Source organism: Micrasema longulum, unplaced genomic scaffold (assembly GCF_059751315.1).
Source record: "Micrasema longulum isolate JH-2025_06_02 unplaced genomic scaffold, ASM5975131v1 h1tg001037l, whole genome shotgun sequence".
Taxonomy (NCBI): domain Eukaryota; kingdom Metazoa; phylum Arthropoda; class Insecta; order Trichoptera; family Brachycentridae; genus Micrasema; species Micrasema longulum.
Genome location: NW_028278225.1, coordinates 23,767 through 167,945, shown reverse-complemented (window position 1 = coordinate 167,945; position 144,179 = coordinate 23,767). Strand labels below are relative to the sequence as shown.

The window sequence follows — 144,179 nt, the reverse complement described above, 5'->3', positions numbered from 1 at the left end:
GTCAATTGTGTTGATTTTTTGCACTAATTATATGACAGTATCTCAAATAGTTCTTCCTACTAAACTGAAGGCAGTTGGAAGATTTTGAAAGTAAAGAAAAGAGAGTGTGATGATGTTAATGTTGGTTGACTTTTTACATCTTCGAGACGCACGCAACGTTTATTATACAGCTACTTATAATACGTACCCGTGTATACAAGTACACATGTATTCTGTAAAAACGATTTGGAATTTTCCCAAGATTTCTTCAAAACACCATACCTGTACGTATATATGTCGCCGTAAAATAGTTCAACCATACACTTAATTTAGCGGCTAGACTGTTTATTGAATTCCGGAATTAATATTACGATTTATTAATTATTTTGCCATTAATTTTCATTCCTATGTCAACATCTTTCAAGACCTCTCTAAATACAAATTTGTAGTATAAGTTAAAAAGTATCGGCGAAAGTATGCAACCTCGCCTTACACAGTGTGTAAAGTGGCCACTTAAACAAGCCAATGACAGGTCGTAATCCCTATAAATGCCTAGACTACCATATTCCGTGATCAAAAATGTTTTCCTGTCTGTTGCTACAAATTTAGTAATTTGCTATTTATTTACCTTGCGTGATTTATTCAAAGTTTTTTCTCCAAAGTAAAACCTCTGACTTCTTAAGGCACACAATGATAGCAAAGGGAGCGGGAAACTAATTACTTTAGAAGTATTGTTTCATTGTTCACATGTTGTCGGCCTGCAAAAAATATTATTTCCTTCGACTCGTCGACAAAATCTAAATTAATGGTTTTACCCAAAGCTGTTTCTTATCACCCCTTAGTTGCGATTCACCCCGTATTACGGTACTTTCATCCCCGTATTACTTTGAAACAAGCGCTGTGTTAAGGATGCAACATAGGGTTATGAATCTCGTATAATGCACTGAAATACTCCTTATTCGATTCAATTGAAATAATCCCTATAAGCGTATGCTAGGAATATTAAACTTGTGTTTCATTTCATATGATAAATAATCTATCTAAAACTGCGAACTTATTTTCATTATTTATTTTATTTATTTATTCATATTTTTCGCTTACAAACTATAAATTAATAATAAAAATAATGTGACCTCACTGGGGTTTCCCGTGCCGAGGACACTTAACAATTTAGTTTTTTTTTATTACATTTGAGAATAAACAAAGAAGACTCACTTAAAAAACAAACATAATTAACAAATATTCAGACAGTTTTAAAAAAAGGTATTTATATACATCTATATTATTTATATTACAAAACACACAATGAAAACAACAAAAACCTAACATAAGCCGTACAGTTGTGGAGCAGTTGATTATTATTACTATCAATCAAAAGATTTGACATAATATGTGTATTTTGTTGGTTGAATCATCATCACAAAACTCTAATCCGTGTATACATATGGCGTTGCATTTGTAAAGTGGATGTAGTGTAACTCTATCATGTGTTACAGGAAGGTAACGTGATTAGTCTTACGCTTGAGAATCAGGAGCCATGGGTAGTGAAATATTGCATTGAGGGGAACCAAAAGCCCACCCGCAAATGTTATAGAGTCCCGGGGACTCTGTCAGCTGTGTACGAGTATATAAAAAAGTAAACAAAAATATTCTCACGTCTCTCCCACCCCTTTAGAATCCGCTCAATGCGTATGTTATATTTTATTCAATAATAAAAAATGCACAAAATTTAACTACTGATAAAACATAAATAGAAACAAAAAACTATCAATCATTTTTATTTTCGTCTCATGTGTATATTTATATATTTTTTAATGTGTCGGTTTATAAAACATTTCCAATCAATATTTTTTTAAAAGAACTATTAAATAAAAGATACATTCATGAATAATGATTGAGGACTGGTGTAATATTGGAGTGATAAAATCACCTTATAAACAAAAATAATAATAAAAATATTAATGAAACTTTATTAACCATAATATACAATGTTAGAAAAACAAAACAAACAAAGGCGGCTCAGGGTGCGTCTATGTGTATTGATAGGTCGATGGTCTTCTTCAAAAACGCCTTAAGTATAGTGTAAGTAAAGTATACTTAATAATGTTTTATCTTGAGAGGAAACGGTTGCTGACTTTGTATTCCGTATTTTCACCCTGAATTATGTCACTATAAATGTTTACCATCGGCGTGTCTCAATAGTTTTGCTTTATTGATGAATTGTTTATTATGGGAACTAGAACCAGCCAAAAACCCATGAAAACGTCCAGTTTTATCTGCGGTCTTCGGGCGCACGGTATAAAATATGATAAATATTTTTTGAAAAACACAAACGTACCAATAGTGAAAATTTCATTTTGATTCTGAGTTTAAAAAAAAATAATAAAATCTGTTCAGTTTTGAGGTGCGGAAAATGGCAGTGAAACGTCGATTTTGTCTATTTTCGTTAAATATAAAAAGTCCGAAATGGTCTTTTTAGCATAACATCGGGGAGGCATCTTCAAGACAGTGACAAGAAAACAATGTTCAAATACCAATTGATCAAAATTCCCCGTCATCGCATATCCTCGCAATTTATGTAATCCGAAACACAAAAATAATAATGTGTGTGTCTTTATCTAATTTTTACTAAATGCCATAATTGATATCTAACATTCGATTCTTCTTCTTCTAGTGCCTTGCCGGGTTCCCCCAACGTGACGTTGGCGATCACTACAGCAAAAGCATATGTATCTGTCCTGCTCTACTTTTATATTTTGCAGCCAGGACGACCGCTTATTGATGTACTCGCCGCGCTGTCGTGATTCCTGGGGAAAGATGACCAGAGTGGTGTCCCGTTGCCTTCTTCGGTGGATTTCTCTGTCGGGGTTACCTTCCCTTAGTTGGGTGGCTTTGGTTTAGAGGCACCAAAAACTCGCCTTTTATCCTCTCGTTATTTGCTGTGATCACACCGTTATGAGTGTGATCCCATTGCCCAGGGTTCGCGACGTGGACGCTAACGAGTTGGATTGATTGCGATTGACTTTGACTTGACTTTCAAATGTGTTCATTTAATATATATATATACATGTACAAGCTCGTACTTAAATCTAGCAATAGGAAAAGTATGGCCAGGTTCAGCTCGTATACATATGTATTGCGGAATAGTTATATCGAGTAATTGTTTTTTATTGATCCGTGGTTTAAACTTGCATATGTCAAAATCTTTACAGTCATTTTTCTTAGTTTGACGCATTTAAACCTGTGGTGCAATATGCGTAATGTATGTAAGTAAACCAAAATATTAATAACTTTGAAAAAGAAATATAGATTTACGTAGTGTTAAAACTAGAAATAAAGAATGACTAGTCGTGCCCCTCAGGCTCTACGAAATTATCTATTCTTTAAAAGGAAACTTCATACACTTTTACGACAAAATATACATTGATATTAAAACATTGTAAACAAGCAAATTTAAAAGTTTTCAAAAACACAAGCTATTTCGAAAAGGTTATTATAAAATTGCAAAATATGAAGAAGACAAAACATTTTGGTAATCATTCACTTTTTTCCTTAATTAAATTGTAAACCTGATTTTTATAGTATACTTGTTGGCTTACCAAAGGCTTTATTTTAAGAATTTCCAAACCCTTTAAAAAACCAAATACATTGAAAACTTTATACAACACTTTTGTACGCAGTAACTCGGAGTTTGCATCCGTTGTGTGTAGCCCACAATACATAACAAACATTGAAAGGATTGAAATTGTTCAACGAAAATTTTCAAAATACCTAGATTATAAAAACAATAAAACGCTTTGCACTTACAGCCAATCTGCTAAACAAAATGGATTTTTTACCCTTGAAAATAGACGCGCTATATTTGAATTATGTTATTTATATAATTGATTAAATAATAAAATAGACTCTTTTATCCTACTCTCCAAAGTTAACCTTAATATCCCCTTTCGCGGGACAAGAAATAAGTATTTATTCCATCTGCCAGTCTGTAGCACTAACTATGCACAACTCTCTCTATCTTTCTTGCTCAAACAATAATTCTTTTTTTCATCTATTGATATATTTAACATGCCCCTTAATTGATTAAAAAATAAAAACTCATTCTTTCTGGCTGCGATACGCTCCCACTTGCTATTAATTGATACTCACCTGGGCACTTACTCCCACACAAATTCACACCTCTATACTTACTCTCATACAAACACACCCTTTTGTTGTACCACAATTAAATATGTATGATTTTTATTTAAAAACTTCGCTGGTCGTATCTTTTTTATGTTATTGTATCATTGTCGACTATTTGTTTCTGGAAAATAAATAAATAAAAAAATAATACTTAATTTGACGTTTACAAGGATTCTATGAATTCTATGTGAAAATAACAATTGAAATTATAGTAGTTGAAAATTTGAAAAATATATATTTTATAACTTCGAGGTTGATTCATACATTTTTCAATAATAAATTATCTAATATTCTGATAATAATATAATAAACCTGTATACCTTTTCATTCGTGCATTGTAAAAGCCTTTGAATTTGGCGTTTTAGATTACCAACCTTTATTTCATAAACCTTGTGGAGTATGTTTTATTCTGATGTCACGATTTCGATAGTCATAATTTCGTGGGATAATTTAACTTTTGAAACGCTTTGGAGACAAACAAATGCACTACTTTTTGTCTCAATTGTGGGGAAATTTCAGTCACACAACATTTATATTCTTAGCAAACGGCAAAGTGTTATTTAAAAAATGCATGTGTGTTTTAGCTTTCCCTCCAGGTTTACAGTGCTGCGTGTAAAATAGAACCAGAACCCTGGACGAAGGGTTTCCACTCCAAAAATCGCAAAAAGAGAAATCGAGTGGAGATAAATCTGTCTCCTAGTGTGGTGGTTGTTGAGTTTTCTTCGATTTCCAGCAAGGTCGACATGAAATATTGATTTAAAATGTGGTTTAACACAGCAATATATTCAAATTTAAATTATTTATTTACAAAGTAACATAACAAATAACAAAGGATTTAAGACGTTAAATTGGAACTTCATATCAAACCAAGAACCCTTGAGCAATGGTTTGATATTATTAAGGTATAATACTCTCTAATAGCAAGAGTAAAGAGGCCTCTTAAACATAGTTTCGCTAATGTGAAAGATGTCGATCTCAAACGTGATAATGTTCAGCTGCTTGACTGCTCTTCAGAGGCAGGTTGGTTCTGGAAACCGGGAGGTAAAACAGTATGTGCTGAGGCTGTCGGAGATAGCCATAAAGAACATAAAAATTGATACACCTAAAATGGCCGAGTTATCGATGAAACCCCTTAACAGTCTGAAAAAATGGGTGAGTGTAGACCCATCCCTTCTAAGTTGCAAAATATTGGTCCCAAGCGTACCCAAGAGGAACCCAGTGGGATAGAGCCACGGATAACTACCATACTCCCTTATGTAGAGATACCTCAGAATTTTTTTCTGAACCCTCTCCAACATGAGGGAGTATCTCGTTTCGTGCGGACTCCATATCACCGATGCACTCTCAAGCCTCGAGCGAACCAACGAGTTGTACAAAATGTACGGGGATTCTCAAAAACCCTTCCAGTTCGGAGAATAAAACCCAACATCTTTAGTGCAAGATCACATGTTCTCTCGATGTGAGCATGAAAATTCAATCTGCTTTCATAGATTACCCCAAGATCCTTAATTGTTGAAACACGGATGGACTCTCCCACCTAAAGTGTAAGATTTATCACATTACACGATAACATATTATTAAGGGAATGAGAACGATATTGATATGCGGCAGATATTACAAAGATTCAACATATGTTGACGGTACTGAATATGCTTTCGGTAAAGCAAAGAGGAGTTTTAAATTAAAAAATAAATAAAAATAATACTGCCCGAGTACATGTTTTGTAATGTTCAGCAATTCAGTAATTCATCGCTATCCTACAAGGGAAGGTGAAGGTTTCAGAAGCCCCAAAATAAGAAGAAAGGCAACTCAAAGCAATCTGCATCATAAAGGACTTAAGATGTTTAATGAGTTACCAAAAGAGATTAGGGATGCTGGGTCTATCGCATCATTTCATGGAATGGCGATGATTTAAAAAAAAAAACATTCAAATAGGTGGATAGAGTGTCATCGGAAAGCGTCTTGATTTTATAGCAATGTTTTGTTTTCAAAATTATTTTTATTATTTATTTATTCGTGCTTTATTAAGTTAGTTTATAACATCTTAACTTCTAATATAAACTTTAATAACATTACAATATTTTTATCGAAATTTCTCAATAACCTATTTTTTCAAATTAATTTTAAATATTTCGATCTTTTCTATTTCCTATATTTCTTCAGGTAACTCATTGTACAGCTTCAATACTTTGTACAGTGAGTTTTGAGACTCTGTTTTTCTCCTCATTAGTAACTTTATGTTTTTTTAAACCCTTGTTTCATATGTATGACATTGTTGGTTATCCCGTTAATTATTTTATGTATAAAAATTGCTACATTATATTTAATTTGCTGCTTTACTGTGAGCAAGCCAATTTCTTTGTGCATTATTTCTACATTAGAATAGATATTTCTTTTGAGTATAATCCTCATTGCCTTATTTTGAAAAAATTGTATTATTTAAATTTCACCTTCGTAACATAAAAAAAGAATAGAAGAACAGTAATTTATGTGTGGACATATGATTGTCTTATATATAAGAACACTGCTCTTTACACCTATTACATTTTGCAATCTCCCCATAAATGAAAAAAAAGTATTGTTACATATTAAGATTGTGTTTTGAAATTCAAATATCTATCCAAGTAAACCCCGAGATATTTTATTTCGTCCACAGAATTTTTATTTAAATTATCAATATTTATATTGTATCCTTGGAGTATATTTTGGATATATATTGTTTATTATTTAGGGTATAACTAGGTTTTAAGGTTGGCCACTTAAACCAGCCAATGACTAGTTTTTATTTTTACAACTATCTAAAGTAAATATATTACATTACAAGCTGCGCGGCATTTGGTGTATTAATTCAGTTTGTCATGCGCAATCCGGTGGGGATAAGGGTATGACGATGATAATGAAAAAATGCGATAAAGAGGTTTTAAATTTGCGGATTGACTAAATAAGAACGTTGTAGAGAAAATCTCAATAGTATAGTGCAGCTATGGCCAAACACGGCTCTTTGTTAAGTTAAGTGCGGCTTCCAATGTCTCTTGTAAAAAATATACTTTCTTTCTCTATTAAACTTGCATAAGTTTTCCTTTCTAAATGTTGTAAGCATATTTTCAGATTGAGCTACGGGTGATAAATAAACTTTTTATCATATTTTATTTTGTACGTTTTGAACTGATATTTTGTGGTTCTTTTCTCATTTTTATAACTCCTCAAATGCGTATTTTTTATAATTTATAATTTATTAACCAACGAGGAAGTTCAGTTTATGGAAAATTTGATAAAAACAATGTTTTCTTACACGCGGTAAAAATGAGAACATTTAATTGTACGACGAATTTCGTCGAAAATATAGAAAAAAATGATGGAACAATAAATGCATCTTTAATTTAAAAAATAATATTACAGTTTTCAACCTCATATTTGTGTGAGCTAGGTTTCTCGTCATTAACCAATATTAAAACGAAGAAACGGAAATACTTGTTGGATGACAAAATGAGAAAAGCTTTATCAAATATTTATTTTTACATTATTTATTTATTTATTTAATTTTACAATACGCCCAAGGGGCATTTACAAAAAATATACGGGTAAGTACAAACATAGGAAGTAATAATTTAAAAGATAAACAACGCTTTTTTGTATACATGTAGAAACAATAAAAAGCATACTGCCATGCAAAATAAAAAGTGAAACTTTACATAGTAAAAAAGAAAAAAATATATATGGATATAAGAAAAGTAATTGAATCAAAAAGCAAATTGTAAATAACTTTTAAAGAATTATATTAAACCTAATATCGCTGAAATTCGTAAAAGCCGACAAGCTCAGGTGTCACATTAAATAATTTTTTCCGCAAAAAGTTTCAGTGGAGTATTTATGTTTTTATGTATTTTTTGAATTAATGTAATTTTTATCTTGTCCGTTATAAAATAATCCGTTTTTTTTTAAAAATAAAAGTTATCTCTGTATTTTGTTTAAATTATTTGTTTACAATTCTTGATGGAATTCCATTGTAATAATGTAGTAACTTATATTTACATATGTTATTATTTTAAAAATACTTGGTACACTTCCACTTATTTATTTTACTAATTAGCGCTTTTCTTCACTTATTATCCTTCACTGTATAATATTCACCAGTCTGAAGATGCCCATTAGAGGGTAAAAGCGCTAATTGGTCAAATAAATAAGTGGAAGTGTACCAAGTATTTTTAAATTCATAACTTATACGTAAATATCAGTTATTAGATAATTTTTTTTGTATGTTTTTTTTAATCTTTAGTTTTGGTGTACCGCGAATTTGCCTTATGATCAAAAGTGCTTCCTGACTTCAAGAAAGTTCAGAACCACTGCTCTAAATCTAATGAGAGAAATTAAGGAAAGGTAAGAATTTATCTCTACCACAAAATAAACCCTTTTTTAGCGTGTTTTCTTTTTAAAATAAACGTATTACATTTATTTATTTTTGACCAATAGATTTAGAATGCCTATTTACTGTAGCATGCCCAATTACTATGGCACCCACCCTATGTCTGCATATTTAAATCCAGAATGTGGCTCCCGTTGACCCCGCGTATGCTCACCCCTGCATCACAGTGATTCTTCCCAAATGTGTTATATTCTAGTGAAACTTGAATTACATACGTGTTCTTGCTGTACTGATTTTGAATATTTAATTTAAATTTAAAACAGTCGGAAATATTCGCGTAATAATTACGAGCATCCGAAGCTGTGTTAATAGATGCTTACACCACATCCAACAAGTTAAAGGCATGCATTCGATTTCGAATTTACGAGTAGCTTACATAAAGGAATTAACATACACAATTCTAATACTTTAATCCAGCTCCGGAAAAAAATGCATATTTACGAAAAGTATTACGTGAGTACTGCGTGCTGACCTTAATCAAAGATAATTATATTAAGTACGTTGTCGACATCCAATTGCGTTTCTACGGTAGATTTTTAATTTAAAAATAATCCTAATTGGCTTACTAAAAATAAAATCATTTAAAAATACAAGCTTTTCCACAAAATGTGGCACAATTTCTCACTCTTTTTAATCATTAAAAAATATTTTATTAATTCACATTACTATACATTCAGAAAGTTTGGAAAGTTTTATTCATAAAGAGAAGTGATAGGATTTAACTCTAGAGAGATTTTATAAAGATGAATTATCATCATCATCATTATTTCCTCCTCCACACCGAGTAGAGCATAGGTCACTGGGACAGGATAATAATTGCAGATTAACGGGATTATTTTTTGCTACACGAAGGTTAGATGATCAGAGTTACGAATCAGGTGCCAGTCCAGAGACTATGAAATATTACAGCGCATAAACATTATGGTCCAAATAAGTACATTTTGACCATATCGATAAGCAATCCCCACCATGCGGATACGGGTAGCGAATTATGAGGGTATGCATTGTTAACAATGTTTATTGTAACTTTAGCTTCCTTTTTTACCCACAACCACTGTTCACTTCCCACCCTTAGGTGGAATAATATCCTTTGATCATCCGCCACAATAAGACCTCGTGTAGTGAATCACGCGATTATTTTGTTGAACGTGTGTCGCATCATAAACTTTGTTTCCACCAACCACCAGTGTTCAGCTCCAGATTGGGGGTCTATCCTAGTATTTGTGCCGCTCGCAATTGACGACTGGTGACCACCGCAATTTTATCAAGAACAAACCAAGTTAGCGGCATCCATTCTTAATCCTTCTCATTCGTTAGGGCTGTGACCGATTGACACTGCATACCGCATATCGAGATATTAACTTATTTCATTTAAATTAAAATACAGTTCACCCCGCCAAATAATATTGTAGAAGACCTAGGGCTTCGCCCCCCGCAATTTCTCGCCCCGCACGCGCGTGGGAATTCGTTTTCCCACCAGATACATTGTATAATTGTATAATTCATTTATTTTGAGTTGAATTTGTACATTGTATAATTCGTGTATTTTTTGTACAGCGCCCTTGAGGTGATTTTCACAAAAATGGCGCCATGTAAATTATCCAACTATAATAATAATATAAGAGAAGTAAACATGAAAGTCTGGGTATTTTTATGTCTTATGACCTGTCATCGGCCGGTTTAAGTGGCCATTTTACGCGCTGTGTAACATTCACCATTTTGCCTATCTTTGAACATCGATGTTTCTTCAATTGTTTCATTTTTATTTGCAATCATTTGGACAAACTCAAAATATTGTTGATAAATACATTTTAATTGAGATTTTTACAAACCAATTTTTGTATTATTTATAAAGTTTGATATTTTTTTTTTTTTTATCATCGATTCTAATTTGTTAAACTTTATTGTGTACTTATCAAATATTTTATTTTTGTATTTTATTATTTATTAATATTATAATAAAGTAATATTCTTCTTATTATAGTATGTTTAAATATATTTATAGCTTAAAACTCGTATCTATAATAGTATCTATTGAAGCTGCTAGGAATATTTACTTACACTTTTACATGTCCTTATTATTTTATAATATTTTTGTGTAATTGGTCACTCAAACCAGCGAATGACAATAAACCTTGTAATTTCTTAGACTTCCATTTCTATTTTCAAAAAGTATTAGCCTTTACGGGGCTTATGACCTGTTATTGGCAGTGGCCACACTCACCAGTATTTGTCTACAAACATTTTGACATAGGTTTTATAAATATTGACATAGGTTTTATAAATACCAGCCGTCGAGTTGAATTGAATTAGAAACGCAGTTTAAAAAAACGAAATTGAAAAAACAAAATTACTAGAACATTATCAAATTTGTTTAGAATGCCTTTTTTACAGCAAAACCGATGGAAAGACCCTTGGTTTTTAAAAACGGTTTACTAGTATGTGAAGGGAGTGCTTCAGGAGTAACTAAGTTGCTAAAATAGTTTGGATGACTCACCCACATGAATAAAGGTTTCAGATCTTTTACTTAACAAGAGATCAGCATATAGAAGAATTAATGAATATACAAATATGTATACATGCGGAAAAAATGGTTTGCATGTTGTTTTAAAACAGTGTTTATTTTTTGGCACTTTGAAAATTTTCTGTCTGTATATGTATGAAATATTTTCCATATGTATTTATATATTTTGACATATATTTTATATATATATATATATAAATATAACCCGTGCCGATGACACATTACCTAACTAGGACGTTCCGTTGTATATTTTATTTTATTATTTATTAATCGACTATTAAACTAAGCCAAAAGTTTTAAAAAAGACAATAATTACGTACCGCTTTGTTTTTTTTTTTAATTTTATAATTTTGAAAGTACTCCGCTCGTGAGGTCATTCGTTGTAGTCGGTGAGTTGTGCTGCCATTCAAATAAGCTCTAGCTGTCAAAATACACTAAACGTTGAAAAAATGGCTACCCGGAAACCGGAAATCTATCACAACGCGTAACGACGCTATTGTTGATTGGTTATTAACGTTTAAAATTAGGTCTTTCTTATTAATTTTTTCATACATTTTCGAGAATCTTCGTTGCACAAATAAATGCTTTTATTTTTACCGGGTGTAAGAAATCATGTTTTATATCCAATTTCCGATACCACAAAACTTTTTTATTTATCTCGCCTCAATGTGACCTATTTTTTAGAACACAACTGTTCATTTATTTGCTAAAGCGTTCAATGGCATACGACTCGTAAATGCAGCCTTCTTTGAAGAATATAATTGCATTTTTTAAATTCCTTTTTTGTTTATTTTGAAGTGCGACAGATATTTCAAAAGAGGCTGTGAACCCCCTTGAGAAGGGAATATGGAAGTCTAGACATTTACAATGCTCAGAGCTATTTTACTTAAAATAATTATACAAATATGGATGCTCGAACACAGGCGGAATGGCGAATGTTACACAGTGTGCAAAATAATGACTCAAACCAGCTAATGACTGATTTTAGTACAAGTGAATTAACACAGTATTTTCCATACATTCAATCTACATTAACTTTCCATACAATTTGCCGAACTTAGTAAAAGGGGCAATAAAAGCATTAAAAATAGTTAACTTACATGCAATTTGCCAAACTTACAATGAAAGCATTGGTGTAGTAGTCAAGACGCTTGACTCACACAAGGAAGGTTCCGGGTTCAATACTCGGTGAGAACACAAAAATTAAATGTATTTTTTCTCAAGCCTGGGTGTTCTCTGATGTGATTCACCACAGTAATTAGGCCTCCTGGCTTGTTGTGGTAAAAAAAAGCAGTACGGTAAAATCCAATTAAAATCGCAAATAATTCAATTAAAGTGTTAAAAAGCTCGTTCATCAATACAAGAAATGTTTTTTTTAGTATGAACAAACCGATAAGAAGACTCCTGGTCTTCAATACGGTTTTAAGCATGCGTGGTCCGTCCATGAATTGAATAGGAACAAATTCAAAAAAAAAAAATTTGTTTACCATCAGGACATTATTTATAAGACCAGCTATAAGTTTATTTATCTTTTTAGTAACTACGGCAAAAATATTTCATAATCAGTTTTTTGTTAATCGTAGCGATCTGAGGAGGTTCGACGTTCATTTATTAATAATTTCTAGAAAATTGTGACATCTCACACACAACCTTTCGCCTGCGCAGCTATGCGCCATCTGAAACAAAATGGATTGCGGTCTGTCTAATTATGGAATAAGTCCATTGGTTCCTGTGAGGCGATCTTTTTGTACTGAATTCACAAGTCCGCGCACGCGCAAATTGAGGTCTTACAAGGTATGTGGAAGCAGTTCTCACAAACAAATCCATGTTTATTTTAAATATACATTGACTGTTTTGTAACTATGCAGTGTAACTTAGTGTCTGTCTTAACGATGGTATTAAAATATTAAACTATGTACATAATGTAGTTTTTTTATGCTTAAATTATGGTACAAAATTACTTTTTAGTTTATTTGAAAGTACTTCATTCGACAATGTTTTAAGTAAATCCAAACATTTGCAGACAGCAGGATTTCCTCCTAGGGAGTTATTCAGATCTAAATTTGTTGCAACAGAAAAGGAAAACATTTTTGACAAGGGTATATGGAAGTAGGCTACTTCAAAAGAGTCAGCAGATGGAAGTTTAGAGGAAATGTGGATGTTTAAACATAAGCAGTATGGTGAATGTTACACAGTGTGTAAAGTAGCCACTTAAACCAGTCAATGGCAGATCATAATCCCTGTAAATGCCCAGACTTTTATATTCCCTTCTCAAAAATATTTTCTCTCACTGTTGCAACAAATTTAGTACTTGATTCTAACTTAAATCGGTTTTCACGACGGTATTATAATATTAAACTATGTAATGTAACTATTTTTTGCTGAAGTTGTGGAATAAAATAGCTTTTTAGTTTATGTCAAATGACTTAATTCGAATTACTGTGTTGGTTATAGGCACACATTTTATCTATGTACCTAGTACCGAGTGACTGCTTCCCTTCCGAAACCTCACCGCACACCCCTGGTTTTTAGGTGCGTGAAGGGACCTAAGGAAGTGCTTTCACTGTTTTTACCTACATGTAGATAGAAGATAGCGCCATTTTTGTGGGCGCGTATGCCTTCTAAATGCGTTACAAACATCCATATTCCTTTCGAAGCGGTTTTTAATCTCTGTTGGGATATCGATCGATCTATTTCCATATTATCGCGGCTCGCATTTCGTATTTCAATCTGTCTAGCCGTATTTCTTAAACGGCTTTGTGTTGTGATAGACTCGCAATGATAATTTTGTCACCGCCATGAGCGAATACAATTTATTGCTTTTGAAACACCGCATCAGTACGAAGTTTCACTTTTACTTTTCCAAATAAAGCGGCGAACGTGAGAACTATTTACATTTCCTATGGCCAGCATTTGTCTACCCGTGCGGGTATGTGAGTCAAAATAAGTCTATGACTTTACGATATTTACATTTACGAGGAGTAAGCGTGTCCAAACTTTTTGATACATATAAACAAAACACAAACAACAAACAGACCATCACACCGCTACCCCGTAAGGGTAGGCAGAGAGGATATAACGTCATATCACTCTGTCTTTGCATACAGACCTCGCTTTCTCTTCATTATTACGTCTTCTCATGCACGCACACCGATATTCCTACTCTTGACATGTCCATCTTCGAGTATTTGTTGAATTTGATCGTGCTTACATGGACAATGTCCGTTAATAAATAAATAAATATAATAACTTTTATATATTTGTTTATATAAATATGTGTATAGGTATATGCTTTTAATTTCTTTTTTTTTATTCTTTCAGATATATTAAAGTACACATTATAACAAGTAAATTACGAACTTTTGAATTACTTCTACTATACGAGTTCTTAAACATGGTTTTATCAACTTAATTTTTTAACCTCTGTACTCGTATAACTGCTACCTATTTTTGTTTATAAACTTTACTATGTATTACGTTTTATAAAAGAAAATTTGTATGGTAAAAGCCATATGGGCGTTTAATGTATAAAAAATAAAATAATAAAAATAACATAATATAAACAGAGATGGGATTCTCAAAATAATCGTAATTTTTATTCAAGATAGAAAAATTGTAAACCAAATGCACCCTTAAATCGTAAACATTTTACCTCGATAAAATTAATTTATTTGCGTAGCTAACATCATCGGAAGTATTTTATTGTCTAAATTTAAAAACAAAATATTTCGATAGCATTACTTCCAGTCGCGATATGCTAACAGGTAACAACTCTACGAACATTATTATCCGTAGTATAAAATTGCTCCAAGGCCTGAAAAGTGATCAACTTTTGATAAACGATTGATTGCAGTCCTTTTAGCTTAACAAGCAACGAAATCTAAAAGCGGTCAATCCAAGGAAAGATCTTTTAAAAATATTCAGCATTCATACAGAGCGACAAATCTCCGTAATGAGCGCTGTAACACAAAAAAGTAATTTTATTCAAATTAACGCATAAACTAGGTTAAGATCAATACGTAGATTATGCACATCCACAAGCCACGATCAGTTAAATATTATGTAATATTCTGTACAAATACATAAGGGATTTTGAGTATTATCCGATTGAAATCTATAACTTACTTCCACTGGCACTTTTCAAAAAAATTATTATTGAAAATTTGTAATATTTAAAAAAAAAAAAATTTTTTTTAGTCGTTCAATTTAAGAAATATAGTTAATTGCACAAAACAATAAGTAAAAAACAAATGTTTAAAAAGGCTTTAAAAAATGGAGAGTGAAGGTAAGTAGGAGTAAAATGGATTGTGTCATTTGGCCAAACAAATTTTGAAATATCTGCTCTATTACAATATCTACTTAAGTGTATGTTATAATATATATTTTATGTTTTGTAATATAAATGATATATGGGTGTACAAATAATTAAGTGTTTTAAAACAGTGGGTAGTATTGTTTTAATATTTTGTAAATTTTCTGTATGTATACTCGTACATACGTTATATGTGTATTATTATTTGTTAAACAAAGTAGATTGTTAAGTTCAATTTTTAAAAAAATCAGGATCGCATGAATAAAAATTGTTTACATCAAGACAAATATATCATCGTTTCCTTTCAGTACCCAATGGTGCATAGGGCACTAAATTGGTTAATCAATCGCAGTGTAACGTGATAATTTTTGTTTCATGAAGGCCAGTCTTTCGCTTCAGGTGACAGTTCAGGGACTATGAAATATTCTAGTGTAAAAACACCTATTAAAATAGATATTTTATGTCAACCATATTTGAAATCGAACCCGCGACCTCTCGCGTGGTAGACAAACGCGCTGACCAGTACACCACGAAGCCTACGTATATATAATTAATATATAGATACATTTTGTATAGACAGATTTTCAAAAATTACAATGTTTGTCATCACGACTATGCGTGGACAATGATGATTCACACCTAGTAGAGAAATAATGATATCAAAAGTACGCAAAAAGATTGGAAAGCGGTAAATCTTTAATACAAAATAATAATTGTGATTTGTACAACAAGTAGCATTGCAGTTTACGCGAAATTATCATGAAACATATTGCTAGAATTATTTGTCAGTTTTGGTAATGCCAGAAAAATAATCAGCCTATTTCAGAACCGGCATGTGGCAATGATGTAGTAATTTTAGTGAAATAACAGGCAGAACTAATTTTCTGTTACTAGGTAAGTTTTATCTTGTCAATGGGTATAGTGAGATGATACCGACAAATAAATAACGTGAACATAAAAGCAAACCAAACATGTATAACAAATATAATACAATAATTGATCCAAAGTACAAAAATAAAAAATAAAGATTTAACATATTACGTCTGAGATGTAGAACATTTTAAATAAGGAAATACGAAAATCTAGGCATTGATAGGGCTTATTACCTGCCATTAGCAGGAAAAGGGCCACTTTACATACTGTGTAAATAAATGTTGCGTTTCGTGGCCTAGTATGTAGGAAAAATACTTCAGTCAGATGAATCTCGCCACCATGAAATAAGGTTACCACTCTTTAACTTCACAAAAATGTGGATATTCAAACAAAGGCAGAATAGTGAATATTATACTGTGAGTAAATTAATTGGCCAATGAAACCAGCCAATGACAGGTCAAATGCGTTGTAAATAATATCTAGACTTCGGCATTCTCGTCTTTAAAATATTCTCCATGTCTGTTAAATTTTAATCTGAATTTATCGTTAGTCTGAATTAGTGGCTTAAATCCAGTGCTTGTCTACATAAATTTAGACAAACGCAACGTATTATTGTTTTTGTTTTTTTTTTATTAACAATATTTAAACATACATGCAATTCATATAAAGTTTAGTCAGCTTTTTTAAGGGATTATGCATAATACTGTATAATATAAAAATAAAATACAAATTTATCTTACACATAAAAAATAATATTCGCAAAATACATACGCAAAAAAATGTTTTCTGAAAAAAAGTACCCACTAATAAATATGTTAAACTTATTTTAGTCACATTATATTGTTGAGCAATTAATTTACCATGAGAATAAGACTAAGTTCACAATTTCAAATTATTTAGCTGACAGTAATAAAAACATCATAAGGTGAAAATTATTCAAAAGAGGCAAAAGAAAGTTACAAACGAATTGCTTTTTTTTCTAGCTAAAGTATGTTGATATATTAAAACAGATATTTTACAGCAGAAATTCGTATTTTTAATATGTTGAAAAAAAAGATTAATCAAAAAACATCTCCCACACCAAGCACAAGAAAATTCCTCTTTTTTGATGTGATATTTGTTTTCTTCATTCGTATTTTCACCTTATGATGTAAAAACTTTTTAAATAAAAAAATACAATTTTAAAAATCAATTTTCCTATCTTGCTCAATTTACGCTTTTTCGCCAGCAGCTTTTCTAATTTCTGCCGTCAATATGCATTTTGTGTAAATTTGCAGATAAATGTATTTTCAAATAATGTTTTTTTATATGATTAAAATGATAAATATGTTCACTGACCGCAGCGGGTAAGTGCGACACTTATTATAAAAAGTATTGTGTTAATTAAAGTTCTACTAATTTGCGAAAGTTTTGTTAATAAAAAATAAATTCACGCGTTATAAAAAAAACTTTCATATTAATCACGCATTCAATTCATATTTAATTTTATAACTATAGCATGTTTTTTAAGACGCTGTTTATGAATGTTTGTTCATTTGTAATTATATGTAAATACTAAATACCACATATTAAATACACCGGCATGTAATTATCACGAATAGGTTATTTACAAATGTATTTATTTAATAAAAATAAACAGTTAACAATGATTAAATTACATAATAAGTTTCAAAAGACGGACCAGCGATATTTCAAAGTAATAATCATACACATTAGAATATGGTACATTCTTAAATGTGTGCGAGGGTATATATTTATGTGAGAGGGTGTGTTTATTTCTATGAAAGTAAGTGTTCAGGTGTGTGTAAACGTGTACATCATTGAAAAAGCAAGTGGGAGTTTATCGCAGTCAGATATAATAAGTTTTAATGAAATTTTAAATAAATTAAGGGACATGTTATATACATAGATGAAAAATAATAAATTCTAAGAACGATAGAGGAAAGAGTATTGTGTATAGTTAGTTCTGAAGACTGGCAAATGGAATAAATATTTATTTCGTGTCACACGAAAGGAGACATTAAAATTCATCTTAGAGAGTAGGTCGGCTTAGTAGAGTAGGTTTACGTAGGAGTCTAATTTATTATTAAATAATTTATAATTTAATTCAAATATACATGTAGTGCGTCTATTTTCAAGGGTAAAAAAATCATTTTGGTTAGTAGATTGGCTGTAGATGCAAAGCGTTTTATTTTTTTTATAATGTACTCATATAATGTAACATTTTCAATCCTGTGTATTGTGGGCTAAAATCACTCGATTATTCAATGTATTAAGTTATTTATAGGGTTTTGAAATTCTTAAAGTGAATTTATCGATAGTCACTTGAATGTTATTAAAAATTGTTATATTTTATATTAAAAACTTATTTATATAACAAATACCGACGTCTGTATTTGTCATGATGCCTATTCATAATATCTCGACTGAGAAGAAAAATCGTTTTGAGAAAGTAAATTGAGAGTCTAGATAATACAGGGCTTATGCTTTACACTTGTTTTATGCCCTGTTTATTGGTATGGAGTATGAAAACGTCACATGTTTCGATTAATTGTGATGTAGTTGAGATTCTCATTAATTATTTAGTTTAATTGGAAAAATTATATATTTTTACTTGAAATAAATAAGTGCAGGCACCTGCATTTTTTATCGGGTTTATTTAATAATCTTGTATAAAAATTGTGTGAAAAAATATCTGAAGAAACAGTTAGGTTGGCGAAATAATGAAATGTGAATTTGGCAGATCTGAGCCAAACATGGCAAAATAGCTAGTAAAAACAACAAAGTAAACCGGTTATCCGACAACGTCGGGTAATCAACTAATAAATGCGTATAAAGGAATATCTACTTATAATATTAACGGATCAATGCCAGGTTGAAACATTACATTGTGGTAAATATTCTAAACGTAAATACAACTCTACTATTTATGTTCGAAGCATTAACTTTGTGGTCAAACATTTCAATTAATGTTAGTAAATACTTGTATTTAACCACTTACCGACTTTAAATATCTACCGGTTTCGAGACGTGCCCGTCTTCTCGTCAAGACACTCACTACACCAACGCAAGTACATAGTGAGTGTCCCGACGAAAAGAAGGGAACGTCTCGAAACTGGTAGACATTAAAAGTCGGTAAATAATATATTTACCAACATTACAACTCTATTGTTTATGTTTTTAAACTAAAATGTAACTAATTAAATAACTTAGGATTTTAAAATCAAAGAATAAATTATTTCCATTATTCCATTCGTCCGTGCACTTTGTAGCTGCAAGATGTTTGATAATGTTAGGTTTCATGTTATGTAAAGTAAATTTATTTTAAAATTATTTGCAACTTAATCTTTAACAGTAAATAGGGTATAGATTCTAAGTGTCCATACAATCTTTAGCTGCAGGAAATGTAATCTTGATTATATTTGTACACGTTTTTTTGCATGTATATTTTTTTTTATAAGCACTTACTTTATCACAAATTTATTTTGTAAAACATAAATGGGGACTGCGTGCGATCTGTAGCTGCAAGACATGTTTTAATCTAGCTCCTATGTATTTTTCAATTTTAAAATAATCTATTGGAAAAGGGAAACTAAAACCCAAACCGCCTTTGTAGCTGTGTAGCCACAGGACGTGTTGGGATGTTTATTGTACAGTGCCCTTGAGGTGATTTTCTACAAAAACGGCGCTTTAAAAAATATCCGTAATTTATATATATAAAAGGCAATGTTTGTATGATTTACGTGCGGTTTTCAGAGAAACGTAGATCTTTGCCATTAGTATATTTATAATTCTTAAAATCTTTATTTAATTCAGTAGAAAAAAACAGGGGCGTAAATGTTTTTTCATCGTTCATCAAGGCTGCAACCGCTGAGGATGCATATTTAAAAATGTTTTTAAATGTTTATAACGTTTTTTATGGATCCCAGTCAGATCCATTCCTTAAATTATTTATAATTTCTACCCATTTATTTATTTTTAATGGATTTTCAGTATAGATAAAATTATATTATGTGACATTTAATACATTTTTAAAAATCTTATTTCCACATACAATGCTCCCTTGTTGGTTGGAAGATCAAAGTTTGATATTTGCTAAAAGAATTCTATATTTGAAAATTCATTATTTTTTGTTTTGGAATTCAAACATAAAAAGTATCTTGGTACCTACTTAAATTCAATATTTGAAAATGAATTATTTAAGGTTCTGGAATTCAATCATAAACAAGTACCTACGTACACAAACGCTAAATACAATAATTGATATTAAACTTTCGATTGTGTTTATTTAATCTATGTATATATGAGTGTGCACTCAAATCTAGCTGTAGCAAAGCATTGCCGGGTTCAGCTCGTAAATCATAAAACTCAGTTTCGTCGTTTCGGCAAATAAAATAACCTGAATAGAGACTCGAAGAATTCAGTAGTCAATAGTCAAAAGAACGTGTCCACTGCTTTTGTTACGAATTTAATTGCGTTAATTTGAATGGGTGATTATTTACTTATAATATTAATATACACGGCTATAGTATAAATCCATAAAGGTCATATATTAGGAGCGATATAATTATGCGTACATATTATGTACACCTATGTAAATTTATAAAAAATAGGCGTTTAAGGGTTCGAATTTTACTATCCGCTGTTTAGCATGTAGTTTGTTATAATATTACTAAAATAATATTCTGGCGTTGGCCAAAACAAGCGCTTCTCATTTTAAACCTTTTTTATTTGTTTAATTAATCATATAGCTGCTACATAATTTTAAAAACCGTATTCGTTCGAATTATACCAAAACAATAATATTACTGTAGGTAATGTAATAATAAAATTAATGTTGGCGTTTTTATGGTTTATAATAAATAGGAATTGGAATCTTGTACTGAGGAATGTTCTACATTTTTAGGTAATTAATAAAAAAATCGGTAATAATATTACGTCGATAAATAATCGTTCATTTTTTGTTTTGCGTTATTATGTGTGCCATAATTAATACCGTATATATATTTTTTTAATATCAAAGACTAAGGAAGCACCCTGATTTCTAGAGACTATATTGTCGAGCTCGTGGTGTAGTGGTCAGCGCGATTGCCTACCATATAATAGGTCTCAGGTTCGATTTCCGGCATGGTTGACATAAAATGTTGATTTAAAAATGTGTTTTTACACCATTATAATTCAATGACCCTGGACTGGCACCTGGAGCGTAAGACTGATCATTTTACCTTCATGTAACAAAAAAGCAAGATAAACTGCGATTGGTGTACCGATGCAGTGCCCTATGCACCAATAGGTGTGGAAAGGGGAATGATCATGGTATTTTACTAACGCGTTGACCTTTAAAACTATTTATCATTTTATCTTGTTTCATCGCTCTCGTGACATCATCAAATTGGCAAAAAAAATATATTGTCAATTGGTTTTGAAATTAATTTGTCATAAATTGTACGAATATTCACTTACCTTCTAATTTGAACGTTTAAGAATGATGTTATTAGTAATTAAAAAATCCTTGCGCTAATTACAATTAAGTCAAACAATAAAAAACATTTCAAGGAAATATAACAAAAACGTAAACATTTCGAGAGCTTACCTTGTGTCCTCACTTTTCCAAGTAATCCAAGAAAACATAGAGCGGCCAATAACTGACAAAGTTTAAAATCGTAACACATTTTGGCACTTTTAGACATTTGTTCAAAAATCTGTAAACAGCACAAACTTTCACATAGATGAATGTTACGTATCACATTATTTGAAGGGTTCCGCAGAATGGAAAAGCGATCCGCGGCGCGAAATGAAGGCTTTCGGCGGGAGTATGCGCGGTTAATGATGGCGGGCAACGCGTCGCGGCTTGCGGCTAGAAGTCGACTCGGACTGGGACATGGCTGGAACCGAGAGCCGCATGACTTCGAGTGTCTCCCCTCCACGAGGCGACGCAGGCTGCCTTTCACCGTTGTTCCTTGCCTAAACGCTGCGAGCTGGTCACGATTGACATTTAACACGCCGCACTTCTCAAACTGTGGGCAATCCTCGGTGTCTCGGTGGACTACTTTTCAATTAGACTGCCGAGGACCGGTTACTTAATACGTCACATATGCCCGAATTTGGCAAGTTGTTTCAAATAACCATTTTCGAGGAGTAGATATGCACATAGCGAGATTCTCCCACGCCAATTTCGATGAATAAGTTCAAAGATAAACCTTCGTTAGAACACCTTGTATTTTTTTAACAGTTCACTGTACATTGTTCCAGTATATATAAAATCTCAGGAAACAGAACATTTGATAAACCTATTTTTTTCTACTCTGTCATTTTTGACAATAGGAAAAGTAACAATTATGATGCAGCTTTGTTAATTTATTGATATGCTTTTAAGTTAATTGAATTTTTACTATTTTTATATATCTTTAGCGTTTTAATCTTTTTTTTTATTGAATATGTTCTGAAACTTGAAATATAAAAATTAAACTTTTATTTTATCGGTTGGTTGGAAGAAATTGGCATTTGACAATAAGCCCGCCAATGTACAAATAACATTATGTACAAAAAGTTAAATAATAAAAAAAAAACATAGAATTGAACGCGCTTTGTAACTGCAAGACGATTGGTAATCTAGCTTCAATATGTAAACGCTATAAACTATAATTTGTGACGCGAATGTACCAAGATTTAACTATCTGGAATATTATCTCACACGATAAATTACAACAGTTCTACTAAAAGTGAACTAATTGATAAATAATAGTAATAATAATAATTTTAATCATAGTTTATTAACAAAATAACAATTACTATATCTACTACATACACACTTAGGTAATAGATTTCTCTGGATAATGTCTAGTCTGCCTAACTAGGTACAACCTGTTTTAAGGCAGACATTTTTATGCTAAAATAAACAATAACATTACTACCTACTAGTTCATTTACTATACAGTTATACAATATTAATTTATACCATTTATTATTTAAGAATGTATTTTGAGTAAATTTTCCGATTTTTCTAGACCTTATTTACATTTTTTAAAATTGAATCCGGGTCATGATTTAACAATGTTCAGGTAACGTATTAAATATTTTGGGGCCCAGAAACCTGAAATTTCTTTGCCCGAATTCCGAGTTTGTGATAGACCCCATGACCCATCCTCTAGTTTGACTTCTGGTAGTGTGGGAGTATTCCTTTTCAACTCTCATACACACGTTTGTCTAATAATAATTTTTTTTAAATAAAAAAAATAAGCGGGAATTTTGCGATCCCATTATAAAACGAAATAATACATACTAAAATAGATACAAAGTCATTGGAACAATAGGTATTTTCTCTCCTTTGGCAACTACGTACACATGGGCCATCTTACAGGAATTTAGCAAACAGCCTGTGTTTGCCTCATGTCCGAATGTGACTACCCAAAATCTACGAAAGCTACCCTTCGGATATTTTTATCTCTTTTATTATCCATAGTGTAGAAACGGTGCTTTATCTGTCGAGTTTTTTTATTGTTTACTTTTTAACATGAACGCTTTACAAATTTACTATCATGCTCAATGTTTATTTCTGTAAATGTATTGATAATTTTAAGTTGCTAGAATTTCACTCGTCTATGCAATTTGTAGCTGCAAGACGATAAGTTCAATGGGTAAATGTTAACAATGATAAAATATCTAAATTTAGTAAAAAGGGTCTAGAATTCCAATCGTCCATGCGCTCAGTAGCTGCAAGACTTGTTGTAATCTAACTTCTATTTATTTTAATTTGTTTTTATTTCGTTTTTTAAAATACCTTTTAAACCCTAAACTTCATTGTCAAATAAAATAAAAATGTAAATAGTAGCTAGATTTCTTATTGTTCATACGCTCTGTAGCTGCAAGACGTGCTGGGATATTTATTTATTGTACAGCGTCCTTGAGATGATATCCACAAAAATAGCGCTTTTTAAATTATCCAAATATATGTATTTACATATACATATATTAAATACCTAAATTTTGTAAATGGGGTCTAGACCGCAATATGCTCAGTAGCTGCAAGACCTATTATAATCTAACTCCTATTATTTAAAATATTTTTTTTTAAACTTATTTTAATATCATGGTGTAGTGGTCAAGACGCTTGGCTCACGCACGGAAGGTTTCGGGTTCGATTCCCAGTGAGAACACAAAAATTTAAATGTGATCACCACTGTAATTAGGCCTCCTGGCCTGTTGTGGTGCAAAAAAAAATGTAAATGTAAAATCATTTAAACACTCAACTTTATCATCAAATTAAAACATAATTAAAATAACATAACATAACATAATATAATTAAAATTCATAATTGAAAACGAGGAACTAGAATCCCAATCGTCCATGCACATCATATACTTTAAGGCTGGAAAAGTCACTGAGTGAAAAGTATTCCGAAAATGGCGTTAAGCCACTGCAAAGATTATTATGATGGTAGGATAATTTATAAAGCGCCGTTTATTTGTGAAAATCACCTCAAGGGCGCAGTACAATATATAAATATCTCAGCACGTCTTGCAGCTACCGAGCCCAATGACGGTAAGAAATCTAGCTCCCATTTTTTACATTTTACAAATAACGTGACTGACGGGTTTTCAACAAAATTACAGATAAATTCTAGATTACGACAGCTACAGAGGGCATGGACAGTTAGACATTTAGACACTAGTTGAAGTTTATGTTAGAAGTGTTAGTGTGAAGTTTGTGTTATTTAATCGCTGCATTCGGAATACTTTCATCCTTGTTTTACCAATTTCATACTTCGCTGTCAGATTTAAGGGTCGGCACCATGACTCCACTGTGAACTGCTGATTTCAGTGCCGTTTACCTTGTTCCCGCCTCTCACACTTCTTTCAATACCTTTCAGCATTTATGTTTCTTCATTTTTTACAAATTACGAAAAAGGTGGAGAACATTTTCAGGGCTTATGATCTGTCGTTGGATGGTTTAAGTGGCTACATTACACACTAGATGCACAAATTTAGACAGAATGGGGAATGTAACACAGTGAGCCAATGCACCATCCAATGATTGAAAGATTCAATATGTCCATGTATTTATAATTTTCTTAAACTGAACGGTTTGGGTAGGTAGGAAGAAATTGCCTTAAGGCAATATGCCCGCCCTTATATGTTTATAAATATTGTATATGTATATAAAGTGTCAAATAAAAAAATAAATGACAAGTCATAATCTCTGTAAATACCTGAACTTCCACATTTACTTATCTTAAATGTTCTCCAACTTTGTTGTAATTTAAAAATCTCAATAACTCCCCCGGGGGTGGAATCCAAAATTTTTGTCTGCAAATATTTGGACACACTCTAAATATTGTATTTCTTCCATTCGACATTTTTTGTAAAGAAAATAACAATTGTTTATGAATATAATCCCATAAATAATTCTGCGTCCAGGTGGATGAGAAATACAGTTGTGTGTGAAATAAAACCAGAATCCATGACCAAATGTTACCAAATATTTGTATGTAACCACTTACCGATTCTTCTATGTCTACCGGTTTCGAGACGTACCCGTCTCTTCGTCAGAACACCAACTAAACCTACATGCAAAATCCACAATAAACCTTCACCATAGTTGCTGAAGTAGCATGCTTTAAATATAATAGAATCCTAGACGATTATCTTCGACTCCACGACTACTCTCAGATAAAAATCCTGAAAACGGAAATCAAGTGGGAATAATTCGGCCTCGTAATGTTGTGGTTGCCGCATTTGCCACCATTCTTGAGTTCACGGCTTCGATTCCTGTCAGGGTCAATGTGAAATATTTATTTAAATGGTGGTTTAACACTACAATATTTCACTCTCACTGGACTGGTACCTGAAGCGTAAGACTGATTACCTTAAATTCCATACAACAAGTGATCTAGCTGCGATTTGATTGACAATACAATGGCACTGCCCTATGCACCGCTGAGTACGGATAGGGGAATGATGATGATGCATAATGTGCATGTCCCGGCGGATGAAAAATACACAGGTCAGTGTGTGAAATAGAACCACAATCCTGGCCTGCGATTCTGAATGCTTTAATAGCGCGTATTTACGTACTAAAAAGCGCTATAAAAGCGTTCTCTACGCTAGAGACAAGGTTCAGAAAACCACCCTTGGACGAGTGATTTCGATTCAATAGCTACTTTGAAAATACTAAAAAATAAATCGAGTGGGTGTAAGTCCGCCTTGTTGCGTAGTGGTTGACGCGTTCGCTTACCATTAGAATTCTAACGACGCGACGCCGACGGTACGAAATATTTTATTACAACAATGTTTTATACTGAATTGTTTCATTGTCACTTGACTGGCACCTGAAGCGTAATCACTGATCGCCTTACCTTCGTGTATCAAATTTATATTTAGCATAAATTGCCTTCAATAAACATTTATTTATTACTACATATATACGAGGTGTGTTCAGAAAATAACGGGAATTTTTTAATTTCGCCGGTTTGGAGAGTCCAACTGTCAGTTTTTTTGGGACAAAGTAAACAATGAATACAGTTGAAAATTTGAGCATACTTCAGGGGCATGCATCTACATATTTAAAAAGAATATTACAATCGGACTCTCTAAACCCGCGAAATTAAAAAATTCCCCTTATTTTCTGAACACGCCTCGCGCACGGCACGCAGTGCCTTTTATCTTACAAAAATACATAATATTTAATATAATATAAACACTTCAATATAATGTGAAAAGAAATAAGATTATGTTGCATAAACAGCAGTTTCATTGAAAGAACATGCTTAGATATCATCATCATTCCCTTTCCGCACTTAATGGTGCAAAGGGTACTTCATTGGTACACCAATCGCAGAGTATCTTGATGATTTTTTTTATTCATAAAGGTGAGATGGTCAGTCTTACGCTTCAGGTGTCAGTCCAGGGACTATGAAATATTATAGGGTGCAAAAAACACCGTTTTAAATACATACTTTCATGCCAACCAGACATGAAAATATGTATTTAAAACGGTGTGTGTAAAAATTTGAATAAGAAAACTATTTTTTTTTATAAGAGGCCAAAATATAAGTTTATTAAATACAAAGAGCAATAACTTTGAAGAATTAAAATAGTTGAAAAATGAAGTATACAAGTAAACATAGTACCCATACAAAAGTAAACATAGAAAGCACTTTAATCTAGCAAATGAAAATTACCGTTCACCATCATTGACATTGGAAATTCAAAAAAATTTTTTATTATAATAATGGGATAGCGTAACCATATCAATAAAAAAAATAATCGCCAAATTAATTGCTCTCTGGGGCCTTGGAGGTAGAAAAGATTCAGAATAGCACCCCTTATACTCGGATATAGAAAAATGATTGAGATATGTTTAGACTGAAGTACTCTTTCAAATCAGAAGCCACCATGATTAAAAAATAACAGATGAAAAAATTGACGACTATGCGTGTTCACACGTAAGCAGAATAATACACGACGCATAAAGTGATCACTTTAACCAAACAGGTCATAAAGCCGAGACTTTCACAATATTTCTTTCTCAAAAAGGTCCCTCTTAATATAAATACTTATCTACAAAATTCATTATGTAAAAAATAAACATTATTTGCCAGGCTTTAGTATGCTAAGGAAATATGTCTAAATATCAGTAATTTCCACGAATGCTTAGTAAGTTTGGCTATACAAAATAATAATTCGCTCCCGCTTAAAGAGAAGCCCTTTAATTCTATAGCAAATAACAAAAGCGTTCCAAAGTTTTGATTTGGTTTTGAGTTCAAAAACAAACGTGCAACGGACGGTTTCGGTTTGCGCTTGCGATTTTCGCTTGAGTACCTACGGTCCGCTGAATTGCAGTAAACTGCAGCTAACTTCATGATTTATAGTCATAAAATGGTTTTCGTCTGTTTTTGTGACTCTATTAGCCGGTAGTAATTTATTACTCTAAGTTTGACTACAATGCATGTGGACTCCGGTTAATTATAAAGTATTTATCTTACGTTTTCCAAAGATTGAAAAACGTTTTATTAAAAAAAAGCTATATTACGTTTCAATTCAATCTTCAATCACATATGGTATAATATGACGGGGAGGAGTCTTGGGCGTGCATAGTCGCTCAATAGAAATTGCACAAAAAAGTATAATTAAAATCATGTACAAAAAACATACACAATTTCCTAGTAATGAACTACGTATTTATTTATATTTAATGCACACAATAATTCATTATGTCCCGATTTGTTAGAAAATTCCGTGTATAGTCGGGACTCTTCTATATATAAATCTAAAACATTTTTAAACATATTAAACAATAATCAAAACAATGTACAAAATAATAATAAAAAAATGTAAAGAACAAAAATTTATACATGTCAAAAAATGGAATGCAGAAAAGTTTTTAATTAATACATGGCAATATGTAATTAATAATTTATAGTTATTTTATAATTCATTTCGTTAATTAATTGATAGTAAAAATAAATATAAAATTATTCAATAAAGTAATAATAGTAACACATCTATATGGTAGAATATGTAATTGAATAAACTTATTAATAATAAATTTATGCTTCGATTAGCGATATTTAAAATAAATATTAAAATCCAGTTATGGATCTTCATCTTAAGTATAGACGTTGTTTTGTAGAACTGAATATGTTCATCCAAGACGTTGAACACTCTTGGAGCTATATCTAAAATGCGTAGAGAGTGTACTCCTTAGCTTTAGAAAATTATGCCTGAAATATGTTCACATAAATAGGGAAATATTTAGCAATAATTTAAATCGTATTAGCAATAGATCCGACACTGAACTGTCAGTTCTAGGATGCAGAACTACGTTCGCACAGAGGCACTTACATGTTTGTCAAAGATCCTTCAATCTCCTACCTAAGGAATTACAAAACATTAAATCTCCGATACAGTTTAAAGTAGGTTTGAAATCTTGGATTAGCATGGAAGGAACAGATGACACATTTTAAAAATATATACTGGAAATAAATTCTGTTTTTTGTAATAGCAGCATATGTTAATTTTGTTTTTCTTTTCATACCATATTTAAATACTGTAAACTTTTAAATTATTTTTAAAAGAATGGCCTACGCTCAGACGCTGAAGTCTTTGTGGGCATTTTTTAATTTACGGTATAGCTTAATTTTAATATGTATTTTTGTAATGAATATTCTATGTAAATATATGTATGGAAAATAAACAATTTTTTTTTTTAAATGTCAATTTTTGCTCCCCTTAAGTTGATCCTTTTAGCCGTTCGTTCCCTGTCTATTCGCTCTACATGTGCGAACAAACTAAGCACTCGTTTCTTGATTTTGTCTATAATGCTTACCTCAACATGATGTCATACACGGATCTCGACATTTATGCACATTTCGTAAATAATAAAGAAATATCACATACTACGAATACCTACTAAAATATATGAAATGGATTTAGAATATTTAATTTAATTTTCAAAATCAATATGGATATTGTGGAGAAATGTTTTCATACATGAACATTTTTTTAAAATTCAATAAAAATACGTTCGTAGAAAAACGCGACGTGTTTGGCCTTGGTTGTTGTGACGTCAAGATTCGTAATAATGTTCTAAACAAAATTCAATTGCCTGGAACAAATAAACATCAATAGTGACGTATAAGGGGCGTGGTCAACGGAATGACCGCTTATACGGGAATTCAAAATTACAAATTTTATTAATTAGCAAAAATATTTCTTTTTTTACTGGACAGGATTTCATAGACATTTGTTACTTTAAAAATGTAAATAAAAGTGAAATATCTCTATTGTATCACACAATCGCCTGACAGATCGCATTTCGACAGTATTCAGCATGTTTTCATTCTTGTTTTTCTAATTTCACAATTCGCTCTCATACATAAGGGTCGGCATTAGGACTCCACTGTGAATGGTTTATTTTGCATCCTGCAACAAACATTTACATGCCAAGGTTGATCTAATTGCAAATTATATACATATTTGATGGTGTTTTGTCTTTAGAAAAGAAATGTTTACTTTACCTACCGGTTGAAGCTGCAATCTATTTTAGAATAAAATAATTCATTAGTCTCTAAATTGTTTTCCCGTTCCCCGAAACTACTTTTTAAAATTATGATTATTAATATAAATCACCTTCAACTGATTTCACCACTTTATTGAATAGATAAAACAGAAATTGTTGTTGGTAAAATATTAACATATTAAAAGAGACGGAGAACATTTTAGAGAAGGGAAAATATATGTCTAGGCATTACAGGACTTATGATCTATCATTGGCTAGTTTATGTGGCCACTTTACATACTGTGTGACATTTTCCATTCTGCCTGTATTTTTTTTTAAAAATAAATTTTTAATAAATTTCAAAGGGTATATGTTTTTTTTAAATTCTATACACATTTACTTTATACATCTAGTAAATGTTATCACTGTAACTCTCCAAAAAAGGGACTAACTCTTATGCTTGGAAAGGGACTTACACTGTTGTAGTTGTTGATTTATAAGAGTGTATATAATTTCAAATATACGAGTACATGAGAAACAAAATAAAAACATAGGATATATAAAGAAAAATATAAAACAATAATACATTCATACTAATTAAAAATTAATGTAGTTTTTACACGTGTTCAAAAAATTTCTTCAGATTTACTTAAAATTTATTTATTGATATATTATTTTTTATGGTTTTTACTTTTTTGAAAGATTATTATAATTTTTTACTCTTTTGAAAACAAAGCTATTTTGACCATGACTTGTTTGGAATTTAGGAATTTTAATATAATGTTGGTATCTGAGTGACTTATTCATCTCCAATTCTTTTGTTTTTTCTTCTTTATAAATTTGTATAATAGAATTTATTTTATAAAGAGTGTCTACTGTATGAACCTTAAATATTTCATAAAATGACTAGACAATATTAAATTTCTAATGTAACCCTAACGGGTTTTTTAAAATTGTAAATAAATAAAAAAATAAAAAAATATAGACTTTTTGCATTGAACGTTGGGGGTTTTTTTAAAAATTACGTTTAAAATTAATCTTTGTACTATTTTAAGAGGGTTTAATATAATGGCATATGCACCACCCCATCATACAATACCATGTTGTAACAAAGATTGTACAATTGAGTACTAAGCTATTTTAAAATTATTGTTTAAAAAAATATTCCTTAATCTAATAAATATGTATATACATTTTCTAATTCGTTTAACTAGTTCACTAATGTGGTCTTTCCATTTTAAGTTTAGGTCCATGTATGCACCAAGATATTTAATTTTATCTGTTGTATCAAGTACTGAACATGTTAGATCGCAGTTAGTTTTGTTGTAATTGCTTTGGTGAATAATTATTTTTACTACTTAATCTAAATTTGTTTTGTTAATAAAAAATGGAATGATTTTTGTCTTTTCCGCATTTAAATATAATTTACTCGGATTTTTGTCAAACCATAATTTAAATTTTTTTATAACGCCATTAGTTACTAAATTTACCGAGTTCCAATTGACTCCTTCAACTAAAACAACCATGTAATCGGCATATGATATTTTTTTTTTATTAAAAATTTCACAAAATATGTTATTGACATGGAGAATAAATAAAAGCGGACCTATCACCGTACCCTGAGGTATCCCAAAATCGCAAGTCTCCATTTGACTATACGTATATTTTATTTTTACCATGTGTGGTCGTTGGAATAGATAACTTTTTAACCATTCAATGGTTTTGCCACCCATTCCCACGTCTTTTAATTTTGATATAGGTTTATTGTGTGATACACTATCGAATGCTTTTTTTAAGTCAATAAATATACCAATACACTTTAATGATTTCTCCAATGAATTATAAATATATGTGGATAATTTTGCAATACTATCCTGAGTGCTTCTATTTTCCATAAAACCAAAATCGGTTAATGTGAATTAATTTATTATCTTTTATAAATTCAGTCAACCTTTTTTTAACAATTTTTTTAAAATATTTTAGCTATGTTTGAAATTATTGAAATAGGACGGTAGTTAGTTATTTCTTCGGGATTCCCTTATATATTTATTTGAACATCTATATTCTTAAATATCTTTCATCTGTTAATGTTTGTGAAGTTAAAGAGCTGAAACAATTATTGGTGGAATAGTAACGGTATTCGAGAATTTAAGTGGGTAGAAAAAGCGCGGTAGAAGATAAAAATGTCAGTTGACGTTAACCATAGATGTAGCTCCAATAGTAATTCTTATCGTTAATTTTGTCATCGCTTTTCATATAATAAGTAAAAGTTTTTTAAGTAAACCACCTAATAAAATTTATGTGTTTCCGTTTCTGTAAAACTGTAATATTTTGATTATAATACTTACAATAATACACTTTTTTTTATTCATGGCAGCACTTTTATAAAATGGCAATAGTAAAACTCGTTGACTTTTGTGTAGCTTGTTGCTTTGATTTATCTGTGGTGTTGAAACTTTTTCGAGCGTTTCTCTGTTTCTGATTTCTGTGCATTTTGTCCAATCCACAATCCATCTTGTCGCCTGGTAATTGTGCTTGTGGCGCCTGTGGTGCACTTGTGGTGGCTCGTTGCAGGCCTGTGGCTTCTGCATGCGCCGATTGTGCTTCGATTCCTCGGGCGTCGTTCGTTCCGCTTGCTTCTGTTTCCTGTTTTTAGAGATCGCAGGAGAACGTTCAGGAAACTGAACGATGGGATTCGAAGTTAATCGTTTTCACGGCGATGTAGATGAAGAACTAATATGTCCTATATGCTCTAGCGTTTTGGAGGAACCCGTACAGGTATTTATCATATTACATATAGCTCTCGGTTTTCAGACCAGTGTCAGTGTACTAAATTTCTCTCGTGACAGACATCGCAGCTGTTCCTAATATGAAAACACTCCACAGGTCTTGCGTTATCCTTATAACTAACAGCGTTACTCATCGATTTCTCCACTTAAAATATATTCGTACATAATTAGTCAATATGCGTGCATTATTGCGCTATATACACTTATCCAATGAAATCTAACAGTGTTTTAATTATTATAGTTTTCTTTCAATAACAGAAGAGTTTTGTTATTCTTTGAGTATCATAATGTTCTGTATTTTGCACAAATCACTATGTTCCTCAGTCTGGGCAGAGTGAAAAATACAATCGTATGCATGGAATAGAACCAGAGACCTGGATGAGTGTTTTTGACTTGATCGGGTAATTATCCTCAATAAATAAATGTAGTATAGTTGAGTCTGTTTCATGGTGTACTGGTTTGTGCATTTGTCTACCACGTTTTAGTTCTGGGTTTAATTCCCGGCAAAGGTTGGCATTATATTTATTCAACACATGGTTTTTCTCTGCAATATTTCATGGTCCCTGGACTGGCGCCTGAGGTGCAAGACTTATCAATCTTGCCTTCACATATATCATAAATGATGAGCACCAATGTGGTGCCCTTTGCGCCATTAAGTTGGGAATAAAAAATGATAATATTGCTTTTCATACAAATGAACTTTCAGTGAAATTTATTGAGCTGTTGAAACAGTTATTAACTGTATTCTTATTTAAAACTGATACCTGTTTGAACTTTGTTTTTTCTGTAGGCTCCTGTGTGTGAACATGCATTTTGTAGAATGTGCATAACTGAATGGTTAAGTCGTCAGCCCACTTGTCCGGTTGACAGGCAACCGATTACTTCTGGCCAACTCCGCGCTGTTCCGAGAATTCTCCGTAATTTATTAGCTCGGTAAGTGACTATTGTCTATATCTTCTCGAGTAATCAGATGCCCCACATGCTATTTATTTGTGTATATCTAATGTTCTTTTATTGATTTTCTACCTTCATTCTGTTACAGTCTTACAATTCTGTGTGACTTCGCTCCATATGGATGTCAGTCGGCATTGAAACTTGACAAATTAGAATTTCACGCAGCCGATTGCCAATTCAATCCGAAGCGGCCCACACTTTGTGAAAAGGGGTGTGGGATGGTAATCCCTAAAGACGAATTAGATGCCCACAACTGTATTAGAGAACTTAGAACTGTGGTTCAGTCTCAAAAAATTGTTATTAGTGACTTTCAACAACAAGTTAGTGAGTTGAAATTCCTGATAAATGAGCACAAAAGAGAACTGACTTTGTTGAAGGTAAGCCATCAAACATAATCTTGTATCATAATTTTATACTATTTCCTATGTTTGCTTAACTTATTTTAATATTTTCTGTAAATATTTTACACATCGTCGATGGCAATCCATCACCGCATATGTAATATCACTGCCATTTGGCTGTAAATATATTTGAACATTGCTATTAAATACAATTAAAAAACATTATATTCTATAATTGTCAAGTAAAACTACCCGAATATTTTTTTAAAATTCCATAAGTTAACCTTTGTAAGTATGTATATATTCATTTAAGGTCATTGAAATTTTTTTTTAACTTTCAGGATTTTATGCGAGCGATGAGGGTGTCCAATCCTGCTATGAGAGCTATCGCTGATCAGATGGAGAGGGATGAGGTAGTGAGGTGGAGTGGTACTCTGGCTCGAGCTAGGGTCACACGATGGGGGGGGATGATTTCCACGCCAGATGATGCTTTGCAGGCATGTGATTTACCAAACAATAAATTATTTTTCGGTATAAAATTTAATATGGCGTATGTGCGTTTTTAATTGTTTTATTATTTAAACCTATATCATAGGTAAATAGGTGCGAAGGTTTTCACGGTCACTGTTATAAATATTATGTATCTTTTTTGGGTGATACCGTGTATGTTGTCTATGTCATAGGTATTCAAATAATGACTTACATTTTGATTGCTTCCATTTATATTTATGTTATTTTATGAGATTTACAAAGGAAATCATGTAATTTAAATTTGCGCTTTGTTTAAAATTTGTTTGCTATTTCTACTGGGAAGGGTAGAAATAATTTTTTGCCAGCTCCTTATTAAAGGTGGAAAAGTCATATCTACCCAATGTCAACTCTTTCAAGATGGTCTAAACTATACACACATCTTGAAAAACATTAAAAAATATATATTTTCTTTTGCGTATACAGTACACATACTCTCATGAAAGCTTGTGCGTAAGAAGGTGATTTTTTAGATTCTAATGGTTTAATAAACTATAATAAAACCTCGTTTTTATGTTCCTTAATTTTACATTTTCCCGGTTTTTACGACGAAATGTCTAGGTCCCATTTTTGCCATACATTCTCCCCAATTAACGTTTTTTAATAACCCCGGTTTTAAGCTGAATTTTTTTTAAATTCATTCAATTCATTCATATCGATTTGTCAAAAGACGACCCGCGCGCCGCCGCGTGAATGGAGAGTAAAATCAAGGTAAATAAAAAAAATGTGTAAATTATTGTCTCAAACTAAATTCTAATTAGCGTGCAGTGTAATTGACCATTTTTGACCAAGTGTCTAATTTTGACATTTTACCAAATAATGACTTGCAGTTGGCGCATGTTAAGGAAGAATAAGGTCTTTCCATCAATAAATTACAACGCAGAAAGTTTAAAAATTTGGCAATAGAAATATTATTTGAAGTTTTAAACATAGTGTGAAAAGAATATACTTTAAACAGTTATCATAAAAGTGGGAAACAGTTTTCCTGCGATGTAAATGACAGTTGAAATTCTGTGGTACCATACTAAGAAAAGTAATGCCATATAAATAAAATTACCCAATATTTAGAGAAAAAATCGTTGTATGCATTTTATGCAAATTCAAAATTTTATTTTCATGTTTTTAAGGTTAAGTACCAACATAAAATTATTTAAACATGTCTTTTTTTAATATATATAATAAAAAATAACACATTGTAGTATTGCTTGAAAAAACACAAAATATTTATAATGAAATAATTGGTAAATATGAATAATCCCCAATTATGACAGTTCCAATTTTTCTGCAGTTTATTTAGTATAGTCTAGTACAATAATTATTTATTTGTGTAATTTCATTATTTCTGCACAATTTTTATTTCCTCACTTTAAGTTTTACCTTTTTTTTGCACCCTTTAAAAACGTAAAACAGCGGTTTTACTATCAATAAAATTTCCCCATATTCAGGGGGAAAATCATTATATGCATTTTATGCAAATTTTTACGCAAAGGCCAGACCTGAAAGCGAAAGTAGTAGTTCTTTATTGAAGTTCCAGCACTTAGCTAATGTTTACCGGGGTTCATAATTAGAACTTCCAGCGCATACAAAACACCTTTGCTTTACTCAAATACTTTAATTTGGGGGGGCATTTTTAGAGTTGCAAATAACTTACCATTAGAAAATGGGTATCAAGTTATGGTAGAGCGGGATTTAAACCTCGCAGCTCATGAGTCGAGACCACAACCCGGTTAGTACACAAAAAAAAGTAATACTTGCTGTATTCCATCATTTATTTTCTTTAAAAGTTGTGTAACTTTGCTGCGCAAATGCGAATTTATATTTGAATTATGTTGTTCTCTGTACATTTATGGTATTATTTCTCCTTTATAATACTCAGTGTAGTGTCTTTTTCTCTTCAGAATATAATAAAGCGCTCAATTTCTGAATCTGGCTGTCCTCCACACATTATAGACGAGTTGATGGAACATTGTCACGAGAGAAGATGGCCTCCTGGACTCTCCTCATTAGAAACAAGGCAAAACAACAGAAGGTAACATTTTTAAATAATTCATACATAAATATGTATTTGTCTTAGATACTCATGTCATGTGAGAAAATGTATGAATGTAGTGGAAGTGAGGTCTATACAGTATTGTATGAATTAATGTGAACATTTAGCATTTTCTTTTTTTTTTAAGATGGCTACTCTGCTGCAAGAATATTTTGACTTTTGTTTTTATAAAAAAATCTCTTAACATGTTATTCCGCATTGAGTTATTAACAATGTCAGTCGCTCCTCATGTTCACTGAGTTATACGTGTTTTTGTGGATTTGTGAGATATTGAAAATAAGCTGCTGGGAACTAATATTCCAGCACCATGTCATGTTTCCAAAACGTTGTTGAACTATTTCAAAAGCACTGAGGTGAATCTTCTGGATTCGTCTGGTAACTGCCGGATATTCATCATCGGGTCAAAGACTATATAATTTTTTTTTTATATATCGTATTATCGGCGCTACGATTTTTCAAAGTTTTGTATTTCTGAAATAACTCCGCGTGTAACGTCAGAGGTTCATTTCCGCTTATTCTCATTCAGTTCTTCCCATTGGTCCAGAAGCGACAAGCAGACCGGAAATCTTCCATAGCTCTCAGATCATAGGTTGATTCACATGAACCAGTGACGTCATTAAAAATAGTGCGTTTTTATCAAAATATATATTTTTTTTCTGTACATATTCAAGAAACTTTGCCGTACAATTTAATGCACTAATTTTGACCCCGCGTAAGAAAAATTTTTTTGTATCCAATTTCCCGTAGGGCTGAAATTCCTCATTCAGGCGTGTTGACATATCTCCTATTGAATAAAACTGAAAGATATATATTTTCTTTAAAAAAAACTAGATCAAAAATATATCTGCCTGTGTTCACATTAATTCACACAATACTGCATACAAAGTAGAGCGGTGTGGTGTTCTATCCTTTTTGCCTACCACTACTGGAAACGTTATGATGGCTTGTCTGTTTGTATTGTGAAATATCAGTACATCCATTCTTACTAATTATATTGTTAATGGAAATTTTAAGATGATGTATATATATATGCAAGTAAAGTAAGTGTCTAAATTAGTTTATATACTATGTAATATAAGCTAACTTAAGAAATAAGTAAAAAAAATACTCAACAGATAATTATGTAAATTGTTCAAGAGAGGAAAAAGAATTATGAAAATAAATTACATGTGTTTTTTGTTTTTGTTTCCATATTAGTATAATCATTGTACAATGAAAATTGGTATTTATGTATCAGGTCAGTCCAAAAGTGTAAATAATACGCACAGTTTATTATTATAATCAATGATATGTTTGCCTTAATTATCTACTATTTCTCGCCATCTCATAGGTCGCTTTTTTATTCCATTAGTGTAGAAAGACTCTGGTTTTGATGCAAAAAAACGTGAAAGTTCCTTTTGTACTTCATTTTTAGAATAGATTTTTTTTCCCTAATAATTTTTTTTATAGGGAATGCAATAAATGAAAATCACTCGGAGCAGTGTCCGGGGAGGAAGCAGGATGTGGCAAAAGCTCCCAATTGAATTCAGTAACTTTTGTAGCGTTTTCTGAGCCGTGTGTGGCCTACCATTATCATGATGAAATAACACTTTCTTGATATTCTCCAATAGCTGGAATTTTTTTTATCGGTTCTGAGTTTAAACGACAAAGTTGTTTACTGTAAACATCTTCATTAATGGTTTGATTCGATTTAAACACCATACATATCACATCAAACACTTAAGAGTATCTTTTTAGGATGCAAAGATACCTTTGCTTTTGGAGTGCAAACAATTCAGTTTTCGTCACCTCTTATCAAACGGTCTAAAAATGGCTCTTGTTCAAAGCGAGATAAAAGGAAAGTGTAGATGTTTATTCACTGCTTGCAGTTGGCTGCGGATAGCTCACACTCACTTTCCAAGCTTGGATACTTTCCCGATCTCCTTTGAGTCACGAAAGATTGTTCCATGAGATGAGTCTATCCTTTCTGCAATCTGATCCTCTGTTAATTGTGGCTCTGACTCCACAAGACTATTGAGAATATCGTGTCAAAATTAAAAGGACGTCGAGAACTGGGATCATCATTAATTCTGCTTTCTCCTTCTTTAATTTTTTTTAACCGTTTCTGGGCAGTCCTAATACCGATACTATGTACACTGTTAATTTTTATCGCTGTAGATCTAGCGGTTTCACCGCACAAAAATATAAAACGGGACGTTTGTATTAATTACTGATATTTATTTTATACGGGTACTTATTTTCATCGGATATTTACAAAAGTTCGTGATAGACTGACTAATACAATAGGCAACCAATCGATGACAAGATTCGAAAAGTTTGAAAACCTATTGTTCTACGTAGTGAGTCATAGAGAATCCCATGTATGCAATACACACAAACTTATGGGCTGACCTGAACTAGAAAAACCATAACTAAGATTTTTGTAATTTTCTTTTCCCTTACTAAAGAATTTATGCTTTGTCCCTTACAGCATTTCCAATTTCCGTTGAAGATATGCGATCATCGCATAATATGCATAATGTGGAAGTTATTGTTACTGATTTTTACCAACAGGTTGTACGAAAACTACGTCTGCAAAAGAGTTCCCGGGAAACAAGCCGTCCTTGTTTTACCGTGTGATAATGTCCACGTTGGAGAAGACATGATGATTGAACCTGGATTAGTAATGATATTTGCTCACGGAATTGAGTGACCCATTGCATCAATAAACTACAGTAAAGCCCCCTTTATCACCTTTTCAGGCGACCAGCATTGAGAAAAATGTTGTAGCGTTTATTTGAAAGTCTAAAACTGAGCAAAATGTTTGAATATTTTTTCTGCTTTCTTTTATATAATTTGGGATTTTGTTCAAATTAGTCCTTCAAAGGATTCTTAATATTTTTTCCTGTTTTATTTTATTTCATTTAAAATTTTTAGTTCTTTGAAGGATTCTGGTTTTCTTTCAATTCTTTTATTAATATTATTCCATAACCATTGAATATTTTTTTCGGTATTTTGTTAATTTTTTTGAAAACATTTGAAATTATTATTTTGTATTTTTTCAAACAATACTATAATCTATTTCAAAGTTATAAAAACAACGAATAATAAATTACAAACAGTGGTTTGTACCTTAAATTTTATTATGACTCAACTTTTTTTATTCCATCATTAGTTTTTTAGTATATCTATTATATCTATTATGGCATTACTTATAATTTTTTAATTTAAAATCCAACTGTCATCATGATTTAGGCAAATCTGTTAATGCTCTTATGAAAACTTCAATACCCATTTTATTCACAAACACTTCACTTCCTAAAGTTGTCACAATCTAATATGTTAAATATGGCATTTTTTATAAAAAAATATATGTGTAAGGATTTAACAAAAATTAGCCATTAACAATATTGGATTGGAAAATAAGCTAGTTTGTTCTAGTCAATAAAAGTTTGAAAGATGCGATGCAAAGCAGATTTTTAGAAACTCATATAGTGAAATAAATAAGTCAATTACAATGCACCTATTTTTAATTTTGTTCGATTTATCCGTAATATGTGTTTTCAACGAGTATTTATTGTATGCATTTATTTTTAGAATTTTCCAGAATTTATTTCGATGAAATGAATAAGTAATGCCAAAAAAATTTGATCTTACTACAAAAAGAGACATTTTCTTTTCCGTACTATAATCGCGTGTATTAATGATGCAGGCAATAAAAGGGTTGTTTATGTTTACTTGTTTTCATATTTAATTTGTGCATGGCGGCTTTGATACAAGGAATAAATTTCAAATTTCTTTTGAATGTAAAACTCAGCAGATGAAAAATGTGCAGTGAATTAATTGGGGGTCAATATTTGTATGAGAATTCGAGAATTGTTGGAGAATATTTGGACTTTATGTTAAAATTGTGGAAAGGGAAAACGAAATTTATATTATTATGCATATAGTAAAATCAATCGAATTTCCGTGAGATATATATATAATTTAGGATTATTTATATTACATTGTTTAGAAAAAAATATGAAATAACCAAATTACCTATATTGACATATTATGTTTATAATTATTGTTTAAAATTATGGCATTGCTTCCATTGTTCCATATCAACCAAACTGGCTTTGGTTCGAATAGGCGATGAGGTCTGTACAGTTATGTGCATCTCTGATGATTTTGTCGTATCTATGCTGTTTAAATAATGTATGGGAGAATTTTAATATAAATGAAAAATTGTTTATTAACACACCTGAAGAGTAATACCCGTATGCAGAGACAAAACTTAAGGTGAGGAAAGTACATTCTAATTTCAAATGCAGAGAATAACCCGAAGGTGAAGACAATAGAATGTACTTTCCTCACCTTAAGGTTTGTCTCTGCATACGGGTATAAGAATGCCAATAAACTAAATTAGTTTTTACAACATTTAAATTTATAGTAATACAATTACATTCAAGTAATAACTGTTTAAAGATCGTAATTTTAAATTGGCTTTGATTTTCTTTATCATATTATTATCTATTTTTTATTATAAATTGAGTGGGAATGCCCACTCCAGTGGCCTCACTATTAATATAATGATTGAACAATAATATAATCAAATCAAGTGATTAGTTTTATTCCAAGGATAAGAAAAAGAAAGACTGATGGGTTTCTTGAAACGAGAGTACAGAATAAATAAAGTATTGTTACAGTTTGCATTAGTGAATCAGGTACTTTGAGAAACCTACATGCCTAGATGTGCATTACTTTACGTTTAATGAAAATTGTATAATATTAATTATAAATACACAATGATAATTAAGTATGTATTCTTTCAATGAAAATTTACGATTCAATTTTTCAAAGGATGATTCAAAGTTATTTACAAAATAAATACTTTCAAAAATGGCACCATATAGCAAAAAAAATCATTTGTCAATAATTATATTTAAAATCCATACAAGGTCCTCTCGGTTATGAAAAGACTCAAGAGTGAAAAATACTCCTTTTGTAACAAACCTTTTTATGTTTTCTTTTAAAATTTGGTAATTAATATTTCCTGAATGGTGGTAAGATTTTTTTTGTTAGCTAGGTAACTTAAAATAGTTACAGAAAGGGTATGATGATGAGTCATCTTAACCCTTTAGGTGCAACAAGAGAGATATTTCGCGCATGTTACAGCGCAACATGAATATTTGCATGTAAATATCTAGAACATGTTTCACTGCCAATTGAACACACTGCCTAAAATGAATAAAGAAACATTTTCACTTTTGACTCCGCATGATATCCTCTTGCAAAACATATCCCCATCAACAATATTTTTATTTCCATCATTTTTATTTTTGTTGAACTGTTAAATGCTCAAAACACGCATATGTGTCCTAATTGTTTTCAGCACCAAGATGACCATTTTATTTTAACACATTCGCCGCTTTGTCAACTGAACTATTCCAATGGCGCCGTGTCAGTCATAAATGACCGTGAGTTCCTACTTTTAACTTGTTATTTAGCACTGTTGCATCAAAATAAATTAAATAATAATATCCTTACACATTTTATATGAAATAAAACCATATAAAAAACCTGTTGGTATTAAATAAACTTTTATAAAATTTTACTTTAAGTTTGTTAAAAATATAAACCTTGATAATTGTGGTTTTATATTTTCTTTCTTAAATGTTTATTATATTAAATAATGCAATCATTATGAACTGATTATTGATAGTTTGAAGATTTGAAAAATAATAGACCACGTAAGCCTCTCCAATGGGAATGCTTGGTGATAAAATTATCTATATTTCAAAATAGACAATATTTTGAATGTATAAGTGTATGCAGATTGTACCCTTAATCCTTAAGTTGATAGTGTGAAAACACTCACTCCACACACCCGAAAACCGTTTTAAAGACTGGGGTTTCCTATTGATTTCGCTCATACTAAGAAGAACAAAATTGCGTAATTTTTGTCAATAAACGAGTTACTTTCGAAAAATTTCACATTAATAAACTGCGATTTTAATTGAATTTAACTCTACTACTTTCATTGCCTCTTTCGCTGTGAGTTTGTCAGATTGTAAGGACGGCTTATGTCAGATATCTGCACTAAATGATGCATGTTGGATATCGAAGTGTAAAAATACCTTTTTAAATAAATATTTCTTGTCAACCTGTGGTTATCCACGAGGCTTTACAGTACTTGCATAATACTTTACGGATAATTTTTTTTTTTTATTAGAATCTACTTCAAAATTTTTCTACTTCAGTTATTGATAATAGAAAAAATACTGAGAACCCAAAAAGTAAAGTAATAGACATACATATGTACAAATGTGATGGATTTTTATGGTTCATAGATACAAAAAAAAATACTGTAAATTTTGTAAAAATAGCCATATTATGTATACTTATATTTAATCTAAAACACCACACAATTTGTGTATGTTTTTTATTATTTACAGTTGATGAAAAAACAGCTATCACAAACATATAATTAAAGATATTTTTTGTTTTTTTTGGCACAACAGACCGCAAGACCCAATCACAGCAGTGAATAACAATACAGAACGGAAAGAGTCTTAGCCACCCCACGGGGGCTGACATGTTCGACTTCATTCTTTAACATTTTACAACAGAGATGAAGAACATTTAAGAGAAGGTAATATAGAAGTCTAGGCATCTACAGGGCTTATGACCTGTCAATGGCTGGTTTAAGTGGCCACTTTACACACTGTGTAACATTCACCATTCCGCCTATATTTGAACATCTATATTCCTTCAATTCAACATTAACAGATGAAATAATTGAAGGAATATAGATGTTCAAATATAGGCAGAATGTCGAATGTTACACAGTGTAAAGTGGCCACTTAAACCAGCCATTGACAGGTCATAAGCCCTGTAGATGCCTAGACTTCTATATTACCTTCTCTTAAATGTTCTTCATCTCTGTTGTAAAATGTTAATATAAACAGCTCCCCAGGGAGTTAAATCCAGTCCTTGTCTACAAAAATTTGGACAAGCTCAAAATATTGTTCATTCTTTAAATTAAAGGTTATAAAAATGAGTTGTCAAAAAGATTACCTTCTTCACATTATATTATGTAAAGCAGTGGTTTACAAATTTTATGTTACCATGTTTCAAAACTATTTATTCTTGACTAGAACCACTTATTTTTATTAGATAATATGGTCATATTTTTAATCAAACAATGTTTACGAAACATTTAATTTGAGAATAAAAATCTAGATTTTTTTATTATGAATAAAACTATTGATTTTTTTTCATTGCCATGAATTTCGAAATATGTTTTAAGGAAATTCATTATTACTTTAATAAAAAATATGCAAGAAAAATTACTGTACCAAAAGACAGTTGACGAAATTAACTGAATTTGGTGAATTGTTCGGGACTGTGATTATTGTAATCATTCAGTTTGTTTATTTTTAAATATGTGAACAAAGGGTAAAAGCGCATGTTAAGGCACCTAGCTTTTGTATTGTGATAGTGTTGTCTTTATAACAAATATAATATCGTGGGGTAATTACTACTCCTAGGTCACTTCGAAATCGGAATTTTTGAGTTGACTACTAAAAACACATTTTTGTATCCGCCATAAATGCTACTAATAGACATGTGGTGCATTCAAATCATCCTAATATTATTTCAATGCATCACATCTTGTCTATTTTAAACATTCATGAAGGAGGGCAAAAAATATTTTTAGATGCTGATTCTTAAATCCTGATTTTGAAGTAATCTTGTTGTAGTAATTACCCCACGATATATGAACGAGCTTTTATGTCAAAATCTTTGTACTTCTCTCGGCGCCTCCTAGTTTGGAAAATATGCACAAAATATATGCATAATATTTTGTGAATTCATCTATTTTTATTTTGAGTAAAAGAAACTATTTTTTGTTTGTACATTATCGTAAAAGTTAAAATAAGTTATAGTTTTATATAATAGAGTTTAATTAATTTATTGTGACTTGAAAGTGTGATTTCATGCACAACAAAACCTAATATGTACAGATATAGTATTATAAAAGAATTGTTTAATAATAAAATTGTATAAATAATAATTCTGATTATTATTTTTGATTATGTCATGAAAAATCCATATAAACACATTATGTATATTTTTATATACCAGCCTGTCCGCCTCATGGTCAGCACCTTTGGTCTCGGTTTCAATTCCCGGCATGGTTAACATGAAATATTCATTTAAGGTGTTTTTACACTAGAATATTTCATAGTCCCCGGACTGACACCTGAAGCGTAAGACTGATCATCTTACCGTCAAGTAACAAAAATGATCAAAATACGCTATAGTTGGTGTACCAATGCAGTGCCCTGTACACCATTAGGTGTGGATAGGAGAATGAGTGCGATATTTTTATCTATTTTTAGGTGCATTGATGCAAAATTATATCTATGTTGTTTATTTGACTTTGGAATTACCTATGTACGCGCTTGTTTAGCTATGTATGCGCTTGTTTAACTGTGTGCTGGCACAACTTTGAATTGTATTGTACAAAATATGTTTTTTTTTTCACCTAAATTAAATTTCTCTTCAGTGAAGATTAGTTATTAATATGATCTCGGAGTGCCTTAATGTTTTATTTATCTGTTTGTTAAAAGTAAATATGTAAAATAAAAGATTTTTTTACAAACTGTTTTTTATTAGATCTGAAAACACTGAAAATATAAGTAAAGAATGTTTGCAATAGTGCAAAATAAGAAAATTGATAAGCATGGATATATATTTTTATTGTAACCAAATTGAAAGATAATTATTTGTGTAAATTGGATTTTACTGTTGTTTTTCCAATTGCTTTTTGGGAATTGTTGGTAAGACTTCGCATTAAATATAGGTACTGAATGTAGCGGACACATAAATATTTCAAGTTGGTTACTGTAACTGTTATTATACCTTTGTTGTTTGCCAGTGGGTATTTTGCTTTAATAGTTGATAAAATACTACTTTTCAGAGGCTTGTTCTTGACTTTTTTTTTTACTGTCCTAAGGGCTAGTTTTTTAAACAATCTATCAAACATTAGTAAGTACTAAGAACCATTTGCCGATCGTAACAATAACTGATGGTTATTTGTTTTACAAACCAATTTTGTTAACTGATGGCAGCGGTAAGTACTTTAATAATCAAAGTTTCAATTTATTTGTTTTTTCTAATTTTCCTAATTCTGATTTGTAAATTATGTAAATATTATAAAGCATTGCTGTTTGTATACCTATTACTAATACAATGTATAATCTTTGCCTAAAACAATGCGGAGTAAAAAAATATAAGGATGGTACTTAATATACAAGAAATAATCACATTTCGCAAATTAATTAAGTTGAAAATAAAATAAATGATCAACAAAAAAAATGTGGGTCATAGTATTTTTCCTGCCAAAATTGGATTTATATACCCGATTGGTATTGCTACGATCATTTATAAAATGTTACAATCGGCTAGTATACCAAATATTAGTTGAAAGTGATATTAAGCTTACTTACGGATGTTTATAAAACTGGCCCTAAAAGTATACATTTATCAAATGCCAAAATACCTTTAAGCTATAATGTTATATGCCGGGTATTAATATCTGTTTTTCATTATTGTTCGCATTCGCATTTGCATTGACAGTTAATTAGAATAACTCTGCAGAATAAGATAGTAAACAAAATGTATAAAAACACAAGAAAGATACGTAACACACAAACATTAAATTTTGCCCACAAATATATCGGTAGTCAGATGGCAGAAAGGATCATCCGTGTTTTAAAAAATGTTCAGGAGAGCTGAAATAAAACCTAGATTCAATCTACAAACTAAAATATTTTAGTGTTTTGTCAGGTTTTCAAGAATTAATAACCTTTTTAAATATTAGTGTTGTTTTTTTTTTTCTGTGTATACTGAAATATTTATTAAAACTGCTGAAAATTAAAAAAACTGAGAAAAAATACAAATGGTCCGTTCTGCCATCTGATTACTGATGCACTATGATTAATTGAAGAAGAAAAAATGTATTTGGCAAATCGGTTGGTTAAATAATTAAGCTTAGGTAGTTTTTTTTATACTTAAAGCTATGCAAGACACGTGACACAAGTGACACTTGTGATTATTATTTTAAATGTAGGTAGGTTTATCCAAATCAGAGGATTAAATAAAATAAATGGTGAGGATTAGTGAATTGGAAGAAAATATAAAATCGGTAATGTAAAAGAAATTGTAATGTAAATCAGTAATGCATCAACAGATATTTAGAAAGATATATTATTATTAAAATGAACATATTTATATTGCAAATTAAAAAAAGTATTTCGAAAAAAAACTCGTTGATACCATGCACGAGACCTTCATAATTACCATATTATTATTTTTAAAAACTGCTTTGAACGCCACTGTCTTACAAAAAATAGAATGCATGGAAATAATATTAAAATTTATGGTAAAAAGTTATTTTATTTAAGATTTTTAAATGTAACGCATTAAAAAAAGTCTTATTGTTAGCTTCATCGAAGTATGTGTTATTTAACCGATTAATACATGATGTTGGGTTTGTGGTACATGTGGTTATTGGATCAAACTTAATCAGCGGGACAATATCCTATGCGAGCATCTCCATGGGCACTGGACGGTATTATTTCTATTTTGGCTTTCCGGATATGGATATTTTTGATGCACCCAATGAAGTTCTTGTGCGAGCGTGACCCTCTGACTTTTCCTATGTAAGGATGGCCACCAATAAAGATAGAGGAGGTGATATTGGTGGAGATTCCTTTTCCAATCCCGGGCTCACTGAATGCCCCCTCGACTCCAACAGTCACAACATGTTTGGATTTTGCAACTGTAATATAATTAAATAAATATTTGTAAAACCCGCGCGTGATATTTAGATTATAAATAAATATATAAAGTAATAAAAATAGGAAAATATTTTTAGGCATTGCCTAGAATCGTCTGTTACATGAAGGTAAGTCTTATAAAGTCAGTGAAATATTACAATGTAAACACACCTTTGTAAATACATAATTATCATTTGTACTTCAATCGCAGTGTATCAGCAATTATTAATTTGTAATGTACACGAAGACAATATTGTGATTCAAGCACTATTCGAGGAACGTTAAATTACAATGAAAAACCATCTACTAAATATATATTTTAAATTGACCTTGCTGGGAATCAAACCCAGGATCTCAGCAGGCATGGTAGGCAAATGTGCTAAATAGACCATGAAGTGGACTAATCTCAACTCTTTTGCCATTGTTTCAGGATTTTTACCCGAGAATATCTATCGAGCATGTCATGTCACTACTAAAAACAATTTGTTTTTATAAAAACGAAAAGACTTTTGTAAACAAATGAACAGCAATAATAAATAATTTATTGAAAATTAGAATTAATACGCTCATCAATTATGTTTTACTCACCTTGATTTCATTTGTGAATCATTTTTCTATTATGCTTTATATTTATAGTTTTTTTTTTCTAGAATGTTTCTACTGTTGATCATATTTGTCCCAACAGGGCTTGTAAAGTCCTCAGACATTATTTATGCACAGCTTTGTAATGCAATAAATAAATTAAAAAATCACAATTTAAAAAATATTATAAATTAATTACCGTAAATATTGTGCCAATCTCCATCACACAGCAGGTACTGATTTTTCAATACGTTGGAAGCTTGGAAGGGTCCTTCCCCATTGTTAACTCTTATGATGATCGTATTATTGACTATCTCCAACACGATGAAACCTTTCCTGCTGTTGACACTCAAAAGTATACCAGAAGATTGACGAGTTTTTATATCTAAAGATATTTCAAACTCTTCTCCCAATATTATATTTTGTAGAAGCTGTTGAATTCGAAACACCATTAAGTATAATATTCTTTAAAATCCATATTCAATAAACACATTTATAGGTACATATTTACCCTGAGATATCCCTTTCCTCCAAAGTGAATTCCTCTTTCTAGTTGTTGAGCACAAGAATATGTAGCTACTTTAGATTTAATATCTGTCACTGGTTCACCACCCATTAAAAAGTTGCGTAAACATCCATTGAAAGGATTATAAGATTCCTAAAATCATAAAAATGTTGAATATTAAAATTATTGATGAAAATGAACACACATATTACAAAGCACACATTAGTGAAGATTTCATAGTCTTTTAAAAGCCATAATTGGGAATTGTAAATCTGAATGTATCTAAAGGTTCTTTTGAATGAGAGTGTACAGATTGTAGAGATTCATCCGGCTGAAACAATTTACCTACTAGGCAAGGCCTGAAAACAGTTTTCCAATTTGCATACTTCTTCTTTTACCGATTAGTTGATTCCACAATGTTTTGAGTATGTCCAAATGTTTGCAGATAGCCAATTATAACCAACATGATAAGGGTTTCAGCTCTTTTACTTCACAAAAGTCAACAGATGGAAGAGTTGAGGAAATGTGATGTTCAAACATAGGCAGAATTGTGAATGTTACGCAGTGTGTAAAGTGGCCACTTAAACCAGCCAAGGACAGATCATAAGACCTGTAAATGCCTACACCTTCATATTCTCTTCTCAAAAATGTTTTCCCTCTCTGTTGCAACAAATTTAGATCTGATATATTTTTTTTAGTTATGGGCACTTTATCAAGTCCATCGGTTCTGTTGATTTTGCGGACGGCTAGTTAGTCTGCGAACGTTTTGGCCCTATGAATGTGAAACAAGAAGGGATTGGGTGCATACATTATTCTGCCATTCACGAGTTTGGTAGAGCATTGGCAGATGCTTTAGTTAAGTCCTGATTAGAGCGTGGTTGGTGATACTGAAGCGGTTCTGTATGTATTTTCTGTATTAGTATTATTATTATTTTCTTTTACTATTTTGTGGTACAATCAATTTGAGAACAATTATTGGGTGCTGATTTTATTTTTTATGTGATTATTTATATGATTGTAAATCTGTATGTTGTTGTCTTATTTTAACATAAAAAAGACAAGTTGATTTCCTTGAAATAACTCATTACAATACTATTATCTGTAATTCTAAATAAGCATAAATGTTTCCTGATAAATAGTCTTTATGGAGAAAAAGTTTTTTTTTTCATTTTTAAAGTAAATTTTTTACTATCACTCATAATATGATATTTTTGAGGAAGATTTCACTAAGTAAATGAATCTATAAAAAAAATTTACCTGCAAATTATAAAGTACGTCTGTGGAAACATTAGCTATTCCGCCCATGTAGAATGGTCCTTGCATGATTATATAGTTGGAAGATCCTTGGGATTGTCCTTCAGCAACAACCTCACCATCCACAATGAGTTTCCCACTAGTTTGCTCTCGGTTAAATACTACCGAATGCCATTCTGCATCATTATATGTTTTTTGTGAAACTAATCTAGCAGGTCCTGTTCCGCAGTTGAATGAATAGTGAATCTAAAAACAAATGTACCACAATAATATGTATTAAATAAATATGAATATATGTATTAACAAACTGTATAAAGATACGTTAATTTATACCTTTCCATCCTTCATGAATAATGACACAAAGTTCTTATGTGATCTGTCCGCAGCATAGAAGAGTACACCACGTTCTGATGTGGTATTAAATTCTATACTAAAATCAAAGCTCTCTTTGTATCTGGCAGGGAGTTTCTCAAACTCAATTCTGCTGTCATATGAACTACCTGTAAATTAATACGATATAATATATTGATTATATTTTTCTCATATAACACATGAAAAAATAATATAGAGCATCTGATTTGAGATAGTTTTTTTCATGCAAATCAAGTGTTTGTCTTTGTTCATTTTATATTGATATGCTGCGTTATTTTTTAATTATGTTCTTGTTTTGTATAATATTACTGTTGTGCTATATTGTTTAAGTGTATTATTTGTCCCATCCTAACACGGGACTTTGGTCCCGTGGAGATGAGACTTGTGACTCAATAAATGTGAATCAAATTAAATTGACAATAAAAATATAAATAAACATAATTTATTATTCATAATAGTAGTAGGTGACTATCGTTAAATTAGAAGTAACTAGCAAATAAACAAATGCTTAAATATTTGCACATCACAGTAATGGCTGTACAAGAAACTCAGAAGTATATTATTGAGAGTGATCTTACCAAACCTGAAGCCATCAATCAGATTTCCATCTTTAACCGTTCCTGATCCATATTTACATTTTTCTACAGACGGTGGAGGTCTTTTGGTTTGTCTCTCTTGGTTTGTATCTACGTTTTCTTTTCTTGATATTGGTTTTTGTGTAGTGGGTTCTTTGGGTTTGAATTCTTTTCCAGCATTTGGCCCTATGTAAATATACAAATGAAAAAGTGTATCCGAAAAAAAAACTATGATACCTACTACATTTTGTACAAACATATCACACAAAACAGTCACAATATATGAAAAACAAACATGAAGCACGGTGATTTTTACTTAGGCATAACTGCGCGCGCAGGCGGAAAGTTGCCTGGGTGTTTGTCACAATTTTTTATAAGTTATTAATTAGTGAACATCGAACCCACTCGAGATCACTACGATTAACAGCATATTAATAAAAATATATTTGTTGTAGTTACTAAAAAAATAAATATTTAAAATTAAATAATTAAAATTTTTACTAATGTAATTTTTGTAAAAATAACCCGTACTATAATTTTGATTACGCATCTTCTTTTATCATTTAACTATGTAAAACGAATATAACATTGTGTTGATTGTTGTATAAAGCATTTTTTAAATAAATGTGTACCTATGTAAAATGAGTATGGGATGACTTATGTATTACCTAATTCATTATAATACACTATAGGAATACCAAATATTTTTTAAAAATAATAAACATTAATAAATGGCAATAATTGTTAATAATTTTACAAGTCCGGGCGAATGAAGAATACAGCTATGTGTGTGAAATAGAACCAGAAGCCTGAATTCAAGTAGAGATAAGGTCCACCTCGTAGTGTAGTGGTTAGCGCATTTGGCCACCATGTTTGAGGTCCCGAATATGATTCCTGGGAACGTCGACATGAAATATTAAGTAAAAAGGTGGTTCTGCATGTCAATACTTCATGTTCCTGGACTGGCGTCTGAAGCGTAAGGTTGATCACCTTGCCTTCATGTAACAGATGATCGATATATGCTGCATTAAGTGCTCTGCATCCAGTGCGGACAGAGATGTGATTATGTTGAACATGAATAAGATCTGTGATTTGAGATTTAAGTAGTGACAAAATACTAACAATGGAATTGGTTTAAAAATACTTGCCTATAGTTAAATGCCACCGCACGTCACTGATACACACGGTTTTTCAGGGCTAGACCGCAAAACTTCAGTGGAACATTCCTCATGGTAAACTTGAAAAGAAATCATAATATTTTTTTTCCAAAAACTAATTGAAAAAACAAAAAAAATAATAATAATCTTAAAATGGAGTCAATCCTTAATTTCTCCGGCTAGCAGTCCCTCCACAAACCCCCTACCCCTCTCCTACCCAGCCGCTTCCCTTGTCCGCGTCTGGTGCGTGTCGCTTCATTGGTCAAATACGTTTTTATTTCATTTTTTTGTAAGGGAGGGGTAGGGGTTTGCGGAAGGTATGCTAGTCTGAGAAATTAAAGATTTACCAAATTTTGAGATTACATAAAAAAATATTTTTTTTTAAAACATGTGTTTTTGGAAAAAAATGATTAGGATTTTTTTAAAGCTTACCATGAGGAATGTTCCTTTGAAGTTTCGCAGTCTAGCACTGAAAAATCGTGTATGTAAATATATATGTACATGACAAACTATAAATGATGTGTTACAAATAGAGAACTTACCTTGGATTCTGTGTGGTGGTACTCGTGTAATATTCTTTCTTCCGGGAGGTGGTTTTGTTATATCATCTATTTCTGCTTCTAAAATATTGCCTTCATGTGGTACCATGGGCACTAAAAAATTAAATGAAAAACATTATTGACAAAATCACATGAAGGTACCTCAGTATATCAGTAAAAAAAAAAATAGAAGTACTATGTACCATGTGTTGGTGGAACTTGACCAGAAATCGCCTTCGGCTCTTTGGTGCAACGTCCCAAAGTTTCACCGCTTCTCTCTATGGCGCTTGCGAAGTTTATGATAGCTCCATTAATGGTAGCATCTCCAAGACAGCCCGAGAATGATTTCTTCGTGGCAGATCCTGATGGAGTAATTGTATATCCGGGTGGCACTCCACCAATGAACAGATCTCCATACATAAAGTGAAGTTTAGGGGGACTAGTATCTGACCTGTGAAAATTGAAATGAAGGAAATGACTACTGTGCCACTAAAACTGACTGAGTAAAATAAATTTAATGTGCATAAAAACATACCAGTAATCATCGTAGTCGTCAACAACTATTCCTAATGCGGAACTATCGTGTGTTACTGTAACAACATGCCACTGATCATCATTATACATATTTGATCCAGTTGTAAGTTTCTCCATCTGACTTAAGGCTACTAGCGTCCCATTAAGAAGAGAAAGTGATATTCCTGCAGACTGGTAACTGTTAGTGGCGTAGAATATTAAACCTTCTTTAGCCGATGTCTTGAACTTAAGACTCAATTGGAAAGCATTGGAAGATGATGCATTAGGTTTTCTTAAATAGCCTTGAGAGTCGGGTGCAAACGAAACCAATCTGGCAAACTAAAAGAAAAATATAAATTACTATAAGATAATATATTGGGGACTTGAATAAGTTCTCGTTGTTTTTTCGTGAAAACGAATGGTTTATTTTTAAAAATTAGTAAATAATGTGTCATTGAAAGTATTGTCCAACGCTAGCGATTACTTTCTCTCATCTTTCTGGCAACATACGAATACCATCTCGAAAGAGCGTCTCATCTTTTGAGGATATAAAGTAATTTTTTGGAATCTTTATAAGAATGGAAGTGCTGCTCAGCCAGGCCATAAGTCATTGCTCAGAACAAGTGCTATTCGGAAGTAGCAATGTCCGGTGAATACGGCGAGTGGGATAGGATTTCCCATTCGAGCATTTTAAATTATGTTTCAACTGGCTTTGCAACATGTGGCCGAGCGTCATGATGCTGCAAAATTACTTTGTTGTGTCTCTACTTGTATTGGGGTCATTTTTCCTTCAATGCTCAGTACTCAATTGTAGTCCATAGCCATCCCCTATGATAGTATTGTTGGGTTTGAGGAGCTCATAATACACTATACCTAGCTGATCCCACCAAATACAGAGCATGAGTTTGGAACCATGGATATTCGGCATTGCCATCGATCTTGATGAATGTCTGGGCTAACCCCATGATTTTTTATGCTTCGGGTTATCGTAGTGAACTTTCATCACTAGTGCTAAAAACCTTACCTTTTCTGTCATTGAAGCACAGGTTCACACGTGAAAAAACGCGGTTCAAAGTTTTTCAGCTTTAATTTGTACGGCACCCAATTTCTTCATTTTGAATAATTCCAAATGCTTTTAAACATTTTGCCAACTGTTGTGCGATCAACCCCTAATGATTGACATAGATCTATATCGAGAAATGCTTCCGATTCTTTGTCATGTGCAAGAGCATACTTTATCTTCAACATCAAAATCGTTATTTTTAAAGCGTCGAAATCAATCTCTACAAGTTATTCCAGAGAGAGCATGATCGCCATAAGTAAGGACACTATCTGTCGGAAAACAGCAAAAGTCCCTAAATAATATGATGCACAAACATTTTATTGACGCTCAGTAGAAAAAAAAAAAGATTTTTTATTACCTGTGAAAGTTCATGTTACATACCTTAATGGGACAACCAGGATTAACACCAAACGCTTGTAGATTCTGGCTGAGGTCTACGGGTGTTCCAGATATAATGACATCATCTATGCAGCCATCAAATCCAGTGTTGATGACTTCTGTATAGTTGTGTTTATTGGGATATCCACCGAAGTACATTTTATCTGATATTTGTAGCATAAATTCGCTCCCACTAGCTTCATTGGTCTCAATGAGAACGTCATCAATATTAAGTTGACCCTTTTTGCGGTCTCGAGAAGCACTAAGTGTGTGCCATAGTCCATCGTTATATGTTTTCAAAGACCCTATTGTCAATACATTTCCACCAAGATTATACTGAAAAAATTAATCAATAAATTAGGATATTTTGGATGTTTGTAGCACTAACTTTGTAGTTCATTGTTATATTTTAAAGGAATACATAAATTTACTTTGTTTTATGAACCACTTATTTATTACCACAACCGACTAGTTTCGGAAACTCACGTTACCCTTTTTACGGTTATATAATGACTAAATATACAAACAAAAAAGAAACAGTGAGCAGTGGGTGTCGAAAAGGATAGAAGAGGGGGTAATTGTGTTAATGGTAGGGAATATTTTCCCTGTAAAATCTAACCCTACCTTAAACACAAATACCCCCTAATCTTTATCAACACCCACTGTTCACTGTTTCTTTTACATATGTACATTTAGTCATTAAATAACTCTGAAGAGGGCAAAGTGAGTTGCCGAAACTAGTCGGTTGTGATAATAAATAAGTGGTTCATAAAACAAAGTAATTTTATTTATTCTTTAAAAAAATAATTTCGATGCTGAATTAAAAACTAGAAAGGAAAAAAAATAAAGTCGAAAAGAAAACAATACCTGTAAGAATACTCTACCATCACGCATTTCAATAGATAAGAATTTTCTATTCTTCCCTGCTAAGAAGAGAAGGCCTTCCTTAGCATATGTCTTGAATTTAAGTTGTATGTCAGATGTTTCCTGCATTTTATATGACCGTGAATCCACAATAGCATAACCATTGCCATCAAATCTGTATCCTGTATTGGGTTGTTGGTTGATCAACACGCCTCTGAAATAACGAGCACATTTTGGATATATGTATTTAACGAGAAAATGTCATATTGATAAATAATACTGAAAAAATATTATTCAGAAACCAAAACAACTATTTACAATAAAATAGTAATGTAGGTAGAAGAAACAAATTATACCTTCCTTGAGCTCCATTCTTATTTCCTTGTGCATCAACGAAGTTCCAAAGACCTACAGGAGTATCACCAATAACGAGTTCTTCAATCTGCCCTTCAAAGGATGAAAACTCAACATCTTCCTGTACATTGAATGCATTGGGATAGCCACCAACAAATAGCTTAGACTGATCTTTATCTAAGTTGAAAATAGTATGCATTCCTGGTAAGACATCTTCGGTAACATGTAATTTCTCCGCACCACCCGGTAGTTCCTCACGAATTGTCATCTTCACATTCTTGCCAACCCTTAAAGAAGAAAACTTTATCAGTAAGATTTTTACGGAAATCAAGATATGTAGTTTGTAAAATGTAAATTGAAAAAATAAAAATCAATATACCTGTCGACTATTACTTGATACCAAACATTATCAGACACGGTTTTATCACTTGTGATTTTCATTGGACCCTCTCCAATATTTATTGTAAGTGTCGGTTTTCCTTTGACAATTTCGAGAGCCATGAAGTCATCCTATTAAAAAGCAAATAGTTAAAACATACACTAATGTACATACTGGAATAATAACCAAATGTAAAAATAATCTCAAGTACTAACACTCTTTGTTCTTCGCAATTTGGTGCCTTTTTGGTTACCCAAGTACATCAAGAAACCATTTTCTTGGGGTGTTCTAAAGTAGGCAGAAACGTGAGTAGAAGTCCCAAGTTCATCAACATTATCTGGAGGCTTGAGTTGTAAAGTTGTCGTAGGACCAAATTGAACACCAACTTTGATTCGATTTGCAACATCTTTAGCCATAGCGATGGTATTACGAAGCTGTTCAATTTTGCTATCAACTTCCTTGATTGATTTATCTATCTTTTGATGATTTTCTTGAGCATCAGAAACCATTTTTTTAATGGTGGGAATAGCTTTTTCTACAGTATTCACTGAAAAGGGATAAAACAAAATCTTATTTATTTTGGTGTGAAAGCACAGTAATTTGTTTAAAAAAAAACTTATTTAGATAGGCGGTTTACAAAGACAGGAGACGAGACAAGACAATTTTTACTAAAGGGCAAAGTGGAAAATAATTCATATATAATTAATAATCTAAATGAAAATCATATATGATTAATTACCAGAACCAACCAAACAAGCTTAAAAATAAATTCTAGGTAAAAAAATAAAAAAATATGATCTTACAATCATTTTTGATGAGTCCTGAAGACTTCATTGTTTCATCAATGTCTTTAGGAAGTCGCTCGGCCTGTTGTAAACTGTTTGGAAGAGATTGTGATACTTGTTTCATGATATTATTAACTTCGTCTGCTGTTTCATTTACCTTTTGAGAGTTACTATTGGCATCTTCAATAAATGGTTCTAGGGACATGACAGGAACACTTGAAAGTGACCTGTAGTCAGAAATTTAGGAAAACATCAAAACATTACCCACAATTCGAACACGATAAGCTAGCAAGTAGCAATTATTATTTTATACTCACGAAATTATAGCATTATTAGAATCATCTGCAAGTTGGTTCAAGTCTTGAACTGTTTTAACAGCCTTCTCTGCGATATTTAATTCGGGCTTAAGTTTAGCTTGAACTTGTTGTAAAGAATTGAAAGCTTCTTGATGAAGATTTGTACTATTAGCCTTAGAAATGGCTACACGTTCACCCAAACCTTTAGACTGAAAGTATGAAAATTCATAATAAATAACTGTTGTAAATTATAATTCTGCTATGTAAATATTACTGGTTTGAAAAAAATTACAAGGAAAAGTAAATTTTTAATTAGAATACCATAAATATGAAGAAATGATAAAGGTTAAGAAAGAATTTAAAATTTACAATAAAATTGGATTTTAAAAGAAAATCCTGGGTTACAATTTCTGCCTCTTTTCTATTGCTATGGTTATCTTACTTATCCAATAAATTTGTTTCAGTTTAAATTGCATCACCACACTAAACTTTGCACTTTAAACTGTAATTTTCCTTAGTCACTTATTCATATTGAAAATGTATAAACACTGGAACCTCGTTTTACACAATTTCAAAATTACAGTTCAAAAATAGTTTTTTTTTTAACATTGATTTATCAACGCATAACAGAAATGTAATAATTATACTATTTGAATCCTGCTCCAAATACAACATGATTATCTCCGTAGCAAAAACAAAGTTTATGACATTATCCAAAGATCCATTAGAGTGCAGAATCTCAGTATGTGACGAGCCAATTGAACAAGTGACCCAGTTCAGATATCTTGACAGTTAACTGCACAGCTCTCATGAGCTCCTCAGAAAAGTAAGGCTTTAGGTAGATAATGCTGCAGCTGTGGCGGGCTGCCTAAGAGTTGTCATATGGAGGAATAAAGATATAGAGAACAGACAGCAAAGTACGCATGTAAAAGACATGTGCGCAAGTATCCTTACATATGGCATTGAAGCAAGGGCAGACACTATCAAGACCAAAAGTATGCTAAGACATCAGTAATGATGCTATTGCTGGAAAGACATTAAGTGATCGTGTAAGATATACCACAATCCGAGATGTCTGTGAGGTTCAAGTGAACTAACATTTCTCACGAATCGGTTTGAATGATTTTGGTTAATGTTTTGGGCATGAGACGCGTTGCAGTGCGGCTTGTTCCAAAAGCGCTGATTTTTTTTCATTTGCAGCAACGAACTCAATTGCTGAGGACATGCTGGAACGAGTCAAAAGGGACCCCACTTTCATAGAACACATCGTAACTGGTGACAAGACATGGGATTATGAGTACGACATGCAAACTAGCCAACAGGCATCAGAATAGTGCTTGCCCAATGAGCCGAAACCGTAATAACCAAAGTCGCTGCTTTATGCTAACTGTTTTCTTTGATATTCATGGTACTGTTCACTCAGAAGTTCTTTCCGACGGCCAAACAGTGAAAAAACCATATTATTTGAGTGTTATGACATGTTTAAGAGAGAACATCTGGAGAAAAGGCCGGGGAAGAATGACTCTTGGATTGAATTGAATGAATTTTTTAACCAAAACTCAATGATTGTCACCAAACAACCCCTGTATGACCTGGCTCCATGTGACTTTTTTTATTTTCTTTTTTGCTTTGTGGAACTAGTTTTGACTCGATTAAAGACGTAAAATAAAATTGGCAGAGAGAACTTAAGGCGATTCCGAAGTATGCCTACAAAAAGTGCTTGGATGACTTAATTATTCATTAGAAAAAACGTACCGCTTCAAAAAGAGCCTATTTTAAGGGGAAATTCAATAAATTTGTAAGAAAAATTGATATGTTGTTGTTTTTTGACTCAGTCCCGATATTTGTTTGACAGAATGTACATGCATGAATATTTTGATTCAGATTACATGCAAAAAAATAAAGGTTAAATTATGTTTTTATTACGATGAAGTTCAATGTAACGGAAAATTTAATTAAAAAAATGTTTTCATACATGCAGTAAAAAATTAGAGCATTTAATTGTACGGCAAGTTTTTCTAAAATGTATGAAAAAATTAATAAAAATGGACTACTTTAAATGAAGTTCTCGTAAATCAACAATGGTAGTGTGTTGTAATAGATTTTCGGTTTTCGGGAAGTCAATCCACCAATTAGAGCAACTCGCCCAATAGAACTAGTGACGTCACGAGTAATTAAAAAAATACAAAGCATTGAAAAATCAAATAAATAAGAGGAAGTTTACCAAGTATTTTTAATTTATAACTTGTATAAGTTTATGGATGAGGCCTCTCCGCTGTCCACTTGGCACGCTCTGGGGTGTCATTGATTTAAGAAAATTGCTACTTCCACAGTACTAAGATTATAAATATAATAAAAAAAGGAAATATTTTGATACCAAAATTGTAGCGTTCTTCATAGCCGCGTCAGCTGCGTGGGCTGATTCATTAGCTGCATTTATTTCCTTTACTATATCTGGGTAGGCAGACGCTCCTTGTACCGCATGCTCTGTCTGAGAATTGTTCTTTGATGTCTCGTACAAGTCATTCAACCGTTGAGACTGTAAACAAAAAGGGGTATGTTATATAATAAATACGGAATAGTGAAGTTAAACATTATTTTTATGCTCTGGAATTCTAGGCAACTAGAATAAAAAACTTGTCGAAATGTTTTCATTAAAACCATTGTGAATATCGTGTCTTTCATTTAGGAAACGACGGCTATAACAATCAATCCAAAAAATATTGGTAGTAAAAAGACGGCTGTAGCCTACGTGAAACTGAAGTAATTATATTGTAAGAGATATTGTGTCCTTATAAAAAACAGTATTATTAAACCAATCCTGACATATGCCTCCAAAACCTGGGTTATGACAAAGAATATTGAGGGAATAATTGCAGCTTTTGAAAGAAGAATTCTCGGAGTTGTCTATGGCCGCATGCGAGAAAATAACCACTGGCGTCATCGCTACAATAGGAAGCTATATGAAGTCTACAGAGTACCCGATGTAATCAACTCCATCAAGGTGGGGCGTTTGAGGAGGGCTGGCTATATAATTAGAATGGATGATGAAAACCCTATAAAACGCCTAACTCTCTTTGTGACACGAGGACGACAAAGACTACGAAGGCCTAAAATACGATGGATGGACTGCATCTGTGCAGATATGACAATGTAGGACGTGAGGAACTAGAGAGGAAGGGCAGGAGACTGGCAAGAGTGGAGGAGACTCCTGTTTTCAGCCGAGGCCCACCCAGGGCTGTGGAGCTTATGATGATGATGATGGTAAAAAACAGTCAACAAAAAAAAAAGGCAACAAAAGTGGCCCAGTATATTAGTCAAATAATATTTACTTAAAACCATCAACTACATCCAATCAAAAGTTCAATATTTAAAAAAATTAGAAAGCTATAATATGTGTCCATATGAGTAGATCCCATGAGGAAAAAGTGTCCATGCACGTTTTAATTAATGTTAGTGATATTTTATTGATATAATATATAATACTAGCGGACCCCACAGACGTTGTCCTGCCCGAACGTTGGCTTGCCTTCTATTACCTTGGGAAAAGGCTTTTCATTGATAAGCAGGTACCTAGGTACTTGATTATGATTGAATTCCGAAACTAAAAATTATTAATATTCAAATATTGAATTTAAGTAGGTACCTACCTAAGTACTTGTTTATGGTTGAATTTCAAAACATAAAATAATTCATTTTCAAATATTCAATTCTTTTTGCAAATGTCAAACTCGGCTTTTCTCACCAATAGGGGTGCACTTTATTCATGAATGCGATTTTCAAAAATGTATTGAATGTCAGTTAATGAGTTAATATTACCAAAAATCCAGCAAAAAGAAATAAACGGAAAGAAAATAAAAGGAATGTAAGGAAAGAATCTGATTGAGATCCATAAAAAGCGAATTTTGTTTATAAACATTTAAAAACCAATTTTTTTTTAAACACATAAAAACAACATCCTTCCATTTTTTTTTGTATATGCATTCTCGTCAAATGCAACCCTGGTAGGTCGACGAAAAGAAGATTTATGCTTCTAACTTATTTTTTACAGATTCAATTGAAAAATTTAATATCTACGAAAACGTGCAGCGCAAAGATCTACATTTCGCTGAAAACCGCACGTAAATCAGTTAAGCCGTTGAGGAAGAGTTCAGTGACATCACACGTACAGAAGAATTATAAACATATATATATATAGATATTACCTTTTCAAGTAAGACCTCTACGTGACCCTTTGCTTGATCAAACAAGGTGTCCAATTTTGGAGCCTCGTCCTTCAGATTCAGAATAGTTGTATTGACAATATTATTGATCCTAAATCCTTCATTTAATTCTTGTCCTGCAGCATCCACAGAATTTTCCGCATCATTTAAAGCGTATGTGGCATTCACCAAATACTCACTGGCCAACTTGAGATCTTTCTCTGATTCCTTTTTCACATTATTTACAATATCCAATTTGTTATTGATTTGTGCAGCACTATAAGACAAAAATAATATCAAATTGATAAATGACAATTTTTGACCGCATCGCTGAGCATTTTTTCTAAAGAAATAGGTGTTCTTAAAACCCAAATATGTATTTAAATTTTAGGGCCATTTTCAATGAGTTGTGAATAACTCACTATTAGTAAATGGTAAGATGTGGTGGAGCAGGATTTGAGCTTCGGACCTGTGATCCGTGAGTGCGTTACACTACCGTGAGACCACAGCCTGATTTAAATTTATTAGCAAATGCATCAACAAATTGAAGAACATTTTTGAAAAGAAATAGCAAGTTTAGGTATTAACAGGGCTTAAATACCCAGTTTCAACTAAATACTTAGAGATTTTAATGTGATAAACGAACTTACCGATTTTTTTCAGTCCACGGTTCAACTTTTTCGACTTTCTTTTCAACAGCTCTTGTATAGTTAACTATATCATCCAAGTTTTTATCAAAAACTATAACGTAGTCTCTTAGTTTATTGAAAGCCTAAAAAAAGTTTATTCAAAATGTATTCATAATTTATTTACGCATTGACAATTAACCCTTAGCACTAAAAGGTTTTTGTTATTACATATTGCCAACACGAGGCATTTTTCAAGAAATAAAAAACATTTACACTAAAATGTAATTAAACTTCAATTGTTTTTTTGTTTTGTTAAAATAGGTATGTAAGGAATAGAATAGACATGAATATATGTATTATTTAAAGGTTTTCATAGCATGGTATTCCATATTACAATCCCCAACTAGAAGTCCAGGTTTACTTTCTCAAGTTTTGTAATATATTCCTGTTTCTGGAATTTTTCGGTTTTCCCTTTGTCGTTAACAATTTCTCTATTATGATAAATATATTTTCAGATTTAATAAGGCCATGAGGACAGATTCATCAGTAGGGCTGATTTAATAAGGCCAAGAGGACAGACTCATTAAAGCCTGCAGGGGTGATTGATTGAGGCCCTGAAGGCTAAATTTACTATCATGCAACAGTCTGTGACAGCTGACTGCTATTATTTTAAATTACAGCATTTCCACTTTTCAATTTTAACCACTTACTAACGTTTTGCATAGATATTTAATATATCTGTTAATTTTATGTGGTTTTATTAGCATTAGTTAAAGTAAGAGATTCTTATTTACAACATTTAGACTGCTCCGAATACTAAAACAAAATTCTAAGGCCCAGAGGGCTGATATTTTTAGATGCCCGAAATCTTTATCAACCAAGGCCCGAAGAGCCGATCAACTGAGGCCAGTAGAGCTTATATACGAGGCCCAGAAGGCCGATTACATGAGGTCCAAAGGGCCGAATTTCCTAGTACGTAACAGTCAGCGATTTATTAGCATGCCGCAGTAGCGGCGGCATTCGAGTGCAAAGGGTTAATACGAAACATATTTACTATTACGAAATATTGAGTCTTTCCATAAATAAGATTCATGTATTATTACAAATATTTAAAAAAAATTATCGTTACCTTCATTTGATTGCTGACTGGTTCTAAGAACTTTAGCATTTCTTCCACGAGTTTATCAGCACTTTCTAATTGAGCTTTAGAGTTGTTGGTTTGAAGGGATAAGTCTTTCGCTAAAAAATAATGACACATTTTATTTTCATATTGTGAAAAAACTTTGGCACTTAAAAAAAAAAAATTAGATACAAGCTGTTACATAAAATAAAAAGAAATAAATGAGATAGCTTGTGGTCCCGCGACAGTGTCGTGGAATACGGATCAGATCTCCAAGCTTTAAACCCTACTATACCATAACTTCTCATTTACTAGCAAAGTTATTTAGTACTTAAAAATGGCCCTAGAAAAATATTTGGAGTACGAATTAAAATATTTCTTAAAAAAGTTATAGATAGAAAAATGCTTAAAATTGGGCATAAATGACGAGAAAGCGGAACAAGTTATTATGGTGTCATTATTTATACAACTGATACAATGTATTCATTCATATTTGTGTATATTTTTATCATTGCATTATTATTTTTTTTTACTTAAACAAGAAACTCATAGCATATTTTTACAAGAATTCAAAGGTCAAACCTTCCAAGTCGGAGTAAATCTGTTTGGCCTCTGCCAAAGCCTTGTCTATTCGGGGCCATTCACTGGTTTCCAAACTGGTGGCAAGATCCCATACATGGGCTACAGTAGCTTTAGACTTCACAGTACTTTGAATAACATCATTCAAGACAGTATTATATTGACTCAAAAGTTCACCAGCATTGACCTTCAGTTTTTCGGCATCTGATGCTGCGTACTCAGCCTAAAATTATAATTTTAACTAATTATTTTTTCTTCTTATAATAAATGTTACAAATACAAAGTAAACCATCACATAAACATACAAATCCCACAAAAACATCAAAATTTGCCAACCTTTCTATTCAGGTTCTTTCCATCTGTTTCCAAATCGTCAATTTTATTTGACGTCTTCGAAAGGTCAAATTCATTTGGATCAAGAGCTAATACGGAAGGTTTAATAATATCCAGTTGGTTAGTAATATAAACCAAACGCTGTGCTGTGAAGTACCCAGATGCTTTATTCTGTAAATTTAAAATACACATTATTTTTTTAAAGTCGAATAAAAAATAAATAAATCAAATTCATAAACCTTTCTTGTGTCAATTGCATTCATAAAAAAAATGTATCGACCGTGGTAAAATAGAAACATCCAAACCAATAAATATGCCAAAACGATTTGAAAATTTAGTAATAGTCAGTAAATATATTTTTGGGTAGTGTAGTGTAATGTAAATTTAAAACTGTTGTATTTACAGTATGTTTTTTATATCTTTCTGGCTCAAATAGATGCATAAGAGCTATACAATCGGTCTGAGAAAACCCTGTAAACTTTGATAAATGAGAAATACAAATTCTTTTTGACACAATTACCTCAAAGTCGGCTTTGACAGGATCAATTAGCTGTTGCAAATTATCAGTTGAGTCTAGGAGGTCATGTGTACAAGAGTCACACTCATAGCAACCTCGGTCAGGTATAAGGACATTTCTGTAGGGGCAGTGGTCACATTTATCACCAATGACTCCTGGCAAACATTCACAGTGACCAGTCGCTGCATTGCAACCCAATCCAATGGAATAGCCAGTATTGCACTCACAAGCTGTAAAATAATAAACGGTATAGGTAACTAATCTATCAAACTTTTTGCAAAGATAAAGAGAGAGTGATTCCCATACTTACTCTGAAATAAAGTTAACATGTATCAGAATGGTATAAAAGATAATTACATGTACAAAACAATTTGAGTATATATTTATTTAGTATAAAATCACAAAATTACAACTAATTGGTGACATTAGTTGTGTAGTGGTCTTGCGTCGAAGGTTTCAGGTTTTATTCACGGTGAGAACACAAAAATTAAATGTGATTTTTCTCAAGCCTGGGTGTTTTGTGCTGTAATTTACCACTGTAATTGGGCCTCCTGGCTTATAGTGAAGCAAAAAAAGGAGATGCTGACCTGTTTGCGTTCCTTTGTTAAGGTGTAAATAAAACCTTTTTAATTCTTTTTTTTTAACAAAATAGTACACATTTAAAGTACTCAATACATCTGCTAACATGTTTTCGGATCTAGACTACAGATTCTCGGAAAATTAACAATATTGTATTCAAGAACATTCTGATCATGAAACACTTTTGGTAAGGGGCTGTTATTTGCTTATTTGAAGTGAGTTGTGGTCCCGCAGTAGTGTCACAGACTCACGGATCAGAGATCCGAACCCTGCTCCCACCACAACTTGATGGCTATTTTCTAATACTGGGTTATTTACAACTCGTTAAAAATGGCCCAAAAAAAATAAATATTTGAGTAATCATAAAAATGCAAATACTTATCTTTTTATATTAAAAAAAAATATCGAAATTAAATTTGGTTATTAACTAATTGAAGAAAGACTATTTACAGCTATTTGATAAAGATATCAATTTTTTTATAATAGTCTAATTTTAGGCCGTCATACAAGATTATCATTAAAATATTTTTTTAAAAATATATGTATAATATGTACTTACTAACGCATCCTGTAGGGGAATAATTCCAGAACCCTGATGCACACATATCGCAGTTCTTCCTAGTAACTCCCGGCATACACTTGCACTGGCCAGTATTGTCATCACATTGTTTGGACTGCGAAGCGACGGAACAGTTGCAGGCCTTGCAACCTTCTCCTGATTCAATGCCCCAGTGTTCATCTTGACAACGGTCACATTTGTCTCCAATTACGCCGGGACGACAGATGCATACACCAGTCATGCTGTCACATTTCTCCATACCGGTAGTATCACAAAGACAAACTGAATGCAAAAAAGATACATGTTTTGTTGATAAATTGCGAGTTTATATGCAAAACACCGAATATTTTAAATAAAGACTTAGATAGAAAGGGCAATTGATAGCCCCCGTGGTGTATGTAATAATGGCTAAGACATTTGCCTCACGCATGGGGGTGTGTATTTTTTTGAAAGCTGGGTGTTCTTTGCTGTAAATCACCACTGCAATAAATTTGATCCTCCTGGCCTATTGTGGTACAAAAAAACTAATAGAAGCAAATAACATTTAAATATTTATTTTTTTCTACTTTACTTACACGGAAAATAATGATTTTTTTTATTGAAAATACAGTTAAACTTAGTTATTTCGAGGAAGATGGGATTGACTGAATTTTCTCAAAACGAAAAAGGTTTTTTTTTGGATCGCCATTAATTTGCAAGCCTTTTTTTTTTAAAACAGTTCATACTCAATTTAAAGAATAATGTAAATGAGGGCTAGATTTCTTACCGTCTATATGTTCTGTAGCTGCAAGACGTGCTGTAACCTAGCTCCTATCTATTATTGAAATCGATCATAATTGGAAACAAGGAACTAGAATCTCAATCGTTCACTCTGTATCAGCAGGACGTGTTGGGATATTGAATTTATTGTACAGCGCCCTTAAGGTGATTTTCATAAAAATGGCACTATATAGATTATCCTAATACACTATACACATACGCCATTGCATACTGTCATTAAGTAAACAAATAAATATATAGGTGCATATAATGCATACACATATAGTAAAAAAACTGCTGAGGAAAATGATAACAAATAATTCTTACAAACATACCAATTACATGAAGACATGATGTATCAGGAGGAGTTTAGTGACACTGTATCGAACATTTTTTATTAAAATCTGAAAAACATTACATAAACCTCCAAAAAAAAGCATTTTCAAACTACAAAAGAAGTTGAAAATTGTAATGAGGTGCCGAGCCGTATTTACTGTAATACTCTTTCAATGTTGTGTGCGAAAACACCAATTACCGTTCCTGGCAGTTAATAAAATATATTGGGCTCAAAAAAGAGACTGCCGACTTTGTAGAGCGTCGTCTCTGCAGCATGAGTCCGGTATCTGTAACATGGATGAATGACAAAGATGCCGCTCTACAAAGCTGAAGTTAGCAGACTAGGACGGCAGTCTCTTTCTTAAGCCTGATGTACTTATTAATTACCAGGTACTGTAGGTAATTTACACAGTGTCATAAGCGTAATCCGGTCTCGGCGTCTGATAGCATCAGTCTTCTATAAGTTAGCAGCGCATTCGGATTTTATTACTTAAGTTCTTATTTTGTTCGGTATGCCCTAGAAGTGGGGTTGCCATTTCAAAATGGAGGGATGCCTGATTTTTCAGAAAAATGCATGTCTACTAAACAGCAGTAGATTCTAATAAAATAAATTGGTACATTCATTATCCTCCCCGCTCACATGCCATGAATAGGGAGGAGTGTTGGCAAACATTATCGCCCTCTAGATTCATTAACCCTCAAAGGCCATGAGGTCATGCGCTGGGGGGAATGTGTCAAATGTCAAAAAAAGCTCGGATGACTGATATTTATCCATACCTAAGAAATTGTGTGAAATTCAAAGTTGCTTGACTCAGAGCGATGCCGTCCGCACGGCTGTCTAAAACTTAAAATGCCGGTCAAATGCGGCAAACACCTGTCATATGGTAACCCTACCTAAAAGTAGCTCATTATAAAAGTGAATAAATGTATGAAGAAAACCATAAACAAAAATATCAAAAAACGTTAACTCATTACATCTCTAGAGATCTCGCTATTTCCACGAGCCTATAACTAAGTTCAACTGTATATTAATTTTGAAAAGGTTATATTTTTCGATTGGATTGATTAAGGTAGGAGAGTGATAAGATATATACTTAAATTATAAATAGAAAATTATAAGATACCTTGACAATCTTTCAGAATAATAGCGTCTCCGTAAAATCCGGGCTCACAGAGGTGACAAGCAGCGCCATAAGTATTGTTCATACATTTCAGACAGTCTCCAGTAATTGTATCGCATGAACCACGATCATCTGGGTTGATATTACCAGAACAGTCGCATGGACTACAAAATTCACCTAAAATAATACAATAGTTATTATTATAAACATCATCATCCCCCTTTTGGCACCTAGTAGTGCATAGAGCAGTGCATTGTTAAACCAAATGCAGCATAATTCAACGTTTTGGCTACCACAGCAGGAGCCATCTTCAGAGTAAACCATACAGCGTAGTTCAAGATTATCAATCTTATGCTTCAAGTGCCAGTCCATGAAAAAACTTTCTTTGTTTTTTTGCATTTTCAAAATTTATTAATTTCAATAATCCAACATAAAAATATTTATACTCACCGACATATAGTTTATTAATTTTTATTTTTGAAACCAACAGTCATAGTAATAAACAATACATAAAGAATAACAACAAATAACAAGACCAATTATGGGTTTCATATAGGAACAAAAATATAAAAAAACAAAACCTACAGTTTGCTATGGGTGAAAGGAAGTGGGATGGGAAAATAGGGAAGGAAGAGAAGAAGAAAAAATAGCAAGTAAATATAAAACAATGAAAAAAGAAATAAAAATGTATATAAATTTTTGAATTTGGTCTTGCTATGTCTTCCTCGGTGTTCTTTGTTTTCTGCATCCATCAACAAATGTATCGTACATATTTTTAGCAGTTCTTTCACTGTCCATTCATACTAGATGTCCAATCCAACGCAGAGCTCTTTCCTTGATTTGATAACGCTTGTCTCCGCCTGTTTTCGTATTTCATTTATTTCTTCACGGGTGTGTTCTAAAATTTCTTGCATCACTTCTTCCAACAATTAATTTTATCAATTTCAACTCCAGACAAAAGAATAATACATAATATTTTCGCATCTGCACAAAATGATACACAGAAATCAATCAAAATAAATAACAATTACTGTTTATTGAATCCTTATGATCAGCTACTTGCTCCTATGGCACTCTTTGTTGGACCAATCGTAAGCAAACACATGTTCAAAATCTAACTGGGTTAATTACACCCAACCTCGCCAGTGCCGGATTAAGTGCACCCTGTTCCCGGCACTCACCCTCCTTTCAATAACTTTCTTAGTATTTCTATACCTAGCAAACATATATCTATACTTCTCAAATACACAAATTCTTCTACCTGATTCAGAAAGTCTTCGTTAGCAATGATCTTACATTTAGTCATACTTTCATCCCTTTCAAAAACCATCACTTTGGATTAGTCAACATCAGTACATTACTCTCCATGCATATATGGTAGACCTATGTAACCAAGAGCTGCAGATCTTCATTGCTAGCAAGAAGCACGTCACCATCAAAATCATTAGACTATATATTTTTACTAACATAAAAAGTGAAAGTAGGTTGAATGCTGTCGAAATGCAATCCCACAGGCGAATGTGTGGTAAAACGATGATGATAGGTGCACAAATGTCGAGATCCGTGAAGTGTGTAAGGCTGAGACATGCATTATCAACAGAATCAAGAAAGGGGTGCTGCATTGGTTAGGACATGTAGAGCGAATGGAGAGTGAAAGAACGGCTAAAAGGATCTACGAATGTTGATGGATGCAGAAAACAAGGAAGACTGAGAAAGACATGGCACAATCAAGTCCATCAAATACTTGAAGATGGACATGTCAAAATTTGGAACAATCGGCGTGCGTGCATGAGAAGATGTATGAATGTAGAGGAAGTGAGGTCTGTATGCCAAGATAAAGTGATATGGCATTCTATCCTCTCTGCCTTCCCTACGGAGAAACGGCGTGATGGTTTGTGTTGTGTGTGTGTGTAAAAAGAAAACCGAATATAATTTTTATTAAAGCAGACAGTGTTGGTATTAATTATTATCTCTTTTTAAGAGAGCTAACAAGAAATTACTTAAACCCACCAATACCATCATCATCATTCCATGTCTGTTCCTGAGATGGAGCGTATGGTGTCCACAAAGAGCCGCCTCGCGTCTCTGTCAGCTTCCGGCGAAATAACCCACTAATGTACTTTGCACAAAAGTTTTAAATAAAGAAATTACAATAAACTAAAATACTTGCCCATAGCAGAGCATTCCCGAGAGTGCAAACACATGAGTTACATTTTTGAGTATTCATAAAAACGTGAAAATCATACATAAACAAATATGATTGGAAAAAAAACGCACATACCAGTCATTTGAGGGTTCCCATAAAATCCAGAATCGCAAGACTCACAGCGTGCTCCAAAATACCCTTCTTTACATTCACATGTAATTTGTTCACCATCAGAGCTCACTTCGCAACTTGTTGCAAAACTAGACAAAAATATGCAATTGATAAAATATACACAACCAGTACAATAACTTCATCTAAATTTACAGATCTTAACTATAATACCAATATTAAAAAAAAGTTTTTTCTATTCTAGTTTTCATTTTTTCTGGTTGCTTTTTAAAAAAAATATGTCACTCACACTCGGAAGACATGATTCTGGAGTTTATTTATTTATTTAAAACTTCTAAAGTACAAAGAATAAGTACTTAGCGGACTTATTGCTTAAAGTTCATAATGTAAAAGCAATAGTCAGTAAGTGAGTTTTTACTAAGTTACTAAGTTAGTTTCAAATTGGTTTTTCTTGAGTTCCTCCAATGAAAACAGTGGTACATAAAATCCGTTGAATATTATATTTAATATTTGTATACATTAAAATAATTCAGGATAAACAAATGTTTGTTATTTAAATCCGCTTAGTTCGAAAGTCCTGTGATTTTTCTATTTCTTTCCCATCATTATTTCGTTTGTTATCATCATTCACTTTTCTACACCGAGTGGCCCATAAGGCACTGCATTGGCACATCAATTGCAAAGCATCTAGATAATTTGTTGTATGAAGGCAAGATTATCAGTTTTACACTCCAGCTACGCCAGCCAGTCCAAGTACTACGTATCAGATATTTCAATGAAAAGTCATATTTTTAAAACGTCTCTTTTATTTTTATTTCCTGAAAATGACTGATAAATGATGATGACAAATGACTGGAGTTCAGATAAACGGAGTTCTACTGTATTTTAATCAACGAAAAATTCTTAAGAAATTGGTTTTTAACACATTGTTAGTATTTCCATAATAAAAGAAAGGTCATACTTGTTAGATGTGATCGGTAAAGGACAAGCGCAGATGAGGCAGTCCTTAGGAGTTCCAGAGAGAGCGTTTCCATGGTAACCTTCAATACATTCATCACAGTGGTCTCCTTGTGTGTTGTGTTGACAATCCTAAGAAAAAATATTTTAATAAAATTATTTACTAAACACAGTCTAAATTTACTACCAAATAATTTCATATTTAGATTTTAAAAGTAAATAGGATTTAGGATTCTAACTGTCCACGGATTGTAATTAAGATCCTATTTGTCATTATAATTTACCACAATATGGGAATATCACATACAATGAATACCGAAAAAATATATGAAATGGGTTTAGAAAAATTTATTGTATTTTTAAAATCAATATGGATATTGTAGAGAAATGTTTTTATTCAACTCTAAGAAATAAATTATTAAAAAATATGTCCCTGCAAAAACACGACATGTTTGGCTTTGATAATTGTGACGTCAAGATTCGTGACGTTGCTCTATTTAAATGTGAACAAAGTTCAAAATTTACCTGAATTGTGACGTATCAGGGGGGTGGCCAATGCAATGGACTGTTTTTGTGGGAATTCAAAATTATAAATTTAAAAATATTTTTATGCTACTAGTAAGAGGTAAAAAATATTTTTTTTTATTTGATAGTATTTCATAAACCCTTATCAATTTAATATGGTAAAAAAAAGTGATATTTCCTTATTGGTAATGGGGAATCAGAATTTGTGCCTTTTGTGACCTTGTGACCTTGTTTTTAGTGCAAACAATAGAGTAGAAATAAAAATAAGTGTTTTTCAAAATCTTGTTATAAAAATATTCAGTAAACACTGCTAAAAAGCTATAAAAAATAATATCCAGAACAGCTTTGAAACAACGAGTGTTAATGGCGCTGCATAGTTTTGAATCGGGTTGTGGTCCCGTGGCTAGCGTCTCGAACTCACGGCTCAAAGGTCCGTGATTCGAAACCCACTCTACTCCAACTTGATTCCCATTTTCTAATAGTGCGTTATTTACAACTCAGTTGATGGCCCTCAAAATTAAATATTTGGGTAAATTATAAGAACGCAAATATTAGTTTTTTTCAATAGTGGTAGAAATGCAAATGAACAATATTTTTAGTTCATTTATACAAATTGATGCGGACACTTAATATTTTCACAAAATCACCGTATTTTTTAAAGTGAATTTGAGGTATTTACAATTTTTTTAGAACTATTTGGAAGGAACCATTGCATGGACGCATGGACAGAGAATAATAAAATCTAATAATATCGCTTTGGAAAATTTTGAACAATTGATTTTTTATAGATACATATAAGGTTTTAAGAAATGCAATTAAAATTATTTAACGTAAAGGTAGCTTTTCCATCAGATATAAATATCGACATATCGGTCCTGAATATTGGATGTGGAACAGTGTATGATCATTTTGTCTTCCTTAATTATTGAAAACATTTAAAAACTAATGAACAACAATATCACACAACAAATAGAACAACAGTTCTTGTAAACTTATAATTAGAAATCAAACACTGATTTGAGTCTACTGAATACTTTATTTTATTTTTACAAATATAAACATATAAAAATAAAACTTCGTGACAATTGTTTCGCCTTATTAGGGCATTTTCAAACGAATGTGAAGATTATTTGGATTGAATGTCCTTATATAGTTATATAATTCAAGGTACTTATGTAGAAAATAATAATAATCTTAAAAGAAAATAATCATAAAATTCATATCTCAAATAAACCAATCCCATTACACGTTGAAAGCAAAGGGCGTAAACTTAATATACTTGAACAATTAGAAATCAATAAATATCTAAATAATCCTAATTTTAAAATAATAAATGAACAAACCAACCTAATATCTTCACCACTATTAAACATATTTAAATAGACTGTTATTCTTCACTTTGTTCATTTTTGTACACGCTTATATGACGCGTAATTAATTAATAGATGAATCATGTTACGATTGCATTGATATATTTTGATAAGAAATTCTTAAAAATAGAAATATTGTATGATAATACATTTATGTTTATATAAATTTCCTCATAATATTTCAATCATGTTTTAAAATTAAAATGAACAGCAACCTGTTATAATATTATTGATATTTTTTCGACAACAATTATCTAAATTTACAAAACTATAAGGCTTCATTAATTATCTCACAATACATACTTGTATGTCAATAAATACTTACTTTGTTATATTTTCCCCGAAATTCAAATATAAATACCTAAATTCCCCATTACCTATTAAACACTTATCCTCACCCTTAACCATCGGTTTTTCCCTCAATTATGATTAATGTACATGCTATAGTTCATAAGATTATTATTATTTTCTACATAAGTACCTTGAATTATATAACTATATAAGGACATTCAATCCAAATAATCTTCACATTCGTTTGAAAATGCCCTAATAAGGCGAAACAATTGTCACAAAGTTTTATTTTTATATGTTTATATTTGTAAAAATAAAATAAAGTATTCAGTGGACTCAAATCAGTGTTTGATTTCTAATTATAAGTTTAAATATGGAGTTCTACAAAATAAACACCAAATCAATCAATCAACAGTTCTTGTAATGAACCAATCACAAAATAGGCCCCTAATAATTTATTGTGGATTGTTACTGTTTTCTACTCTTTTTATTTCTGTTGACTCTGCATGTACACACATAATTTGTTTAACTTACCAGACAAACTCCAGTATTAACGTCACAGGATGTAGCATGATTATTGCACTGGCAGGGAACACAGAATCCTCCATGTGGGCCAGTATTCACACGATAGAATCCCTTAGCACACTCCTCGCAGGAGTAACCCTGGTAGTTTGCTGGACATTGACAATCTTCCACAGACGTGGCCTCTTCCGATCCATCCATCCAATCCTTCACCCCGACTTGCAAGCTAACCTCTTGGAGTCTAGTTAAATAACAATATGTAAGGATTAGTCGCGTCTTGTAATTGCCCAAAAGCTATACATCAATATTTTTTTAACAAAAACATAGTATGATTTCTTTATTTTTAATCCTGTATTAACATAATCACTGTCAGCAGTGATAATCAAACCAGTGAAGTAGAAAGAAAGATATGTCACATTTAGAAGCTTTATTCCAAACCCCTTAAAGACTCATTGGTCCTACGGGTAGGACCAATGAGTCCTACCCGTCCTTACATACGCCGCGGAGACTATGACTCTGATCGAGCGGTCTTCTATAAATTGCAAGTGGCACAGAGAAGTATAGAACGCGTTATACTTGGAATAACATGAAGAGATAGAAAGAAAAACGATTGGATTTGCAGTAAAACCAAAGTACGTGATGTGGTGGAAAGGACTGGTTGTTTGAAGTGGAAATGGGCAGGCCATGTCGCTCAAATGTCTGATGACAGATGGACAAAGCGTGTTCTCAAGTGAAGACTGAGGAATTTGAGAACCCAAGGACGCCTACCAATGAGATGGTCGGATGATATTCAGAGGTTTGCCGTATACTATGGATGAGAACAGCGCAAAACCGGGAGGAGCGGAGGAGACAGGGGGAGTCCAATGTCCTGCAGTGGACCAACATGGGCTGATTATATAACAATATTATTTGAATGGCTGAATAAAAATTAGTAGAATTGACAAACAAATAGTTTTTTTTTTCATTGTAATTATTGTATTTTTATTGTAATGAGGAACTTCAGCCCTACGGCATTGGATACAAGAAATGTTTTCTTGCGCGTGGTAAAAAATAGAGCATTAAATTGTACTGCAAAGTTTCTTGAAAATATACGAAAAAAATAATAAAAAATATTTTAATAAAAACGCACTACTTTGAACGACGTCACTATTTCATATGAACCAACCAATGATATGAGAGCTGTAAAGGATATCCGGTTTGCTTATCGTAAATGAACCAATCGGAAGAACTAACAGAGAAGAACCTCTGACGTCACATGCGGAGTTATTTCAGAAATACAAAACTTTAAAAGCTCATAGCGCTGATAATACGGTATATAAAAAATAAATAAAAATGTGCACGTTTGCCTGCCATGCAAGAGGTCTCGGGTTTGATTCCTGACATGGTTGATGTAAATTATTTATATAAAACGGTGTTTCAATACTTGAATATTTCATAGTCCCTGAACTGGAACCTGAAGCGTAAGACTGATCATCTTTCCTTCATGTTACAAAAATGATCAAGATACGCTGCGATTGGTGTACCAATGCAGTGCCGTATGCACCATTAGGTGCAGAAAGGGAATGAAGAAGAAGAAGAAATGCATTATTACCTATACTGAGAAAAATCTTTTCGAATGTTTGTCACAACGAAAGTGTTTTCAACATATTTTGGACATGATACATACTCATGAAACTAACTTAGTTCCTAAATATAAAAAATAAAATTTAAAAAAAATAGAGACGTACTTAGGGGTCCCAGTAATTAAACAATAAACTTGCCGCTTTTGAATTTCGGTAGGTACGAGAGTAAAAAAATCTTAAAATTCGTATATATTTAAATAAACTCCCTGGATGAAAGGGCTAGCATCCAATATATAGGTAGCTTTGGGGGTTATAGATCGTAAGAAATAATAACTAATTTTTGGTAACATACCTGGTTGTTGCACTTGATTGCCAATAAGTAGCCCTGATGTAGACACTTTGTAAGTTTTCTAATACCGTCATTAGAAGTTCTCTCGTAGCTGGATGGCCACTCACAGTGATAAATTGCGTTTCTCTTAGTTCCAATTGGTTTCTCCATGTAATGGATGCCGGGGGCTGTTCGATACTAGAGTGAATAAGCCAAATATCGGCGCCTTTCAAAATAACATCTCCTTGGCTTACGGCATTACCAAACAATCCTGCAGTGTATAAGATAGAGTACTGCAACATTCCACCGTATGATGATAGCTTGTTTCCTAAAAATTCTTGTGGGGCTCCAAAGTAAACAGTCTTGTTAACATATTCATCAATATTAAAGTCTACTCCGATTACAGAATCACTTAACTTCTGTGGTGGAACTGTGTATGAGGTCACGGAAATATTGTGAGTTACAGCTATGTTTACCAGATACCAGTTATTCATCGAACTAACCTGTTAACAAAACATCAGATTAACACACTTGTTCAAAGTTAGTTAAAGCTCAGCCAGAATAACTCTTAATTAACTTTGTAATTAACACACTTTACACAGGAAAGGTAGTTCTACCCGCATGCCCGACTGGTGTTTATCAGCGGGAAAGATAGATCTACTAGATTATTTTATGTCAATTCTTCAAAATGCTCTAAATTACATACACACTTCAATAAACAGCACGATAAGTTATGGTTTCATTTACGTGCACTCATACTCTTGCACAGCTTTTATGAGAAACAAGAGAGTTTGTGCGTAAGATAATTTGTTAAGTGAATGATAAATAATTGTGTCCGTCTTTTTTCACACATTTTTATTATACGATTGGTGAGCAGAAAGGTGTCATTTTCGAATTGTATTTTTTATAATATTGATTGTTGTTTGTTCATCGTTCTGCAAATGCGAATATAGCAAATGTTTAAGTTTACTGTTTACCATATTGATGTACCATATATACGTTTTTTTTTAAAAAATATTTTTAATGTTTCTGATCCTATATTTGTGATGATATACTCATGTGTCTGTGTCAACTAATGAGGAACTTCAGCCCTTCCGGAAATTAGATACTTATTATAGAAATTAGTTTCTTGAAAATGTACAGAAAAAATAATAAAAAATATTTTAATAAAATCGCACTACTTTGAATGACGTCACTGGTTCATGTGAACCAACCTATGATCTGAGAGCTATGGAAGATTTCCGGTCTGCTTGTCGCTTCTGGACCAATGGGAAGAACTGAATGAGAATAAGCGGAAATTAACCTCTGACGTTACACGCGGAGTTATTTCAGAAATACAAAACTTTAAAAAATCGTAGCGCTAAGAGTACGATATATAAAAATTAAAAAAATAGTTTTTTGGCTTAGTTTAATAATTGTTAAAAATTGCAGAAATTGAAACTGAATGAGGAAGTTCAGTGGTTTTTATTTGTTAATCGACTATTAAACTAAGTCAAAAAAAAACTTCAATAAAAATATACAAAAATAAATAAAAACCACTGAACTTCCTCATTCAGTTTCAATTTCTGCAATTTCCAACAATTTTTGTCTCAACACAGGACTTCTAGTCCCATGGAGTTGGGACTTATGTCTCAAATAATGCACAATAAACTTATTTATTTATTTATATATACGCCCAATGGGCATTTTTATGTATTTAAATAAATAAATAAATAGGCAAATGCCTATTTATTTTTTGTCATGATATAAATATATTTGACTTATGTCATATTTGATTATCATAAGCAGAATATTGAGAGAGTGTATTCAACATTTCATTGAAAAATAACTTATATTTTAAAAGCCAACGCGATTTTTATAAAAGTAGTAACTATTATTTTTTTTGCTGATTTCTTCCCGCTGCATAAACTTGTTACATTGTAATGAAGCTCGCATAAAATGTGTTAATAAAAAACGTCATCGTCATTCCCCTTTCCGCATCCAGTGGTGCAAAAGGCATTGCATTTGTAAACAAAATGCAGCATATTTCGATCACCTGTTACACGAAGGTAAGGTAATGTTGAAGGTAAGGTGGCAGTCCTACACTTAGGCGCCAGTCCAGGAACAATGAAATATCGCAGTGTAAAACCACCTTATAAACAAATACTTCATGTTGACCCTCCCAGGAATCGAACCCAGGACCTCGAGTCAACCCAGGTCAACCACTACCCTGCGAGGGTGACTCACTTGATTTCCCTTTTCAGGATTTTTATCTGAGAGTAGTCATTGAGTCAAAAACACATGTCTATTTTACACACAGAACTGTTTCCTCGTCAAAGTATTAGTATTGATAGTATTAATCGTATTTTTCTTGAAAGTTATGTTGCATAATTTCAAATAAATTATTGGAAAGTACTAAAATTTAAGTTTAACATAATCTAATAGTAAGTAAATTAATTGAATATAACTTTACCTCTGACCAGTAAAGATTTGCACTGCTGCACCTTGTAGTTTTTCCAAAGCAGAAACACTTGGTACATCCACCGTCATTATCATTTTGCAAATCAAAATGACCATCTTTGCACGCTTCACATGATCGTCCATATACATTACTCTAAAAATCGAAGAAAAAATTATAAAACATGCAGACGTCGTTGAAATCTATTAAAATTGAGCAGTTCACTAAATCAAATTAGTTAAAAGCTATATTTACTCGAGACAAGATCTGGACTTTTTTGGTTTAACGTTTAACGATTTAAACGAGACCTAAATAATTAGTCCAGATCTTGTCTCGATGTCCCTTATGTTTGTCAATGCTTCTTTTCTTAGTTTTTAAAGTTTTTAACTATTCTTATATTGTAATATTAATACCCTATGAATTGTACAAATGGATAATGTCCGTAAATAAATAAATAAACAAAAAAAACATGAGCATGTCCACATATTTGCAGACAAAAGAATCATCTCGTGGTTCCGTGGCTAGTGTCGAAGACTCACAAATCAATGGTCCAAGGTTCGCACCCCGCTCTACCACAACTTGATTCCCATTTTCTAATAGTGAGTTATTTACAACTCGTTGAAAATGGCCACCAAAATTTAAATATTCAGGTAGGTCATAAGAACCCAAATATTAAAATAAAAAATATAATTAAAATCGGATGTTCAAACTTAGGCAGAATGGTGAATATTAAACGGTGTGTTAAGTGATGACTTAAACCAGTTAATAACAGGTCATAAGCCCTTTAAATGTCTAGACTCCCACATTTCTAAGGTTCTCCAGTTCTTCTGTCTCTAAGAAAGTGGAGCATGTGGACATCATTAGAAGCCAGCATTCTTGCCTCCTCCCATGCCAATCCGACATCCCTTGGTTCCGCCAAATAATGCCAAATTTCTATCACCTTATAATAATGTTTGCATACATGGGGAGAGTGATCAAACCTGAAAACTTGATCTATGTACATAAAAATATTGATGATTTTGAGCGGGATAGAGATTTCCATAGGTTCAACACGAGAAATAAATATATGCTAGTTGTACCTGCTACCAGACTGCAAAAAAATAATCATCCTTTTGCCTCAAACTGCTGCATACTATTTTACAACAAGGTACCTCTTGAAATTCGGTCATTGCCAACAAAAAAGTTTGAAAATTTTGTCAAGCACAGGCTGTTTGAAAAGAGCTACTATAGAGTAGAAGAATATTTGCAGGACAAAACTGCTTGGCATTAGATTTGTGTTTATTGATTTAAGTTTGTTGATTTGAATTTATTTGTTTGTTAGATTTAATTTACAAATTGTTGAATTGTATTATATATTAGTAATTTATTGACGTCTATATTATGTGATTCGATGAATCCTATGCAAAGAATATACTAAACTAAACTGAACTTAAACATTATTTAATGACTTACATCTCTCTGCTATGTATAAATGAGTATTAAATAAATATGTACCTTGCAGTTGCAAGCAGCTGTTTCTTCGTCGCATATGTCAGCTAAGGTTCCATTAGTGTCGCAGTCACACCGTACGCAATAGGGGAAATCATAGTGTCCGGGGACACAGTGATTACACGTGCGTCCATGGATATTCGGTTTACACCTAAAACGAATACATAACCATCATCATAAATGCAGCTTATCTCATTCATACGCTTGAGGTGTTAGTCCAGAGAACAATAAAACAAATTTAACCTAGGACTTTAGTCATGGTAGTTAAATACGACAACAAATCCTCACTCGATTTCTTTTCTCAAGATTTTGGCTTTAGAATAGCTAGTGTTGAATATGACAGCAAATCCCCACTCGATTTCTTTTCTCAAGATTTTTCTATAATTGATTTTGAAAGGTCATTTTTTAATTTTTTGTGGAACAAATTTTGTATTACAAACTGAGGTTTCAAATAAAGAACTATGGGTTAGTATACGTAACAAGTGGCCTCATAAGGAAGGCAGGTTAATGCAGAGAAATCAGACAGAAGGAGATCTAATATGGCCTATACCTCAGTGGGTATGTTGAGCTGACCTCGAGGTTAACAGGCAGTCATCAGCAGACCTCAGCTGCCTCAACCAACCCGGCAATGTTTGGACAGGGGTCTGGAGGAAATTTGTGAATACCATATGCTCTATTGGAGAGCAAATACGGAATTGATTGATTGGTTTACATATTTGTACCGTAATAATAATTATAAAAGTTGACAAACCTGCATTCTCCAGTTAACAAATCACATTGCAATTGATCATTAATGACTCCAAGTGGTTCACAGCTACAATCTTCACAACCGATAATGGGATTAAATCCATATGTATACGGTTTACACTGGTCACATTTTTCTCCTGTGACTCTCTTTGGACATATGCATTCACCTAAAATCAATTTGATAATTGTTAAAAAGTACTATGACATATTTTATATTTGAAGCAATTGTGGTCAACTATTTAAACAAATTATTATTGATAGGTATTTCTACAAAGATGGAGAACCTCTTTGAGAAGGGAAAATGGAAGTCCAGGCATTTACAAGGCTTATGATCTGGCATTCAGCGGTTTAAGTGATTACTTTATACAATGTAACATTCACCATCCTGCCTATGTTGAAACATCCAATATTTTGAGCTAAAATTATCCTTGGTTTATTTTTATTATTATTAAAACAAAACATGCACTAGATCCTGGATTACATGCTGTTTGCCTATGATTGTCATCCCCCTCCCCACATCTGCTTATCTAAAAAGCATCTTATTAGAAAACTATCAAGCGGTTTTCAAATTAGTTCACTGTAGTGGATTTGACAATCATGTTTGGCAAGCTTTGGGGGTTAAGGTGGAATTGGTGACTATAGAGCTTCTAGTGATGACCTTGCAGGGGTGAATCGTCCAAGTAAGCGATTATGCACAGCTTACTATTATATTTGACTTTCCATAATTATGTTTTATAGTAACTATGTTTATGGGAAAATAAATAAAACAATTGTTATTTAATATAAATCACCACAACCGTTTATATGTTCTTATAAAAAAATATATCTATAAAGCATGCCCACCCCGTTCTCAGTGAACTATGAAACTAGCCGATTACCTCAGCTTATTACTCCATATAAAAAAGTACATTTTATTTTACATCTTTACCCCAGTTGCGGTCTTTTAGTACTAAAACAAGCTTGCAGATTACAAATATTATTTAAAGATTATCTATTTGGAAACTAGTATTTCAAACATTATTTCTGAAGGACTATTTTTCTGTGATAGGATACCGTTGACATATTATGTATCACATAGGACATGTGGCATTCGAAGTAGCCGTTTTTGGCATTATTTATTTTAAAAAGAATCTGCGAGTGCTCAGTGTTGACATTTCTGCTGAATGTCATTGTGGTATTTTTTAACAAACTTTTGTACAAGTGTTGTATAAAAATAGTGTAAAATAAAGCTATGTTTATCGCAAAGTTAATAATAATTATTTTTGAGTAGATTTTCACAGAACCTCATAAAAAATAGCCATTTATAATTATATTATGTACATTATGTACTTATATGCAGGTACAAATAAACAATTTTTACATAAAAATAAAGGAAAATGGAGCGAAAACAATTACCTGTAAAAAAATGGCCACTCGCCACTGTGACCTTGTACATGGGAGCTCATGTCGAGTTGATACATTACATATTGCAGTAGACATGTATTATTGTTGAAAAAAAGGTGGTAAGTGGAACAAACTACTGTGCATAAAAGTAAATTTACCTGTGTCGACTTTGCAATGAGCAGTAGATGGACAACCGCATGGTTTACATTCAGGGAACCCGTAGTAACCTCTCTTGCAAGCATCACACATTCTTCCAATCACATTATCCCTACACTGGCATTGGCCCCCAAATGGTTCGCATTCAAAGGACAAGGATCCCCTGTAGTCACAGCCACATGGTAGAGCACCATTGTTGTAATCTGAAGTCAAGGAGAATACGGCGGCGCGACAGAAACCTAACCAACAAAACAAAACAAAATTACTCTTTTTATCCTAGAATTACATGTCTTCAAAGTTACTACATCAATAAAAATAAAATTAAAATTTCCTATTTTAATTATTTTTTTATGTTTATCGACGCTTCAGTTGGCTTTATCATGGATACAATGCGAATACAGGCACTTAGATGCTTATAACAATCACTATAAAAACAAAGGAAAATGGAGCAAAAACAAATAATGAAGGTTACAGAATATTGGTTGAATAAGAAATATTTAAACTTACCATCATCTGAAACATCAACAAAGAAGTGATTGGTACCACATGTGGATATAAACTCTCTTGTTTGATCCAGTTGGTTTTCAGTTAAACTTGAATCAGCATAATACTCTGCAGGTACCACCATTAAATAGTCAAACCAAACTGCCTTAGTTATAGGCTCCTACAAATCAAGAAGAAAATATTAAGTAAGATAGAAATTATTAGTAGGCAACTTAATAGTTGTTTTCATGAACAAACCTTGCCGAGGCTGACAGTCAGCAAAAAGTTTTCTGTTAACGAAAAGCGATTTGTTCCTTCGGGCATTTTGATCACTGACCTACAACCAGCATTAGATGGACAGTGTTTGATTGGTAAAGTGGCTTCATACATTTGTCCATTTTGAATTAGAACATCCAAATCAAATTCTAAAACAAATATTTTTAAAACATCATGAAAATTGTCGTTAATTTTTACAATGTGTTGCTTAAATGGTATTGCAAAATGCCAACCCTGGTGTCTGTAATGAAGAGGCATAATCATTTAATATTTTACTTGCTAAGAGTATGAAATTGTCATTTTTCTTACCGGGGTAATCCGGCTGGTAGTACTGCACAATAAACACGTATTGCCCCGGGAAAGGAACTTTTGAGGTAATATCTACATGTGAATTGTCAGCATTTAGGTAAATCAAATCAGTTGAGTTATCATAGATATTTGCAGGACGAATCTTTGCAACTGTTTCGGGACCAGATTCAAATTCAACCTAAAAATTACAATTATAAACATTAAAATTAGTTGGTAAAATATCTCGACGGAAGTTTAATATAACAAAAAAAATTCAATTGAACATAAGGTTCCTGTCACAATAGATCTACAAAGATCACAGTGATGTCAGGAGATTATTTAGCACTGAACACCATCTACAAAAATAAATATAAGGATGATATATTAATCCACTTAGTTATGTAAACCAATAAATATCAATTTAACTAATTCGCTGAGTTTTGTCCGTTGATCTTACGTAAAAAACTCAACTCATTATCGGCATGTCACAAAGATGTTAAATTTAGAAGCAATATTTAAAATGCCATTTCTAGATCAACTGTGCTGTTTTCAAGCAAATTTTTCTCTGACTCCTTTGGTATAAAATTGAACTTTTTAATGGTAAGTCGTAGCGATGTGAAATTTAGCATAAACATTTATAATACCATTTTTAGATCAACAGTGCTGTTGTCAAGACAAATGTTTCTGATTACTTAGGTATAAAATTAAACTTTTTACTAGTAAGTCTTAGGGATGCGAAATTTAGAGACAACATTTAAAATGCCACTTCTAGATAAACGCATTTTTTATAGTTGCTTTGGCATGTGGAAAATATTGTTTCAAAGAACTGGATGAAAGTGAAACCTGTGATTTTATGAAAGAATTTTATTAGCTTTAGTTGCGAGTCAAAAATAAATGGAGTTAAATGAATCAGTTTTACCTTTTTAGAATCTGGAGCTGGTGGAAACTCAGCCTGAACGCACATCCCATTCTTTCGCACACAAATTGATTGGGGTTTAATGAAATCTAAATGCCATTGGTTATAAGGTATTACCACAATGGATTTTATTCCCACACTTGTATTATTGTCGCCCTGCAAAATAAATTAATTCTAAATATTTTCTAGACATAAAGGTGACATATAAAAGATAACGTAATGCAAATATGTGTGTAGAAATAGTTTTTTTATTTTTTATATTCTTACAAATTTCACTTCTGAAGAGTAAGTTTTGTTAGTTTTAAATAATGAAATTCAATTTTAATTTTTGGCTTTTAAAATTAATTTAGTTTTCACATGAATATTAGACCTGATAGGAGAAGGTTCGTAGGATATTGAATATCTAATTGCATAGGCAAAGAAAAAACTACTCACCTTCAGAGTAAGTCCAACATTGTTGTCTTGAATGTTAAAAATTTGAACTCTGGAACTTTCATCTGTAAGAACTTGACGACAAGCAAATGTGTATGGACAACTGTTCAAATGAACTTTAGAGTATTCTTGGGATGCACTTCCCCTTGCAGTAATTGTAATTGTACCCCCACTCTGGTATTTTTTCTCAACAGGAGTAACATATTCAATCAACATCACATGAGGCCCGGCCTTCGCTACAGTCAAATCCAACAGTAATTCATCTTGCATTTTATCCACCAGTGGAATTTCAGTCTCTTTTAATTCTTTAAGTTGCTGAAAAAACATGAAAAATAATAATAAAATAGTTTTTAACCCAATTTTTTTGTATATAATACTTAATTATATTGAGAATAAAACAGTTAAAAATTACATTTTAGTCCTGCCGAATAGCTTACATTGCAGTACATCAGTAGGCGCATCTCTATACATGCATACATTTATTTATTTTCAGTTTAAAAAATCGGGTGTAATATACATAGCTCGTGTCCGTTTTTTACCAAATGAAGAGAACAAGGGGACACAAAAAAATACAACAAATTAGTTGATAATTCATAGCATCTTCACAGTACACTGCGCAAATATTGCGAGCGGCTTTGGCAGCTTTATTCCCTCAATTGAAGATGAACAGAAAAAAGTGTGGATAATTCTCACCTTCGTCTACTTGACATTCCATTCTGAAGGCTTGTAATAAAATAATAAATGTAATATTTTTATGTTCTTTTTGCTTTTGTAAACACATTACCTTGCAGAGCAGAAAATTTTCTCTTGAATGACATAACATTCACCATATATTTTTACTTTTGGTCCTCATTTTTAAATTTGTAAAAAAATGGGCATAACTTATGTCAACACCTAGTACACAAAAAAATAATGTGTTCTCACTGGAGTAACCCGTGCCGAGGATAATTAACAAAACATTTTTTTTATAAATGAGAAGAAATATAGAAAACATTATATACAGACAAAAACATTACAAAATGTAAAAATAATACAATAATGTTACCCACAGTTTTAAAACATTGTACGTGCGCCACTACACCACATGGCGGACTATTCTCATCTCGATTTTGAGAGTACTTGTCGAGTCAAAAATACTCATCAATCAATGATTGATGAGTATTCACACACAGAACTGTATTATTCACTCCCTCCGGACACAAATAGGATAAACGATATAACAGTACAAACCTGACGGTAATCTATATATTGGTAGATCGGGTCTCTGACTCCATTTCTAGACGTAAAGCCACCAGCGCCTCGAACGTAATCAAATGAAGATATATTAGGGTATCCAAAGTGTCGGCATAGTTCTTTATCTCCGACTGAACAAACAGAATCAACCTTTCGTGTTAAAATAGTAGCTTCGTAATACGCTGCAGGAACAAGCGCAAAGTAATCCTAAAAGAAAAAGAAAAATACAAGCGTAATTTTCTATATGCATATTTAGGTAAAGATAAATCATTTCACTTTTAGTTTGTAAACTTTCACTCACCAAGTACAAAGTTTTTCCTATTTTAATAGTAACCATCCAGTATCCGGGGTTCATCACCATGGGAGATGGAATAGTTCCTTGTGGACCAGAAACAGTTACGAATTGGGGTGATGTGGTAGGCTTTAGTAAAACGTCAAACCTTAAAGAGTGTAAAAACTATTACAAAATTTGTAAAATGTATTAAAAAAAAAAAGTCAACCCCATTGATTGAAGGCTAATAACGTCTTATATAGATATATATATATTTTTTATTTTACAGCATTTTTTTATATTTATTTATTCATTATAGGCGGCCTCCGTGGTGTAGTAGTCAAGACGCTTGACTCACACATGAAAGGTTCCGGGTTTGATTCCCAATGAGAACACAAAAATTAAAAATGAGATTTTTCTCAAGCCTGGGTGTTCTGTGATGTAGTTCACCACTGTAATTGGGCCTCCTTGCCTGTTGTGGTGCAAAAATAAATAAATAAATAAAAAGATAAATATTACAAAAAAATTATATCATATCCCTAACTCTATGAGGCCAAGAGCCCTGTGTTGAGTTTCATCTATACTCGAGAATACCTCCTATAAAATGAGAGTATACAAGTTTAAAAGAACCTCGGCAGACAGTTAAAAATCTTTGTTTAACCCTCAAAGGATTTCATCAAGATTGAACAATATTTCAACTGAGGAAAAAAAACTTTTTTAAGTCTTAATCTTAATCTCTAGTTACAGTTGTGCTACAAAATTCTTTTATATTAAAATATTCTGCAGTTAAGACATTTGAAGAAGAAAAAAAACAGAGATATACTGTTAAATGATTCCTTTTATATAAAAAACATATTATAATTTAAGCCTGTTATAGCAAAAAAATAATAATTACGCCGGTTATATAAATTACTGCCAATAACCGACTGATTGAATGAATTTTTTCGTTTGTTTTTGTCTTTTTTACAGAAACATCAGCCACAGAACAGCGTCTCTGTTTTTCTTTTGATAAGTTTTATTCTCATGCTCTTTCTTATACAGTAAAATCGTTTTATTGTGACCTATTCTTATAATTATTCTTCGCATGGTAAGAATGAACATATTTTTGGATTAAAATCCAACATATTTATACAAATTTTATTTTCCAAATGCGATGTGAAAATTTCCATTGGAAGATTACAAAAAATACAACTTCATCATTTAAATAAATAAGAGAGATGTATCAAGTATTGTCTCCTTTATAGACTCTTGTTACATAACAGCCACGCAAGAGTTAAAAAGGGAAAATGGAAATCTTAGTGCTTGCAGCGTTTATGACCTGTCATGTGAACATAACAGACTGTGTAAAGTAATTATTCAAACTAGTCGATGATAGTCATAAGCCTTGTAAATGCCTAGACTTCTATTTACCTTCACTGGGAGGTTATCCACCAGTATTTAAATACTTTGATTAATTATTTTTATTAGTATCACTTACTTTTGCTCGATCTCATTTAAATTCTCGACCGCAGGTGTGATAGTCACTTTTCCAATAATTGGATCCCGATTTGGATTGACATATCGCAAGACCATACGATATAATGACGACTTTAGAATGTAAATATCTTGATTGATTTCATTCTGTAAGAAAGAAGAAAAATTCATTATTAAAGTAGGTAATAAAGGGTTGAACAGCATTGACTTTTGCTAAATGTCGGTAGGTGTATACATAATTTATGTTATTTATGCGTTGGGTAAAGGGTCAAAACTCCAATGAGGAAGTTCAGTGGTTTTTTTTATTTATTTGTTAATGGACTATTAAACTAAGCAAATTTTTTTTATAATTGTTATATTATATATCGTATTATCAGCACTATGATTTTTTAAAGTTTTATATTTCTGAAATTACTGCGCATGTGATGCCTCAAGTTCTCTTCCGGATCTTCTCGGTCAGTTCTATCGATTGGTCGGTTAGCGGTAAGTAACCTGGATATCTTTTACAGCTCTCTTATCATTGGTTGATTCATATGAACTAGTGATGTTGTTCAAAGAAGTTGATTAAAATATTTTTTTTGTACATTTTCAAGAAACTTTGCAGTACAATTTAATGCTCTAATTTTAACTGTGCGTAAGAAAATATTTTATGTTTCCAATTTCCTGTAGGGCTGAAGTTCTTCATTGTAAAATTATCCCTTTGTTTTAACATGATAGGCCATAAATCCAGGAAAATTGTGAAATGTTCAATAAAAAAAAAACAATTCAAACAAATATTTTATGTTTGTAAAGCTACGAATTGAACCCATGACTTTTGGGTACTCGATTAGAATTTTAATGTCTGTACTATTATTTAGGAAGCCATTACGTACATACCGGCAATCAATAAGAGCGGGACTGTTTAATAGAGTGTACCAAATTAATAAGAAGAATCTGGGGTTTTATTCCATATTATGTGCATCATTATTATTTTTAATATTTTTCAGTGACGTTGTCTATTGGTTACAGTGTTTGCCTACTACGCAAGTAGCAAAAAATCTTAAGTTTAAATTCCGACATGGTTGACATGAAATATTTATTTGAAAAGGCGTTCTTACACTGCATATTTTAAAGTCCCAGGACAGGCACCCGAAGCATAAGGCTGATTATCTTGTATTTTATTTTATTTTATTCAGAAAACATACAGTCATACATAATAAGTATTAAAAACCACATTTTTTTAACATAAAAAGACAATTCAGTTTTCATAAACTATACAAAAGATGTAAACATTAAATGTGACGAAAAAATAAATAAATAAGAAATTCAAGTGAGAAGAGAATAATTGTTAACATTTGCGTTTTCCATGGACCTTATCGTTGGTAATAAATAAAAATACCGAATGCACACTTTGAGCCATCCACACACACACACATGAACGCACATATAAAACATACACAAACATATACATTACATGCGGCACATATACATAGCATAAACCACTCAAGATGCAGCACATTCAGCAACTATCCCAAATAATCGACCCCATGAAGAAATTTTCTGTATAAACGCAACGCGCAGTTAAAAATGCCCACATCAATACTGAGTCCATTATAATTTCTACAGGTACGTCTAATCAATGAATTCGAGGTATAATTGTTTTTACAAGTTGGTATATGAAAAAGTGAATTTAATCTGGTATAGCGAAGAGGGAAACGGAAACCAATATTTTGTAAAAGATACGGCGAATCAACCATATTATTTAGAATTTAAATAAATCAAATTTAAGTAAAATTAAAGTAAAGTAAAATTAAGTAAAATTAAGTAAAATTAAATCATGTGAAAAAAAAATTATCAATATACACTGCGATTGGTGTACCTGTGCAGTTTATTTTGATTTCCTTACGCATAGAGTAATGCACCATTAGATACAGATTAGCAAAATGAAAATCTCTATATAAGTATTTAAAAAAAAAAAATTTTTAGATGAATCATAATAATAACATGTAACAATTTAAGAGCTGAGAGAATTTTCTGGGTGTTTTAAAATTGATTACAAAAATAAATTGATCTTGAATTAAAATTTATAAATACCCGAATATTTGAGAAGACCGCATATCCTTTCCACGAGAATCCCGGGAAATTAGATTCAGAGTAATCATATTGGACTGGATTGCCGGATGGATTCAGGGCGTCTTCTACTTCATATTGATACTGATGTAGAGTTGGGAAATAGTGAGTCTGGAGAGGTTCATCACATCTCAGTCCATCTAAGCGTGGCTTACAAGTGCATTGACCAGATTCCTTATCGCATATATTATTGACAGATCCACCAACGTCGCACCCACAATCTGCATTATACCAAAAATAAATTAAAATTACATTAAAGAAAGGAAGTTTTGAGATAAAACGTTTTCAAACCTCTTGGACATTTCAATAAACTTATAAATATAAAGGAACCTGCTAACAAATATCCTATACTGTTTGATACCATCTAAAGTGGCTTTCATTGATATTAAATTATCGCTTTATTTCCAGAATTTAACTAATATCCACGAAGTATGCATTTTTTTCTTGTTCAATTATCTTGGAAAGTCGAGCCTTTACGTTGAATTTGATTCAGAAATGTATATCATGTGAACTGCCATCAGATGTCATTATTAGTTTAAAACATAAAAATTGACATTCATCCTTAATACATGGTACGCTTCAATTGGTCTCTGCATAACAGCAAAGGGAGGAGAAGTTTTTATTTTCTTTTGCCTCAATGATGAATTTTGTATTAATTGTATATTGTACATTTACTTCATTTTTTATGATGCTCAAACAATCCATGTTCATTAAAAAATTAATTTACTGCTAATCAAAACTTTTTCGAAGATAAATGCTCAAGAACATTTTTTTTTTAAAGAAAAATAAATATTTGCATTCTTATAATTTACGCAAATATTTAAATTTTTAGGGCCATTTTCAATGAGTTGTAAATAACTCAGTATTAGACATTTAAAAGCAATATAGGTAGATAACTAAACATTTGATGCACACATAATAATATACTTACCAATACATCCAAAAAGATTTGCCTCCGTTAGATTGTATGATCCATCTTTACACTGTCTACAGCTTCTTTCTCCAACTGAATATTTGCATGCGCATAATCCAGACTTCGTGTCGCACACTCCTATACCGCCCTGTGTTCCGGGAACAAAGCAATCACAATCTAAAAGCAGATTATTAAAATTTAGAAAAGATCTTTAAAATATGAAGACCACAGGGAAAAAGAGATGTAAGACATTGAAAATACGTTCTCCATCTCATTTTTAAAGCTAACGACCTAACATTTTTTTACAAAAATATTTTAGACAATTGAAAAATACTCAGGTTTTTAGATATATATGTTTTCTATACATAAATTCAAACCAAAAAATACACATATTTCGTATCTTTATATTTTTATTTTGTGACTGTTAAAGTATTGTCATATATTTGGTTATGCAAGATGAATTCTCCAATACATATCAGCGTCAAAATCTTCAGTACTATGCCATTTTTTATTCTCCATCACAACTGTTGTTTCCCAGGAACTATTATAATGGCTTCTAGGAGATATCCATTTGGAATTTTCTTATTCAATTCGTAATTCACAAATGGGTTGGTTTGGAAAATGATTTCTTATAAAACAATGATAAAAAAGTTGTCCTCGATCTGAAAGTGGATGTACCAGCCTCAATTATTATATCAAAAAGAGATGATCTGATTCTTGGGCTTTTCTTTAAACGATAGTGACTTTGCATTAAAACATATTTAGCAAGACTTAAGCTTTTTTTTCAGGGACATTTCAAGAGCGAATATCTCATTGACTATTCATTTTCATCTTTTGTTTATTTTTTCATTTAATAGTCTATAATATTGTTAACAAAACTGCATTAATAAGTCAATTTAAAATAAAAAAGTGATTTCGAAACTATTTCAACAAGTAAATACGTATACGTTTTGATAATGGAATGAGAATAATACTGAGAATTAGATGGTATTACATATTATAATGATGGTGTTGAAATATATTTATTTAATAAACGCCCAGAGGGCTCTTACAATATTTGGTTGAGAAGTACATAAAATGTTATAGTCATTGACACAAAATATAATCGGAACTATTTCACTGATATGTAAATTATAAAAAAGAAAGAAAAAGGAAATAAGTAAAGATGAATAAAAACCGAAATAAAAATACTCACCGACACAACCCAAGGGATTGTTTTGTTGCAGATCCCAAAATAGAGGTCGGCAGTCGTCACAAATTCTTCCCTGCACTCTTTCCTTACATTTGCATAACTCTCCTTCAGGTACCGAAGCACATCCTAGAGAAAAGTTTTCAAATCAAATTAGTGTTTTGAAAATAGAATATGGAAACCCTTTATTGCTCAATGAAGAAGTTCGGTGTTTTCACAAAAAAAAATCATTAATAGACTATCAAACAATGCCAAAAAATTTTATTTTTATTTTTATGTATCGTATTATCAGCGCTACGATTTTTTTAAGTTTTTCAATTTTGAAATTACTCCGCCTATGACATCACAAGTTCAAGTATGAGAGTTCTGTTGATTAGTGAGTTGGCTTCCCGAAAATCTAATCAAATACTCTATCATTGGTTGATTGTTGAGAAATTGTGACGTAGTTAAAAGTAGTAAATTTTTATTAATTTTTTTATAGGTTTTCAAGAAACTTTGCCTTACAATTGAATGTTCTAATTGATATTGCGTGTAAAAAAAACATTTTTTATTTGCAATCTTCCATAGCACTGAACTTCTTCATTGTTCACCTTCTCTTAGAATATGTCTCTGTGATCTGGTCTCCCTTCTATGTGGACCGAATAAAACACTTAGTAAATAGTCAATATCTTGTCTCGATGTTGTTTAATATTTTATCAGAGCTCTGATGTTATTTTCTTATATATTTGTAATTTTGAACATACTTGTAATATACATATCTGGTTTACCTTTATATATGGAGAATGTCCATCAATTGATAAAATAAGCAAATATAATTTCCTTATCTGCACCTAATGGTGTAAATATTGTTCCGTACAAATGCGGTGCATCTTTATTTTTGTTACATGAAAGGAAGACAATACGCTTCAGGTGCCCGGGATGATGAAATATTGGGGTTGCTTAAATAAACATTTTATGTTGATCTTTGCGGGAATTGAAACCGGTACTTCATTCATGGTCAAGAAATACACTGACCACACCACATGACGTAAATATTTTGACTACGTCCAAATCTTTGTTAACAAGTACTATAACGACACATTGACCAACTCTCTTATTCTTAAAAATTAACATCTGTTAATTATCTAATAATTGACAATATTGATTTTATTCTACTGTAAATTAGTAAATGGTTTGACGCGTTTGTGGACCAACCTGCAAACAATTGGACTACTCCAGCTGGGTCACAGTTACATTCCTCGCACGCAGGGAAGTTGTAGAAACCATCTTTACACATGTTGCATCGAGCAGTGTCAAAATTCTTTTTGCACTGACACTGCCCATCAATATCACAAGTTACTCCAATAGCACCCATTGAATCGCAGCTGCAAGCTAAAAATGGCACAGTTCAACTTTAAATTAATTCGTTTTATTTGCTACGTATAATAAGTAGTAAGCAGCGTCAGTTTAAAGCAAGCAAATACTGGGATTTGAAACCTTAAATCTGATCCAGATATGTGCTGTATCACCAGACACAGAATTATTATAACCTGACAAGACAATAATTTAAAATAGTAATAAGAAAACCATTAGTTATTTCTACTGTTGAAACAAATAATAGTTTTTCAGTTCATGGGTTTACCAAATCGAACGATAGAATTCAAAATTGAAATAAAACACAGGATATTATATAAAAAAAGTTGCGGAATGGTTTTATTAGATGGTGCGTGTATGCCATTTATGATTTAAACAAACTATCGTTTAAATGACCACCACAGCTTCTCTTGCGCTGATTGATCCGGTGACGCCAATTTTCAATGACTGTGCAGCATTTCGGATGATATGGCAATTATGGTGCGGCAAATGTTGCCTTCAGGCTCATCAAGAGTCCTGGGTTTGTTGGTGTAAACCTGTGATTTAACATAGCCCCAAAGAAAATAGTCTAGCGGTGTTAAATCACAAGAGCTTGGTGGTTAGTTGTAAGGATCATTTAGTGAAAGAACCATTTCACCAAATTTTTCAGGCCATCGTAATGTTTGCTGTATGGCAAGGTCCGCCGTCTTATTGAAAATGAATATCGTCTGCATGAATTTTTTCAATTTGGGGAAAGAAAAAAACATACAGCATGGCACGATAGCGCTCACCATTCACAGTAACGGTGCTCATTTTTGAAAAAATATGTCCCGATGATGCCACCATACTAAAATTCATGCCAGACAGTGAGTTTTTCTGGATGTAATGCAGCCTCATCAATCACTCGAGGGTTTGCCTCACACCAACAGTGGCAATTTCGGTGTAGCCCTTCAAACAAAAATGAGCCTCATCTGAGAAGTATTTTCTTCATGAAATGTTCTTTGAGTAGCAACAAAACTTCTCAAATTTTGGTAGAATTTATAAACAATTTTCAAACACTGGGGCAATGTTAAACGATTCATGATGAAATGGCAAACCTTACTGAAAACGACAGCAGATGTCAAATTTTGAAATTTAAATATGGCCGCCATGAGCTATAAAAACCCTACTGTCCCTATTGGTAAACCCTGTATTTACTTATGTACAATGCTACGTTCATGTAATCATAAAAATAGAATTAAATAAAATGATTATATGTTTGATAATAATAATGTACAATTTACATAGTGCCATTTATGAATAAATTACCTCAAAGGCACTTCTGGTAACGTTATAAATTTTTTTATTTATTTAACTTTTTGTACATATTGTTATTTGTACATTGGCGGGCTTATTGCCAAATGGCAATTTCTTCCAACCAACCAATAAAATAATAGTTTTATTTTTATAATTCAGGTTACAAAGCATATTCGATATATAAAAATAGAAATAAACATATATGTTTATATTTAGATTTATTTAAACAGAGAGGGAAAAAGTTTTCGAGAAGAAATTTGGAAGTCTAGGCATTTACAGGGCTTATGACCTGTCATTGGCTGGTTTAAGTGGCCACTTTACACACTGTGTAACATTCACCCAGCCAGTCTGCAAGCATTTGGACATAATCAAACATTGTTATATATGTTTATAAATTACCTTAAATCAAAACTGTTACTCAATCGGAAAAAGGAAGAAAAGAGGAAAGAGGAAAGGAGGCTCTCCTCCTTTCCCTATTAAGGAAGAGAATCTCTATTAAGGAAGAGAACTAAATCTTGTCTTAGGTAGTAATTATTATTTAATTTTTTGTCTTAGCTTTAATTTTATTTATTTGTATTTTATAAGTCCGTTAATAAATCAATTTTATAAAGAAAAATATTTGTATGTTTTCTGTAATTTGGAAGAAAAAATGAAAATATTTGTACTTACGTAGACATTCGGGATACTTGTAATATCCAGGTGAACATTGGTCACACTGTTTCCCGGCAAAGTTGTAAAGACAGGTACATTTCCCAGTTCCTGCATCACAACTGGTGGTTCTTGATCCAACTATGGAACACTTGCATTCAACACAAACTTGTTCGCGTAGCCTCAACTCATTGTAATAGCTAGAAATTAAAAATGTGTAATGTGAACAATGATTTTCAATCTATTAAAGCATTACTAGTAATTCTCATATTTCACAGTAATAAAAAATAAATAATTACCCAGGAATACATTGATCACATCGAGGACCACCAAATCCTTCCTTGCAAAGACACGTTCCAAATTCAGAGTCACAAACATCAGCCAAGGTACCACTCGAGTCACAATTGCAATCTGAAAACATACAATAAAATATGTTACATAATCATGTCCCTATCCCCACACAGTGAAACATCAAATGTAGTGTATATTAATCATCTGTTTCATGAATGTAAGGTGATAACTCTTACGCTTTATGTGCCAGTCCAGGAAAAATGAAATATTGCAGTGAAAAACACCCTCTAAATCAATATTTCATGTCCTCCCTCCCGGGAATCGAACCCGGGACCTTAAGTATTGTAGGTGAATGCGAAAAAAAAGCATTAAAAAAAAATCCAAAAAATCTATTTTTATAAAGTTTACCATTAGGAATATTCCTCTGAAGTTTCATAGTCTGGCCCTGAAACACCGTGTATTTATACACCATAGTTGTTAAATAAAAAAAATTGAAATGCTGATGACCAATAAACTTATGCTGATTAGATTTTATTATGTGGAAAGGAATGCCCATAAGAAGTCTTTAGATTGATGGGAGTGGAACTTCCTGAATATGGACATTGTAATCAATAGTCAAGAAGGATGTTTACCATCATGAGTCTGCTATTTATATAAACTGTGAGGAAATTTTTTCTTTTGTATGAAAAACAGTAGAAAATAAATTTTCTTTCATATGTTTAAACTTAATTGTTTTTATTACTAGACACCGGTGGTGTACATATAAATATTTAGATGGTAGATACCATTTCTGCAATCTTTTCTTGTCCTTCAGAAATACTAAAAACATCTTAATATGCATTTCTCAAGTAGTATTTGCAAACATGAATATGTAAAACACTGGGGAAGTATTTTGAGTATCGAAAAATTCAAAACTTACATTTGCAATCCGGATAGTTGTAAAACCCAGCCTCACAGCGATCACAAGTTCTTCCACGGAAATTGTTTTTGCAGGTACAATTTCCACTGACTTGATCGCATGCTGTAATCAACGATCCGATAGGATTGCAGGCGCACTCTGTAAACGTATTTAATAAAAATATTAATTCAAATGAACAATGGACCTTGTGTTGTTATAATAGTGCACATGTATTTATAAATTGTGTATAAAAGAACTTCCACAAATACGATAATAATAAATCCCTCGTCATTCCATTTTTAAAATACGTATTCCTTGATTTCAACTGCATAAGAAGTTTAATGAATTATCCTTCTCTAATTAAATGAAATTGAACCTCAATAAGGGTTTAACCTCAATAAATAATTGAATCGTGTAGAAAACGAACAGTTTTATTTAAACGTAAAATGGTATATATAGCAATAAGGTACCATTCACAATAATTGAATTTCGTGAAATAAGAACCAAACTTTTAAAAAGAAAATCACGTATCTACGTGACAATAATTAAATTATTAATTACAAATGTATAACTATACGTATAAACAATTGAGTATACTTTATAATTAAATTTACCTTCACATGATGGGAAGTTGAAGAATCCATTTGAACACTGTTCACAGTGAATACCTGCATAGTTGTTCTTACACGGGCACTGTGAAAAAATAATATTGTTATGCTTCTATAAAAAAAGTTGTAGGTATCACCAATTATTCTTTTACACTTGTAAAATAATGTAGATTAAAAAAAAAATACCTATTTGTATAAACATAATTTTAAAACAAATCTTTCACTAAATATTATACACATATAAAACTCTGAATATATATCAACTCCAATGAGGTGATTCGTATTTGCTAAGTTTTAGCAAATTATTGGATAATCATTATTTGACAGTATTTTTTATTTTATTTTAATATTTTTGGTGGATGTAATTACTCCAATGGCTCATAGGCACGATTTGGAGTCTCAGTTTCCAGGTAAAGAATGCTTGGGCAATGTTATTATTATGAATAATTTATATAGCGCCATTTTTGTGAAAATCACCTCAAGGGCGCTGAACAAAAAAATCCCAACACGTTTTGCAGCTACATAGCATATTAACAGTTGGGATTCAAGTTCCTCATTTTCAATTATAATTTAATTTAATAATAGATAATAATAGGAGCTAGATCACATCATGTCTTGCAGCTACAGAGCGCATGGACGGTATGAAGCTTAGCCTCCATTTTATTTAAAAATTGAAATTTGGTTTTTCTAATTATATCCAAGTTTACTAAGAAGAGCTGGATTACAACACATCCTGCAGCTACAGAGCTCATAGACGGTTGAAATTCTAAACACTATTTCCGAATTTTAAGTTTGATATAATTTGAGAGTTTATGAATGATTAAAATAAAAAATAACCATTAGCAGAGTAGTAAGTTAGTCAAGTATTCATGATAAAAAGTAAACAATAAAGAAACAAATAAATAAAGCACTTTTTTCACATATTGTATTATTGTTCACGAGATGAAAGCGACTACTGATGTCCGAGGGGTCCTGGTAACCAAAAACATGTTAGCCACATCTTTTCAGGTAATTCCTAGTAAATATGATCCATGTGCACCAAGAGATGATGCCTTTTGATCCATCGGCTTCGTTTCTATTTTGAGACGCAACTTCAGAGTAGAATGTATATAATAGCGGATGCAACATTTCCGCTCAAAATTTCAGAATGTATTTTTTGCACTTTTGCCGAATGTTTGTAATGTTAATGTGAAGTAAGGCAAGAGCTGTCCCATGATAATAATGTATTGATAGATTTATGATCACTTAGAGTCTACTTACAGTTCCCTGTATCGGTTCACAGTAATTTCCTTCCGTTCCATTAAGATTGCATGGACAGAGTTTGCAATTAGGAAAATCATAATAACCATAGCTGCATTGGTCGCACCAAGGTTCCAAAAATTCCTTCCGACACTCACATCGACCAGTCTCTTCTTCACAGTTACCAGTAGAGTTGGAGTACTGACAATTGCAAGCTGAAACCAATTTAGATGAAAACCAATCAATAAGAAGTACTTATTACAATTATCACCGCTGAAATACTGCACAATCGACTAGAAACGTCATCGCATTTACTAAAAAATCTCTATTATTGCAAATCATCAGGCAATTTCAAACAAAAACTAGTGAAATCATTGAGAAAAAAAAACACTGTCTTTCATTTTTCATAACAATAATTGTTAATGAGAGAAATGTTTTAAATTCCAGTATTTTGTAATTATTTCAAACACTTGAGATATCGTTGTACTTTGAAATGGAATGATTCTGATTGGCTGGAAAAGGAAACCTTCATTAATATCTTACATTGCTAGTAACTCCAATAAAAATAACATATCATCATTGCACCCGCAATATCTGTTAAGTATATTTGTTTTTTAAATTATAGGAGATAATTTAAACAATGAACATTTTGAACATGTATTTTTTTAAACATGCTTCTTGAATGATAATAAAAAAGAAAAATATGTTATTTTATTTAGAAAAAATATTTAAGTACATTTTGTTGGAACAAAATTGTGTAATCTTAATGAGAAATTGAAAATAGCTTAAAACAGGAAAAATCACTGTACAGATATTGCCAGCGCAACGATTATGCCAATGTTGATCCCTTGTTAAATTCAAAAAAACATAGTTTACAGAAGTAAAATACTAAAATAATATATTTTTAAAAATTAAATGACATTCAGCATATTTAAAACAGTTAGGTACTTACGTTCACAGACATCAGTTTGGTTCCAATGTTTCCCTCGCGGCCTGTAGAATTTAGATTTGCACTTATTACAGTTAATTCCTTCTGTATTATGTTGACAGTTTTGGCAAACGCCTCCACCTTTGTACATTCCATGAATGTCCAGAGACAACCTTTTGTCATCAATATCGGCATCATATTTACATTCATTGGAATGATCGAAGCAATTGCAAGCTAAAAATAGAAGTAAATTTGTAGTAATAGTACAAGTAAATATATATTGAAATGAGCGAATTAGTTGTTCAAAAGGAGCATTTAAAAATGTGCTTGGAGATGAAAACTGGTTGGGTAGGTTACCATTACCGCATGTTATATAAATTGTCACATATTATGTAAAATCTCCAAAGGCATTGGTTACATAAACGTATTTTGTTAAATCAACAGGCACAATTCTAGAGTATTCTAAAACATTTGAATTTCACTTGTTTTTTTGGCTCACTTGGCCAAATCTTTCCATTGCCACACCATTTTATAATCGTTTCTCTATAATCCATATTAATTACCAGTAACGCTTCGTTTTTACCCTGAAATATATCTTCGGTATGCTACCCATAAAGAAGTTTAAAAAAAAGTAAATAAGTATGTGTGCTCACGTTCACAAACAAATAGCTGTGACCGCTGAGATTGTCTCCACGCCTTCTGTTCGAAACCAGGACAGCAATAGGCACACTGAGGTCCACAAGTATGATGCTGGCATCTACACAGAAGTTTGTTTGGATTTTTAAGGTCTGGGATATCGCAGGATTCAGCATGTCCATTGCACATACAACGACCTCCTATGCTGACGTCTTTTATGGAATAGAAATACTGAAATACAAGGCGAAAATTAAAATCATGCGTTCTATGTGACAAAAGATCCCAAGAAAGACTAAAAATGAATAATGGGTTTTTGATCAAGAAATTAGATATTCCGATGAATCAACTTCATAAAAAATAACTTTATAACATCTTGTACTCAGTGGTACTTTTTAAAGTGGCTAATTCTTGGCAAAACATGTTTTGAGTAGGTATTTGATTAAATATTTGTGTACAAAGGTTTTTTTTATTTAAAGCTTGTAATATATGAATAACAGCAGGAAGAATAAATAACAAGATATGCAAGTAAAAAAATGCATCAAAGAAAAATGACTATTTAAATTAATTCATTCTGTTTTGATTGCTTTATAAAATTTAAAAAAACAGGAAAATTAAAAATACAAAATACCTGTCAACTGTCAAATTTGAAGTTTAGTTGAAATCATAGACAAAAGATTGTTGACTTTGAGTTTGAACAGTTTGAGACTACCGACTTGTCCGAAATGGTCTAATATCTATGATATTCAGATAAAAAAATAAACATTCAATAACTTATATTGCCATATTACATATAAAGGGGCTATTAGTTATATATTATGAAAATTAAATGTTGTGGTATACAATTAGATCATTCCTTTTTTTGAAACACAGTGGATGTGGTAGCTTTATTATTATTATCAAAGTGTAATATTTACTCTTCTGGTAACTGTCGGATCTTGTCGCGCAACAGACATCAAATGACCGAGGAGTGTCTTAGTCCTTAACAATCGCAATCTGACATTTGTGGCTCTGGTCCACTCTTGTAGAAGCGGAGAGTTGAAATATTTATTTGCCGATGGTCGATTGTTCAGAAGTGAAATGGGTATCTATAAAAATGAAATCAGAAATTTAGTAAACAATTTACAAATCTTCTTCACGTTTATTCATTACAGGGTATTTGCATGATAATATTATTTTCTTTTCTCAGATGCCTCATTCGCATTTAATGGTGCATAGAAAATTGCAATGATATACGCAATAACATAAAGGCAAGACGACCAGCATTGTTTTTTTTTACAATGAAGCCACTTAACCCAATTTAATTGACGTTTTCATAGTTTTATGTTTTTTTTTAACTTAAAAATTTCCATGAAACATTTTTAGACCGAAAATTCCCTGATAACATGTCATGAAGATAATTCATAATTTTGAATATATTAGTGGTTTTCATTTTCACGTTAAAGTTTGAATGAAAATAAAAATTGGAAATCTTTAATAAGGTAGGTATTAAGTATTTACAAATAAATCCAAAATAATATTTCATTTTCATTACGAACATTTTTTTTCTCTCAAAAATAATTGAGTTTCGGGTTCTTCGATAACCTCGCTGGTTAAAAATCGGTATATTGCTTAAAAATTCTTTAAATTACAGTTAAAAAATGGGTGACATCATTTACCTCTCCACCCTCCAAAGGCACAATTTTTGAGTACTCAGTATTGCATATTACAGAATCATCATTTGTTATTGGCAGTAAACTTTCCTTTCCAAAATGTGTTTCGCAATCTCTGAAAAAAATATCCTATTAAATTCGTTGCTTTCTTCATTGGTACACTTAAAACAAAACAACAACATTTTTTTTAAAGATTTTGTCAAGCACAGGCTGTTTGGAAAGAGCTACTATAGAGTCGAAGATCATTAATTTGCAGGACAAGACAGCTTGGCATTAGATTTGTGTTTTTTTATTTTAATTTATTCATTTTAGTTTGTTGATTTAAATTGTGTCCTTGATTAAAAATATTATTTTCTTTAAGAAAAGGAGAAATACTCGAGTTTTTATTATTTACTCAAATATTTAAATTTTCAGACTATTTCCTAAAAGTCGCAAATAACTTCTGCTGGAAAAATGAAAATCGAGTTGCGGTAGAGTGGGATTTGAACCTCGGACCTTTGGCCCGCGAGTCCACAATACTACCACGGGACCACAACCCGGTTATTTGTTTGATAGTTTTAATTTACTAACTATTGATTTGTATTTTATAGTTATAATTTTTTGACGATTATAAGAGATTCGGTGAACCCTATTTAAAGAACAAGTTAATAATAACAATAATAAAAGAAATAAGATATGCAGAATAGTAAATGCTGTACACTTCTTGGTATTTGTAAAAATATAATACATTAAAGAAAGTGAATTATTTGTTGGTCATCATATTGTCAGTTTTATTCATATTTAAAAAAAAAAAGTAATTTATATTGATATTTCTGTTTCAATTTTTTTTATATTGATTTGAATTAATTGAGCATCATCTTATGATAAACCACACGTAAAAAAATGTCCTGCCTAAACACAGGAACTTCCTAGATATTCGGGAGTCGGAACATAAAAAAAACATTAATTCGTGTGTTGCAAAAACAGTGAAATAAATAAAGTACTTACGCCAATGAATCCGAAAAGTATTGCCAAGGTTTGTAGGTTTTTCCATAGTCGGAAGATTTTTCTAAGGCCCATAGTCCAGGACGAGGGGAATTTCCCATTTGCACAAATACATACGCCACATGAAATTCCTGTTAACAATTAAAATTTCTATTTATTTATTGACAATAAATAATCATTCAATCATACCTTTTTGAATATACATAAATATACTTTAAAAAATAGCTTCACAACAACATAGAGTAACAAATAAAATGAATAAAAAACATATATCGTACATAGATAGATTGCCCACCACATACCGCACACCGCATCTGAGGACATAAGTTTCCTTGGCGGTGCCCAAATACACGGAAAAGTTACTCGTTGCCGAACGAGAAAAGCTGCCCGAAGGAGCTCTCTGTAATCTGATAGCCTTAGCATCGTTGTGCTGAAAGAAGGTAATCCAGAAGTACCTACATAATATGCAGTTCATTGGATTGAGAAAAGAGGGAAGTGAATTCTCCACTGGCTGGGATAAATTGATTGGACATGATCAATTTGCCGAAATGATAACAAAACTTTTTAAAAGCCTCGTAAATCTTTTTGAAAGCCACCAGATATGTATATTCGACAGGATCTATAACAGGGCCCCGGATAGTAGCGAGAAGTTCCATTCGGTAATCATAGAGAGGGGAAAGGAATAAGACGACTGTATGTGTTCAGAAGATTGATTAGGATATCTGCAGCAGCATGAAGAGAAATCAACAATATTGAAAACAAATAATTTGTCATTAAATTTACCATGATCAGATAAAAACTGCGTAGTCCAGTGATCGGCGATAACCCAAGAAGATTTTAAGCCCTGGCGGATTAAAGGGAAACAAATAAAGGTAACCCTCCCTGAAGGGGAAGATTCCCATCGCAATTGCCAAGCATCAAGAAGAGAATTTAAAGACATTTTTTAAATATCCGATTGAGACATTCCTTCAGTTGGGAGTAGACGGACGCCACATAACAGGGGAGCGCTTTCTTTTTAACTGGAAATTTGTAGATCGTCGCTGGACCTCCAGATCCAAACGGAACAAGTTCGTTAGAACTGGGAGTGCATTCGTCGAGCATGTTCTATATGCTTTAGTGAGAGCCAAGAGAGCTTGCCTTTGTCCGCTTAAAATAATTCGCCTGAAATATTGCAACTCACATCGGTGTGCTCAACAGCTACTTGAATAGCACACGATGCCTAGAAAAACGGATTTACATAGATACATATGGAAAACAGTTTTTTTTTTTCATATACATAAACTATATTTCATACTTTCAAACTTGTTATACCTAATCGATGAATTCTCGGGATTGGAGAAAAACGGTGGAAAATGGGAGTTGATCTCATTATGGGACCGACCGGCACTCTTACATTTTCGACAAACGCTGGGGACTCCAAGAAGACTAATTGTTGCTTACTCGGATTTTTTATTTTCACATAAAAAATCTACTCCTCTAAGTGTAGGCCCCCCTTTTTACTGCGTTGTATCACATGCTTTGTTGTCTTCTTTTGCTATTATGTCAATGGTCAAGATGTTAATGGATTTTTTCTCAAAAAATCTGTATTATTTTTAGAAAAAAAAAATTGTATGCCAATATGAAAGCTTTATAAGATATTATTCAAAAGGGGTAGGTATGTAGTAGTAAATTGAATGATATTTTCAATGATTTTTTTTAGTAGAGGACTGTTACTTAAACATTTAGTTAGTTTATTAATTTTAAAAATAATATTATTGACTGTAATTAACTTATTTTAAATTATTCAGATAAGTAATTTTGGGCTGCAATATTTCATTGTCCCCGAACTTGGCACCTGAAGTTTAAGTCTGATCGATTTACCTTCAAGTACCTAACAGTTGATCGAGTTACACTATATTTGATGTTCCAATGTAGCGCCCTGCGGACAGGGGGTATGATGATGATGTTGATTTATATAGCGCCATTTTCGTGAAAATCATTTTTAGGAGTGCTGCGAGTATAAAAGCAGGAAATTACATTTAAGAAAAACGTCTTTCTTAATATTCAATTAAAAACTTTTTTGATTTGAAAGTTTATTTTACTATCCGTTCTTACAGTTTAAACTTAAGGAGGTAAAATTACTGCGAAAGCAAAAGGGCCTGTATGACCACATGAAGCATAATACTTGAAGATACTGAAAGAAATCATTAAAAAATTAAATCTTTTGCTTTATTCGTGTAATAATGCGAAATACTGAGACCTATGAATGAAAGAATAACCCAATAGATGGACCATTAATGTTGCTCTGTTCTGGATAACGCCTCCGACATCCTTTCACGATAAAATAATATTGAAGGAATTGAGTAGATAAGCAGTAAAGTTGCCTCCGCTCTAGATAACTCTGTTATCTTGAGCTACATATTATAATATTGTGACTCTTTATTCTATAATTTGCACTAGGTACTTAGTTCATAAAAGTCCATAAAGTGTGGACACCTACACTTTTAGAATAATGATCGGTATCTCGGTCACATTATGCAATAAAGTAGATATAAATATGTCGAAATATTTGTTGGGGGTTTCATCTAAAGAGGGCAACGCCAATATCTCAACGGAGACTAAGGAAATAACTTTTGAAAGATATCTCAATCGAGATTAAAGAATTATTGGGATGTGTAAATCTAGGCATTTACAATTTTTATCACATGTCGTTGGCTGATGATAAATCATTTTATCTGCTGCCATATTATATCTGTGGGTACTTTGTACTTTCGTGCTAATAAATTTGTAGGTACTTTGCAAATGATAGAGGACCCTTAAATACCCTAGAAAATAGTATTCTGGAAATTACAAATTTACACTACATGCATTACTTTCCTAAGCAATCATCGTATTTGAATTTTATTTTTGTTTGTCAGAAATGATGTCACAATTTCTGCATTTTAAGGAAATGAATAAATAATATTTAGCACAATGTTACATTACATTAACAATGTCGTAATTTCTACTGGTCAAGAATTCGTCATGGTATATCAATATTTTACATCAATGTTAAAGATGGTTAAAATAACAGACTAAAATTGATTCCATAATTAATCTATTATATTATTCTTTATTTCAAAAGCCCGTCTGGTTTTGTCGCATTACACAAAAAATCAAAAGACCCACTTTTTGTACGAGTATAATTTTTTCCAGTATCTTCTAGTTTTATTTTTATTGCCGATTAGGGGCCGAATTGCCATCTCCATAATTTAACTCCGTAACGCTACAGAGATAGAAATGAAACACAATAGGGAAATATTACTTTTTCAAAACATTTTTAAAGTAATATAGGTCTATGAAATACTGTCAAGTAAAAAAAAAAAAATGCTAATTTTTCATCATCATTCCCTTCTCTCGTCTAAGGGTGCATAGGGCACTGCATTGGTACACCAATCGCAGCGTATCTTGATTATTTTTTGCTACATGAAGGTAAAATGAACAGTCTTACGCTTCAGGTACCAGTGTAGGTACTATAAAATATTCTAGCGTGAAAACACCGTTTTAAATAAATATTCCATATCAACTATTTCGGAAATCGAACCCAAGACCTCTTGCATGGTAGACAAACGAGTTGACCACTACACTACGAGGTCAACTAATTATTAGTAGCATATTTGTAATTTTAAATTACATGTTTATTTGTTCCTGACCATTGAAATTAGTTTAGAACATTATCATGAATCTTGATGTCACAACACCCAAGGCCAAACACGTCGCGTTTTTCGAGCAACGTATTTTTATTAAACTATTTTTACATTTATATATGAAAACATTTCTCCACAATATCCATATATATATAGTTGGATAATTTATATAGTACGATTTTTGTGAAAAAAATATCTCAGCCCGTCTTGCACCTACAGAGCGCATGGACGGTTGGGATTCTTTATTGATTTTGAAAATACAATTAATTATTCTAATTCCATTTCATATATTTTTATCGGTATTCGTAGTATGTGAAATTCTCTTATTAGCCAAAAGATTTGAAAGTCCTTTTAAAATCTGGAAACCCTGAAAATGTAACAGTCGGCGACAGCTGACTGTCTACTGATAGTATTCATTTTATTGATGTCTTCATCGCTTCCGGTCATCGTTGCCGTCATAACGTCAACTATACTATTTATTATTAATTAAAAACTGGTCCTCATGTTTAGCTTTTTTTTACTGCTTGGTTTTTGTGGTATTACATCACGTCAAACTTACAACTTGGCATAACGATTTTTTAAAAATCACCTTTAACAACCTAGAATTCCATTCGTCCATGCGCTTTGTAGCTGCAAGACGCTTGTTATTTTTAGCTTGCATATTATGAACATTAATTTTAGAATTAAATTATTTCTAACTTCAATTTCAAATAAGTTTAAAATAAAAAAAAGGTATTTGAACCGTAATTTTATCGAAAATAAGAATATTAAAAAATAATACATATGCATATTAAAAAAAAAGTTTTTTGAAATAAAATATAAACTAGAATTAGACACTTCATTATTGAACGTAAATTTAAAAATTATAATCCCTCTAAAAATTATAATCCCTCTAAAAATAGATCAGTGAAAATAATACTCAAATAAATAAAAATATTATACGTAATACATATACCCTTTACCCACCAACCCACCTAAAACGTTTATAATGCATTATAAAGGTTCGTGGTTTCATATGAAATTACATCCATACAAGTTATGGTGTTTAATGGCTGGCAGTTTTACAGGAAATCGTAAAACTTCATTCAAATGCCATGAAAACATTAACATCACTTTTGTGTAAATCTAGCATTTCAAAATAAATATTTGTGTCTTAAAATGTCATCGAGACAAAGAATTCTTAGAAAAGAGACTTTTTGACAATTATAAGGGTGGTATTCTGAATCTTCTCCACCCGCTAGAGAGTGATTAATTTACAGATTTTAATTTTTTGCATGCGTTTACACTTTGCTTCATATCTGGCCACACTGATGATTAAACGTAAAATAAATATGAACACATGAAATCAAACATTATGATTTTTATTAAGAAGATTATTGCGACCGTAAGCATTTTTCAAAATACTTGATTAAGTTGAATTGACCAAACCGCTTGAGTCTTTTTTCGTTTTTTAAACAGTTTTATAAAAAAGACAAACTGTGTGAAAAAGACAACTGCACGTCGGACTGATTATGCCTGACTAAAATCAATAAAATCGAGATCTCGTATTCCCGATTTCCGCAACCCGGAACTAAACAGTTTTTGTTTTTTTAGAGTATCAGTTTAAAACTTTCTGTGTCGGTATCATTTACATTTTTCTAAAAAAAATATTTATTAAGGAAATCATACAGTCTTTATATAAATACAAGGTACAAAATAACAATTAAAAAAAGTAAGACCAATTACAGATTTTACATAAATTTATTTTGAATGCAGGAGGAAAGAGGAAAAAATAATTAAATTCAAAAAATATATACATATTAAATAAAAAGTACATAAAAGGGAGAAGATTTGTCAGCTTCAACTCTACTTTCCTCCCCTCTCTCTCTGTTCCCATGAACATTTATATTTCTTAGTAAAAATTCACAATCAACGATAATTAATTAGATGCAGGTAGTAGATGTACATATGAATAAGTATAAATTAAGAGTTGAAATTAAAAGATAAAATTAAAAGTTAAAATTAAAATAAAAAGTTAAAATTAAAAGTTAAAATTTAAATTTAAATTTATTTCAACAGAGAGGGAAAACATTTTTGAGAAAGGAATATGGAAGTCTAGGCTTATAACTCTTTTTTAAAATAAATTAAAAAATGAATAACTCTCTAGGGAGGAAATCCAGCCAGTCTGCAAGCATTTGGACATACTCAAGCATTGTTAAAATTAAAATTAAAAGTGTAAATTAAAATTAAAAGTTTAAATTAAAAATTATAATTAAAATGTTAAAATAAAATAAAAGTCCAAATTAAAAGTTAAAAGTTGAGCAGGTGATAAATTTTAAATGTTTAACAGATCTGATGAAAATATGGTATTTACAGTGTAATATGTCGATGTCACTAAAACTGTCATTATAGGTAATCTGGATTCTTCGAAGGGCGCTATTTTTCATATATTTCGTATACCATAATATTCATATTAGTATTCATCATATTTGTATACCGTACGTCTGAAGACGGCAGATATAACTGGGGGGCAATTGCAAACGTTATCTTCATCGGTAGGCAAACGTTATCTTCAGTTTTAGTCCCAACACTTATGTATGGAAATGAAACATGAAATGAAAGCAACCTCGGTATGCCCTACTGACATATCATCTCTGACGACATATTATGATCTAATTCAACCAATAAGTGACGCTAAAACTTTGCTCCGCGTTCCTTACTTAAATAAAATAGTTCTTATTCACATTCTTTTGTTATTAAAAGCAGCCACTTCAAAACTATTAAAATTTTGAATAAATCTCAATTAAAACAAAAAGTGTTAGCTTGAACATGACTTTTTATACATTCGACAGTTCTAACACCAATCGTAATGTCTTGATCATTTCCGTTACACGAAGGAAAGATTATTAGTCTTACGCTTTAGGTGCTAGTCCAGGGACTATGAAATATAACACCCTTTTAATAAATATTTCATGACAATCATGCATGGAATCAAATCCGAGACCTCTTCCGTGGTAGGCGAACGCATTGACCACTACACCACAATGCCGATGGGAAGGAAATGAGTTGGAGAAATGTGGACGTTTAAACATAGACAGAATAGAGAATGTCACACAGTTTGTAAAGTGGCAACTAACGCAATTCCATCAAGAACGAACCAGATTTTAAAATTTTATTTCGGCTTTTAGGAAATAACTCAATTTCGTCATTTTATTGTACCTAATAGGCTAATGAGGCATCATATTTGTTTTAGATACTAGCTTTTACCCGTGACTTCGCTCATGTCTGGGGTGCTATTCTGAACTGCTCTTGCGGCACGAGAAAACAATTTTTCCCGTGTATTTTATATGTAATACGCGAGATAATAGGCCGCGAGAGAGTTTGGAATACCAACCATGATCTAGTTAGTGAAGTCAGCACGTGCTTTTTCAGGTTGATTTTTAATTTGTTATCAGCGTACTATTGTAACGAGTAGAGGGGAAACGCGGTCTGACTTTTCTTCATAGAAACGTATTCCTCTATTTTCTCCCTGGATTATGGCACTAGAGCAGTGATTTTTTTACACGCTTTAGATTTTTTATTTATTTATACATTTTATCGTAGATACAATTTTATGTTCACTTTGTACAGCTAAGAAGGGTACATACACCGTTCCAAGCTAGGCAATAACATTTTAATACATGATAATGGTTTACAAGTTAATAGAAAGCACAGACTAATAAAATATAAACTTACTCGTATACCGATTTTGATACATATACATACACACATACACGTACACACATATACATCGGTAGTCAGATGGCAGAAGGGACCATCTGTATTTTTTTCTGTTTTTTAGTTTTCAAAAGTTTTAATCAATATTTCAGCAAACACACATAAAATAAAAATATAAAAAACAGCGTAATTTAGAATGGTAATTCATTATTGAAAAGCAACACTGAATGGGGATTGAAATATTATAATTGAGTCGTATTTAATCTCTCCTAAACATTTATGAAAATTATAGATGGTCCCTTCTGCCATCTGACTACCCTCATATATACATACATACACATATACATATACACACATATACATACATACATACACACACATGTAATACATAAATTCGTAAAACATAGAAAATTTATTTAATATAATGCGAAACTCCATGATTGCCATTTGAATATATATTTTTTTCAATTATTTTTTTTTAAATATTTTATTTTTAACATCCAGTAAGCATCTTCGATCCACGGCATGCATTAACCTTTCTGACTCCTTACGACCAATGTCACGAAAGAGCGAGGTCAACACCTTCCGCAACTTGAAAACACTCCCGCTTTTCCACGATTCTGGCAAAAAGTTATGAACCTTTTCGCCAACGGCGTGTCTACATCTTTTTGATTTTTTTATAAATTGTTTCTTGGGAGCTCACGCTCCAAAAACCCATGAAAGCACCCAGTTTTATCTGCCGTCTTCGGACGTACGGTATAGAAATGGGATTATTAATTTTAAAAACGGAAAAGGTACGGAGACAGAAGATTTCAAGTACTGTGGAGGAATTATTTAGGTAATTAATGAGTCATGTCATTTATCAATAAGAATTTTCCCGAAGGAATAGTACATTTTATCGGGATTGAAAGTAGTTTGGTCTTCCAACTATCACAATGAAAGAAATACGATGATCCGTTAGTCTATGGTAGGGTTGCCATATTTCGCTAGGGTATCGTTCTGGAATGGGGATGGGGACGTTCTTGAATGGGGATATGCAGCAACAAAAAGGGCAATTTCATAATGGTAGAAATATAATAGATAGGTTTTTCTTACATTTTATGTGGTGCTTCAATTTATATTTATATTTATATATTTTTTCTTACTTAATAGTGACGAAATACTGGAATATTTATTCTACAGTCCCTGGCAGCAGACGACATTTTTTGTCGTTGCTTTTGATTAGGCTTACATCAATTATATTCCTTTTTTCAATGTGGTTTTATGAGTAGGAATGGAAATTAATTACTCGCTAAATTTTAAAAATTGATAAAAAAAATAAATTTCACAGAGCCCTTCAACATCCACTCTATCGAGGCAAGATGAGCTTCAATGAATTTCTTTAAATACATCAATTGCTGGAAGCATTTGCATCCATATTTACACATTCATAGTTAGTACGGCCGTAGAAGATTTATGTTGATTAACAGCATTATAAAGAGTGTAATTCTAAATCGGGACATTAAAGGTTTCATCGGGACGTCGGGACTCAATAACGGTGACAGTCCCGATATATCGGGACGGATGGCAACCCTAGTCTATGGTGACGTGGTATTTTTATTCTATTCACATATCCAAAATTTAACAACAAAACCGAAACGAAAAGCAAACCCAAACTAACCATAGACAAAGCGACTCAATTATAGAAATTCAAATAATTCATTTTAAATTTATTCTTTTTGAAAGCTCGCCTTACCGCCTATTCATTTTAAAATAAACGTAGTTATGCAGAAAGTAGCCAGTCCTCAATTTAGAAAAAAATTACATATTGCTGTTATCGGATGCAGTAAGGTCAATTCTATGTTTTGCTAAAAACAGTCAGGCTGCTTTCACACAAAAAACTGTAAGATTCACCTTCTAAAAAAACAGTTTTGATCACAAAAACGGCATTGATCAATTTGCAGAAAACACCTACAGCTATAGAAAAATCTTAATGTACTTAAAAAAATCAATAAAACTGTTCAGATACATAAGTAAATTTTTGTTTTTAATATATTTTTTTTATGTTTATCATTTGCCAAAGTTAAAAACATCCCAACTGTTGGGTGAATTTGATTATTCACTATTTTCACAAAGGAGCTATTATCTCAGTTTCACTTTTCTATGGCTGTCTCTTAAAGAGCTGAAACCTTTATTTATGCGGGTGAGATTTATCTAATTGAATTATTTCACTTCACAAACATCAACAGATAAACGAATTGAAGGAATATAGATGTTTAAATATGGGCAGAATGGTGAATGTTACACAGTGTGTAAGTGGCCACTTAAACCAGCCAATGACAGGTCATAAATCCTTTAGACGCCTAGACTTCTATATTACCTTCTCTAAAATGTTCTTCATCTCTGTTGTAATATGTTAAATCAATTCAGTTTTGCTTTTCAGGCCCCGTTCTGTACAATTAATATCCCGATGTGTCTTGCAGCTACAGAGCGTATAGGCGGTTGGGATACAGTTCCCCATTTCCAATTATGTTAATTTTTTTATTTTTTTTGTTTATTCAATAACAATATTCACATTTTATTTTTCATAATATTTTAAAATACGATAAAGTTTGTCTTTTGTTTTTAGTTTTGTCTGGTAGTTTATTGTATACTTTCAGTCCTTGGTTTATTATTCTCGACTGTCCTTGTCTCGTTTTAAAATGTTGCATATGATATTGTTCTGATATTCTCGAATTGCGTCCATGTTTACTACAATTTTTCTTATGTTTTAGTTCTTCGTCTACAATTATAATTACATTAATTTCTTGGTCTTTATGTTAAAAAGGAAAAACCAAATGTTATGACGTATGTATACGTCCTTCACTAGGGCCCAAAAATCTCTTTTTTTTCGCTACAAAATGAATGACCAGAATCTGATACGAACATCGAATGTTAAGGATCGGGGCGTTAGATTTGTGAGCACTCTGACATTTCATGAACACATAGAGACAATCCGTGGTAATGCATTGAAGATGTTAGGATTTGTTCTGCGTACTGCCAGGGTTTTCGAAAATATCCGCGTACTGAGAACTCTTTACAACTCCTCGGTGAGAAGTAGACTCGAGGTGGCTCGTTGATTTAGGGGCCACATGAACTGAAGTACTCTCTTATGATAGAGAAAATCCAGAAGAAGTTTCTGAGATATCTCTACATGAAAAAGTGCGGGTATTATCCTTGGCTCTACCCAACCGAGTTTATCCAGGGTATGCTTGGCTACAACAGTTTGGAGACTAGAAGGAATGTGTATTTGACTACACATTTTTATTGATTGTTGCGCGGTAAGATCGATAATTCTGAGATTATGATGAGCATTGGTTTGTATGTTCCTGATAACTACCTAAGACAGCGTCAGCATAGATTGTTTCATATTCCGATATTCAGGACTAACCTGCCTATGGTTATGCCTGTTAGAAGGGCTACCGCTATGCTGAACAACATCGCTCTGGATACGGCGGCCTCCGTAGTGTAGTGGTCAAGACGCTTGACTCACGCACGGAAGGTTCCGGGTTCGATTCCCGGTGAGAACACAAAAATTAAAATGGGATTTTTCTCAAGCCTGGGTGTTCTGTGATGTAATTCACCACTGTAATTGGGCCTCCTGGCCTGTTGTGGTGAAAAATAAAAATAAAATAAAATAAATATCTGTTCAATGTATCCGAAGGGGTTTTCCGGAGCAGGATTCTCCTACTACTTTATCATGAGTATCTTTCGTGTATTTTTTTTCTTTTTTATAATATGTACGTATTGAATATATGTTTGTAATGTATATGTAATATTAAAAATAAATTAATTGAAAAATGAATTGAATTGAGTTGAAGACATAATCTTTATTTAATGTCAAAGTTCTTTGACTCTACGGCACTAGAACTTGTGTTGCAGTCGAGAATCTAGCCACCCTCGTAATTTGGAGTCTAAAACGAGGTTTAGTGAATGCACTAAAATAGAACAACTGAATTCCGAATACTGAAATGCATTCGATATTACTTTACTCCGCAGTTACCGAGAGTTGAAATTGAGAAGCCAGATCTAAAAGACAAATATTACAATAATGACGCTATATATAGAGAGGACGCAACTTTCTGTAATCCGCCAAACGATAATAATATTTTGCTGATTTATATAGCGCCATTTTTATTGAAAATCACTTCAAGGACGCTTTACGATTTTATACATCGGCATACATTCTAACTAAGCTAAAATTACATATTATATTTACTGATTTAAAATTAAAGGTATGTTAAACGAAAAAAGTGAGATTTCAGTTGAGATCTGGGCTCCGATTACAACGGGAAGTTAACATTTATCTTCAATTTTATCTACAAAGTAAAATGAAATTTTCTGTATAAAAGCAGAATATGCACAAATTTTTTCTCATAAAAATGTTCATTGTTCAATTATAGGTTACCGATGAAGATACTTTAAATGCTCATGCAAATATGTATACTCATTTTCGTACTCAAATATCGAGTTTTCTCTATAGACAGTCGAAGATGACTCTGTAAACTTCCTATTGTAATCGAAGTGCTGAACTGACTGGGATTGTCGATGATTCACAAGTGTGAAGGCAATTGGTTCCAGGCAGAGGGGCCGGCAACGGCAAAAGCGCGGTCTCCGAACCTAGGGTTTAGGCAGCGCCGGAGTTCGACAAGTTTTCTTCTGCCTTAATCATGATATGAACGATGATAGACTTTAACAATAATTTGCAAATACTACCGTAAAACTTTATTCATTTGACCTTTTTTATGTTTTTTTCGTGATTTCATTTTAATATTAACTTAATGAACTACATAAAACTAATGTTACTAAATTATAATAAAATAAATATAAAACCACTGTGTATTTTAACTACTTTTTTTTCTACCGACCGATTTCAAAGTTACATAAGCTTCTTTATCAGGGTATACTAAACTAATGAATTCTATCCTATTTTATTTTTACAGTGATAACTAAATTACATAATTAATATTGATATATTATGGAGGTAATAAATCCAGTGTTTTTGTCGTGTTAAATGTTTAATGACAAGAAGTTAATTACTAAATGAGATATCGGAAAGCACTGGAAATATATTTTTGAATTTTTCGAAAACAATCACGCTTTCAAAAAGCTTATCTTCCATTTACTTCCAATTATTACTTTTTGTTATTATGGTTACGCGAAGAAAATATTTGTATTTTTATTTTTAAAATATTGATGTCAAGAGGTCGCATTTTGATTACAAAAACTTTGCTTTCGTCCCTCCTCAGGCGGCGAAATTTGTGTATCACATGGTTATAAATGATAAAATCCAAAAGTAATTTAATTCATGGACTAGTGAAATATAGAGTATAAAGAAAACCCAATCAGTTAGTTCGGTCGTATGAAACGAACGGATAATGCAAAAATGATTTAAAAAATATACACTGCAAGAGTGAATAGATCGTAGAACAGCCACGGAAGACTTGACATGATCAGAACAATAAAAAATTCAAATAGTGCCATATAAAAATATGCGATTGAAGGGCCTGCATGAGAAGAGGTGTGAAAGTGGAAGAAACTAGGACTGTAAGATATTCACGTTTGGCGTTCTATCCTCTCTGCCTTCCCCTACCGAGAAAAAACGTGATGGTGTATTAGTAATTGTTACAATAGTAATAATACTCTGGTTTAAAGCGGATTTTCTAGTAAGTCGGAATATATGCATGAGTGTTCCTTTTGTCATCATATCGTTACTTTTTTATTAATTAATCTAGGTACATAACATAAAAAATGTTTTTTTTTTCTATTACAACCTACATTTATTTTTTGAGTTTATCTTACATCTGTAACTTTCCAAAAAGAGACCTTCATTGTGCTTGGAGAGTGACTAACACTGTTATAGTTATTTTTATAATTTATTTTGAATCTTGAAATAGGTCACAAACAAACATATTACCTACATACATGTATATTTAATTTATAAGTTATTTAACACATATTTCTTAACCTTCTGTTTGAATTTTTATAATTTTATAATTGAAACCTTCCCATCATTAATGATTTATGTTAAATTTGGGCTGTATTGAGTTGTGAATGCAGTACCTACATCGTATTATCCATATTTCCAGTCGAAAAATATATGTATTTTTTTTTTTTTTTTTTTATTATTTTTTTTTTATTTTTTATACGCCTCCACTCGTTTGCGAGTGATTTTGGCTCTTAGAAACAAGAAAAAGAAATTTAAAGAATATACGCTTCAGTGAACGACAAAAAAAAACCCATACCCACGAAAAAATATAATATAATGTGAGGTAGTTAAAATCAGTATGAAAGAGTTGTGACAATAAAATATTATTACTGTATAAAGTAAACGTAAACATAAAATGAAATTTCGGGCCAAAAGTAAAGAGGGACATTCAATTAGACTTATTAATTAAATTATGCAAATAATATTTAACAAATTCAAATATTTTTATTATTTGTCCTTAGGAATTTAGTCAGAAGTAAATAAGTATCCAAATCATTCTGGGCTAGTAAAAATTTTACGTTAAGAGGGAACGTATATATGTATTTAGCAGTCCTAAATAATAATGCATTTTTATGTTTGCTTCCCTGCATTAGTGATCAATGTAAATTCAAAATGGGCGACAATATCAGTGATTTACGTTATGACAATTATTAATGCATGGAAATAAACTTTTTTTTATACCATTAAAAATGTAAATGATTGTCCTGTTTTTTTCCACTATTATTTTATTGGGAGTATTTTCTTTCTTATTGTATTTTAAATCTAAAGTTCATAAATAATATTAAGCCTAATATAATGTTTTATTTGATTATCTCAAAACACCAAATTGTAACATACATCACTAATGGCTTCAATTATGTTTATTTAGTAATTTTAAATTACATAATGTCGAATATACCAGAAAATAATAATACAATAGTACCAATGAAAACAGAACGCTGTTCTTACTAGGGTTCAAAAAAAATACTTTGAATCTGTAAGGTATGTTGGTGAATAATAAATTTAAAAAATAAATAAAAACTTTAATTTAGTTACTGTTAATTGTTTTGAAATAAATAAATAATAAAATAAAATGATAAATAATTGCTCACCTGTCCAAGATCGATTGTTAAATTGACTTCATTGTATTTCATCCCTCTCGATAGGGGAGGACTTTGCCACCAAGTTTCCATCCCGTCAGCAGCGAACTCTGGAGGGTGTCTCTTGGTTGGACTATTAAGGTCGCAGAAATCGCACACCTAAAATTATGAAGTAATCATTTTTAAATAATCGTATAAGTTTAAAATTCATTAAACATTAATAGGGGGTAAAATTCTGACAAACAAAAACATGTTGGATAACATGCTTAGTACACATTGTAATTAGTAATGCATATTACGCTCGTGTAATGTAGATAGTAGAAATAAAATATATAATGCTATGCTGAATGTTCAGCGCCCTTAAGATGATCTTCGCAAAAAAAGTATGTAAATCGTCCAAAATAAATAATAGCTAAAAAAAGAAAGAAAAAAATATTAATTATATGGCTTGATAAGTAAATATAAATATACGCTACATGATATAATAAATAAAACGCCGAGTTTAATATTATGACGAATACAAGTTTTGATTCTTCAAAGCAAACAAAAAACCATCACGCCGTTTCCCCGTAAGAGTAGGCAGAGAGGATAGAAACGCCATATCACCTTGTCTTTGCATACAGATCTTGTTTTCTCTGCATTCATAAATTTTCTTATGCACGCGCGCCGATTATTCCAACTTTTGACATGGCCATCTTCAAATGTTTGTCGATTTTGGTCATTAATTAATTAATTATGGATAACTTATATAGCGCCATTTTCGTAATAAAATACCTCAAGGGCGCTTTACATGGTGATTCTATTGTTAAGTTAATTTAATTAAAGCTTTTAAATTTGTAATTTAATTAAAATAATTTATTTTGTTATCACGTGCTACGGATTTATTCAAATGATTTAGAGAACAAGTGGGTTTTAAGTTTTTTCCGAAACATCACTTCACTTTCACAGTCTCGCACCTCTGCTGGGAGAGCATTCCATGCCATAGGGCCTGCGACCGCAAATGCGCGTTCACCAAATTTAGTGCGCTGTTTGCGTAGAGGTATAATAACTTTTCCTCTCGCCGTAGACGTAGCTGATCTAAGCGTGAGACGCCTGTCAGCTAGTTCATCTGGAATGCATAGTTCCCTTAGATATTCCGGAGCCGAGTTGTGCAGTGACTTATACATAAGCCAACAGAGTTTGTATTCGTCATGCCATGTCTTTCTTGGTCTTCCTCTATTTCTGCATCCATCAACATTCGAATCGTAAATCTTTTTGGTCGTCCTTTCGCTGTCAATTCACTCTACATGTCCAAACCAACACACAGCTCCTTCCTTGATTTTGTTGATAATGCTTATCTAACCCTTACAGATTTTTATTATTTTTTTATTTTTTTATTTCTCATAAAACTTTATATTTTTTATTTTATATGAGGAGACCTCACTGAGTATACCCCGTGTCGAGGCATACATTTACATTTTGTTTTATTGTGTTCTAGTTACAGTATGTAAGGCTGAGATATGCATTATCGAGAGAATCAAGAAAGGGGTGCTGCGTTGGTTTGGACATGTAGAGCGATTGCACAACGAAAGAACGGCTAAAAGGATCTCCGATGCGAATGTTGATGGATGCAGAAAACGAGGAAGGCCGAAAAATACGTGGCACGATCAAATCCATCCAAACTCTGTTGGCTTATGTATAAGTCACTGCACAACTCTGCTCCGGAATATCTAAGGGAACTATGCATTTCAGATGAACTAGCTGACAGACGTCTCACGCTTAGATCAGCTACGTCTACGGCGAGAGAAAAAGTTATTATACCTCTACGCAAACAGCGCACTAAATTTAGTGAACGCGCATTTGCGGTCGCAGGCCCTATGGCATGGAATGCTCTCCCAGCAGAGGTGCGAGGCTGTGAAAGTGAAGTGATGTTTCGGAAAAAACTTAAAACCCCCTTGTTCTCTAAATCATTTCAATAAATACGTAGCATGCGACAGCAAAATATTTTTTTAAAATTAAATTACAAATTTAAAAGCTTCATTTAAATTTATTTAACAATAGAATCACTATGTAAAGCGCCCTTGAGGTATTTTATAACGAAAATGGCGCTTTATAAGTTATCCATAATAATAATAATAATAAAATACTTGAAGATGGACAAGTCAAAAGTAGGAATAATCGGCGTGCGTGCATGAGAAGATGTATGAATGTAGAGGAAGCGAGGTCTGTAAGCAAAGACGGAGTGATGTGGCGCTCTATCCTCTCTGCCTATCTCTACGGGGAAACGGCGTGTTGGTTTGTTTGATAAAAGTGACGATGTTATTTTAAGTCAAAAGAAATGCCAAACATAATTTTGGGTTTTTTTTTTATCAATATTCCTACAGAGATGAGGTAGAATTTTTTCAAATTCAGGATTATCGATATTCGAGCGTTTACAGGGCTTATGACCTGTCATTGGCTGGGTTGAGTGGCCACTTTACGTTTTACAACATTCCCCATTCCGCTTATTAGCGAATATCGACACAGGTACCATTTTGATTCTTGTATATATCTTATTAAATGAGAAACCATTCACTAGCGTGTTGGAGCACCATCTATGTATTGATATTGAAGTTAAGTATTTTTAATTAGCATATTACTTTATTTTATGTATTTAAGACTCTTCCGAGTTAAATTAAGTACTAGTAATCGCCTGCAGATGATTCTGCAATTTATTTATACTTATATTTTGACCAGATCTTATTACACAACATTATTTTTTGGTATGTGTATTTTTGTACATACACAAATCTGGATTTCTCCCGAGGGGGAGTAGGTATATATTTTTTTATCAATATTCCTACAGATATATACCTACTCCCCCTCGGGAGAAATCCAGATTTGTGTATGTACAAAAATACACATACCAAAAAATAATGTTGTATAATTTTGGGTATTTGCTACAGCAAATGTCAATGACAACAACGCTGCCTATTGACCTATGCAAGTTGATATTTTATCATTTTTTATTACGATGTTTCTTCATTAGTTCGTTATTAGTCAAAATGTACTCCGTTCTCGGATAACATAAACCGTAGCCGATTAGGATTTTCTAGGAATATTTAGTAGCCATATGTAGTTGCCTAGCGAACATGTGTTCGTTTTTTTAGCTAAGGAACTAAAATCCCTCGCCTATCACCCAAGGCTGTGGATACAAACAAAAAATAAGAACTTGGCTGAACACATAACATAAATATGTACTAGGTACTAAGTACACGTTTATCGTATCAAAACCTAGAAATGTATTTGTCGAAGCATTCAAAATTAGGAATACTGAAAAATTATTTTGAAGAGTATTAAATTTTAAATCTTCAATAGTCGATTTGTTATTAATTGAGATATCTCATGGAATTTCATTGTAAGTAGCATAATTAGCATCTTTATCTACATAATTATTATGTACGTGTGATGTCACTGAACTCCTACTAAACGGCTTAACCGATTTACGTGCAGTTTTCGGATAAATGTAGATCTTTGCGCTGCGCGTGTTTGTAGATATTAAAATCTTCAATCTAATATGTAAAAAAGAAGTTAGGAGCCTAAATGTTTTAATCGCCGATTTACTAGGATTGCATTCGAGGACAATGCATACACAAAATAATGCAAGGATGTTATTTTTCTGCACAAAAAAGTTTGTTTTTGAATGTTTACAAACAACATTAGTTTTTTGTAGATCTCAATCTGATTCTTTCTTTAATTTCCTTATAATTTTTACCCATTTATTTCTTTTTACAAAATTTTTAGTAATATGTTCTAAATTAATATTAAATAACATTAAATACATTTTTAAAAATCGTATTCCTACATAAGTGAACCCTTGTTGGAGAGAATAACGAACTTTGAGATTTGCAAAAAAAATCTATATTTGAAAAATATTTATTTTATGTTTTGGAATTCAACCACAAACAAGTACCTAGGTACCCACTTATTTGAATGTTAATTATTCATCATACGTACAGAAAAATTATATACACAATATATGGCTGGTGATATTGCACTTTTTTTTGTTTTGCTTTGGGCAACAGCAAATCACCCAATGACGAAACGAAAAGATTGAAATGTCGAACTCAATGTCAAATGTACATATAAATATATAGTTTATCGAATATTCTAATTTCAAAAATACGTTTGGTGAAACAGCTCATAGCAGGCAAGCCAACGTTTGGGCAGAACAACGTCGGATGAGTAGCTACAACTAATACTACCTTCACGCCATTTCCCGGAGGGGTAGGCATATAAGACAGACCGCCACACACGTCTATTCTGACATTCATGACATACATTCCTGGCTTCTTCCACATTCATACATCTTGTCATACATGTCCTTTGGTCGTGTCTGCTTTTGACATGGCCAGACTTAAGATTTTGATTTAACTGATCATGCCACGTCTTTCTTGGTCGTCCACGTCCTACATTACCATTAATTCCCCCCATAATAAATATCCGTTTATTTTATTTTATTTGGGAAAACAACAATTCTACATACATATGTATAGTAAACAACAAACATGTTAAAGTTAGTGAAGAAAATATATTACATAATATATATTTTATACATATAAAAATGTTTTTTATATAAGTATATTCTTTTAAAAATTAAATAAGTTATTTAAAAAAATACATTTACATAATACTTTTTTTTCTCTACACAATACTCATGTAATTTTATAAAAGTAGATTGTATATATTTATTTATTTTTTGTTTCATGTTGTAATTATATATAAAAAAAAATATATTTTGATGTTTTTTTATGTATAAGTATATATACCTATATATTTTTTTAATGAACTGTACTGAATTGTTTTACAATTCTTTCGTCATCCATTCGTTCTACATTACTTAGTAACCCGTTCTTAATCTTATCAATTACACATGTCTTAGATTTGCACTCTCGCCTGATTTCATCGATCGTAACCCGGTCATACATTGATTTCCCACACATTCGTCTAAACGACTGCATTTCGAGCGCATTCACTCTGCTTTCATCTTCCTTTGCCAGTTCTATGTTTCACTTTCACATATGAGTTTTGGGACTAAAACCCCATAGTGCACTGCCAGTCTAGGTTCGATTGACATATCTTTATTAACGATTACTGTGCTTAGTGCGACGTTCATTTTTCTGTCCGCATTCACTCTTCTTTCAACATCTTTTTCTACTCTTCCATCTCTTAGAAACATGCTAGTAGCAAGTATTTTAATGGATAACTTACATATATAAAAATATATGTTATGCCTAATCTTTAATACTCCTTAAAAATCAAAATCTTCTTTATACGTGAAATCCAAGTTCTGTATTAAATTCACATGCACCATTCGGTGCGAGAATGATCATAATGGTTGACACTATTCTTTTCATATATAGCTTCAAGAATGTTCAACGTCTTGAATGAACATACTAAGTTCTCCAAAACAACTTCTATATTTAAGATGAAGATCCATAACTGGATTTTATCGAGGGGTAGAGACCACTGCATAAGATTGCTTCGGGAATAAATATATAATATCGATGCTGTCTTCACTATTATTCATATATACGTATATCATACTTGAATAAGCTTAATAGTGATGCTTAATAATTTGTGAATATATGTATATTTTAACTATTGCCAATTGAAGCATAAAATTATTTATTATTATGTTTATTAAATTACATATTCTACCATATTGATGTGTTACTATTATTACTTTATTGAATTATTTTTACTATCAATTAATTACCGAATTGAATAATAAAATAACTATAAATTATTAATTAAAAATTGCCATGTTTTATTAAATACTTTTTCTGCATTCCATTTCTTGAAATGTATTAATTTTTATTCATTACATTTTTTAAATTATTATTTTGCATATTGTTTTAATTATTTTAATTATTGTTTAATCTATTTTTTAATGTTTTGATTTATATATAGAAAAGTCCCGACTTAATACGGAATTTTCAATTAAAAAAATATAATTGTGTCATGATAAAATTATGTATTGTGTGCATTAAATAAATAAATAAATTAAAACATAAACAATAAATAAATAAATTAATTTATACATAAAAAATAAATAAATAAATTTTCATACTTTTACCAGATATATATAATGCGAGTCGTTACATGTCAAAAGTTGTTTTAAACATATTTTTACCACGAATCAAATATGTAACTATGTTTCCGTAACTACATTTGTCGAAAAATGTTATCTTTATTTTTTTTATCTCCAATTGAGTTCAAAGGCTATTGAAACGGGATGAGGTTTTAACCTTAATAATTTTATCTTCAATTCATAGAATATATATTTGAAATATCAAATGCTATCATTCAGTACAGAGGAGCATATTATATCTTTATCAAACAAGGGAAGCTCTAGTAATAATAGACATGTATGTATTTTATATTTGTGTATGAGTGCTACTCATTGTATATTCGCAGAATCGAATTCTAACACTACAAAATTATTTTTGTTTTTGTAAAAGCAGTGTAGAAAACAATAAATATTATAATAATCAATAATACATTAAACTTTGTTAGAAATCATCATCATAATCATCATTCTCTTTCCGCATGGTGCATAGGGCACTGCATTACATCGCAGCGTATCTTGATATTTTTTGTTACATAAAGGTAAGATGATCAGTCTGACGCTTTAAGTACCAGTCCAGGGACTATAAAATATCCTAGTGTTCAAAAAAACACCTTTTTAAATATATATCTTCATGCCAACCATGTCTTGAATCGAACCCGAGACCTCTTGCATGAGGGGCAAACGCGCTGACCAATTTTGTTTAAAATCACTCAACACATAATTTTTAAAATTATAATTATCCCGAAAGGTTCCTAGGTATTTAATCCACATACCCCTTGTCATAAAATAAACTTAATATTGATGTACATATATACATAAATAAATATGTATATATTATGCATATTTATTTTAATTTAAGAGATAAGAAAACTTTTTAGAGAAGGAAATATGAAAGTCTTAACGTTTACGGGTATGACCTGTCAGAAGCTACGACAGTTGGCTGGCTTGAATGATTAAAATTAAAATTAAAAATTATAACACAAATATCAATTTCATATACAATTTTTTGTTCACTTTGCCAAGCTGTGTGAAACAGTACTTATGATTTTTTTGTTGTTTTACTGTTGAATGTTTTATTATTTTAACTTTCTACTGAATATGCTGTATAATTTTTAGGTATTTTTTAAAATGTAAATCTTGTATAATTTTTCGTGTGATTTTTTTTTATTTTTATAAATCTTGTTTTTGAAAAAAAAAAATACATATATTAAGCCAAATATGTTAATATTATAAATATTTGTAAAAGGCAGATTTGCCGTTTATGTTAATAAAATAAAATAAAATAAATTTCAGCATCTGAACAACGCGCAGCACTATATGTGCACCATATTATAATTAATAATAAATAAATTCTTCCAATGTCTCGCAGCAGGCAGCAGTCTCCTGCAGTGGCCTCTTCACGCAAATGAAACCCAATTTTGAAAATATCTCTTGGATATTGCTTTTTATGGAGAACTTTATATGTTCATCTAGGACCTTGGACTTTGAAATTTCTTAGTGCAAAAGTCGTATGTGTTTTAGGCATTCATTCATTCAAATTACAAGAAAATCTTGTACGAGCATTCTGCTGAGATCTCCTCCTGTAGCCCCGTGACTAGAAATGTGTCAATTTTTTAAAGTATGTCCAGCACCTTCGTGGATCGGATAGTCAATGGGAAGTTAACAGAATTAACTTTAATTGCCCATAAAGTGAAATCTTATTTTCTGAACGAAAATGTGTATATTTGTATAAGTTTGTAAAAAAACGAGGGTAGGCTGAAACGTACTTGTACTGCACACATGCTTGTAGAGCATGAATAAAAACAAATAGCAAGACCAGGAAAAAAGTCAATTAAAATACAATTCTCAAGCTTCAAAATCACCGTTAAACCTAAAACATTTCTTCCCACGTGTAATATGTTTTTTTATTCCACCACTGAAAAATTCTTCAGACTTTTCTCGAATTCGTCTTCACCTCATCGTCCGAGGTGAAATTACTACCTTTAAGATCTCCTTTGAGTAAAGGAAAAAAAATCGCAAGTTGCAACATGGGGAGTAAGGAGGGTGTGGAATCAGTTCAAACTTCAGGTTTCGCAGAGCCTCTTCAGTTGCGCGAGGCGTGTGGACGAGCGTTGTTATGTTGCAAGATTATTGGTGCCAGGCTGCCTCTAACAGGACAAATTCTATATCAGAAGTGTTTTAGAGTTTATATGTACTGAGAATATGGTCTGTCTGTGGTCTTTCCCCCTCTCAATGATTACTGAATGGAGTTTCTCGTTACTATCCGTTGCCCTGTTATAGCTCTTGTCAGATATACAGATCTGGTGGGCTCCAAAAAAAATTACAAGGCATTTAAAAAGTTTTGTAATCATTTGGGCGAATTGATCATGTCTGATCGATTTAATCCCAGTCAGTAAAGAATTTGATTCCCTTCTTTCTTAATCCAATGAAGTGCATATTATGTACAAATAATCAGTCACATAAACTTAGTGAGAATCCCAAAACACTGACAAAATATTTTTTTGCGGGTGGTTTTGTTTTGAATTTTTCCGCCTGAGGAGAAGACGAATATCGATATTCAGCGCACTGTCTTTTTTTTTTAGGGTCGTAATGAGAGACCTATGACTCCTCCCCCGTCACAATATTCAAAAGAAAATCGTCTTCTTTGTCACGGTAGCGCTGCAAAAGTTGCTCGCAGCATTCCAATTGACGCTGTTCATTCTCGTCTGTGAGACAGAGTGGTGCCCATAGTGCACAGATTTTACGGTATTCCAATTGTTCGATGATGAAGCTGACACGTTTCTTGAATATTCCAATATGGTTGGCGATACACTTTTGAGTGATTCGCCGGTCATTTTTAATCAAATCATCGACGAGCTTGCGATGTTTATCGTTTGTGGCAGTAATCGTACGTCCGCTGCGTGTTTTATCAAGAATTATGGCTTTTTCAGTCTCGCAACAACGACATTTTATTACCCATCGATTAGCATCATCACTTCAAATACCTTTGAAGCGACGATGAATCTCAGTAGGAGTCACTTTTTTAACAGTTGAAAATTTGATACCAGTACGCTGTTAGCTCGAGTTGACATAGCACTAGAACAGGTCTCCATGCATCCGATTTTTTAAATACACTGGATGGACGCAACGCCTTCAAACCTGCGCATGCGAATAGACTAGGAATGTTACTTCCACTTGTCACTTGGCGCGCTTCTGAAGCTCATTTAGTTCGCGTTCTACAAGCATGTGTGTATCAGTTTGCACAAATTGACAGAAAACTCGATTTTAATTTATACACAGTTGAAGATTACTCTGTTAACTTTCCAATGTATTCGGGGCCCTGGTTCTCATAAATGTTTCTAAACCATCATCATTACCTTATTTGCACCTAATGAAGGGCCGCATTCATACATCAAGAAAATTGAAAGATAGACTGAACGTCTATGCTTTAGACACCGCAGTCTAGGCTCTAGGCAATATTCTATAATTCCTAGACCATGGAATATAGCACCGAAAAAATCACCCTTTTAATTCAATATTTCGTGATTATGATAAAATTATAAATAAACTTATCAATGAAACTTCTTGGTTTAGTTTTTCTTTTTTTTTTTTTTGACAAACGAGCGCTTTCATCTAAGTAGGCATCTTCAAGACTGGTGATTTTTTTACAACATTTACAGTTTTTATACTTTTCTAACAAAAAACAAAACACAACACAAAACACAAAAAACATCAATATTATCAATAGTTCATGTTAAAATTAACAATCTATGCAGAAAGTGAATTCAAATCACGTATGTGTCGAAAAACATTTTGTCTTAGAACTATTAATGACTAGGTCAATATTATGAAAGTGATTCAGAGTACTATTATTTGATATGTAACAATGTATTCTAATGATGAAATCTTATCTTTATGCATATATTTAATGATCAAGATAATAAATGTAGTATCTTTTGATCCAAGATTTGAGTAATGAAAAAAAGTTTGGATTTTTTTCCAATTGTTTACAAACATTGTAAACATGTGAAGAAATTAATAATTTGCTTTGTCCCGCATAGGATACCACTGGGTGCAGAAACAAGAATAGTATTTACAGGATTTTCATTTTCTGAAGAATGTTTAAATATATAAGTATTTTTGAAAATAAATAATAAAAACGCCTTTTATAATATTATAGCTATACTGTGCACTTAAAAACGCAAATATATCAAGTAACAAGCAATGTCATATAATATAATAATTTTAAAAACAATACTGGATGTCATACATAAATATACATACATTCAAGAAATTGCAGTAATATGTAAATCAACAAAATGTATTTTTATGCTTCGCAAAAAATCAATAGGTACGCAAAAATAAAACCGCCAAGATCTGTTAATTAAATTACAATTTTGATATTTTTTTTTGTGATTTTCCAGTAATAGATGTTTGACTTTGTTGTTAACTATTAAATAATGATACATGTACGAGTATACTGATTTCAAAATTAATATAATTAAAATATAACTTACTTAAAATCTCAAGGTAAAAAAAAACAAGCTGATCGGTTTCGAAATACAGCTGTTCTTTTGGAAAAGGATAAGTTTTATTCATAATAATTGTTATAAAATTTTACATTTTGCCATTGAGGATTATTCCTAAATTTTTTTTAAGCCATGGATTTTTTAAAATGTTCTAAAGTGTAAATAAAATCTATATAAATTATACGTAAATGCACCATGGCCGTAAATAAATCAACTGTACATAGTATAATAATTATACCGGATTGTTTAATATGGAAAATCAGAAAGTTGGTGCTTCAAAAACTTAGTACATCATCCCTACTTATACAGATATACAAATAATGACAAATTTTAATAAAATAAATACTTTGTTATTACTATAATAGTTTTACACATACAAGTTAATTATATTAAAATCTTACAACTATAATTTCGAAAGAGTACTCCTTTCATCGACGGGCAACACCAAACTTTAATAAACTTGTACGAGTTACAGTAATAACAAAGTTTTTATTTAGTAAAAATTTGTCATAAAGTTAATGCCGATTTAATAAATAATGTTTATCAAAATCATTAAGCCTTCGTCATGAGTCAAGAATTTCAAATATCAAAAATGTAGGCACTGTCAGTTGCTCCAAACACAAACACTATCATCATCGCAGCGTAACTCCATATTTTTGTTGGCTGAAGATAAGACGGTCAGTTTTACGCATTAGAAGAGTCGAATTTCTCTCAAACGAAAACCAGAAATTCATGTGTTTCAGCACTCGATAAAAGTGCTTTCCAATCTTGTCATAATAACGTGTGCCATCACCGACGATACTATGTGTAAAGCTAGGGTTTCCTAGGACAGCGGTGCCCGTATTTTAACGGCCGTAGTGAACATTAATGCGGTTGACAGCCGTCGTAACGGTGACTAGAGAGTGGTTTCCTATAAAAATGGTGTTGATAACACCGTTAAAAAATAAAACCACTCTCTAGTCACCACTACGACGGCTGTCCACCGCATCACCGTTCACTACGGCCGTTAAGATACGGGCACCGCTGTCCTAGGAAACCCTAGCTTAACTATTTTTTTAATAATTTATTTTCAAGAAAAACTGGAAACATGAAATATTTCAGTGTTACCTTGTTAAATAAATATTTCATGTAAACCTTGTCAGGAATCGAACCCGAGACCTCTTGCATGGTAGGCAAACGCGCTGACCATTAGATCACGATCGAACAGTTCCTAGCTAAAAACCAACAATAATAATAAAATATTTTTTTTGGGAATAATAAAAAAACAATAATCTGCCCACCGGTTTCGGAACATGACAGTTCATTTGTCAAAGGAACAGTATTTAACATGGAAAATCACAAAGTTAGTGATTCAAATAATAATTTTTAAAAGCGGCATTGTGAATCTCACGGCAATCGGTTCTAGGTTCTAGGTAGAAAGGGCAGCTCGGCCAAGAACGATCTCCGAACCCAGTATTCGGGCAGCGCCGGAGTTCCACAAATTTTCCCTCTCATTGGTCATACGTATCTCTCCTCAAAATTAATTTTATTAACTTACGCATTATTTTATTATTTATGGCTAACTTATACAGAGCATTTTTCGCAAACTTTTTTCTTACGTATATGAATGTAATAATTAGTGTGATTATTTTTATATTCTTTTTTTGAATATTTTATAAAAATAAAAAATACCTGTCCTTGGATGACGTTGATATTTTCCCCATTTTCCGCATTGGCTCCCACAAGTTTGCAGTACAATTCCGGTTCCTCGTCTCCGCACGTCGCTGTGGCTGTGATCTTCCGCCCTTCGGCCAAGTTGAAGTACGGCGGGGTCAGGATCTCCGCCCTGGCGCCCAGCCCCAGTAGGAGCACGCCGAGCAGTAGATTGTATGTGAACATTTCGCCTTTAATTCTTCCCGAAGCGGGTGCGCCGCCAAACATGTTCGCGGCTTTCCCGGTCGCTGGACACTGTGCCACTAATTTAAAATTTAACTGTATCACTAGTTAGCCAAAGCTGTGGACTAGGGACGCAATTATTGCTATTTTTACTTCATTTATATAGCACGCGAAATTAGTCAACTTGGCATTTGGAATGCTATTGCTAATTTAGTTAAACTACAACAACAACAGCAACAAAACATCACGTTATTTCCTCGTAGGAGTAAGCAGAGAGGATAGAACGCTATTTTACTCTGTATTTGCAAACATACCCCGATTTCTCTTCATTTACACATATTACATGTACGGTGATTATTTCGACTTTTGGCAATTGACATGCCACCAAGCCACCTGATAAAAGAGGCCATAGAAATTTCGCATTAGTAGAGATGAAAAAATACGCTTCAAAACATCGTGGTACCCGGCATTGAATGTAAACACATAAACCGATGCAACACAAAACTGCCAAGTGCGGTATGGTACAAATTCCTTATACGATTAAAATATCCTACTACACTAAAACTAGATCAGCCTAGATTATGGACGTCGTTACGCTTTCTGAAATATTGGTAAGGAGGAGTATTAATACAAGGCTCAATAACCTAGAAAAACATTACAAGAAAACAAAGACTTGATTACAAGGGAGGCGAGAATAACTTGCTTGTATTAATTTACAAAAGTGTTTATTCCCGTCCCTTTTCAGTTGGTTATGGGCGCTTCTTCCCGATAGATCTGGCGCTGGCCATGTCTTTCTAGATCATCCTCGTTTTCAACATCCATAAACATTCACATCATAAATCATTTTAATAGTTCTAGTAGTGTGATTATTTTTCTAATGGATATGTAATGCCATTTTCACCTCAAGGTTGTCTCAAAAAATGGTTTTCAGCAGTATTGAATTTCATTTAAAAAAAATTATAAGTAATATAATTTATTTCGCTATGCCAAGAATTTATTCGAGCGAAAGGTGGATCGCCACACACGTCTACGCAGTTTCATAGCTTCTTCCACATTAATTTAATCTTGTTATACATGCTATTCGATAATGTTAACTTCTGACGTGACCAGATTCAGCGAAGTTCGTAAGTTTTCACGGACTTTCAGATATTTGTGATGTATTTATTGAGATTTTTCTTCTTTCGGCCGACGTTTTGGACAGCGTTACAGTATCCATCATCGTGCCCAGATGAAAAAAAAAAGTCATGGCACTTTGTAAAGCACCCTTGAAAGGCGAAAATTACCATTTTAAGTGAATAATAATTGTTTGTCTGACTACGCCATTTTTGTAAAGAATCACCTCAAGGTCGCTTTACAACTATCTATGTACTTAAACATACATTCTAAAGAAGCTAACACTACATGCAGATTATACTTTCCGATTTTAATTTTGAGGGTATGATAAATAAAAGAAGTGAAATTTCAGTTGAGATCTTAACTTACTGAGACTGTCGGTGATTCGTAGGTGTGAAGGCAGTTGGTTCTAGGCAGAGAGGCCGGTAACGGCAAAAGCACAATTTCCAAACCTAGTGCATGGGCAGCGTTGGAGTTCGACAAGTTTTTCTCTGCCTGAATCAAATGCTGACCTAATAGTAGATTTTCTTTGACATGTATTTTACCTAATATAGAGATCCACCAGGTAGGTACATGTATTAGAGGCATTTAATGAAGGGATTTGAGTACTGCCCAGCAAAGCTTATATTTTATTACAACAAGGCTCTTCAACTAGCGCAAATCTTGAAGATGATGCGAGATGTGAGAGTATTTTTTTACTCGCGTAATAAGTTATTCATAATAATAATGGCACAGTGACACAAAAACACACCTCAACTCTTATTATGATCGGATTTGATGTTTTGATTTATCTGATCACGTCAAGTCTTTTTTAGTAATTCTCGTCTTACATTACTATTCCATCTCGATAAAATTAATAATATAGGTACCTACATGGCGAGATGAAATTATAATTTGTTTAACCAATATTTCGTCATCTATTACTTCCACTTGACCAAATCATCTAAGTGATCTATACTTATCGCAGGTTTATATTCTTGACGGATTTACTTTTATCCGTTATTATTTGCTATTGCTATTATAAATTCACTGCGCTAATGCTAATATTTCCATCACTGCGCGAGTTAAAGCTGAGGACACAGAAATTGACGAAATGGGGAATTCGAGGAACGCCAAACAACCAAACAGTCTTCTAAACTAACCGAGTGTGCACCATGTGTTGTGATTTGTACCGCCCGATAGAACAAGGATGCCCAAAATCAGGAAAAAAATAAAATGCTGGATATGTTCAAATAATAGATAAATAATTTACATATTTTACACACAGAAGAAATAAAAAATATATTTTAGTATCGTGTACCTAGACAAACAAAAAAGAACACTATGCGGTCCTGTTCAGATTGCCTCGTAGTACAGTAGTTGGTGCATTCGCCTACCACGCATAAGGTCCCAGATTCGGTTCCTGGCTGGGTCGAAGTGGAATATTTACTTTCTATTTATATACGCCCAGAGGGCTTTTACACGACAGGTATTAAATTAAAGATTTTTATGGTATAAAAAGTTCAAATCAATTTGAATCGGGTTGTGGTACCGTGGCTAGTGTTGCGTACTCACGGATCAAAATTCTGAGGTTCGAACCCCACTCTACTCCAACTTGATTTCCGTTTTATAAGTGAGTTATTTACAACTCGTTAAAAATGGCTGGCATAATTAAAATATTTGTTTTAATTATAGAACGCATATATATATACATTCATATTTTTTAATATGTACAAGAATTATTTTTTTTAAAGTACCGAATGTCATATTTTTAATAAATATAAATACAAAATACTGAATAAAATTAGGTAGGTAGTAGGCACATAATTAAATTGGTTTGAAAAATTACAACTGTTTTAAGGAAAAACATTAAGTTTAGAGTAGGAATTATTTAAGTGTAGGTAGGCAAATCAGAAGTCATATAGATTTTTATAGCATTCAAATTATGCAAATTATTTCGATTTTATCGCCGTACGAATTTTTACTCTAAAAACTAACGATGGAAAACGAAACATACTTGTTTTAAAGGTGGTATAACACTACATCATTTCACTATTCCCGTACTGGTACCTTAAGCGTAAGACTGATCACCCTACCTTCATGTCATAGATGATCAAAACACACGCTGCTTTTGGTGATCCAACTTAGAGCCATATTAACCATAACCATCTGATGCGTATAGGGATATGATGATAATGAAGATTACATGTAAAAATAATAATTTATATGTAGGTATATGGTTTTTTCTTAATTTTTCTTTAAAGATAAATTGTAAGGCATAAATAAGCAAAATGACGAAAAAAAATTTTTTCTTCATAAAAAACACGTCTCAAGAAATTAATACTTTCATAATCACATTTAATTTTGCCAACCCTGTTTAGAGAAGAACGGAAATCTTTAGCAGTTTTGTGTGCAAAGCTTCAAGTTTTTATAACAGAATTTTTCTGTCAGGACCTTTTTGATTGAATATTCAATATTTTAAGTTACAATATATAACACATTACATACATAATATAATATATATGTGTATGAACCTAAACTACTAGACAATATATTACAATAAAATGGCAGAATATTACTATAAAAAATAAAACAAATGAAACATTTTATTATATATTATGTTATATTATTTATGTTTAAGCAACATGTATTCTTGGTACATATATATACTTTATATATGTATGATAACAATTTTTAATTTCGTACATTTATAATTACGTAGCTCAATTTTTTTTTATGTTATTGTTTTTTTAGTATAGGGCTACTTAAGCTCTAAAATTATGGCGGAGTTATCATTAATAAAATGTCCCTGGCTACCGCACCCGTCACTAGTCGAGCTCTCTATTTCATGTGCCAGCAGTTCGTACGAACTATGCCCAAAACTCTCCACTTATACGTTTTGCTCGAGAATATAATTTGAACTTTCCCCTTATTGATCGATTTGGTTGTAAAAAAATAACATTTAAAATGCGCGTCTTAAAAAATACTTTTTTGTCTTATACTTAGTTTCAATAATAAAGTCTTATTTTATCTTATTTTGTTTTATCTCTAATTCTTAATATTTTATATATATTTATAATTTCGACACTTCTGCAATAATATTTACACACATGTCCACCCTCATTCCAATATAACACCCACTCACCCACCCTCTCACACACTTACACTCACACAAACACACTTGTATGTATTGTACGTGTATTTAATGTATTTCTGTGGATATCTGTCATTGGTTTTATTCTCTGTATATTTTATTTGTTATATTTTTGTTACATGTATTACTGTTGATATCCCCAATAAACAAAAATAAAAAATAAAAAAAGATAAAAAATCCCCATCTTATAACAGGCTGAGACATGTTAGATGGAGACTATCATAAACAGAGAACATTTCGCTTTCACACCGTTTTTAATACCTAACGTATAGCCATTTTTGTAATATAGTACCTAAAGGGTACTTTTTTCGTTGGTTATATGCGTATTGAATTAGTAATCGGGTTTTGGTCTCGTGGCTAGTGTTTCGGACTCACGGCCCAAAGGTCCGTGGTTTAAATCCCACTCTACCCTAACTTAATTCCTATTTTCTAATAGTGAGTTATTTACAACTTGTTGAAAATGGTCCTCAAAATTAAATATTTGGGTAAATCTTAAGAACGCAAATACTTATTTTTTCTTTAAAAAAAAAAGAATTTGACTTAAAATTCAAGTAAAACGATGTACTCGTATTTTGTCAGTTTAAACGGTAAATAAAAATACTTATCTAACTAACAAAATAACACCACGCTTTTTAGGACCTCAGGGGTAATATTTCAACCGCTTTCGCGGCCGTATTATCTCGTGTATTTATTATTATTATTATGGATAACTTATATACCGCCATTTTCGTAATAAAATACCTCAAGGGCGCGTAACCAAGTGATTATGTAAAGATAGAAATTTAATTTGAACTTTTTAATTCAAGAAAAATAATGTACTTTGTCACCACATTCTAAGAATTTATTCAAATGATTTAGAGAACAAGTGGGTTTTAAGTTTCTTCACAGTTTCGGACCTCTGAATAGAATTGCGCGCGAAGAGATCGCCCTGCTAGCGTGTATTTAGTACGTATGCATTTTCTATGCGCACTTTGGCGTTCAGAATACCACCCCAGATACGAGGTTTTATTTAATTTTAAACATTTCGTGGTAATCTAGCTACTATAAATATTATCTTTGATGGGCGGACATAGAGTATACCTGCAACAGTGTAACTTTTCAGGAAAGGAAAAAAACGTTATTATGAACTTAATTATTTAGATAGATCATTCCATCTGTGTAACCACATTTAAGTAATTTGTACAAATAACGGGAATATTCAACACAATAAACTGTTTGAACCATTAAAGAGGGGATAGAAATGAATCTACTTATATTAATGCGACCATATTTTATTATTTGTGACAATTAAAATATGGCAAACGCGTAAACGTATTTTATTCAAACCAAAGTTTAATAAGCACATAGTTGTAAACTAAATGTTATTAAATATTTGTATATAACCACTTAACAACTTTTCTTTGTTTGCCGGTTTCGAGACGTACTTGTCTCTTTGTCAGGACATTAATTAAACCAACATGCAAAACCCACTAAACACCTTCACCATAGTTGTTGCCCAAAAATATAAAACTAACACGACATGCATTTTAATAAGCTTATGCACTGATTAAGACTAACATGCACTGATTAGATTATAAAAATATTATATGTTTTTTAAGAAATAGTTGGAAAAAAGGGAGGGGATGAAGGGAGGGGATGAAGGGAGGGGCGTGAGTTTAATAGGTTTAATGTGACCATTAGTAAAATATTTGGCCACAAAGTCAGTGCTTGAAATATTAATAACATGGTTGTTTATTTCTGTTTTTTACATTTACATTTTCTCATATAAATCGTAAAATAAACAAAAATACATTTATACTGAAGTCCGTCCATCAAATATATAATATTACATATGTTAATTATTTGGCAAATAAATGTTTGTCGCAAGAGGCAAAATTAGCAGTTCACAACAGAATTCTTATGCTGACACTGATGTATGGGAGCAAAGTATGGACTTGGAAAAACGGGGATGAAATTAGGCTGAACGCTGTCGAAATGCGATCTCTCAGGCGAATGTCTGGTAAAATTATGTAAGATAGATGCGCAAATGTCGAGATCCATACATGGTGTAAGGCTGAGATAAGCATTAGCGACAAAATCAAGAAAGGAGCTGTGCGTTGGTTTGGACATGTAGAATGTAGAGCGAATGAATAGTGCAAGGACGACAGAAAAGATTTACGATGTGAATGTTGATGGGTGGAAAAATAGAGGAAGACCGAGAAAGACATGGCATGACCAAAATCAACAAACATTTGAAGATGGTCATGTCAAAAGTTGGAATAATCGGCGCGCGTGCATAAGAAGATGTATCAACGCAGAGCAAGCGGGATCTGTAATCAAAGACAGAGTGATATGGCTTTCTATTCTCTCTGCCTACCCTTACGGAGAAACAGCGTGATGGTTGGTTGTTGTTGTTGTTGTTCAAGTTTATCGAGTGCTCACAACAATCATCTATCAATATGCCTCGCCACTATTTATTTTACAGCGCTCCTTGGATGGTTGCCTCGCCACTATTTATTTTACAGCGCTTCTTGGATGGTTTTTTACGAAAATGGCGGCATATAAGTCACCCTTAATATTTTATTTTTATTATTTTAAGAAGTAGCCATCATCATACGTAATTATTAACGTTCAGATTTCCCGCTGATTGCAAAAAAAACAAAGAAATGTTTTTTCTCAAAGAGAAAGTTTAGTGCTATGAGAAATTGAATATAAAAATGTTTTCTTACGCGCGGTCAAAATTAAAGCATTAAATTGAGCAGCGAAGTTTCTCTAAAATATACAAAAAAATACAAAAATGAACTACTTTGATTGTATTTACAATTAATTCCAAAATATATTTACAAGTAATCCAAATAGATCAAGTCAAAGAAGAAATCGTGGGTTAGAAATACCACATTGTAAAACGAGGCTCGCACAGAGAAATGCATATTTTATAGGTCCAAAATTGTTTAATTCTTTTTCTACTGATAATATTTCATTGATCCCAAACTTTCAAAATTTTCCTTCTTTTAAAAAACACACACTATCCTGGATTCAAACTAAAGATATTAACACTAGTCTGTAATATATTTGGTTGCCCTAATAATAAGGAGCATTTTGTTTTTTTTTAAATAATTTTTATTCCCTTTTTTAATTACAATAAAATAAAAAAGTACCTCATAATCTTTTACAGAATATTTTCTTTTCTCTTTTTTATATTACACAAAAATATTATACCTGTCTATTTATTATAGGAGCAAAAATTCATAAACATTTATTGTTTACCCACGAACAGGCCTAGCCTTTGTGAATTTTTGTTTACTATTTTTACTGTTAATATGTATATCATTGCTGTGTAATTATCCTCTATATTTTAAATACTGTGTTTTACCTCGTATGTATATTGTAAAAAAACAAAAAATAAATAAATTTAAAAAATGGCGTCATAAGTTCTTCGGATTTAGTTAGATCTCCGGATTTCGGGAAGCCGACCTTCCAATCAGAACAACTCACTGGTGACGTCACGCGTGGAGTAAAAAAAAAATTTTATAATTTTTATAAAGTATATTTTTTTAATTGGCTTTGTTTGATAGTTATTAAAAAATAAAAATAAATAAATAATCCTCTGAAGTTCCTCATTGGTCTAGGTGTTTTGGTGAATTTTTCTTAAATACCTTCCATATCTCCTCTTTTCCACCTGCTGACAAGCCTCTATCTAAATAGAGGCATAGCGGGATACTCTTTTTAAAATATAAAAACAAAATTATACAGATAAAATACTTGGGTACGTACTCATGGGTCCAGTTCACGTGGTAATATGAATCGCCATGGAACAGTACATGTAGGGTGGATTGATATTTATTGTATTATGATTTATTTAATGACATGCACACTAACCAATAGAAAGCGCGGCCCAGTTTACCATAAGACCGACTAATTATTCCCTTTGAAGGATTAAGAGTGTTTCTAAATATTTTATTAAATCAAAAAGACATTTGACTATTCTATAAAAATCAAACAGATATATTGAAAAACAATGACATAAACGAAAACCTAACTATGTTGACTAAATGGACAAACACAAACTTACTTACACCTAATGAAAAAAAAAGGAATATTCTCCGTTTTAAATCTAGAAAAAAATAACAAATCAATGAAATTTTAAAATACCATTTCGTACGGATAATATTTTTTATGCTAAAAATCGAGTTTGTACGTCGACTAAATAGCCAAGAACCACCACTATGTACTGCACTTCACGATGCTTGTTACAGGAGGTTGCTGCGTCCGTTCTAGGACTTCGATGATTTTATTATTGCAGAAATAAAAGACGGAGAATATTGAAATATATGTACATATTTGGAACAACAAGTGACCGGTTTCATCGCTTTTGCGACATCTTCAAGAGTCATTGTTTCAAATTTGTGGATTTGCGTAGGTATTACTCGTCTTTTTTTATTAATTTTAATTTTATGCGTTTTTATATTTTTTCAAACCCATTAGGGTTATAAAAAAAATATTTTAAGGATAGTTATGTTATGTCTCATCTGGAGTGATATTCCAAACGCTCTCGCGGCCGTAGAAAACACTTTTATCTCGTGTGTTTCATGCAAAATACGCGAGATAAGTGTTTTTTATGGCCGCGAGAGCGGTTCAGAATAGCACCGCTGGTTGGTCATCATGAGTTTTTTCAGATTGATTTTAAATTTGTCTCCAATGTAATTTTTCGAGTAGTAAGGTAAGCCGTTTTAGTGTATAGTATTTTTTACTGCCTTGCGTTTGTCTTTACTTTTACTTTATTTTTTACTTTGCTTTTTTAATATGGTAGTGTTGTTGTCTGGTATTATATTTGTGTATATTAGCATTTTTGATTAATGCTATGTCATTGTGTTGTTTGCTTCCATGATTTGAGTACGTCCAGATGTTTGTAGACAGGCTGGACATTCCTTCCTAACGAGTTATTAAGATCGAAATTTATTATTTAAATTTATTACAGAGAGGGAAACTATTTTTGGAAAGGGAACATGGAAGTCTAGGCATTTAGAGGGCTTATGACCTGTCATTGGCTGTTTCAAGTGGTCAATTTACGCACTGTGTAATATTCACCATTCCGCCTATGATTAAACATCCACATTTCTTAACTCTTCCATCTGTCGAGTTTCGTGCAGTAAAAGAGCTGAAACGCTTATTGATACGGGGAAGATTCATCTGACTGAATTTTCACCAACAAGGCAACGCCTGAAAATACTTTAAAAATTTTATACTTCTTCTTATACCAATTAGTATCTAATAAATATCTTTTATATTACAATATTTGAGTTTGTCCAAATGTTCGTAGACAAAATACTGGATTTTACCCCCTCGGGAGTTATTAAGATTAACAAATTACAACAGGGATGGAGAATACCTTAAATAAGGGAATATAAAAGTCTAGTCATTTACAGGGCTTATGACCTGTCATTGGCTGGTTTAAGTGGCCACTTTACACACTTTATAACATTCACCATTTGCCTATGTTTGAACATCCATATTTCTTACATTTGTTGATTTTAGTGAAGTTAGAGCTGAAACCTTTATTGTTGTGAAGAGATTCATCTGACTGAATTATTTCACATACTGGGCAACGCCTAAAACCAAAAAAACCAACTGGTCCAAGCAGAAGTTAAAAATTAAAAAATTGTTTTCAGGCGTTGCCTAGAATGTGAAATAATTCAGTCAGATGAATCTCTTCACAACAATAAAGGTATCAGCTCTTTAACTTCACTAAAATCAACAAATGGAAGAATTGAAGAAATATGGATGTTCAAACATAGGCAAAATGGTGAATGTTACACAGTGTGTAAAGTGGCCACTTAAACCAGCCAATGACAGGTTATAAGCCCTGTAAATGCCTAGACTTCCATATTCCCTTATTTAAGATATTTTCCATCCCTGTTGTAATTTGTTATCCTTTTTATGTTTATTGTTTGTTTTTAAAAGTATATTGTTAAGTGTCCTCGGCACGGGTAACCCCAGTGAGGTCACATTATTTTCGTTGTCTGTTAGTAAAAACAAATATCCTTCTCAACAAAGCCTATCAAGTGTCAGGATATCTAAAAGAGATATTATGGAAAAATAAAAACATGCTATTTGAACTTAAAATGTATTGCAAGACGTGCGTGAGACTCATTTTAACATATTCCGTAGAAACACGAGCGGACACCACGAGAACGAAGAACCTGCTCAGAACATCAGAGATGAGGGTCGTCAGATCGATTTCGAAGATATAGTGCACTGGAACAGATCCCGTAGAAGATTATGGAGAGACTAAATAAGCAGGATGAGCAGTGTGGTGTGAATGAGCAGACTGGTGTCCATAGCAGCCAAAGATTGCCTTCCGGACGTCACGGCGCGGCGCGCACCTGAAAGAGCCCCTAAAGCTAGGGTTTCCTAGGACAGCGGTGCCCGTATCTTAACGGCCGTAGTGAACGGTGATGCGGTAGACAGCCGTCGTAGTGGTGACTAGAGAGTGGTTTTATTTTTTAACGGTGTTATCAACACCATTTTTATAGGAAACCACTCTCTAGTCACCGTTACGACGGCTGTCAACCGCATTAATGTTCACTACGGCCGTTAAAATACGGGCACCGCTGTCCTAGGAAACCCGAGCTTAAGCCAGCGATGGCGAACCTTTTTCAGAGGTGGGTAAAATTTTGTTCATTATTTTTTCACTAAGTCAGTGGCGTCACTTGAAAAGGGGGAGGGAGGATGGTTAAAAACTATATTTTCTTGTTCTCACCTGTCAAACAAATCCTCTAAAAAGTTACAGTTTCCTTTTTTTTTTTTTACAACTTTTACTTTTGCACGTGAAGAGCAAAAAATAAATATCGACGTCAAAAAATTGATCTAAATATACACAGTGCGATGATTTGATAAAATATCAGCTAGTCAATGTTTTTGGATAAAAAAAAATATAAATTCGACATAAAATAGACATATAGAACATGTTACGAATAAATCCTTAAAACTCCTTGGATTTATTAACAGAAGTACAACTGACTTCAAAAATATCAATTATAGTAGCAAATGAATTACTTAAAAATTGAATTAATTTTCCGTCTGTCAGATTGTCAAAGAAACAAAATGAACATTTCGTTAGTGTTGCCAGGGTAGTAAATTTGTTTACCCTACTTTGCTCATCTAATAAGAGAACTAATTAAAATTGGACCTCGGATTAAACAACTCTGTGGTGGACATTTGACCGACATTATCTTTAAAACATTAAATATTATTTAACATGATATAAAAATATCTGTTATATGTAAAATAAAATTAGTTTTATATTTTAAGTTCAAAGTTCATTAATCCAATTACTCTTATTAAATGACCCTTTATTTATCTAATCTGTTGTGTCAGTCAATATTTCCGCGTGCACAATAAAATTTTAGAGAAATGAACTGATTTCTTTTTTTTTAACCTTACATTTATGTTATAATCATATTTTTTCCCATCGTGCAACATTACGCAGCGACATCACGAATGCGCGCGGCGAAAGTGGGGCATAGTGGGAGGATTATTGGACACAGTCCGATGTTTTCAAATATGATTATCCGCTCCTTCTGGACTATTCTTAATTCTATGGGTACAGCCTTACGCTTCAGGTGCCAGTCTAAGGACAGTGAAATACTTCAGTGTAAAACCACCTTAAAAAACAAATATTTCATGCCAACCTTCCCAGGAATCGAACCCGGGACCTCAAGCGTGGTAGGCGAATGTGTCAACCATTGCACTACAAGGCGGACATTTCTCCACTAGATCTTCTTTTTCAGGATATTTACCAGAGAGCATCCACCGAGCCGAAAATACTTGTCCAGGGCTGGTATTTTGAACGGAATTGCGCGCGAAGAGATCGATCTGTTAGCGTGTATTTAGTACGTAAATACGCGTTAAAAATGCATTTTTTTGCGCGCTTTTGCGTTCAGATTACCACTCTAGGGGTGCTATTCTGAATCTTTTCACGGGGGTAGAGAGTGGTTGATTTACGGATTTTCATTTTTTGTAGCTGACTACACTTGTCTTCATATATGGCTACACTGATGATTAAGCGTCGAATATCATAAAATAAACAGTTTTATAATTGACATTTTGTTTTGTGATAATAACAAAATAACAACATAACAACACATTACATCAACCGTATTCTCATTACATCTTGTTGTACTAAGAAATTTGTATTAAGTTGGGAAGTTTATGATTTTTGTAATAATTTTTAATTTACATCGACACTGTTTGATTTATTAGATGGAGTTTTTCTACTGACATTTCTTGATGGAACTACATTTTAATTATAAAAATAAAAACACATATATAGTTTTATTCCACTTTTATTTCTATTTTTTACCACTGACCGGGTTTATTGAATATTACATAAATTATTTTTAATTTAACTTTTTTGGTCCCATTGAATAAAATGCAATGTTCGTATGTGTGTCGTCGATAGACTTACTAACAACAACTGGACCGATTTACGTGCGTTATTTTGTAAAATGATGAGCTTTGCCATGTGCATATTTATAGTCCTTAATATTTTCAATTAGATTAGTAGGAAAAAGTTGGGAGCGTAAATGTTTTATTCATCCATCACCAGGGTTGCATTAGACGAGAATGCATATGCTAAAAAATTGGGAGGATGTTATTCTTTAGTAAACAAAAGAAGATTATGTTTGAATGTTTGCAAACACCATTAGTTTTATGGATCCCAATCAGATTCTTTCATTAAATTCCTTATAATTTCTACCCATTTATTTCTTTATACAGAATTTTGGGTAATGTTAAAATAATATGAAATGAAATTCAATACATTTTCGAAAATCGTATTCCTACACTAAGTGCACCCTTGTTGGTAAAAACAGCAGAGTGTGACTTATACAAAAAGGATTCTACATTTGAATATCATTAATTTTAGTTTTGGAATTCAATCATAAACAAGTACCTAGGTAACTTTTCATTGGCAAATGGGTACCTAGTAGGCAACCATTTACCAATGAAAAGTTACACCAACGTTTATTTAAATGGTTTTTACATATTTTCACAACACAATCAGGCATTTTGGTTTCGAATAAAATGTCAAGCTCACGGGACAACGAAACGTCGATTTTGTTTACTTCAGTTAGGCATAAAAGATCCGACATGCAGTTGTCTTTTTCGCACAGTATTGGGAAGGCATCTGCAAGACAGTGACAGAAAAACAATGCTTAAATATCTACTTATCAAAATTCCCTGTTTGCCACCATTTATGTAATCCGAAGCACAAAAATAATAATGTATATGTACATGTCTAATTTGAACTACATACAATAATTCGGGGGTTAAGGGTCATAAGGGCGAAACTACAAAAACACAGTTTTGAGATAAATGATAAAACAGTTTTCAAAAAATAATACTGTCTTTTAAGGGTAACAAATAAAGAAAATAAAAAATACAGTTAATAGAGCATAAAATGTTTTAGAGACAAAAAAATGAAACTACGCTTTCGTCTATATGACCCTAACTTGCGCTTACATTAGTAAATTAACAAAATGATGTAAAAGGTGTTTTATTCTTCTGACTTTAAACAAAACGCTTCATTTGTAGTTTCACACAAATTTATCTAGGTAACTACTTATCGGATGAGTTTCATCTTTTTGTCACTAACAGGATATTTTGTTTGGATATCAGATTAGTACTTAACACAAAACAGCATTTTTTGTAGTTTCGCCCTTATGACCCTAAGCCCCCGAATTGATATCAAACTTTCAATCGTGTTCATTTAACCTATTTCAATTGTGTTCATTTAACCTATATCCAACTCTATACTTAAATTTAGCAATAGAAAAGCCTTGCCGGGTTCAGCTCGTAATTATATATAATCATGATTTACAGCCCCTGCTTGAACTTGTATATAACATAAAATTGTTTTAGTCTTCCACCAGTCTGACGATGACGGACACGATGGAACCCGGTCACTGGTAAAAATTAAAAATACAAGTGGAATAAAACTATATACGTATTTTTATTATTATAATCAACATTTTACAATATGAAAACGACAAGTATAAGCTATGTAATAGAAAATGAAAAGCATTTTTAATACATCAATATATATTTATTAAAACACTAATAACATCAGAATGATATACAACACTCAGATATTAGATAAATACAACAATAATAAATACAATAAAGAAATTCACTAAATACTTGGAGTAGACTTAAGAAACTTTTAATTAAAGTAGAATATTATACACAAAAATAAAATATTATTGACATACATGTTTATAATTAGGTATAAATATTTTGAGAATCAACATTATGCATAAAAAAGTCAACACAGCAATACTTCGCACATACCTATGTAAATAAATTATTATGGCGGTAATAAGTCGCGCATTCTATCAAATATAAGAAGATATTTGTGATACGTATTTAAAATTTTAGCAATGATTGCGATGAAAAAAACAAGATACATGAATAGACCAATACATTTAAAAACAATCAAGTATTTATGAATAGTTATTTAAGTTGTTTTTTGAAATTGCATACTTACATACATAGTTAATAAATATATTTAAATTACGTCGGAAAAAAAATGATAATAATATTCCCAAAAAACTTAATTTCAAGAAATTTCTTCCCTCTGTACAATCAAATGACATTTGGTAAATTGCTTTATCACAAATATTTAAATTAACCGAGATGATAAAAATGACTGTTTTTGACTAGTAAAACTAAATTTCTGGGTAGTTTCTTGAGTAAATTTATTTTTTTATTTATTGTATACAA

The 144,179-nt window shown here is 32.1% G+C and overlaps 2 protein-coding genes across 5 annotated transcripts; one reads left to right on the top strand and one right to left on the bottom strand.

The window, feature by feature from the left end:
* Window positions 1-32,734: 32,734 nt before the first annotated feature.
* On the top strand, window positions 32,735-43,564 carry elgi (E3 ubiquitin-protein ligase NRDP1 elgi). 4 transcript variants are annotated; one of them, XR_015823482.1, is made up of 7 exons: window positions 32,856-33,073; window positions 33,875-34,017; window positions 34,127-34,415; window positions 34,721-34,876; window positions 36,806-36,936; window positions 42,314-42,398; window positions 43,443-43,564. XR_015823482.1 is itself a non-coding variant. In XM_088232908.1 (7 exons), the coding sequence occupies exons 1-6, from the start codon at window positions 32,984-32,986 to the stop codon at window positions 39,647-39,649; spliced, it is 948 nt and encodes a 315-aa protein (XP_088089034.1). In that variant the 5' UTR covers window positions 32,856-32,983; the 3' UTR covers window positions 39,650-39,671; window positions 42,314-42,398. The 4 variants fall into 4 exon arrangements, 3 of the variants coding, with proteins under 3 accessions (XP_088089033.1, XP_088089034.1, XP_088089035.1); XM_088232908.1 differs by lacking the exon at window positions 43,443-43,564 and adding an exon at window positions 39,511-39,671; XM_088232907.1 differs by lacking the exons at window positions 42,314-42,398; window positions 43,443-43,564 and adding an exon at window positions 39,511-40,670 and having other exon boundaries at window positions 32,735-33,073.
* Window positions 43,565-45,577: 2,013 nt separating this feature from the next.
* LOC148277420 (laminin subunit alpha-like) lies at window positions 45,578-129,248 on the bottom strand. The gene is made up of 57 exons (XM_088232906.1): window positions 128,969-129,248; window positions 116,711-116,857; window positions 102,255-102,382; window positions 101,274-101,382; window positions 100,533-100,703; window positions 99,636-99,849; window positions 99,007-99,216; window positions 98,076-98,269; window positions 96,822-96,900; window positions 96,229-96,366; window positions 95,318-95,429; window positions 95,040-95,218; window positions 92,937-93,113; window positions 91,749-91,871; window positions 90,572-90,730; window positions 89,605-89,861; window positions 87,536-87,678; window positions 86,089-86,227; window positions 85,785-85,994; window positions 84,558-84,869; window positions 84,126-84,278; window positions 83,228-83,405; window positions 82,901-83,067; window positions 82,667-82,823; window positions 82,162-82,398; window positions 80,625-80,787; window positions 79,880-80,024; window positions 78,401-78,541; window positions 75,973-76,451; window positions 74,071-74,299; window positions 71,355-71,482; window positions 70,400-70,524; window positions 68,122-68,295; window positions 65,903-66,184; window positions 64,768-64,994; window positions 64,251-64,418; window positions 63,918-64,137; window positions 63,345-63,454; window positions 62,237-62,358; window positions 61,590-61,863; window positions 59,762-59,923; window positions 57,406-57,593; window positions 57,107-57,315; window positions 56,519-56,850; window positions 56,304-56,434; window positions 55,927-56,211; window positions 55,574-55,784; window positions 54,710-55,042; window positions 53,288-53,604; window positions 52,956-53,203; window positions 52,756-52,866; window positions 51,060-51,242; window positions 50,443-50,609; window positions 50,113-50,355; window positions 48,862-49,008; window positions 48,550-48,781; window positions 45,578-47,770 (listed from the first exon to the last, which is right to left on the bottom strand). Exons 1-57 carry the CDS (start codon window positions 129,215-129,217, stop codon window positions 47,511-47,513), a joined length of 11,088 nt encoding a protein of 3,695 aa, XP_088089032.1. The 5' UTR covers window positions 129,218-129,248; the 3' UTR covers window positions 45,578-47,510.
* Window positions 129,249-144,179: the final 14,931 nt, after the last annotated feature.

Coding starts and splice junctions, on each gene's coding strand:
- elgi (XM_088232908.1), top strand. CDS start 32,984: ATGGGATTCGAAGTTAATCGTTTTCACGGCGATGTAGATGAAGAACTA. Junction 34,018..34,126: donor CTCCGTAATTTATTAGCTCG/GTAAGTGACTAT, acceptor ATTCTGTTACAG/TCTTACAATTCTGTGTGACT. Junction 36,937..39,510: donor ACAAGGCAAAACAACAGAAG/GTAACATTTTTA, acceptor TTTTACCAACAG/GTTGTACGAAAACTACGTCT.
- LOC148277420 (XM_088232906.1), bottom strand. CDS start 129,217: ATGTTTGGCGGCGCACCCGCTTCGGGAAGAATTAAAGGCGAAATGTTC. Junction 100,704..101,273: donor TGCCTTTGGAGGGTGGAGAG/GTAAATGATGTC, acceptor TCATTTTTATAG/ATACCCATTTCACTTCTGAA. Junction 86,228..87,535: donor TTAAATGAGATCGAGCAAAA/GTAAGTGATACT, acceptor ACACTCTTTAAG/GTTTGACGTTTTACTAAAGC.